At 47.5% G+C, this 143,827-nt stretch overlaps 1 protein-coding gene across 4 annotated transcripts; it reads left to right on the top strand.

Annotated features, from left to right (window-relative positions):
• The first annotated feature begins 46,638 nt into the window (after positions 1 to 46,638).
• On the top strand, positions 46,639 to 117,967 carry CSK (C-terminal Src kinase). 4 transcript variants are annotated; one of them, XM_033160008.1, is made up of 13 exons: positions 46,639 to 46,802; positions 92,521 to 92,598; positions 94,693 to 94,806; positions 97,468 to 97,580; positions 99,616 to 99,835; positions 105,124 to 105,217; positions 105,331 to 105,396; positions 107,081 to 107,180; positions 109,037 to 109,127; positions 112,262 to 112,335; positions 114,681 to 114,876; positions 115,439 to 115,528; positions 116,599 to 117,967. In XM_033160008.1, exons 2-13 carry the CDS (start codon positions 92,584 to 92,586, stop codon positions 116,779 to 116,781), a joined length of 1,356 nt encoding a protein of 451 aa, XP_033015899.1. In that variant the 5' UTR covers positions 46,639 to 46,802; positions 92,521 to 92,583; the 3' UTR covers positions 116,782 to 117,967. The 4 variants fall into 4 exon arrangements, with proteins under 4 accessions (XP_033015899.1, XP_033015900.1, XP_033015898.1 ...); XM_033160009.1 differs by lacking the exon at positions 46,639 to 46,802 and adding an exon at positions 48,437 to 48,526; XM_033160007.1 differs by lacking the exon at positions 46,639 to 46,802 and adding an exon at positions 69,908 to 69,949 and having other exon boundaries at positions 115,442 to 115,528.
• The last annotated feature ends 25,860 nt before the right edge of the window (positions 117,968 to 143,827 follow it).

Here is a 143,827-nt window from a genome sequence, read left to right as displayed (position 1 = left end):
TAGTGAGAGGTTGGGGGCAGAGTGTGGTGGTTGGTTGTCTTTAGTTGGCTGCAGCGAGATTTTTTTGGCATCTGAGGCTTCCTAACCTCGGCCCTTCAGATGTTTTGAGACTACAATTCCCATCATCCCTGACCAACTGGTCCTGCTGAGTTGTAGTTCCAAAACATCTGGAGGGCCAAGGTTGAGGAGCCTGGCGTATGTGATACAGGGAAGCCTCTTTTTTTTAAGAGGGCCTCCTTTCTTAAGGTGTGCCTACTTTGGAAACTATGGGACGCGAGGGCTACTGCTACTAATCTCGGCCAACAAATCGCACTACACATTTGAAGGTGCCTCAGTCATTCCAGACAGGAGTCTTTCCTTCCCAGCCCTACCTAGAGGTGCCATAGGGGCATGTGCTACACCAAAGAGTTATGACCCTTCCCCTCCAGAGCTATGGGGGTGGGGGCTAGCCAGGTCCCCCCCCCATGAAGCCTCCAGAGGGGGCCATTGAGACTCCCAACCTATGTGTGTATGTGCGAGCGCAAATGTGCACGGTGGGGTGCCAAACTGGGTCTTTGACCCGGGAGAAATGAAGCCTAGTTTCTCCCCTGCCTAAACATAAAATAAGATTCTAGTCCTCACAGTCCCAAAGGGTGGATTTAAAGGAGGAACACAGGAAGCTGTCTGCCACTGACTCAAACCACATTAGCTCATCCAGCTCCATATGGTCTACACTGACTGGCAGAAGCAGCTCTCTAGAGCAGGGGTCGGCAAAGTTTTTGTGGTTGGGCCGGTTCACAGTCCGCAGATGTCGCAGTGGGCCGGAGTGTGTGTGTGTGTGTGCAAACGCTATTTCGGCTTGGAGGAGGCTGTGCGCAGCTTTCCATTGGCTGCAGTGACGCCTCGCTGGCCCGCCCCTCGCCTCCGCGCCGTGGCTCTACAGCCGAGCGCGAAAAAAGCCCTTTAAAAAGGGGGGGCAAAGCAGGCGCTGGCTGGCCGATTGCGGGGGTGGGGCCCCGAGTGTCACCCCCCCAGGGTGGTGCCCGGGGAGGCCCGCCCCAACGCCCCACCCCATGCTACACCACTGGGCGAAGGACCCCACTTCCCAGCAAAGAACTGACTGGGTGCTCCCCCATCCTTCTGAAGGTATGAGCCGCAGAAAGTGTCATCACGACCAACCGTGTCTTTCCACTACCGCAAACTCAGGTCTGCGAGATAGAAGAGGTTGTCCTGCAGCAAGGAGGGTTCTGCCTTGGACCACAGGTCCAGGGGCTTGTTTCTTATGGAGAGGAGGAGACAAGCAGAGGTGTCCTAAAAGAGTCTGTGCTAAACATCTCCAGACTCAAAATTGATTATGTGCCTCTCTTGGGGTTCAGCTTTTTAGCAGGGGAAGGAAGGAGACATGAATTTCCCTCATTACATATTGCCGGTTTATGAACACTTTTGAGGATTTTGTATATTTTACTGTCTGCTTTATGACATTTTGGTCTTTAAAATCTTTGCAAGTTGTGTTGAAACTCCCTAGTAAAAATCATTCCATAAACTAATTAATATTAATAATGATAAATCAATGGGGCTCAAGGGAGTGCATTTATACATGAGGCTTTAAATTTGTCTTTCAGTCCCTCTGAGGTGCTTCCATGAGCTCAGCCAGCAGTGGACATTGTGGATGTGAAAAGGGGGGGGGGACAGATGCAGGTGAGGTCCTTCTCCTCCTTGCAGATTGTGCGTATCAGCCACACATTTCGAGGGGATTTTGGCACCTCTGTGTCGGAGAGCCTCTCTTACCTATGTGTCAAGTCACCACAATTTTTTAAACAGACAAAGGTCACAGCCGGTTACTTCTCTTTGCACACAGTGACACTTTTCTTTTTTTTGGGTGCAGAACTGATCCCAGGGTCTGCTCTCCTAAAAAGGGTCCTTTGCTCCACTTCCATACCAGACATTCATACTCAGTGTCAGGACAAACTCCTGACTAGTTACCCAGTGCTATGATGCTAAATCACCCTGTTTTGTGTGTCTAACCTTCCAAACCCTCCAGATGTTGCTGCTAGATTCCAACAGCCCTCATCCCTCTACTCCATTACATCTGACATCTGGATCTGCTGCCTAGGGCTGATAGGAATTGGGAGTGGAGAAACTAATTCTAGATGAAGAATTAGCTCCTAGAATTTCCTATTTGTGGGTGGTGAAATTGGGGGTGGGGGGAGCATTTTACTGATATTATTATTATTATTATTATTATTATTATTATTATTATTATTATTATTATTATTATTATTTTGAGGTGAAATAATAATAATAATATAATAATAAATAATAATAATATAATTTGACTGCCCCAAATCCAGAGATTTGTACATAAGAGAATAAATACAGTATGATCTAAGAAACTCACTCTACTCAAGAATCCTAAATAATGAGAGGGGTGTGAGGGCTCTATCTAGTGGACAAAGAAAGAACAACATTCAATAAGAACTTTTAATTCAAATATCTTTGGGCAACTTTACAGCAAAAATAAGAGTCCTCCATTTCCATTTCAGGTGGCCAGAAATATTGACTTTTCACAATATTGGACAGGAATCCAGCTTTCTGAAAATGCTCAAAGAACATACATGCGGGCGGAGGTCTTGGAGCATGTTTGCTGCACACTATTGGCAATGCAAAGGTGTGTTAGAAAATTTGTGATTGGCTGTAGAGGATATCTTTGACGTAACATGGCGAGTGGCTCTTGGGCTCAAATTCAGTTTGTCAGGCGATATTTGAATTCAGTCTTGAATACATGAAGAACCATTTGGCTATACCGTATCATAGACTACTCTCACGCACAACCAAGCCAAGGGATTTTTAAGCTGTGGCAAGGCAAAGGAAGGCTTGGCAGACCAAGCCAGCTAGTCATACGTCTGAATTTGGAGCTCAATGACCGTCATGGTACAACTTCTGTCCTCCCCTCTGCTATTCCGGAGGGAAGATAAGTTTTTAAAAGCCCTATCATGAACACAAGTGCCCCTGCAATTCTGGAGAAGTCAGTGACCCATATCTTCCTGCACTGCTCTTTATATCAAGATTTGCCTGATTTTTTTTTTTTTAAATCAAGCAGCTCTGATTAAATCTGCCAGGATGATCAGTGGCATTCTATGGCCTTCTACTCCTTTCCAAACAAGATGCATCTATCACATCAGTGTGGCCAACTTCTGTGCTACAGCAAGCCAAATTCTCCAGGAACTGACCTCAGACCTTCTGCAATTTTCCTCTTTGAAGTTCATGGCATGATTACATCTTTTAAAATGTTGGTGCCCTATTTATTGAACTCTATGCTACTTCTATTTACTTTATCCTTTTTTATTGTTCTTCACACTCGGATGGGTTTTATGTGCCTCTTATCTTGCTTCTTTAATGCTGGTCATTGACTTCAACATAAAGATTTGATTTGATGGTACAGCTCCATTTCTTCCTCAACCCACTGCATCAACGGCACCAAAGTCTGCTGTAGTTCCTAAAAAGCTTAGAAACACAGATTTCTCAAATAAAGTGTGACCTTGCTTTAGCAAAACATGTAATCTGAACACATCTTGGGCCAAACATGCTTATCTTACCCCTCTGGTGTACTGCTGTGTATCAGACTCGGGGCCTGAACACCAGCAGTTGTTACATGTATTCTTATTCAAAGTTTTGCGCTCATGGCTAAAGAAATGTTTTTTCCCCCTGGAAATTTACTTGTGGAAGGTTACAAAAGCATATCACTGCATCCTCGTTGCATAGCATAGAAGCACTCTTCCGTGGATGACTCACTCGCATAACAAAAACCTGTTGTTGTTGCTGCAGTTGAATGTACATGCTGAGAATGGGCCAAATACACCTTCAAATATCTATAGCACCAGTTAGAAGCATTATGAACAAGAGAACCTTTTCCATCAGCTTTTGCGTCCAACACCTCTGAATTTTCTTCTGTTAGGATTAAAGGGGGTGACAAATGTATTTAGAATGACATTTGCTTTCACTTTCATTCAAAGTATTACTTGCTTTTTCATAAAACCTTTATAAAGAGTTGGTATTAGCTGGCAATGTGTATATTTTATCTGTGGTGGTTTTCTAGAGATCCCGTATCGAAGTCATTGACTGGCACTGATAATCAGCTGCAGAAAGCTTCACATCCATAAGCAGAGATGTATGTATAAATGGAAAGCATAGTCTTTCCCAGCAGTGTCCATTCAACAGCAGTGCAATGGTTGAAAGACAGTTAACTGGGCAATGTACATTTGGAAGAAAGATGGCGCTAGAAGCTGTTCCACCTGGCGTGTCCAGACAAGTTATGTCCCAGTACTACCTTTGTGTTTTTATTACTGGATTTTAATTTTACTTGGAAGGATTTACATCCTTAATGGCAGGAATCTGGAGGTGTCCTAGTTTATTAACAGCATCTGCTTTCCATGATATAGAAAAAATAGGGGTGGTTGACTTTTGCTGTCCAGCTCCCCAAGGGACTAACCCCCCTAAGTCCATGATCGGTCAGAGATGAATGGATGGAGGCAGAATGCAGTGAAAGCAAGGCAGATCTTTATTTTTCTGTTGCAACAGTTCCCTCCCCTCCTAGCAAGGAGGCAAGAGAGACCCAGAACAAAGAAGAAACATCTCTTTTAAGGGTTTGCATTGTGGCTTGGAGAAGGACACCCCCTCTAGTTAGAAATTACATCACACTTAAGGTGGGGTCGCTGTGGCTCAGGCAGGCCAAGGTGTGATATTCCTGAGGATTTAGCAAGTTTTACATTTCCAGACACAGTTTACACAGAACATTAGCGTTTCATAAGACAATCAGGATGCCCAGCCAGACATCCCTCAATGCAGAGCATCTGGGCAAACAATGACAATACAATGGAAGTTCATAGATACAGGAGGAATCCCTTCAGGAAGTTCTTCTGATTCCTACCTGTTCTCAGGCAAGGGGATTAAGGAGACAGAGGAAATATTTAGTCTTTAGGAGAGCCAAGAAGGCTTTTGGATTGCTCTCCTGTACTATTTTAGACATGTGGTTTAAATACTATGTATGTGTGTTTACCTTGTGCAATTATCAACATTTATTCTATATTTAAGACCTCAGAATTCCTATAACACATGCATAGGTGTAAGGTTCAATTGCCAACATCTCCAGGTAGGGGAGAAAAGTCTGTATAAACCAGCCTCTTTTTATTATCTAGGAATGGCCAGCTAGTAAAATATACCTAGCCTCCAAAGCAATTTGTCCATAGTAGCCCTACTATATATTTAGTAAAGGTTTGGGAAATATTTTCAAGCAGTAACAAATATAGCTCCCACACTTTAATACTACCAGGGTGTATTGGGGGGGGGTGTAGGGAGGGGTAGCACCTCTGGGTGGGGGACAAATCATGCTCCTTCTAGGGTAGTTTGTCAACCTTTGGTCCCCACCCTGCACTCAGCTCTCACCTGTGGCTCCTAGAAGCTGTCAGCATGAAACAGTGGCCACGCCCTAGGAAATGGCTTTGACTGGGTGGCTAAACCAGGTGAGAGTAGCCGATAGGTCTCAAACCCTCAGTGTGTTAGGGGACTCCCTCTGCATGCGAAGACAGGCTCTGGCAGATTGAGCGGACAAGACCAATAGTGGGTCCAACGGTCAATAACGTGGTTTCTACACGTGCTGTAGAGGGAAGTAAGGGGCAGATGGAGCTGGTCAACCCAGGAAAGTTGCTCATCTAGAAGGAAAATTCTGATCCTAAACCTTTGCTGCTTGTGGGATATCTTCAAGAGAAGAAAAGGCTCAGGAGTAAACCCTACACAGATCCGGAGTGGAGTCCCTAAGGTGGTTGGATGGCACCTTGGACACCTCCTGCAGCCAAGCTGTGCCAAGCGGATTTCTCTGCTTTCCTTTGGACCACACCAGTGAGGCAGTGTCTTGTTTTCCAGGCAGCCCAGGACCTCCATGCACACGATCAGGCTTACGACCCAGGGAGGTTTGACAGCAGTTTGACTTCACTCTTGGAGGTGCACTCCATTCTCTCTAGACTCAGTTGCCAACAATACTGCATCTCATTTGAATTTTGTATGTAACTGGTTACCCATTTGTCTGTTATATGGTTTATAGGGACAAAGCCCATATTATTACAAGGTGCCAAGTGACCCATTTGGATGTCAGCTTGTGCAGCAACATATATTTATGACATATGGACCAGAGTGACCTTTGAGGAGACAGTAGTTGGCAATTTCTGCAGTTTCAAATGAAACCCGGTTAGTAGATTTTTTTTTAAAAAAACATTGCCAGGTTTTCTATGAAAAGAACCACTTACAGAAGTTCCAGGAAAAGACAAAAGCTATGTAAAGTCATTCAAAAGATTTATATACTAGAAATAAAGTCAATGCACTCAAATCTTTACTTTTGAACAGCATGTTTACACATTAATAAGTTATCTGAATCCATGAAAACTGAACTGCAGTACCACAGTTTAGTTCAACACAAAATGTTACAATCAATGTACATAATTTAAAACTCTCTCAAACCTCATTAGTTCCATAATCTACTCTGGTAATGTCTACACTACATTCACCAAAGCAATTCTCCTTCATTCCTCCAATGAAGAAAAAGGCAATTATTCCATTTGCTTAATAGAAAACATTCAGTGCAGCGTTTCCTACTACATCACTGGGGGGGGGGGGGAAGTGGGCTTTATCTCTTGAGAGCCAGCAGCTGCTACTGCTCTTTATGTAAAGTAATATTATAAAACAATTCCATGTGTGGAGTCCTTTTTCTGCATGATCTTGGTTGACTCAAAGAACTAGGAGCATCACTGATGGAATAAGGGAAAATACATTCATTGGTGAGATCCCACCCAAATTAGTCCTTACTTTCTTCCAAATGGATCAGACCATATTTTTAATCCTTTGGATAAAACAGGAGAGATAAAAAGCATTTTAGAAGGCTGTTGTAATGTCAATAAATTTATGTATTCTCTACAACCTAGCTTCTCTGCATGAAGTTATACATGCGAGTACATTACATATTTTGAACAACTGGACAAGGACCATGTCTGAAGAGATTCTGAAACATGGAATGTGATCTTCTTGGTCCCACATTCATAGGACAGCATACAGATGTTATCAAGTCACTGAGAGCTCAAGGAGAATCAACAGGGTTAAACACCCCATGTTTCTCCTAATGCAAGTCATCCATCAGGGCAAAGAAGACTTTTTCTGTGCCAAAACTAGGCATGAATGCAGACTGAAATGAGTCACAATAATCTGCCTTATCTGAACATCTTGAGCATCTTGCTCAAGAAAGGGATATTTTTGACTGAGTTGTTGCAACTGAGAACACCAGTTGGAGTATTACTCATTCAAACAGATAAAGTGACTTTATTACCAGAATTATATGGAAGAAAGAGAGAACAGTATTTTCAACAGTTCTTCTGAGATCAAAGGTAATTTCTTACAGAATTTCTTGCACAGGCATATGACTACAGAATACAATGTTCTGGACCTTGTATGACGGGAATCTGTGTGTATCCATAACTGCTTCTCACCAAAATACTTAAAAGCTATGGTCCAATCTTTGTACAATAACCTCTGCTTGTAGCTGAAAGGTGGAACAGAGTGAAAAACACATACAGATGCCCTTCTATTTGAATCACAACATGCATACTTTGTACTGAAGCATTCATATCCAGTTGCTTCTTCTTTTTTGTATGAAACAGGCTCACCTTGTACTTGTCTAAGTAATTGTTTTAGAAATGTACTAAAGGTCATTTGGATGAATTCCTAAATTAAATCCTTTCCATGTCAACTTCCTTGGAATTGGAATACTGTACAGTATTAAGATATACATAATTTACATAAACACAGCTCTACTAAGCATTTAGAACTATACCTGTAGGCTGAACATCTTCTTGTATAACACCAGCTCGATTTATTGCTTGCTCCTTTTCTGGTAAACACAAAACATTACAGTAGGTAATAAAGTACATTTATCCCTTAGTGTGGGAAGAAAATGACGGACACCAGCCTGCTCAAAACACCCATCTACCCTAATCACTATCTCTAAAATAAAATATGAGGCACTTTTCTGACTCAAAACTGCCCCATACCCAGGCCTTCCATCCCCTTCCTCCTCATCCTGCACAAGATGAAGGGCAACCATCTGCAGTGGGGAGCCAGGTATACAGATGAAACTTGAAAAATTAGAATATCGTGGAATGGTTCATTTCTTTCAGTAATTCAACTTAAAAGGTGAAACTAATATATGAGATAAACTCATGACATGCAAAGCGAGATATGTCAAGCCTTTATTTGTTATAATTGTGATGATTATGGCGTACAGCTGATAAGAACCCCAAATTAACAATCTCAACTTTGGGGTTTTCATCAGCTGCACGCCATAATCATCACAATTATAACAAGCAAAGACTTGACATATCTCACTTTGCATGTCATGAGTCTATCTCATATATTAAACTCCAGTAGCTAATGAAAACAATTGCTTACATAAATGGACTTTTCCATGATATTCTAATTTTTCAAGTTTCACCTGTATTGTATAGACTCCCCACAAGTTTTAGATGTGCCTCCTCCGAAGGCATGTAATTTCGCTCCATGTTCAGGGTAACGGAATGATCCTATCGCACAGGCAGACACAGTAGAATAACTTTAAACCAATGAAGCTGGTGAGAAAGAGATAAGGGCAGAGCAGTAAGTCATTCAAGGATGCAGCCTCCTTTATAAGTAGGTATTTTGGTCCCACAAGTATCTTTCATTTCTTAAGCTATTTATTGCAGCACACAGCTTGAGAATTACTGGTTTAAGCACCAACAAATACTGGATTTTTTATCAAGGTGGGCAGGAAACATTAGTACCATAGTAAATGAAAATGCTGGGAAAATATTTTTAAATCAGATAACAAAGTAAAAGGAAAAAATGGGCCAAAGAGCCTGAACTGTGTACTATTACTGCTTTGCTTATCTTCAACAATTAATCATCTGACTATGTTTGTAACAGAAAGGAATATCCACTTCAGGAAGTGTAACATTCTTGAGTCAGATACAATGAGGTTCTGAACAACTGCCGGAAATACATCCTTGTATTACTTATTATTCCTTCTCACCATCTTTCCAATGTATGCCTTCTTTCTTTAGGATTCTCTTTCCCCCAAATTAGGGAGCAAGGAAAGAAAGGATGGTATTATATGTACCATTCATTTCTACAATACTGCACAGGTATTAGCATACTGAGGATCTGGAAACAGACTGCCTTAGTCAATGCTCCCTCTGCTGGTTTTATAATAGAAAGCACTGACTGTGCAATTTGCCCATTTTATTTTTAATAAAATTACTTCCAGAGCTGGACTACACATTTTAATCATCATGGATTAGAATTAGAGAACAGAAACACACAAAGCATAGTTTGTTATGTTGAAGGATTGAAATACCTTCTCCCCACTAACATACAGTCGAACCTCTACTTACCACCGCCTCTCCTTACGGTCGTTCCAGGTCGTGACCGCGGCAAACCCAGAAGTAACCAGTGGGTTTGCCACCGTTCACGCATGCACAGGAGCAGCGATCGCTGTTCGCACATGCACAGAAGCGGGTGATCGCTGTTCGAACATGCGCAGAAGCAGGCAATTGTTGCCTGCGCACAACGGCGCCTCTCCCAGTGACCCGTTTCGACCTCTGGACCCACCTCCAGAACGGATTATGGTTGCAAATAGAGGTTCCACTGTATGATGAGTATGGGTACCAGTCATAAATGCTGCTGCTCCTGTTTGTGTATTTAATATATGAGAATCAGTTCCTGAACACAACAGTCCCAGCTGCACAAACCAAAATGGTCCTAGTAGAACATCACTCCAAGGAAATATTGTATACAATGTGCCTGCATGCCAGACAGGGAGACGAGTGCCCCCCTCTTTCAAAAGGAATAATAAAATTTATTTGGATTGCTCCCACATCCCCATCAGTTATTGGGAGGAACACACCCACTTTCATGCATGGGGAATGTGCAAGCATTGCACTGCATTCGCACGTGTTGGCAAGGGGGTGACCACGATTTGCCCTAGAGATGCATGCACATTCATTTGTTAATGACTGCACAGTTAAAGTGATGAGTTTCATATGTGAATGAGCCTTAGGGTATTAGCACCTCGGAGAGAGCTTTCCTATTTCCTCAAAGACAAAGCTTCTTTGGTCCACTAAGTTGAGATTTGAAGTTGTATCTTAGGTGATGGCGAACATGACACTTGAACCATCAACATCCAATGCAGGTTGATGCTCTTTTCATTACAGAATTTACTCAGAAGTAATTTATGACATAATTCATCTAGGATACTAGTTTTTTGTTTGGGTTTGTTTTTTTTAAACAATCAAGCAATTATAGTACATACTAGAGATGCCCATTCACTGTGTTCAGAAGGGCAGGAAGAAAAAAGCCCTATAGGCTGTTTTGGGGACCATCTCACTTCCCTCCCACAAAGACGCCAATTTCCACTGTAACTCAGGGCAGCCAAATACCTCACCCCAAAAAACACAAATCCACACCAGGGGTGTGTGTGTTTCCATTGAAATAATGCTTTCCATTGACTGAAACAAAAAGGTAACAAAGTCAGAGAGCTGTGTTTGACTCAATCGTAGGCGGAGTAGATTCACTGAAATAATAATAGCAATTATTATTATTATTACAACCCTACATTATTATTATTATTGTATATTGAGGGGGAAATCTACAACCCTACTTTATTATTATTATTATTATTATTATTATTATTATTATTATTATTATTATTTATTGAGGGAGGAAATCTACAACCCTACTTAAAAAACCCACAAAAGCAGAAATACTTTTTTTTAAAGGATCAAACATCCCCTCAGCTTTCTGAGCACCTGGATAGGATTTCTATAGTAAGAATTCTTGTCAGCAGGCGCCTTAAAAAAAAAAGACAGCGAAGGCTCCCGCCTGATTTCTCAAGAGGCAGCGAGTTCCGAATTTCCCTTCATATCGCCCAAAGCGGCTCGCCATCCAACTATTCCTTGCAACCGGGTCCGTGACAAGACACTCGATCTCAGGTTCACACGTGCAGCTCTGCTCCCTCGTCAGGTAAAGCGGAGAGCGGGAGGGAGGAAAAGGCCGCTCTGATGAAAAGCTGCGCGCGCAGCCAACGGCCACTTCCCATTCCTTCCTTCGATATTCGAACAGGGGCGGGGCTCCGGCCAAGCGGCACAATGCCGCGCGTGCGCAGAACGCGCTTCCCGCTCGACTTACTGTACTCCTCGAGGTGCATCAGGGGCCGAAAGTAGATGGGGTAGAAGGTCGCCCCCACCACGGCCACGAAGCCGCCGAAGATCAGCAGCGTGCGCGGCACGCGAGCCAAGAGGAGACGCCGCGGAGCCGAGCACGATCTCTCTCCCCTTCCGCCCTCGGAGGAAACTCCTTCCGCCTCCGGAGGCGAAGAGCGGACTCACTCGGAACAGAGGAGCAACGCGTTCCCTTAACTGCCCCCTAGCGGCGGCGGACGGAAACAACCCAAGTCCGCGAAACGACGTGCAGACTTGCCACCTAAAGTTGCCTTAGCTTGCAGGTTTCTCGTGCAGGGGACCTTGGAAATTCTCCTCTTTTGGGGGATGCAACTCTTGTGAGATTTCCTGGGGAGGAAATGAAAAAAAAAATTGTGGCATCTTCACTAATGCATATTAGTAAATTTGCCCTGGGCGCACATTTCTGAAGGGCGCATCCAGCCAGGCTCCCCACAATCGATGCATAAGTGTCCCTTGTGTCGACTCTCCTCGCTCTTTCTGCCCTTGGTAGAAAGCGATGCCAACAGGTTGGAGCAGCTCTCCGCCCAGAGCAAATAAATGGGTCCAGGGTAAAAGGCGGATCTAGACGGATCCTCATGAATTCATATGATTTTTTCATTCAAATGAAAAAAAACCACCATGATACTGTAGACCACATCTCAGTCTATATGCAGCATCAAAAAAATCATGCATCCACTGTTTTGTGGGGCCACAATGGTGCAAAAACTTGATTAAAAAACACGGATCTTAATGGATCCTCATGATTTCTGCATTGGGGCACCCGAAACTCACCGTCAAATCACATATCATGTCCAGGGGCACAGCCTGCACCACAAAAATCTGGGATCCATGGCTTCCTCGCGACAACATGGCGCAAAAACTTGGTTTTGAAGCACGGATCCTCACGGATCCGCACCCTTTTTGCATTGGGCCACCCCTAACTCACCGTCAAATCACACATAATGTCCAGGAGCACAGCCTGAGAGGGGAAGCTGCTGTCCTGCGTTGAATGGCCTGTGGCCTGATCCTGCAGGCTCTTCTGTCCAAACAAAACAGAATGAACGCTCAGTTTTCCCAGCACCTTGATAAACAAATCCACGCAGGAGAAGCTCTTCCCTAACTTGCTAAAACTAACGGCACTGTCTTCAACTGAAAACCATTTCTGAAACATCAAGCACTTGTTTGCTTTGGGGGGGGGGGAGCACTCCCTGAGCCTAGAAAAGGGGGAAGGAAGGACCAGGAGGTTTCCTCTGGGAGACCAGCAAATTGCAGAAGGTCCAGGGTAAAAGGCGGATCTAGACGGATCCTCATGAATTCATATGATTTTTTCATTCAAATGAAAAAAAACCACCATGATACTGTAGACCACATCTCAGTCTATATGTAGCATCAAAAAAATCATGCATCCACTGTTTTGTGGGGCCACAATGGTGCAAAAACTTGTTTAAAAAACACGGATCCTCATGGATCCTCATGATTTCTGCATTGGGACACCCCAAACTCACCGTCAAATCACATATCATGTCCAGGGGCACAGGCTGCACCACAAAAAACACGGATCCACGGCATCCTGGCAACACCGTGGATCAAAAACGTGGTTCTGAAGCGTGGATCCTCACGGATCCTCACCCTTTTTGCACTGGGCCACACCAAATTCACCGGCAAATGGAAAAGGGTAAAAGGCGGATCTAGACGGATCCTCATGGATCCTCCATATTTTTACAAATAACTGCAAAAAATTTAGTGTCAAATCACATCTAGAAGCCACGCCTACAGTCTGGAGCATAAAAAACGGGAATCCAACACTTTGCTGCGCTGTAGCACCACAAAAACATAGATCCGAGGCATGGATCCACATGAATTCATATGATTTTTATATTGAAACAAAATAAAACCACCATGATACTCTAGACCAAATATTAATCTATAGGCAGCACCAAAAAAATCACGTTTCCACTATTCCGTGAGGCCGCAATGGCGCAAAAACATGGTTCTGAAGTGCGGATCCTCACGGATCCTCACCCTTTTTGCACTGGGCCACATCAAACTCAATGGCAAATGACACAACATAGCCAGGGGCACAGCCTGCACCACAAAAAACACGGATCCACCGCTTCCTGGCGACACCACGGCCCAAAAACGTGGTTCTGAAGCACGGATCCTCACGGATCCGCACCCTTTTTGCATTGGGCCACATCAAACTCACCGGCAAATCACACATCATAGCCAGGGGCACAGCTTGCACCACAAAAAACACGGGTCCACCGCTTCCTGGCGGCACCACGGCCCAAAAACGGGGTTCTGAAGCGCGGATCCTCACGAATCCGCACCCTTTTTGCACTGTGCCACATCAAACTCACCGGCAAATCACACATCATAGCCAGGGGCACAGCCTGCACCACAAAAACACGGGTCCACCGCTTCCTGGCGACACCACGGCCCAAAAACGGGGTTCTGAACCGCGGATCCTCACGAATCCGCACCCTTTTTGCACTGCGCCACATCAAACTCACCGGCAAATCACACATCATAGCCAGGGGCACAGCCTGCACCACAAAAAACACGGGTCCACCGCTTCCTGGCGACACCACGGCCCAAAAACGGGGTTCTGAAGCGCGGATCCTCACGAATCCGCACCCTTTTTGCACTGCGCCACATCAAACTCACCGGCAAATCACACATCATAGCCAGGAGCACAGCCTGCACCACAAAAAACACGGATCACCGCTTCCTGGCGACACCACGGCCCAAAAACGGGGTTCTGAAGCACGGATCCTCATGGATCCGCACCCTTTTTGCACTGCGCCACATCAAACTCACCAGCAAATCACACATCATAGCCAGGGGCACAGCCTGCACCACAAACATCATGGATTCACCGCTTCCTGGCAACACTAGGGCCCAAAAACGTGGTTCTGAAGCACGGATCCTCATGGATCCGCACCCTTTTTGCACTGCGCCACATCAAACTCACCGGCAAATCACACATCATAGCCAGGGGCACAGCCTGCACCACAAACATCATGGATTCACCGCTTCCTGGCGACACCACGGCCCAAAAACGGGCTTCTGAAGCACGGATCCTCATGGATCCGCACCCTTTTTGCACTGCGCCACATCAAACTCACCGGCAAATCACACATCATAGCCAGGGGCACAGCCTGCACCACAAAAAACACGGGTCCACCGCTTCCTGGCGACACCACGGCCCAAAAACGGGGTTCTGAACCGCGGATCCTCACGAATCCGCACCCTTTTTGCACTGCGCCACATCAAACTCACCGGCAAATCACACATCATAGCCAGGGGCACAGCCTGCACCACAAAAAACACGGGTCCACCGCTTCCTGGCGACACCACGGCCCAAAAACGGGGTTCTGAAGCGCGGATCCTCACGAATCCGCACCCTTTTTGCACTGTGCCACATCAAACTCACCGGCAAATCACACATCATAGCCAGGAGCACAGCCTGCACCACAAAAAACACGGATCCACCGCTTCCTGGCGACACCACGGCCCAAAAACGGGGTTCTGAAGCACGGATCCTCATGGATCCGCACCCTTTTTGCACTGCGCCACATCAAACTCACCTGTGATGAATCCAAATAAGAACTCTGGCCAAAGTTTTAACAAAAGAACATGCGTTTACTCATAAGTAATTCCAAACGTATTATCAATTCTGTAAAGAGTTACAGTCTTAAACAACAAATAGTTTCATATGAAAGTTTTCTTTAAAGTCTTTTAGAGATGGCTGTCAGGGCTTCTCCAATGCGTGTCAGGTGTAAATCAGGGAGACCAGGACAGGGCCCCGTTTCGGCATGGATGCCTTCTTCAGCTGGCAATATCAAATAGTATTAAATAGCACAGAGTACATCAAGTTTCAAAATTGAACATTTTAAACAACATCAAACGAGTTATGTAAGGTTTTAAACAGAATTATAAAGTATCATTCACTAAAGGTCATAATTCAACAACATCAGATAAATTATTATTACAGGAAGTTTTAAAGTCTCGTGCTTATATATGTGCCCAAGTGGCTTTTCAAAGTATTTGGTTCCTTACCTTGTTTTTTATGGTAGACGTATGTGAAAAATAAAAATGGTGTGTTTCTTTGATTCCTAAGAGGATATAGCGTCTGTAAACCATAGAAAAAACGACTGTTACAATTCTTCCATTAAATTGTGTATATGTGAAGTACAAGATTATGTGTGGTCTCACCTTAGAAGTTTTGCTGTATTTTTCTCTGTTTTTTTCGGGCGTTTCCTACTCATAGGTGAGTTTGTGGCCTTATATCTGAAAGGGGAGGAGATAACCCCCTGTTCTTCTTAAAGGTGTAATGCAATCTAAACTCCTCAAAAACAAAAGGCACTGTGGTGATATTTTAAAGAAAGGAAATGTATTCCTGATGTTCATTCAGACCCTTGGGAGACATGGTTTCAAACAGATGAATGTATCTGGCTTCCTGTTGTAATAGAAGTTTTTCAATATTCCTTCGGTTATATAAGTCTATTTTGGGTTTCCAGATAATAAAGAAGACAAAATCATCCTCCGTGTGTTTTTGTCGTATATAATGTTCCACTAAAGGGGCTTCTAGTACCTTGTTTCGGATCCGTGATCGATGTTCATTTATGCGTAATTTTATCGGTCTAGTGCTCTTGCCTATGTATATCTTTTTGCAGGGGCACATCCATGCATACACACTGTTTTTTGTGTTGCAATTGCTGAAGTGTTCTATTTGAAATTTAAAGCCAGACTGTACATCAACAAACTCTTTCACTTGTAGTGCATATTTGCATACGCCACAGCTGCCACATTTGTAATGGCCCTTCGTGGTTTCCTCCGGGTATGTAAGCAAGTCCGATTTAACCAGATAATTTCTAAGTGATTTGGTTTTATTTAACCCAAACATAGGTGGATTCTGACATCCCGGTATGTTCGATAACAGGTGCCAATGTTTATATACCAGTTTCTTAATATTGGATGTGTAAGGTGTAAATTGTAACGCTGTGTAAATCCGATCTTCTTTGGATTTTCCAGAAGTCTTAACAGAAAGAAGATCTTTCCTGTCTTTTAATTCCGCTCTTCTTTTGGCGGCTTGAAGAGTTCGTAGTGTATATCCTCGCCTTAGTAAAGACTGTGTAAGTTTATTGGCTGCTGTTTCGTAGTCTTGTTGAAGGGTCGCATTTCTTTTGAGTCTCAAATATTGTCCATATGGTAGATTATTCAATAAATGTGGAGCATGGAAAGATGAGGCGTGCAGTAAGGAATTACGATCAGTCAGTTTACTATATGGACGGACCTTCAGTAATTGGAAGTGATCTATGAAAACTGTAACGTCCAAAAAATTGACCGATGTGTCGTGGATCGTCCCGGATAATCGTATATTAGGATCTTGAATGTTTATCCATTGCAGAAACTGTGTGGCCGCGTCTTGGTTCTGTATAACAAAAAATAGATCGTCTATAAAACGATAGTATTTTATGATTTGGGTTCTGAAAGGATTGTGATTATTCAAAATGAATGTTTTTTCAAAGTTTATCATATAAATATTGGCAATAGAGGGGGCACAAGAGGATCCCATGGCTACACCTTTGATTTGCAGGTAAAACTGTTCCAAATGACGAAAAAAGTTGTGGTCCAAGATGATATCCAGAATGTCGAGCAAAAAATGAGTTGGTGGTTCTTTGTTGGGCCTAGAGTTTAGGAGGAATTCTATAATTGTTCTTACCTCCGGAAGGGGGACGTTGGTGTAGAGAGACTCAACATCCAAAGTTACAAGCGAGGCTCCTTGAGGTACTTGAATATTCTCTATATTTCCAATGTTTTCGTGTCCAATATGTACGACGAGGTATCAATGGCGAATGGGTGCAAGAAATGTTCCATATATTGGCACAAAGGTTCCAGAAGGGAATCATTGCCAGAAACAATGGGTCTGCCAGGAGGAGCACTGAGTGATTTATGAATTTTAGGGAGTATATAAAAAACCGGAGTTCGTGGATATTTTTTTGTTAAGAATTCCGTTGTTTTTTTGTCAATATATCCAAAAGTTATACCTTCTGATAAAGTGGTCCTAATCACTCTGGATATATCTTCCGTAGGGTCCTTGGGTAATGGTTTATAATAAGAACTATTTTGCAATTGTCTATTTACCTCTGCTGTGTAGTCGTGTGTATTCATGACGACTATAGCTCCCCCCTTGTCTGCCTGTTTTATCACAATATTTTTATCCTTCTGGAGATTGGTGATGATTTCTCTATCTCTAGAAGTGAAATTTTTCTTATGTGGAGGTGGTCTTCTTTTTTCCATTTTATTAATGTCCTCTAGTAATACCTGATAGAAAGCGTTTAGCCGGGCATTATCTACATATGGATTGAATGACGATTGTGGACGGAATTGAGAAGAAAAACGGGGTTCTGAAGCACGGATCCTCATGGATCCGCACCCTTTTTGCACTGCGCCACATCAAACTCACCAGCAAATCACACATCATAGCCAGGGGCACAGCCTGCACCACAAACATCATGGATTCACCGCTTCCTGGCAACACTAGGGCCCAAAAACGTGGTTCTGAAGCACGGATCCTCATGGATCCGCACCCTTTTTGCACTGCGCCACATCAAACTCACCGGCAAATCACACATCATAGCCAGGGGCACAGCCTGCACCACAAACATCATGGATTCACCGCTTCCTGGCAACACTAGGGCCCAAAAACGTGGTTCTGAAGCACGGATCCTCATGGATCCGCACCCTTTTTGCACTGCGCCACATCAAACTCACCGGCAAATCACACATCAAAGCCAGGGGCACAGCCTGCACCACAAAAAACACGGGTCCACCGCTTCCTGGCGACACCACGGCCCAAAAACGGGGTTCTGAAGCGCGGATCCTCACGAATCCGCACCCTTTTTGCACTGCGCCACATCAAACTCACCGGCAAATCACACATCATAGCCAGGGGCACAGCCTGCACCACAAAAAACACGGGTCCACCGCTTCCTGGCGACACCACGGCCCAAAAACGGGGTTCTGAAGCGCGGATCCTCACGAATCCGCACCCTTTTTGCACTGCGCCACATCAAACTCACCGGCAAATCACACATCATAGCCAGGAGCACAGCCTGCACCACAAAAAACACGGATCCACCGCTTCCTGGCGACACCACGGCCCAAAAACGGGGTTCTGAAGCGCGGATCCTCACGAATCCGCACCCTTTTTGCACTGCGCCACATCAAACTCACCGGCAAATCACACATCATAGCCAGGAGCACAGCCTGCACCACAAAAAACACGGATCCACAACATCCTGGCAACACCGTGGACCAAAAATGTTTTTTTCAAGCGCGAATCCTCATGGTTTTTGCATTCTGGGACCCCAAATTCACCCTTAATTCAAATATCTTGTACATAACCACAGATCTGACCACAAAAAGCATGGATCTACTGCTTCGTGGTCCTGGCCAGATGCTGCCCTGGATATAATGGCCAATATTTAGGTCTGTGTGCTGGGATGCAGGAAATGGAGTCGGCTGAATCTCAATCCATTAAAGATGGGGGTCCAATGGCTTGGCCGGAATGATTTTGGTTCGGTTTGCCAGCTCCCAGCTCTTGATGATGCACAATAGTCACCTGTACCCGCCATCAGGAGTCTGGGTGTGATCCTGGATGCTTTTGTCTCTATGGAGGCACTGGTCACAAATGTAGCCAAACTGGCATTTTAAAATCTTTACAGGTTAGGCAATTGGTACTGTACCTGTCTCTTTCCAACCTAGCCATGGTGATCCATGAAGCAGTCACCTGCAGTCTAGACTACTTTAACTTGCTCTACGCCTGAGCTGGGGTGGGCGGAGTATAAATGTGATAGATAGATAGATAGATAGATAGATAGATAGATAGATAGATAGATAGATAGACAGATGATAGACAGACAGACAGATAGATAGATAGATACGCAGGGCTACTCTTGAGACTACTCTAGAAACTCCAAATGGTCTAAAATGCAGGTGCATGAGTTCTTACTCGGACTTTGTGGAGAGCCCACATTCAGTTGGTGGTTCATCAGCTGGATTGGCTCCAGGTGGAGTATCAAATCAGGTTCAAGGTTTTGGTGCTAACCTTTAAAGCCTAAACAGTCTGTCACCTTTCTTATCTGTGGGAATTACCTTCCAATACATCCCCCAAAGAGCGTGATGCTTATCTAACAGCAACCTACTGGTGGTCCCTGGCCCAAAACATATCCAGCTGTCCCAACCAGAGCCAGAGCCTTTTTGGTGGAACGCTTTGTCTAATGAGACCAGGGCTCAGCGCAATGTATCTCAGTTATCTCACTCGCTGGGTCATCACCTTACAGTGGTGAGTGGGCTTGCACATTCCTATGGCCCTTGTGAGCGAAGCAGGGCCTCCCAAGGCGGTAAGGTCAAAGGGAAGGAGCTAGACAAAGAATGATCCAAGAAGTCCTCAACGGCAGAATAGGCGGATGTAAACAAGCGGTATGTTACAATGGCTGTGAAGGCAGATGAAGGCTGCAGCAGATAAGATCTACCAGTTTGTCATGACTACTCATGCCATTGGAACAGAGCCCTACTGCAAAGACACTGCGTTGGTCATTGTGCACTGATCTACACACCTAAAACAAATTCACGCACAGGCATCTTCCAAAAACCCAACCCAAACCCCCAAAGTCCCATGGTGATTGGCAAATGGTAACGGGGGCAGGATCATGAAATCTGGAAGCCCCTAGTCATGAACTGGCACATGGGTGGTAGATACAGATTCAGTTGTTCTGACTCAAGGAACGAGGCAGTTGAGCAGCTGTATCCATGACTGAGCAGCCCTTTTAGGATCCACTCTGCTCACCCCGAAAAGGGGGAGGGGCTAGGAAAGGTGGCCTAAACATAGTCTGCTTCCCCTTTTCCCTGTCTGGATTACTGCACCCAGTGAGGTCACCACCCAGTGGTCGTAAAAGACAATCCAACTTTGGAACATGGAACATACGGACTTTGTCAGATAATACAGATAACGAGCGTCCTGAATACAGAACTGCCATCATTGCAAGAGAGCTGCAGCGTTTTAACATCAATATTGCAGCGCTTCAAGAGATTCGAAGAGCAGGCGAGAAACAGCTGAAGGAAGAAAAAGGAGGCTACACATTCTTCTGGAAAGGTCTATCTGAACAAGAACATTGAATACATGGGATAGGCTTCGCTATCAAAAACGACCTTGTGAAGCTCCTGTCAGAAGTCCCTACCGGTATTAATGAGCGACTCTCAACCCTTCAAATAAAGCTCACCAAAAACCAACAGGCTACTATTATAAGCGCTCATGCACCAACACTGGATGCTGATGAAGACATGAAATAAATTTTTTACTCTCAGCTGGATACCATCCTATCAGATACACCTAAGGAAGATAAAATTATCCTCCTGGGTGATTTTAATGCAAGAGTTGGGCGAGATTTCGATCTGTGGCCTGGGACTATTGGGAAAGAAGGAGTTGGCAACAGCAACCAGAACGGAATTTTACTTTTGATGATATGTGCAGCGCACAACCTTGTTATTACCAACACACTCTTTCGACAGAAAAATAAATTTAAAACTTCATGGAGGCATGAAAGTCTTCTTCACCGTCGCTATCGCCACTTGGTAGGCTTGACGTTGAGCTCTAACCAGTGTCCGGTCCAATTCAGAATGAGTTTTCTGCCACCGGCGCTCTAGCTGTCTCAGCGACCGTTTCCTCACCCTCAGCTCTGGAGAACACCATGGGGCTGTCTGGGCTCCATGCAATCGGAGAGGGCGCCTCAGAACCAGACAGTCGATAGCCCTGGTTAACTCCGCATTCCAGCGAGCCACCAGGAAATCAGATGAAAAGCCCTCAACATGGGATAAAGCATCCCCTACCACTCTCTGGAAACCATTTGGACCCATTAAGTGACAGGGGCGGACCATCCAAATCGGTCCCACCTCCCTGCAGAGGGGAAGGGTTGCGGAGAAGTCCAGTTGCACCAGGAAGTGATCCGACCATGGCACTTCTTTTGTTTTGCTTTTACTTAATGTCAGATCACCAGCATCCATAGAGGTGAGCACCAGATCTAAGGCATGTCCGTGACTATGAGTTAGGCCAAACTTATTCAGGGACAGCTCCATGGAGGCCATGCTTTCCACGAAGTCCCGAGCAGCCCCTTGTAAGGTCGTGTCGGCATGGATGTTAAAATCCCCTAGGACCACCAAACTAGGTGTCTCCAGGAGAACATCCGCCACGACCTGACCTGAAGCAGCTCGGGCAGGGAATCCTTGGTGCAGCGGGGAGGTCGGTACACCAAAAGGAATCCTGTACTGCCCCTATTGCCCAACTTCCAGAACATGCACTCAGAGAACTGGGTATTTCAGGTAGGACACCTGATGCAAGCTAGTGACTTCCTAAAAATCACTGCAACCCCCCCTCCCCACCCACATGACCTGGGTTGCTGTGCATAACAGAAACCTGGTGGACAACCAGATGCTAAGACAGGCCCATCTGCTTCATCCAACCAAATCTCTGTTACACATGCCAGGTGAAGTCCTCCATCCACAATCAAGTCAGGGATGGCAGTGGTCTTATGAATCATTGTCCTAGCATTGCACAGCAGCACCTTCAGGTCGTGTGGGTTTCCCTTGTTGAGCACAAATATAACATTGAATCACAATGGTACAAAATAACTCAGCAAGCTGACATTCATAGAATCATAGAATCAGAGTTGGAAGCAGAGGCGTAGCATCCAGGGGCGGCATTGCCGTGGAGGCACCCCCTGGGGGCGGGACATCATGACGCCATGACGTCATGACATCATGATGCATGCGTCAGGACCCGCCGAGCGAACGCTGGCTCCTGGGGCTTCCCTGTCTATGCTGCTTTAAAAATCCGGGCATGCGCAGTCCATCTCAGCCGGCGCTGCTGCTCCAGGGGCGACCGGCTAAGCGAGTGCTGGCTCCTGGAGCTCCCCCGTCCGTGCTGTAGCAGCACGGGTGGGGGAGCTCCACAAGCCGCCGATCTCGCAGGGCAGCCCCATAGCGGCAGTGACGGGTGGACCCCGGATGGGCCGCAGGGCAGAGTGGCTTCACTCTGCGGCTTTCTCTGGGTCACCGGCGGGGCGGGGCTGGCCCAAGTGTCACCCCTGCCCTCCCCTGGAATCTGGGGCAGACCGCCCCCCCCGCCCGTCTCTACGCCCCTGGTTGGAAGAGACGACAAGGGCCATCCAGTCCAACCCCCTGCCAAGCAGGATACACCATCAAAGCATTCCTGACAGATGGCTATCAAGCCTCTGCTTAAAGACCTCCAAAGAAGGAGACTCCACCACACTCCTTGGCAGCGAATTCCACTGTCGAACAGCTCTTACTGTCAGGAAGTTCTTCCTAATGTTTAGGTGGAATCTTCTTTCTTGCACTTTGAATCCATTGCCCCGTGTCCGCTTCTCTGGAGCAGCAGAAAACAGCCTTTCTCCCTCCTCTATGTGACATCCTTTTATATATTTGAACATGGCTATCACATCACCCCTTAACCTTCTCTTCTCTAGGCCAGCTCCCTAAGCCGTTCCTCATAAGGCATCGTTTCCAAGCCTTTGACCATTTTGGTTGCCCTCCTCTGAACACGTTCCAGCTTGTCAGTATCCTTCTCAAAGATTACTGCCAGTGGTTCTGAAATCACCTCTGCCAGTTCTATTAATACTCTTGGATGTAGTTCATCTGGCCCTGGAGACTTGAATACATCTAAACTAGCCAAGTATTCCTGTACTACCTCCTTACTTATTCTGGGCTGTTTCCCCTGCTGAATCATCTGCTCCGTATTTTTCAGGTTGGGCATTGTTTTCTTTTTTTGCAAGCAAGCCGCGGAGCGGGGCCGCTCCACCCCGCGGCCTGCCTGGGACCCGCCCACCAGCGCCACTATGGCGCGGCACGCATGCGCTGTGCGTCGCACTCAGCAATGGGCCAGCGCCAAGAAAATCCTGAAGAAGAAGAAAAAGGAAAGGAAAGCAGCACAAGCGGCTGCTTCCCTTTCTTTTTTCGTTTTTTAGGAAGGGAGAAGAAAAGCGTGTGGCGGCCAAAGAGCAGACTGTGCTCCATAGCGCATGCGCCGTGACGTCACCACAAACAACAACAAAATAGATACAAAAAAATACACAAACAAACTAAAACTACAATACAAAACATCTATCAAAAAATAAAAACAAAAAATAAACTTTCGTATTAAAAAAGCTGCACTTTCCTCACATCTTTACATGGACTTCCTCCTGTTTCCCCTTATTTGCATCCCTTAAAAAATATTTCACGTAACTTCCCAATTTTAATTTATCACATATTCTATACATACTAGTAAATGCAAAACAATTTCCAGATCTATTTCTATACTCTATACTCTCCTAAAATTCGTATTGTTAATTCACATTATATATTTGACAGCCTATCCTTTTCCTTCAAACAAAAATCTAATTTTGAATCTTACAATACTTTTTTAGATACATTTTAAATTTTCCCCATTCCTTCTCCACCACGTCGTCTCTCTGGTTACGGATTCTCCCGGTCATTTCTACAGGCTCCATGTACTCCAACATCTTCATCTGCCATTGTTCAATAGTAGGCAATTCCTCCAACTTCCAGTTCTTGGCTATTAATACTCTCGCTGCTGTTGTGGCATACAAAACTAAATTTCTATCGCATTTCAAAATGTCTTTACCTAAAATGCCTAATAAAAAGGCCTCTGGTTTTTTCTTAAAGGTATATTTAAGAATTTTTTTCAGTTCATTATATACCTTTTCCCAAAAGTCTTTCACCTTAGGGCACAACCACCACATATGAAAAAAGTTCCTTCTGATTGCTTACATCTCCAACACTTGTTACTTAAACCACGGTAAATTTTTGCCAATTTAACAGGTGTCAGGTACCACCTGTAAATCATCTTCATAAAGTTCTCTCTTAATAAACTGCACACTGTGAATTTGATATTTTGACTCCACAACCTCTCCCAATCTTCCATCATGATGTTGTGCCCCAGGTCTTTTGCCCATTCAATCATTGCCGATTTTACCAACTCATCTTGTGTATGCCACCCCAATAACAGATTATACATTCTGGAAAGATTTTTCCTTTTCGGCTCTATTAATTCCGTCTCCAACTTGGATTTTTCTATCTGAAAACCAACTTTCTTATCTGCTTTAAATGTTTCATTGATCTGATGATATTGTAACCAATTTGTGACTTGTTCTTTCAGTTGTTCATAAGTTTTTAATTTAAAATTCTGACCTTCTTGTATCAAAATGTCTTTATATTTCGGCCATTGTCGGTCCAAATTTGCTCTTTTATGTGCTTTAGCTTCTAAGGGTGATAACCATCTGGGTGTTTTGCTTTCTAAGAAAACCTTATATTTCATCCAAATTTTAAACAGAGAATTTCTAATTATATGTTTCTTAAATCCACTATGTACTTTGCATTTATCATACCATAAATATGCATGCCAACCAAAAACATTGTCGTGACCTTCCAAATCTAATACATCAGCATTATCTAATGTAAACCATTCTTTCAACCAACAAAAAGCAGCTGCTTCATAATAAGTTCTTAAGTCTGGCAGGGAAAATCCCCCTCTGTTCTTTGCATCTATTAAAATCTTATATTTAACCCTGGGTTTCTTTCCCTGCCAGATAAATTTCGTTAAATCTTTTTGCCATCTTTTAAAACATTCCATCTTATCAATAATTGGCAACGACTGAAACAAAAATAGCATTTTTGGCAGAATATTCATTTTTATCACAGAAATCCTTCCTAATAATGACAATTTCAATCTAGTCCATATTTCTAAATCTCTCTTTATCTCTTTCCAGACTTTCTCATAATTGTCTTTATAAAGGTTTATGTTATTAGCAGTCATATTAACACCCAGATATTTTACTTTCTTCACAAAGCTAAGCCCTGTTTGTGATTCCAATCTCATAATCTCTTGTTTACTCATATTTTTGGTTAAAACTTTAGTCTTGGTTTTGTTTAACTTGAAGCCTGCGACCTGCCCGAACTGTTGAATTGTTTCCAGTGCACACACTGCACTATTTTCAGGATCCTGTAGGGTTAGGACCAGATCATCGGCAAACGCTCTCACTTTGTATTCTCTTTCTCCCACTCTTATTCCTTTAATATTCTCATTCTGCCTGATCATATTTAAAAGGACTTCCAGGACCGTAAAGAAAAGTAATGGGGATAGGGGGCACCCTTGTCTTGTTCCCTTCTCAATCCTTATTTCCTCTGAAACCACACTGTTAACAATGATTTTTGCTTTCTGCTCTTGATATATTGCATTTATTCCGTTCATAAAATTACCTCCCATCTCCATTTTATAAAAGTTTTGTTTCATAAAGTTCCAAGATATGTTGTCAAAGGCCTTTTCCGCGTCTACAAACATCAAAATAGCTCTTGTATTGCTTCTCTTTTCTAACCTTTCCAGCACATCCACTATATTCTTTATATTTCCATTGAGGTGCCTTTCTGGCAAAAAGCCTGCTTGATCATTGTGGATGTACTCCTTCAACACTCCTCTCAGTCCCTTGGCCAAAATACTTGCAAATATTTTGTAGTCCACATTCAATAAGGAGATTGGTCGGTAATTTTTAACTTGTGTTTTTTCTGTGTCCGGCTTTGGTATCAGAGTAATATAAGCTTCCTTCCAAGACTCAGGTGCCTTCTTCCCCTGTATTATTTCATTGCAAACCTCCATCATTGGTTGTATCATCCAATCTTTTAAAACTTTATAGTATTTTGCTGTAAGTCCATCCGGTCCTGGAGCCTTATCCAACTGCATATCCTTTATTGCTTCTTCTATCTCTTGCTTTGTGATGGGGAGATTGAGCATAGTTTTCTTTTCATCTGGTATCTTACGCATTCCATTTTTCTCCAAAAACTGTTGGATCAAATCACTATCCTATTTTTCTTTCTTATATAATTGCTTATAGAATTTTTGAAAACATTTCCTAATATCCTTAGGATCCTCGATGCTTTTTCCTTCATAATTTAGACTTGTAATAGTGTTCTGTTTCTGACGCTTCTTCAATTGCCAAGCCAATAACTTTCCGCATTTATTCGCCAACTCAAAGGTTCTCTGTCTCAGCCATTTAATTTTCCACTCTATTTCCAAATTTATCAAATTTGAAAATTGAACTTTTAGCGCTTTGATTTCTTTTTGTATCTGCTGGTCTTTTGGTTTACTCCTCAATTTTTCTTCCTTCTCTTTAATTTTTGCCAAGATTCTTTCTTTCTTTTCATTTTGTTCTTTCCTTCTGATCGCATTTTGCTGAATCAGAAAACCTCTCATTACGGCTTTGCTCACGTCCCAAATCACCCTCTTTTCCAAATTCATATTTAAATTGATTTCAAAATAGTCTTTTAGGGTTCTTTGGGCCTTCTCAATAATTTTATCATTTCTTAGAAGTGAATCATTCATCCTCCATCTGAATGAACCTTGCAAAGTCAATTTTAATTCCAATTGAACCGAATTTTGGGTCTATCTGTACCTTAGTGATTCTTGGTGCCAAATCCTTTGTAATCCATATATAATCAAGTCTGCTCCAAGCCAACACCGCCTCTGAAAAGAAAGTTGCCTCTCTTTCCAGAGGATTGTGCAGTCTCCATGAGTCGATTAAGTCCAAGTTATCTGTCATCTCAAAAAATGATTTTGGTAGTCTTCCTTCATTCGAAAACTTGGTTCTTTGTGACCGATCCATTAATGTGGAGACCACACCATTCAAATCTCCCATGCAGATAATTTTGTAATCCAAATAGTCCAATAGAGTATCATGGATTCTTTTATAAAAGTCCACTTTAGCATCATTCGGTGCGTAGATTCCCAGAATTAAGAATTTTTCTCCTTGCATGTTTATTTCTATTGCCACGTATCTTCCCTCATTGTCCTTGAAAAGTAATTTTGGATTGTACTTTTCCTTTGCGTATATCACCACTCTTTTTTTAACTTTGTCTGATGAAATAAAGTCCTGTCCCAGCTTTTTGTTCTGTAATACTCTTCTGTGGATTCTCACAACATGAGTCTCTTGCAAACAGATTACATCCAAATTTTGTTTAATCAATATATGATTTACCTGGTTCCTCTTGGCCTTTGAGTTAAGACCTCTTACATTCCACGTCAAAAACCTTAGCGCCATTTTTACTCTTTGTCAGGTATCGGTGCTGTTGCTCCCAATAGCTCTTTGTCGTCGTCCTGTTCAGGTCTAGCTGGTGGTCTTGATGACGGTAGTCCCAACCTTCCCAGAAGTGCTTCTTGTTCTTTTCCTGCGTCAAATTCCTCTGAATATTTATCCAGAAACTTTTGTTTCTCCTCCACTGATCTTATTCTTATCTTTCAATCTTTATACTTGAAGGAAAGGCCTTATGGAAACTCCCACTGGAAAAAGATTCCTTTTTTCTTCAAAACTGTGGTCACGTCAGTATATCTCTTCCTCAGGTCAAGGAGGAGTTGAGGGATGTCTTTAAAAAGTATAAATTGCTGGTTGCCAATCACCAAATTCGTTGCGTAATGGAGTTCCAATATTTTATCTCTATCTTCCTTGGTTCTAAATTCGATCATACAGTCATTTACAGTTTTCCTTTTCTTACTTTTCCCACCAAATCTGAATGCTCTCACCACCGTTTTATTCAGCTCCTTCTCATCCAGATCCCAAAATTCTGCCAGCTCTTCAATTTAAAAAGTTTTAAAGTCCTCTTTTTCCAGTTCTGGTAGCGATCTGATCCTCAAATTAGTCTGTCTCTCCTTCAACTCCAGCATAGCCATCCGAATCTGCAATTCCTCCTGCTGTTGATCCACTGCCTTTAATTTGACATTTTTGATAGTATTGACTTGTACTTGCACTTCTGTAAGTTGTTCCTTAGTTTGCTTTATTTCTGTTTTCATAGAACCCACCTCCTTACCCAATCTGTCAAGTGTCTGTGTATTCTGACGCACCTCCTGAGAATTTTGCTTCAATTGTTCTGTGTTAGCATTCACACTTGCTGTCAATACTGCCAGCTGTGCTAAAATTTGCTCCTCAAAAGATTTCACAGAGCCTTTTCTTTGATCCCTTCTTTTCACTGTCTGTGCTGGTGTTGTTTTATCATCATCCATTCTCAAGGTCACCCAGCTGCAGATGGTTTCCTAGGCTCTGAGAACTCCAAAAATCACTTTAAACTGTCGAAAGCATTATTTTTTATGGCCACTAGAGGGACCCTTGCTGTTCAGTCTGTAATCCCAATAGATAACCACAGAAGTCGTACTGTTTCACTTTCAGTTACAGGTGGGTAGCCGTGCTGGTCTGCCATAGTCGAAACAAAATAGAAAATTCTTTCCAGTAGCACCTTAGAGACCGACTGAGTTTGTTCTTGGTATGAGCTTGGTATCTGAAGAAGTGTGCATGCACACGAAAGCTCATACCAAGAACAAACTCAGTTGGTCTCTAAGGTGCTACTGGAAAGAATTTTCTATTTTGTTTCACTTTCAGGCAAAGTCAAAAAAGTTACCAAAAGTTTTTGTACAAATCCAAAGTGTTTCAAAGTGGCTTTCTGCTCCTTCTAACCCTTCAAAGTCCTCCCAGGGCTTCCACAGGTTTCAAAGTAGCAGTAAATTCAAGTCAGAAACAATGTATCCAACAGTATACACAGTTCTTTGCATCACAATGGCTGCCCGCAGACTGACCCGGCTTCCGTATTCCAGAGGGCGCGTGGGGCTTCCTCTTTCAATTTAGCCTTCAAAAACACTCAAGTCCCACTTTCTTGCCCCCCCCCACTGGGTTTTACCCCTCAGGGGGCTTGCTTTTCCCAAACTTTAAACTTTTTATAAACTTCAAAAAGTTCTCGGCTGTACATTAAGTCCCGTTACAACAGTCCTATCGCAAGCAGGGGGAGACGGACTTCCTTTTTACGTCTCCCTCCGATCCAAATCTTCTAAAATTTTCAAATAATGAATGCTCCTTACTTACAAAGTCCAAAACTTTCAAATCCAATTTAAGGAAGGATGAGGCGCTCTTAATCCGCCGGTAACGCTGCTTCACGATGTCAGGCAAGCGGTCGATTCAAGCGCCCGCGCCTACCACCTCACCCGCTCTCGGCAGCTCTTATTAGAGCTTACCGGGGGGCAAAGGAGGCGCAAAGGGCATCAGCCGAATCTCCAAGTCTGCAGAACTCTCAATCTGCAGTTTAAACGGGGCCGTATCGCAGTAACGGTACCCCAGAAGCCTGGCAACGTCGGCACCCCCCAGACTGGGAAGGAACCCTGCCGATCGGTAATGGCGCTCACCGGAAGTCCAATAGTTTATAAATTTTACCCAAAAGGTAGACCTCTATTATGATGGACTCAAATTTTGTCTTTTCAATGATTGAACTGTCTTTCTTGAATCTGGATATAAGTTGAGAGTAAGCAAGCAGATTCATTGTAGAATTTTAAAATTTTAAAATTCTACAAGGCAGGCTTAAATTTTAAAATTCTACAAGGCAGGCTTAAGCAGTACGTGGACCGAGAACTCCCAGAAGTGCAAGCTGGATTTTGAAGGGGCAGAGGAACCAGAGACCAAATTGCAAACATGCGCTGGATTATGGAGAAAGCTAGAGAGTTCCAGAAAAACATTTACTTCTGCTTCATTGACTACGCAAAAGCATTTGACTGTGTCGACCACAGCAAACTATGGCAAGTGCTTAAAGAAATGGGAGTGCCTGATCACCTCATCTGTCTCCTGAGAAATCTCTATGTGGGACAAGAAGCTACAGTTAGAACTGGATATGGAATAACTGATTGGTTCAAAATTGGGAAAGGAGTACGACAAGGCTGTATATTGTCTCCCTGCTTATTTAACTTATATGCAGAATTCATCATGCGAAAGGCTGGGCTGGATGAATCCCAAACCGGAATTAAGATTGCCGGAAAAAATATCAACAACCTCAGATATGCTGATGATACTACCTTGATGGCAGAAAGTGAGGAGGAATTAAAAAACCTTTTAATGAGGGTGAAAGAAGAGAGCGCAAAATATGGTCTGAAGCTCAACATCAAAAAAACTAAGATCATGGCCACTGGTCCCATCACCTCCTGGCAAATAGAAGGGGAAGAAATGGAGGCAGTGAGAGATTTCACTTTCTTGGGTTCCATGATCACCGCAGATGGTGACAGCAGTCACGAAATTAGAAGATGCCTGCTTCTTGGGAGAAAAGCAATGACAAACCTAGACAGCATCTTAAAAAGCAGAGACATCACCTTGCCGACAAAGGTCCGTATAGTTAAAGCTATGGTTTTCCCAGTAGTAATGTACGGAAGTGAGAGCTGGACCATCAAGAAGGCTGATCGCCGAAGAATTGATGCTCTTGAATTATGGTGCTGGAGGAGACTCTTGAGAGTCCCATGGACTGCAAGAAGATCAAACCTATCCATTCTTAAAGAAATCAGCCCTGAGTGCTCACTAGAAGGACAGATCCTGAAGTTGAGGCTCCAGTACTTGGGCCATCTCATGAGAAGAGAAGACTCCCTATAAAAGACCCTGATGTTGGGAAAGATGGAGGGCACAAGGAGAAGGGGACGACAGAGGATGAGATGGTTGGACAGTGTTCTCAAAGCGATTGGCATGAGTTTGGCCAAACTGCGAGAGGCAGTGAAGGATAGGCGTGCCTGGCGTGGTCTGGTCCATGGGGTCACGAAGAGTCGGACACGACTGAACGACTGAACAACAACAACAACAACAACAAGCAGATTCATATTTCTCTTCTTCTTTAATACTTCAGCATGAATTTGATCTGTTCTTGAAGACGAACCATATCTTGGTACAATATATAGTCGTACATTCTCCTCTTGGCTCTAATAAAAACGTTCCAGTGGTCACATTAACAGTGCAGGAGAGGGTATTTTTGTGTTTAATGTGGTGCAACATGATTTTTGTGGTGCAGGTTGTGCCCCGGGCTATGATGTGTGATTTTCCGGTGACTTCTGGGTGGCCCAAAACAAAAAGGGTGAGGATCCATGAGGATCCGTGCTTCAGAACCAGGTTTTGGGGCCGTGGTATCACCACGAAGCGGTGGATCCGTGTTTTTGTGGTGCAGGCTGTGCCCCTGGATATGATGAGTGATTTGATGGTGAATTTGGTGTGGCCCAATGCAAAAAGGGTGCGGATCCGTGAGGATCCGTGCTTCAGAACCACGTTTTTGGGCCGTGGTGTCGCCAGGAAGCGGTGGACCCGTGTTTTTTGTGGTGCAGGCTGTGCCCCTGGCTTTGATGTGTGATTTGCCGGTGAGTTTGATGTGGCGCAGTGCAAAAAGGGTGCGGATTCGTGAGGATCCGCGCTTCAGAACCCCGTTTTTGGGCCGTGGTGTCGCCAGGAAGCGGTGGACCCGTGTTTTTTGTGGTGCAGGCTGTGCCCCTGGCTTTGATGTGTGATTTGCCGGTGAGTTTGATGTGGTGCAGTGCAAAAAGGGTGTGGATTCGTGAGGATCCGCGCTTCAGAACCCCGTTTTTGGGCCGTGGTGTCGCCAGGAAGCGGTGGACCCGTGTTTTGTGTGGTGCAGGCTGTGCCCCTGGCTTTGATGTGTGATTTGCCGGTGAGTTTGATGTGGCGCAGTGTAAAAAGGGTGCGGATTCGTGAGGATCCGCGCTTCAGAACCCCGTTTTTGGGCCGTGGTGTCGCCAGGAAGCGGTGGACCCGTGTTTTTTGTGGTGCAGGCTTTGCCCCTGGCTTTGATGTGTGATTTGCCGGTGAGTTTGATGTGGCACAGTGCAAAAAGGGTGCGGATTCGTGAGGATCCGCGCTTCAGAACCCCGTTTTTGGGCCGTGGTGTCGCCAGGAAGCGGTGGACCCGTGTTTTTTGTGGTGCAGGCTTTGCCCCTGGCTTTGATGTGTGATTTGCCGGTGAGTTTGATGTGGCGCAGTGCAAAAAGGGTGCGGATTCGTGAGGATCCGCGCTTCAGAACCCCGTTTTTGGGCCGTGGTGTCGCCAGGAAGCGGTGAATCCATGATGTTTGTGGTGCAGGCTGTGCTCCTGGCTTTGATGTGTGATTTGCTGGTGAGTTTGATGTGGCACAGTGCAAAAAGGGTGCGGATTCGTGAGGATCCGCGCTTCAGAACCCCGTTTTTGGGCCGTGGTGCCGCCAGGAAGCGGTGGACCCGTGTTTTTTGTGGTGCAAGCTGTGCCCCTGGCTATGATGTGTGATTTGCCGGTGAGTTTGATGTGGCCCAATGCAAAAAGGGTGCGGATCCGTGAGGATCCGTGCTTCAGAACCACGTTTTTGGGCCGTGGTGTCGCCAGGAAGCGGTGGATCCGTGTTTTTTGTGGTGCAGGCTGTGCCCCTGGCTATGTTGTGTCATTTGCCATTGAGTTTGATGTGGCCCAGTGCAAAAAGGGTGAGGATCCGTGAGGATCCGCACTTCAGAACCATGTTTTTGCGCCATTGCGGCCTCACGGAATAGTGGAAACGTGATTTTTTTGGTGCTGCCTATAGATTAATATTTGGTCTAGAGTATCATGGTGGTTTTATTTTGTTTCAATATAAAAATCATATGAATTCATGTGGATCCATGCCTCGGATCTATGTTTTTGTGGTGCTACAGCGCAGCAAAGTGTTGGATTCCCGTTTTTTATGCTCCAGACTGTAGGCGTGGCTTCTAGATGTGATTTGACACTAAATTTTTTGCAGTTATTTGTAAAAATATGGAGGATCCATGAGGATCCGTCTAGATCCGCCTTTTACCCTTTTCCACTTGATATACATATACCATTACTGTACTGTGTATTTTAGGTCTGTGGACCACAATAAAGCTATGTGTGTGTGTAATTCAGTTTTACTCAGTGTTCGCATGACACACCTACACCCTGCAGCCGGTACACTAATGTGTTGCGACACACAATTTGGAAAGCTGTTTTAAGACTTTAGAAATTGCCCAACCTTCTCTAACCCAAAGACCACTTAAAAGCATCATAACCAGGTCACAGAAAGAGGCGGTCTACAGCATAAATTTGAGAGTGTGGCTTGTCTGGTGTCTGTCAAGGTACCTGATAGCTTGCTGATTGCCTTATACTGGACAGCCATCTTATGAAATGGTAAAATACTTCAGTTTTTGAATCCATTGTCCCAGACCTCCCGTATTCATGTAAAAACTTTATCTATTTACATGTCATTGTTGGCATTCATCTGTCTCTGGACACAGTGGAAGAGTGTGCCTTTGCGGGTTAGGTCAGGCTGTTGGAAATTTGCAGTACCTGCTATGGTTGTAAAGACCAATTTGAGAGAGACATGTTTTGTTGCAGATGAGACAGATGAAAGTGCCCAATTCTGTTGCTGCAGATGCACCATGGTGTTTCGTCTCTCTGCACTCCTTCCAGTTGTCATTTCTCCTCTGGTCACTGCTAGGGATACATTACTGCCTATCTCTAGGCACTGTGGTCATCAGCAAGGGATTCCCTTTTTTTTTTTTTAATAAGAATTTATTAATTTTCCATAACAGACAAACAATCCAACACCCTCACCAACATTAACCCAACACTTACCCATCCCAACTAAAAATAAACAAATACAAACATATCAATAATTCTTCTTCTTCTGAAAAAAAAAAGTTCTTGGTCGAATCTTGATTTTGACTTCCCCTGCCTATTCTCCTTCGGTTCCAATTCCAAATATTACTTTGATAACTTCTTGTTCTAAAAATAAAACTTAAACACATTTTTTTAAAGAGATTTAACACTAAACATTCTTCTTAAAAATCTTATTTTCTAAATTACAATATTTATTCTAGTTCTTAACTTAGCTAAAATCAGATCATATTGTAACTTCACATTAATTCATCACAAAATTCTATACCTTAACATATTATTCTTAACCAGATCCTAACAAACATCTTCCCTTAAACTGCTGCTAATAAAAGAAATCCAAATATCCCTATTCTAGTTCAAAAGCTTTAAGTCTTAACACACCGGCTTCAGAGTACCATAATAAACCATTTTTGCTTTGCCCTTAATACAATTCACCCTATCCCCCTTCTGTCCATTTTTTCCCGTCTTATTCCGGAGCCGCTCCTCGAAATGTCCTCTTTCCTTATAAATCCACAGATCCAGACAAAATCCATAGCAATCCTTGCATAGAGCTTCAGGGTACGCACTTCCTCTTCTTCCAGCTTCTCCGGTTCAAAATACCATTCTTCTTTTGTTTGTAGACGTATTAATTTTTTCACCAACACTCCCGAGCTCTCACCTCGAAAGTTAGATATAGAAATCTTCCCCGTCCTGGGTCTGCCACCCCCAAAGGACGTTTCTTTTTTCCGGAGTTGCCAAGCCATTTTACTCTGTTCTTCAATCATCCCTTTCAGCTCTTTGCCAAGGCTCTCTTCCAAAACCGCCATTTCCAGGAAGGTCTCCTCTGTGGGTAATATCTTTTCTGACATGTCCCGGTTCAGTATCACCAATTTTTGGTTAAGCAGCTCCAGTCTCAAAAGAGTAATCCTTTGATCCTCAGTCAATCCATAGTTCGTAATCAACTCAAAAACGAATCCCAGCATGGCATAAGCGGGCATAGGTATCAAATTACAGTTTCAATTTCGGAGCTTTCCCATCTTAGTGCCAGTAAATTTCCACTCAGTCACAGTCTTTCACCGCCATTTTCCCTGTGCCAGGGCGCCAAGAACACAGTTTTTTAAAGAGAGATATTCTCCACTAACTTACTCCCCAGAGGGAGATCGAAACAGTCTCACTTGTCAAACTTAAAATACTTTATAGCCATCATTGTAGCAGCAGCCTCTTAAACCAGTTATTTTCTATCCACCGAAGGGAGGGAGGCAGACTTCCTTTTCATTTAAACCTCCCGGATCGTTAAAAACGGAAAACGAATCAAATCCAGTACTCACAACCACCGGGCTTCTTTAATTTCCATCCTTGCAGGGAGAACATTGACGCTCGTCGCGAGCGGCGGCTGCCGCTTCACTGACCTGGTTGGGACATGTCCCCTAATGGCCCAGCTCCGTTGTCCCTTCACCCCCACTCCCCCTTTACAGGGGGAACGAGGGAAGGGTTCAGAGCTTTAACGGGCCCGCCAGGGAGCCCAGGGCGCGGGACGCTCTTCCCGCGCCCCACCGGAGCCCCGCTTAGCGGTAGCGGGGCTCCAACCGCCAGGCCAGCCTGGGTCGCCTCGCTGCCGAGGCAACCCACAACCGCCCGCGATGGCGTCGCCGCCGGAAGTCATCAGCAAGGGATTCCCACATTGCAGGGTTGATGTTGCCAGCCTTCATGTCGTGGTTGCAGACATCTTTGTAGCGCTGAGTTGGCCTGCCAATTTGCCCTGTGGAGAACTTTCTTGGGAATCCTGCCATCTTCCATTCTGTGGGCGAGACCAAGCCAGCGTAGAAGTCGTTGAGACAGGAGTACAAACATCCTGGAAATGTGGGTTTAGAAGAGCATATTTTTGTTTTGAATTCTGTCCTGCCATGTGATACCCAAAATCCTCCTGTCACAGAAGTGAAGAATGGCCAAACACACATAAATGTGCAAAATCCGACATATATTGAAGAATGGTCAAAATAACCATAGAATCCCATAAAAAGTTAAATACGAAAAATATCAGGAAAAGGGCAGAATGTTCAAAAGCACACACCTACAGTAGATCAATTCCCCAAAAACCTTGGGGCAGTTAGTGATGAACAGGGAGAGTGCTTCCATCAAGACCTGAAGACAATGGAAGAGTGTTATCAAGGGCGATGGGACAAAACTATGATGTCAGACTACTGTTGGACCATCAAACGAGAATCCCCCATGCAAGTCCACAAACAAGAGCTACAAGCACAAATTCTTACCTGAATAACAGCTTGCAGATACAGGTGATACTCAAAAAATTAGAATATCGTGGAAAAGTACATTTATTTCAGGAATTCAACTTAAAAGGTGAAACTAACATATGAGATAGACTCATGACATGCAAAGCGAGAGATGTCAAGCCTTTATTCGTTACAATTGTGATGATTATGGTGTACAGCTGATGAAAACCCCAAGTTCACAATCTCAGAAAATTAGAATATTAAACAAAATCAACAAAACAAGGATTGCAAATAGAACAATATAGGACCTCTGAAAAGTAGAAGCATGCATATGTACTCAGTACTTGGTTTGGGCCCCTTTTGCATCAATTACTGCCTCAATGTGGCGTGGCATGGATGCTATCGGCCTGTGGCACTGCTGAGGTGTTATGGAAGACCAGGATGCTCCAATAGCGGCCTTCAGCTCTTCTGCATTGCTCGGTCTCATGTCTCTCATCTTTCTCTTGGCAATGCCCCATAGATTCTCTATGGGGTTCAGGTCAGGCAAGTTTGCTAGCCAATCAGTCACAGTAATCCCATGGGCATTGAATCAGGTTTTGGTACTTTTGGCAGTGTGGGCAGGTGTCAAGTCCTGCGGGAAAATGAAGTCAGCATCCCCATAAAGCTCATCTGTGGAAGGAAGCATGAAGTGCTCCAAAATCTCCTGGCAGACATCTGCATTGACCCTGGACTTAATGAAGCACAGTGGACCAACACCAGCAGATGACATGGCTCCCCAAATCAACACAGACTGTGGAAACTTCACACTGGCCTTCAAGCATCTGGCATTGTGTGCCTCCCCATTCTTCCTCCAGACTCTGGGTCCTTGGTTTCCAAATGAGATGCAAAAGTTGCTCTAATAAGAAAAGAGGACTTGGGACCACTGAGCAACAGACCAGTTCTTTTTTTCTTTAGCCCAGGTAAGACGCTTCTGACATTGTTTCTTGTTCAGGAGTGGCTTGACAAGAGGAATACGACATTTGAAGCCCATCTCCAGGATCCGTCTCTGTGTGGTGGCTCTTGATGCACTAACTCCAGCCTCAGTCCACTCCTTGTGAAAGTCCCCAACACATTTGAATGGTCTATTCCTGACAATCCTCTCCAGGCTGCAGTCATCCCTGCTGCTTTTGCACCTTTTTCTTCCACACTTTCCCCTTCCGCATAACTTTTCAGTAATGTGCTTTGATACAGCACTTTGGGAACATCCCAACTTCTTCTGCAATTACCTTTTGAGGCTTTCCCTCCTTATGGAGGGTCTCAATGATGGTTTTCTGCACAACTGTCAGGTCAGCAGCCTTTCCTATAATTATGATTCCTGCTGAACCAGACTGAGAGACCATTTAAAGGCTCAGGAACCCTTTGCAGCTGTTATGGATTGAGTACTGAACCTTTTCACAATATTCTAATTTTCTGAGATTGTGAATTTGGTGTTTTCATCAGCTGTATGCTATAATCACAATTATAACAAATAAAGGCTTGACATCTCTCGCTTTGCATGTCATGAGTCTATCTCATATGTTAGTTTCACCTTTTAAGTTGAATTCCTGAAATAAATGTACTTTTCCACGATGTTCTAATTTTTTGAGTATCACCTGATGTAGGGAAACTTGTCGTTTGGGCGTATATGACACAGACCACTAACTGCCCTTATCAGAAAGACCATGCATGTATACCACACCTACTGAGCACAGGGAATATCACATGCACACAGGCCCATTAACCTACGTAGACATGGCATTTCCATACCCCTGGCTGATGCAAGAATGTAGTCCCACCCTACCCATATCCTATGGCTGATGAAATGTAGTCCAAATATGATGAAATGTTCCTGTATGCTTTTGTATAAATAAGGCTCTTGCAGCCCCAAAAATCATCAGACTCTTTCAACCCACACTGCTGTGAGACTGATCATTTTCGCACAGGACGGGCTGGCTCCCGTCAGATGGTGCCCCATGTGAGTGACTTCGGACAGTCACGACGCCTTCGCTTAGGCTCCAGCGCTCACCTCGCCCGGCAAAAGGGTTTCAAGGCGCCTTATCATCCTTCGTGGATCCCTATCATCCTTCGTGGATCTCCGGTGAGTTGCTCCCCCCCCATACCTTTAAAAATGGGGCTATCTCTCTCTGCACCACAGAAGAAATTTTTTGATGCATTGAAATTTCTCCTGGCTACTGACAGCCTTGTGGTGTTGGACGAAGACTTAAAACTTCTTATTAAAGCTTTGGATGCCCATTGCCCCTGGTATCTTCAAGATGGTTCATGGAACTTAAAAGATTGGGATAAAGTTGGACATTTCTTCCACACCCATTCCCAAATAGACATTCGCATCCTCAACGCATGGTGCAAAGTTTACAAGGCTATTTCTACCCTGAGCCCTGTTAATATACTTTTGGCTGCTGCCCCCCCGACGATTTCTCCTTTACCAACTGCTCAAGTGTCCATATCTCCAGCCCTGCCCTCACCTCCTCTGCAGGCTGATGTGCTTCCCAAGGCCCCGGAGGTGTCCAATTCATCTGCTGCAGCACCCCTCCTGCCTTTTGATGTCTCTATGCCCGCAGCAATCCTCAATAATGCAGCCCAGGCCGCCCATCAGGCTGCTGTTGGCGCGCTTGCTGCAGGTGCTGCACCCCCCCCCTGCTCCCGTCCTTTTGACACAACAGGACGTAGTCAATGGACTTACTGGGGAGGGCAATTTTCTAACCATTCAGCAACAACTGGGGCTTGATCCTTCCTATTGGGACGCCACCACTGCTGCAGCCCAGGAAGCGCTGGTTCCTGTCCCTGATGCAACAACTGAAAAAGGTGGGCGTTGGGGTAGTGTCCGTCAAGGACCCTCAAAACCTTATGGGACATTTGTGGATCGTTTGTATACCACCCCTAAACGCCAAGTGCAGGATGAGGCAGCACAAGAAGTCATTGTCCGCCAGTTAGCGTTTGACAATGCCAATGAGGACTGCAAGCAAGTGTTGCGCCCTCTGTTGACTACCCCCAACATTGCAAAAGAAAAAATTCAGGAGGACTTAAATGTTACCATGATGCAAGAAGAGCTGACTGTTGCAAAGGAAAAAATTCAGCGCACCTTGCCACTCACCTATTTGGGAATGGACTTAGTGGCAAAAGGTAGACGCCGTGCTTTGGCTCTTACTGGCATGGACTTACAAACAGTGTATTTGCCATTTTCCCAGGAAGAGGTTAACCATCTGATGATGACTGCTACCCATGCCCAAATTGCCTTGGCCAATCTTGTGGGCCACATCTCCAATAATCCACCTAAAGACCTTAGACTGTCCTTTCTGACTGGCCTTCGCTATGTATTGGATTCTCCCTTTTCCCCTCTCCCCCTACCATCCACTTATCGTTTTCAAGGATGGCACCAAGATTCGGGGGGTGGTGGTGTGGGAGGAGGGGGGTGTGTGGCATAGCTTGTACACCACAGATCAGACCTCAGCACAATGCTCTGAGCTCACGGCGGTCATTCTGGCTTTCCAAACCTTTGTTTCTAAACCTTTCAACCTTGTGGTAGATTTTCAATATGTGTACAATTTGTTGACAATTTTGCCCTATATCACGCCTTCTATAAGATGATAATTTGTTTGCATTGTTTTCTGTTCTACAGAATTTGATTCAGCAGCGCAGTCATAAGTTTTATGTAGCTCACCTTCGGTCGCATACACCATCCAGGGTATTTGGCTGAAGGTAATGCTCATGCTGATAAGGCCTTGAGGCCTGATGTTTTCTCTCTGTTCACTGACCCTTTGTCTAGCCATTGGGTTTTTCACCAGAATGCAAAGGTTTTAGCGAAATCTTTTGCTATACCCATTTCTCAAGCTTGAGACATTGTGTCACAATGCACTGTGTGTTCTAAATCACCCACAGTAATAACTTTTGATGCAGTCAACCCTAGGGGCTCACACCCCCTAGCGGTTTGGCAAATGGATGTTACCCACACCCCTGATTTGGCTCCCTTTTCAAAGGTGCATCTCACTGTTGACACTGCCTATGGCTTTATTTGGGCGACCCCTCTGAAAAGGGAAAAACATTCGCCACACTATACAGCATCTTCTGCATTGCTTTTCTGTTATGGGCAAACCCCAGTCCCTGAAAACAGATAATGGTTCTGTTTATATCTCTCGTTCTTTTTCTGATTTTTGCTCTCTTAAGACCTTCCTTCACAAACAGTTGGGGGGCCACTCGGCTGTAATCTCAGAAATGCCTAATATTGTTCACTAAGTGCTGTTTACCTTAAATCATCTGTTGTACCCTCATAATAGGAATCATACACCTGCGGAAGTTCATTTTCAGAAGGAAGAGGTGTTGCAATGCCCTTTTAGTGTCTTACAGGTTGCTTTCTGATCCTCAAGTGGAAAGGCCCAAACTCCCTGGTGTCCTGGGGACGCGATTTGCTAGCAGCAGCAGATACCACCATTTCTACAAAATTATGCTGATGGTCGCCCTTGCCTTGCCCTGGACTGCGCTTTCTCTCTGCAGGACCACAGGCACCCCTGTGTGGGTGGATCAGTGGCCCTTGCCTAAGGAGAAGCTTGCAGTGGCGGACCAACTCATTGCAGAACAACTTGCCCTGGGGCACATTGAACCTACTATCATTCTCACCCTTATTGCCCCCCGCGAACATTGTGAAACATCGCCCTCGCCATACTGCCCTCCTGAAGAAAAACCGACGGCCGAAACCCTATCATAATATTTGGAGTAATAATATATTTGTTAAAGACGTCACTCATTTTGCTGATATGTTAAATTTTTCTGATTGTTGGCTATGTATGCATATTTCTCCTCAGTCGAGATGATCTGGCATTTTATTGCATGATATTCCCATTAATGAGTCTAATTTTGAGTCCTATTGTTTTTGGTTTAATCACAATGCCAGTAGATTCTTGGGACACTATCCTTATTGTAATCCTTATTGTTAATGGCTCCTTTTGCTTTCTTAATGTCACCACCATGAGCGGTAGGCCTAAGGTAGCAATGAATTTACAGGGATCTCCACCGCCTCGCCAACTGGACAGAGGCTTTGTTTAATTCCCCCATTTTAGCTTTGAAATTGATTAATAATGAAATGTCAGAAATTAGAGAGGTCGCTTTATATATTCGTTATGTTTTAAACATTATATTAGCTTCTAAGGAAGGAGTTTGCGTTTTAATACATTCTCATTGTATGTATGTATATTTCCAATCAAGCACCTAATATTTCAGCCACCATTAATTACATGGAAGAAATGATTGCCCTTAATCCACTGAATCCTCCCGATGGTTTTGACCCTTGGGAGTGGCTAACATCTTGGCTCCCCAATGGTGTCAGGTTGCGGAAATTGCTTATGATTATTGTATTGATTATTGTTTTATTGATTGTAATTTGCTGTTGTATTCAATGCCTTCCCTCCCTGCTTAACCAATGCATGATTTGGTGGAACAGACCTCGTCCCTCCTCCAAGCTCACTAGAGGGGTCTACGTAGCATGGTATAAACGCCTAGGAAGTACTGTGTATAACTCTGATTAAAGGTATTCTCATATAAAACAAAGTAAGAGGGAATGTAGGGAAACTTGTCGTTTGGGCGTATATGACACAGACCACTAACTGCCCTTATCAGAAAGACCATGCATGTATACCACACCTACTGAGCACAGGGAATATCACATGCACACAGGCCCATTAACCTACGTAGACATGGCATTTCCATACCCCTGGCTGATGCAAGAATGTAGTCCCACCCTACCCATATCCTATGGCTGATGAAATGTAGTCCAAATATGATGAAATGTTCCTGTATGCTTTTGTATAAATAAGGCTCTTGCAGCCCCAAAAATCATCAGACTCTTTCAACCCACACTGCTGTGAGACTGATCATTTTCGCACAGGACGGGCTGGCTCCCGTCAACCTGTACTGTGTATCCCAAGGGAATTTTTTTTTATACCTCCAATTGTACATAGATATACATGTCATTTTCAATAAATGTCATTTTCAATGCTATACATGTCATGTTCAATGCAATATAAGTCACTTACATTTATACTCATACTACTTTGGCTATGTGTTTAATAAAATACTGAATTCTTGTATTGTGAAAAACAAAGATTATGGTGAAAAGTGAAAAACATGAATTGCAAAAAGACCTAGAGCTTACAGAACAAAACCAAATTCAGATTTGAAATCAGCATGTTGAAATTAAGTTAGAACAACAGCAGGTGTCAATGCAACAAAAAATTTGTTCCCCAGTGTAATGAAGAGTCTTAGAAGAAAGGAAGGTGATCAGAAAGACTCAAAATGCCATATATATATATATATATATATATATATATATATATATATATATATATATATATATATATGGCTTCTTCAATATTTTTGTGGTTTCGCATTCTTCTCGGTGCTATTATTTTTTCATGCACCCAATTCTTCTGAGCACTCTTCAGTACTGGTGGGATTTTCCCAATTTCTAACTGTGTAAGACCTTTGGGTTTTTCTGACTATCCTTGCTTTTTCTGGCATTTTGGGTTTTACAGAGCGGTTCTACCTTTTCTAGGACTTTATGGTTTTCCCAAGCTTTCTTGATTTTCGTGGGATTCACAATGTTTCTCAGTATGTTCTGCTTTCCCTTGTACCTTATATATCTTCTGAGCATTCTTCAGTACTGATAAGATTGTGCTTGTTTCTGAAGATGTGCCCCCCACCCTGGCATCATTTTGGTTTATCTGACCATTCTTTCCCTTTTTGTGGCATTTGGGGCTTTTCTAACCACATTCCACCATCAAATGTGGCCTGCTGAGCAATATTGGACCTTGTCAACTAGCTTGCAGGTTGGGGCATGTCACAGCCATCAGATGCAGCCTGCCATGAAGTGAGGGACCACATTGCCTAGTTTGCAGGGCGATGCACACCATGCCCAGCAAACACGGCCTGCCATGCAATAGGGACACTGTCACCCAGCATGCAGGGCACGGTGAGCTACACACAGCAAACGGCAAACACAGCCCGCAGCGCAATATTGGACCCGTCTCTGAGCAACACAGGGCGGTGTGCACCATGCCTGCTCAACATGGCCTGCTAATGACGCTGTCATCTGGCATGCAGGGCAGAGTGCACCGCAATCTGCAAACGTGACCTGCCACACGATATTGGACCCTGTCACCCAGCATGCAGGCCAGGGCATGTCGCACCACTGTTGGGAGTTGTAGTTCAGCATCAACTGCAGCACTGAATTTAGGGTGGTGCAGATGGTACAAAATTGAGAAGATCCATTTGGGGGCACCTCTCCCTGTCCCAAGCGGGATGTGGGTGGGGCTGTGGTCTAAAGCACAGGGCCTAGGGCTTGCCGATCAGAAGGTCGGCGGTTCAAATCCCCGCAATGGGGTGAGCTCCCGTTGCTCGGTCCCTGCTCCTGCCAACCTAGCAGTTCGAAAGCACGTCAAAGTGCAAGTACAGTGGTACCTCTGGTTACGTACTTAATTCGTTCCAGAGGTCCGTTCTTAACCTGAAACTGTTCTTAACCTGAAGCACCACTTTAGCTAATGGGGCCTCCCGCTGCGCCACCAGAGCACGATTTCTGTTCTTATCCTGAAGCAAAGTTCTTAACCTGAAGCATTATTTCTGGGTTAGCGGAGTATGTAACGTGAAGCGTATGTAACGTGAAGCGTATGTAATCCAAGGTACCACTATAAATAGGTACCGCTCCAGTGGGAAGGTAAACGGTGTTTCCGTGCGCTGCTCTGGTTCGCCAGAAGCGGCTTAGTCATGCTGGCTACATGACCCGGAAGCTGGCTCCCCCGGCCAGTAACGCGAGATGAGCGCCGCAACCCCAGAGTCGGACACAACTGGACCTAATGGTCAGGGGTCCCTTTACCTTTACCTTTACCTCCCTGTCCCAGGAAGAGTGAACAATGTGGCCCTGCTCAGCAGCATTCAGCTCTGAAACCACCTACTTTTGCAAAAAGTTTAGAGCAACTCATACAAATCCTAACCCCATCTACATTTTAATTCCTCCACGGATCCTCAGTGGCGCTTAGTGCCAACAGAGCTGCTGTTTCTAGATCCTTTTTTGCATGTTGGTTTATGCACTATAATCAACCTACAGAAATAAAAGGCATTCATCTATCAAGCAGTCCATACTTACTGGTACCTGCTTAGCCAAAATTCCCTGCAAACCAGGCAAGCAGGGAGATTATATATCCTATTCCCGATCTGCATAAGAGCACATGCTGAACTACAGCTCCCATCATCCCTGACTAGTGGGCTATGCTAGCTGGGGGTGATGGGATTTGGAGTACAACAGTCTCTGGAAGGGCCATAGGGTCTCCTTCAATTGGGTTGGAGGCATGTGCACCATCTGCAGATAGTTCATTACATTAACTGGCTTAGAATAGCAGAGTTGTAGAGCTGCAACTGAATTATGGTGCTGGAGGAGACTCTTGAGAGTCCCATGGACTGCAAAAAGATCAAACTTATCCATCCTTAAAGAAATCAGCCCTGAGTGCTCAGTGGAAGGGCAGATCCTGAAGTTGAGGCTCCAGTACTTTGGCCACCTCATGAGAAGAGAAGACTCCCTGGAAAAGACCCTGATGTTGGGAAAGATGGAGGGCACAAGGAGAAGGGGATGACAGAGGATGAGATGGTTGGACAGTGTTCTCGAAGCGACTGGCATGAGTTTGGCCAAACTGCGGGAGGCAGTGGAGGATAGGGGTGCCTGGCGTGCTCTGGTCCATGGGGTCACGAAGAGTCGGACACGACTGAATGCCTGAACAACAACAAAAAGAGCTGCACAGGACCCAGAATGCAATCCAGTCCAATCCAGTCCTGCAATGCAGCAATCGTAGCACTCGCCTTGACATATACTTAGGCCTGACACCAAATTAAATATATCCAAGGCTGCAATCCTATACTGTATAACACTTACCTAAGTCACTTAAAGGAGCTTACTTATCAGGACACAGCAGTAGATGGCATGGTGGAATGTCACTGCTCATGAAAAGCTTATGCCATAATACTGGTAAATGTTAGGTTTTAATGTGCCACATGACTCTCTTGTTGTATGTATGTAGATATATATAGATAGACAGACAGACAGACAGATAGTGTAACTGGATTGATTAATCAGGGCACACTATTTTAGTCAATTGAAAGTTCATTGTTCTTTTTTTTAAATAGCAATGAATTTTAACTGAATCATTGATCTAATGTTATTGCTTGACTTCTGCTCTGAATCTCTATTACACCTGAGTGATGGCAATGGTAAATCAAAGATGGGAAGGACTCTAACCCAGGTGGGACTGTAACTCTCCTCAGCCCCAGCCAGCATAACCAATGGTCAGGGGTCATGGGAGCTCATCCAGCAACACCTGAAGGGCCAAAGGTTCCCCATCCATGTACCACCAATTGAGAGCCAGTGTGGCGCAGTAATTAGGATGTTGGACTAGGACCTGGGAGAGACCAGGGTTCCATTCTTCACTAGCCAGGATGCTTGCTTCTCTCAGCTTAACCTACTTTGCAGAGTTGCTGGGAGGGTAAAATGGCAGAGCTCCTAGGAGGAAAGATGGGATATAAGAACATGTTTGTTTAGACAACCCTATGAAGACACATTGAATGTGTGTATATGTATGTGTGTGTTTATTGCCGATTTTATCTTCTGAATGTTTTAAACAGGTTTTTTCACTGATAATTTTATTGATTTGTTCTCTTTGTAAACTGTTTTGAGTTGTTTTTTTTACAATCAAGCGGTGTATAAATTTTATGAAATAAATAAAAATAATAAGCAAAACATAATTAAATAAATAGAAGCTCCTTGGCTTGTTGATCACCCATTTCTTCCAAGTCACTTACAAAGAGGTGTCTCGTGAGTCAGCCACACTCAGAGCGCACCCAATGAAATGAAATTCCAGCGGGTCTACTCTGAGCGCAACGGAGTCGGATGCAACATAAAATACTGTATTCTACTATTCCCAGTAACAACCCCGGACTTTGGCACAGCCGGCCGCAAAGCTTGTTCCCCGAGCCTGGATACACCACCTTAGCGGCTCAATGAGAGAGAGCCCAAGCGCCGGCCCGGCAGCTCCGCTTCTCCTAGCGGCCAGGAGGTGTCGCGCTCCCTCCGCCGCCGGCTGGGAGGGACCTGCTGCCGAGAGGGTTGGGCGGGCAATGGTGGGAAGGAAGGAGCTGGGGCGGCGCAGGCGCCGTAGGACCGCTCGGGGCTTCCTCCCTCTCTCTCTCGGCAGCCAGGCCCTGCGAGGCTCCCGGCGGCGGCGGCGGCGTAGCTAGGGCGCGGGCGCGGAACGAGAACAAGCGGTCGTGGGACGCGGAGGACGAACGCCTTCCTCGCCGGGGGCCTCCGGAGCCGCTCCTTCCCTCGCAGCCACCGCTCCGCTTCCGAGGCTGCAGAAACGCGCCTGGAACTCCGGCGGCGCCAACGTTCCAAAAGGAGCCGGCGGCGTTCGAAATCGGAACGTTCGCGGCGGCGGCGGCGGCGGCGGCTACATTGTTTCCCCGCCCCCGCCCCGGGTCCCGCCGCTGCTGCCCTCCCGCCCTCTTGCCTCCCTCCTGCTGCATCTCTGGATCTCCGCCCCCCGCTCCTGGGACCCCTCCGGCCCTCGGAGCTGCCTTCTCCGCCGGCCCTGTGGCCCCGAGTCCCCGGGGGCTCTCCCGCTGCATGGAATAACCCTACAGCGGCTCGCCGAGACCAGCCGGGCCGCCGAGGCAACACGGAGCCTGGAGAGAGGTGAGCAGCGCAGATTCCTTCCCGCCCCGCGGTGCGTTGGAAGGATCTAAAGGTTCGTGCCCCCCCGCTTCCTCGCAGGCCGCCTGGAGAGGGGAGACTTGCCCATCCTTCCTCACGCCTTTTTTCCCCTGGCGATTTGTAGGTGGGTGGGAACTCGGGGGGATATTCCACTCAAGTGACTAGTCCCTGGGGAAGAGCCGTGGCGGGGAGCGGTGCGGGGGGGAGAGGAGGAGTGCATCACACCCACCAAAGCGCTCTTTCCCACGTAAGGCTTCCGAAAAGAAGCCGAAGGGAAGTGGCAGGCCGTCCGTCCGTCCCATCAGCCTTCCCCAGCCGCCCCAGGGTGCGAGGAGGCGGCGGGGCGTGCTCCTGTCTCGCGCCGCTGCCTCCGGGGGAGTCGCTCTCCCTTCGACTTGGACGAGGCCTGCCACTTCCCTTCGGCCCCGTTGCTGCTTCCCTCTCTCTTGTGTGTAAGACCCGTCGGGGTCTCGTGGGTGGGCGAGATCCGTCGGGCCGCGCTTCTGAGGTGCAGAGGTGTCTTTTGATCCGCATCCTCTCTCTGTGTGTGCCTTGAATGTTGATGTCCGGCTTCGTGATGACCTGGTGCAGGACCAGCGGCGGAGGGATATTTTCAAATCACACCTTAGAAAGTGGCCTGGTCTTCCTGGAGGGGGACCTCAGCTTTGTAGAAGGCGAGAATCGATGCCATGGGGGAAAGGCCGTCTTTTGGATGTGGGATGGTTTCGCCCTCCCCTCTTTCCTAGAATAAACGAAATTTCCCTTCAGTTGTTCCTGGAAACTGACATGGTTTAAGGGAACATTTCCTGGAGCCCAAGGCAGATACATGAAACAATGGGGGCCCATAAACAGCAGCAGTAGCAGTAGCAAAACATAATTAAATACTGTAGATGTTCCCTGGAATGCTGATCACCCATTTCTTCCCTGCCTCTTATAGAGGTCTGACCCCTTGGTTACCCCTCCCTTTTATGCCCACATCTGGCAGACCCTTCCCACCGTGCCCCATGGTGTTGCTAGTGCACAGCTCCTTCTTAACTTCACTGGGGTTCTCAATGAAGTTTTATTTTGAGGTGTGTGTGGAAGCAGAAATGCCGCCTGTGGGGTTCTTTTGGCGCCTAAACGGGTGTGAAGAATGGCTGGCTGCTTGGAGATCCACGTTGCCTTTGTATGGCCGCCCGTCCATCCCCACGGACAGTGGCGCTACAGTCCTCCCCAGCTGGGCCTTTGCAGACTCACATTGTCACCATCAGTGAGTCATATTGTGTGTGGAGTGGCTTGTCCGGCCAGCGGGGAGGGATCTGTGCTGCCGCCCTCACAACAGCCATTGTCACACCAGCAGGCCTGGGGGCACAATGCAGCAAAGCTAACTCCCTCCCTCCCCCCCCCCCCCGCAATAGGCATTTGATGGGATAAGGGGTTTAAAAGGCTCAGGGACAGGTGGGTAGGAGCTTATTGTTAACCGCAGCTAATTTAAAGGTCTGGCAACAGCTGATTAAAGCTGCCCCTGTGAGGGCTCAGTGGTGCTGGGCGCTCAGGATTAGTGGCGTGCTGCTGAGGGCAGAGAGCGGCTTCTTCATATACATGCATGTTTGCATACATACATGTTTTCCAGGCAGGAGTTGCTTTTGACTAGAGATCGAGGAGGGTGCATAGAAATTAAAGGAAGGGCAAAGATCTGGTCCCCGCTAAGCTCTGCATTGCTGGAGGTAGGAGGCCAAGGTTAGATTCTTCCTGTTTTTCAGATGCCCCGAGCATCAGGAAGGAGACTTACTCCATTGCACTTTAAATAATGCACTATTATTTAAAGTGCAATGGAGTAAGTCTCTTTATGACTATCGCCTGCAAGTTGTTCTCTGCTATTCCTGTTCAAAATGGGGATATAGAATTTCCATAAATCCTGATGCCCCCCCCCCCTGGGAAAAGCCTGTTTCTTGCCACCCTGGAGGGGGAAGGGAGCAATAGAAATTTTAGGAAGAATTGAAATATGTGTAAGACTTTCCAATCAAGCCTCAGCTTATTTTACCTCTTTAAGTACATGCAATTCATCATTTGTGGTTTTAGTTTATGAAAGTTTACTCTGTGGTGTGTATATGACATTTTCAGAGCACAAAAGTAAGTTTACTCAGAAAATTATTTTCTGTTCTGTTCAGTGGCGCTTTCTTCCAGGTAAAATGCATGTCAGATTGTGGGCTAAAAAGTTTGCTTCTTTGCTGTTTTTCTATATTCCCTTCTTCCTCCTTGGGCGGCGTCCAAGAAACCATAACACACATATAATCAAGTGGGACTAAAAACAATTCGACCATTAAACAATACAGCAGTGGATTAAAATCTAAAGTCTTCCCTTAGTCGACGCTTTAAATACCTGCATGGAGAGATACATGTGTGTGTTCTGTTTCCAGAATAATCATAGATGTGTAGAGTTGGGAGGGACCCCGAGGATAACAGAGTCCGACCCCTTGCAATGCAGGAACAAAGGTTTTTTTGCACAAAGTTGAATCCTACTGTTAGGTTGTGTTGTTTTGTTTTTTTACTTAATTCCTCTAACAAACCCTGCATTGTTCTCCCACCCTCTCAGTTTAGCCTCGCAGCTCCCCTGTGAGGTTGGCTGGGCATGATTGACTCAGGGTCATCCATACTCAGGTTTATGGCTTGAGTAGGGAGTTGAACCTGGACCTCCCAAGTCGTAGCTCAGTGCTCTAACCATTAGCCCTTGCTGGTTGAAATCTCCGTGTGCTTGGGGAGCTCCTGGAACAATTGTGGGCCAATTACATTTTCTCAGCCTAGCCTACCTTACAGGGTTGTTGTGAGTGCATATGTGAGGAGGAAGAATTATGGGGCTCTTGGAGGGTGAATGCATAATGGCAAGAAAAGTGAAAGTGCAGCTGATTTTCCTGTCTTTGTTGGCACGTGGCCTCATAGCTCTTAGGCTGCGGCAGAAGGCAGCTAACTTTTGAGAGAGCAAAGTCAAGAACACTCCGTGGCTCAGATCTGTTGGGTTTGGCCTTGCGAGTCTCCGCCATGTACAGTATTTTCGTTTTCAAGTCTGTTTGCCAAAGGCTTGCCTTGCCTCGTTCAAATGGAGATAGATTAGAGAGGGAGTGACTGAGGTATTGGACATCTGTTTCAGATTAATCCAGCCTGTGCCAACCTGGTGCCCTCCGTGGCTGTGCTGGCTGATGGGAATTGTAGTCCACAACATCCGGAGGGCACCAGGTTGGCAAAAGCCGAATTAAGTGATTTAAAGAGAAAAGTTTCTCCATCCCTCCCAACACTCGAGCTCTTGAACATCTGTGAAGTTGAATGTTGAAAGATTCAGGACAGAGAGAAGAAAGTACTTCTTCATGCCGTACATAATTAAACTGTGGAACTCAGTGCTGCAGGAGGAGGCAGTGATAGCTACCAACCTAGATGGCTTTAAAAGAGGATTAAACAAAACAAGAAGGGCTCTTTAAGTGTGAGAGGCTTGGAGCCCAGGGACCGGACAGATTAGAGAGCTCTTGGAGTGAGAGACCAAGAGTTCAAGGACAGCGACAAAGGAAAATGCAACATGTAATAGAGAATGAAGAAGAGATACTTTATGGTTACTTTGGAGTAGTTGCCTACCAAGAAGAAAGATACAACCTGGAAAAGAAGAAGAAACAATTAAGAATATCAAGCCCAAAATTGGGCATGATGGAAATTATAAAAGAAGATGAAGGAGCTGGAAAGAGAGGACTTTGGGGGGGGGGCGGGATCTGTGGGGGTGGGAAGGAAAGAGGGAAGGGTTAGAATGGTTAGGAAAGGTATGGGGTGAAGGTAGATTTTTAAAGGGGAAATATAAATAGCTGACCACGAAACTCCGAAACCAGAGGGGAAAAACGGTGTAAGAGAATTGGAAGAAATGTATAATTATTTGAAAGGATGTGATTAATAAATATTTGAAATTGGAATCAGAAGAGATTTAAGTTAAGTTAAGAGAGGATATAAGAAGTTGGAGTTGTGTAATGCTCATTTTATTAGGAACAAGATTTTAGGTATATGATGATTATGATTTGTAAGATTAAGATTAGTTGTGAGAAAGAAGATTTTACAATGTTACAAAGTTACTAAAGAAGATTAGAAATGAACGCAGAAGAGAGGATGTGAGGAAGTCCCAAAATAATGTTTATAAAGAGGATAAGGATAGATAAGTGTGTGTAAGTTTTCTTTTTTTGTATTTTTGTATTGTTTTGTAGTTTTTTGTAGTGTTTGTATTTTGTGTGTTTTTATTGTTAAAATTCAATAAATTCTTATTAAAAACAAAAACAAAACAACAACAACAGAGAATTAAACAAATTCATGGAGTAGGAGAAGGCTGTCAATGGCTACTAGCCTCAACGTCTTATTGGCTTATTTTCTGCCTCCATGGTCAAGAGGCAGCAATGCTTTCGAATAACAGTGGCTGGAAGCCAAGGAGGAGAGAGGTGCGCTCTTGTGGTTGAATCCTGCTTTTGAGTTTCTCATTAGGGCATCTGGTTGGCCCCTGTGAGAAGAGGATGCTGGACTAGATGGGCCATTGGCCTGATCCAGCAGACTCTTCCTTATGTTCTTAATAGCTTCTGGGCTGGAACCACCTGCACCTGTAACCATAATCTGATGTGGATTCTTTCACACGAGGCCACATAAGGATCAGGAGTGTTTTTCAAGACACCTGTGTGCACTTCTGAGTTACGGAAGTACTAGCTGTACTTTTCAGTGGCAGGATCGTGGCCGCAAAATTATGTAGTCATTATCGTTTTGACATTTTTGCAAGACAGTAGTCACCACACGGTGTTTGAGGAGCCTTCTTTTGCAGGTCCCTGAATCTGAATAAAATTGTGGTGCTCAACCGATTAAGAGAAAGTAGCTTGAGAATTATTCGGGGAAAAACATGTTGAGTGATCTAGTATTTTTTGGTTTGTAACTTTCAAAGTTTTTAGTTACAGGGAACAAATTGTTAATTTATTGAATTTGCTAGTCGCTTGTTACACAAAACATCTCAAAATAATTTGGAACCTTTTAAAATATTTTATATTATATGTAAGATATTTTATATTATAACACATATCTGCAAAACATGTGCCGTTCGTTAAAAATACATAAAGCAACTCCCAATAGCAGCAGCAGCAGCAAGCACTGGATGCTGCCCCTTGTTGGATGCTGCCCCTTGTAATTTGGAATTAAAATGGGGGTGGGAATGTGGCCCTCCAGACATTATTGGACTCCAGCCGCCATCATCCCTGATCATTGACCAGGCTGACTGGGACTGACGGGAGTTGGGAGACAGATTCCCTGGCTCTGATTTAAAAGAAACGAGGTTCGTTGTGCAGTTTGTGCCCAACTTTGAATGCAATAAACAGTATTGGACACCTAGATTTGACAGTCCCCTCCTAGGAGAAGACCTGGCTGGCTCAATTGTTGCTTGCACCTTGCAGGATGGCCAAGACTGTTCATTTTAGCAGGCATTTGAGTTTGGTTGACAGCTCTATAGGATCATATACAGTATGCCAAGTCACACCATCTAGCTCAGTACTGTCCACACTGAATAGCAGTGGCTCTCCAGTGTTTCAGATGGGGGGGGGTCTCTGCTGGCCCCACTGGAGAATCATTGGGTTGAACTCAGATCTTTGGCATTCAAAGCAGATGTACCACTGAGCCCCATCCCTTTCCATATCTGTCTATTGATCTATAGATCAACAATCTGCTGATATGTGTTTTTTTTTGTAAGAAAAACCCTGCTTCCTGTTTCTCATGTGGTCTAATATGAAGACTATTTTCATAATTTTAAACAGTTTGCATTTAGTTGGGCTGTGTTAGCAGCTCTTAATATAGAAAAATAAAATACTTTTGAGATATAGTAAGTAAATATATGCATAACAACAAAAATAAACAACAAAATCCTAAAATATCTAAAGAAAAATATGAATGCTATATCAACCAAATGATTTCTAAAAAATTTCCCCAACATTATCCTAAAACAATTCTTTCAGCAAACAGCTAGACATCTGTCCACTGTTGAAGGCAGAGTGCTGGTCCAGATGGGTTGCTGTTCTGATAGTGTGCGGAAATTTGTTAGGTTTGTTCCGCCAGGTGGTATCGTCACACTATTTTGGGTGCCTGCCGAAAAGCTTTCACCCTCCCCCACTGCCAGCATGCATACCCATGAAATTACCATGTAATTTTATTGTGCGTAATTTTATTAAAATTCCTGGTTTTATTTTTATTTTGGCTAATATTTTTGCATCAACTTTTTTTTTTTTAAAAAAAACACTTGCTCATATTGGTATATTTTAATTGACATTTTAGATTGTCAAGCTGCTTAGAGGTGTTCTGTTGAGTCAGTAGTATATGCGCTGTCTGTTGAGATGTTAAACTTGAATGAGGATAGGGATTATCTATATCTGTCTGTCATCTATCTATCTATCTATCTATCTATCTATCTATCATTAGCCTGTATCAGTCCTTGCATTGCACACCCCAACTGAACCAGGCTGTGTGCAGTCGGTATTTCCTCAATTAGCCATCTTTACTTTGACTGTGTGCAGTACTTCCTTGTCCAGCAATGAGATCATAGGGCACTTTGCTGTGGCCTGAGATGTTCTCTCTCTCTCTGGAAACCAGGGTAACCTGCAACCCTCCAGGTGTTGCTGGATTCCTGACTCCCATCAGCTCCTGCTCGTGTGCACAACCGTCAAGGATGATGGGAGTTGTAGTCAAGCAACACCTGGAGGTTCCCCATTCCTGATGGAAGCTGAGGCCTGGTAGTGCTCCTTAAACGATGTTCATGTGACTGTTTTGTGATGTTGAGACCCTAAGAGTCCATTGGTGCTTCCCCACCTCCCGTTAGGGATAGCTGCCCCCCATGCTATTCCTGAGATGAAGCCCATGTCCATATGATTTGCTTGTGCTGTGAGTGAGTTCTGCAATTACTCTGCATGTAACCAAGGCTCGATAAAGCACGTTGCTGGTAGCAAATGCAAGCCAGGCGGTCCGCAGCTAGGCAACCACAGAGCAATTTCTGTTAAAACAGCACTTTGTGTGCTTCACACTTGTGGTGTTTGTTTTGTGCTGTTGGTGGGAAGCTTTTTTGTTTGTGCCCTGCTGAGTTAGTGGAAGAGACGGGCTTTGTTCTTCTGTTTGGATTGCTAGCCGCCAAATTAATAGAGGCCATTGCACCCTGTTCTCTACTGGGAGCTGGCTAATTGTTCTGGCTGGGGGGGGGGGCGAATCCAGGCTTAGAAGCCTACGTGACAAGGCTTAAATGCGCCAACGGCCATAATTTCCATGGCAATTATTTCCCATTTTATTCCTTCTTCCATCTCATTTTGACAGTGGCATGCAGACGGTCCCAGATTCAGTCCCCAATAGCATCTCCAGGTAGGACTGGGAGAGAACCTGCTCTGAGTTCCTGAGGAGCAACTGGCAGTCTGTGTAGACAAGACTGAGCTAGGTGGACCAATGGCCTATCCATAACTGGTTGCGTCTGCAATAGTGGTGCCCTCCATGATCTTCACTGCTCATGCCTCCCTTGTCAAGATGATGGAGATGCGATGAGTCCCAAGGTAAGATGTTTAGCCTAGAGAAAAGAAGACTGAGCGGAGATCTGTTAGCCACTTTCAAATACCTGAAGGACTGTCACATGGAAGAGGAAGCAAACTTGTTTTCTGCTGCTCTAGGGCAGGCATAGGCAACCTTCGGCTCTCCAGATGTTTCGGACTACAATTCCCATCATCCCTGACCACTGGTCCTGTTAGCTAGGGATCATGGGAGTTGTAGGCCAAAACATCTGGATTCAAATTACAGGGAAGGAGATTCTGACTCAACCTTGGGAAGAACTTCCTGATGGTAAGAGCTATTTAACAGTGGAATGAACTTCCTTGGAGGGTGATGGACTCGCCTTTGTTGGAGGTTTCTAAGCAGGGGTCAGGTGGCCATCTGGCAGGGGTGCTGTGATCCCTACATTGCAGGGGGTTGGGCTAGATGACCCTTGAGTTTTTTTCAACTCCACAACTCTTAAGATTCTATGAGATTTCTCCCCACCCCCTGCAGATCTCTCGGGAGACTTCTGGTGCCTGTGAAGATTGTTAGGCTTGCCTTTTGAGCTTCTCAAGGGCTGAATGAATGAAAAGATCCCATGGGCTAAAAGTGGCCAGAAGGCTGTAGTTTCCCTAATAGTCAGGGGTCTCTTTACCTTTACCTTTAAGAGAAGTTACCTCCAGGCCTGGGGGAACTTCAAGGTTTGCAAAAGTACCAATGAGAGAGAAAAAGAGAGACTCCTAATGTTGGGGGTAAAATGACCCAATGAGACTTGAGCATGCTCAGCTGCAGAATCCTGACCAATTGGTGATGGGAGAAATAACAGAAAACTGGGGAGGAATAGAATGAAATGGAGCATGCTGAAAGACAGCATGGCTGGCTGGACTTCTGAACTAGAGAACTCCACAGTGCAACATTGTGTTTCCGTTTCCACTTGTGTTTTATTAGTTTTTAGATAGATGATGCAGACATATGTTGCGGTGCGACACCATCATGGAAGAGGCATTGCCAAACCAATAACAATTATTTCAAAGAAGGAAGAAGAAAGAAAGAAAGAAAGAAAGAAAGAAAGAGCATTGCCATGCATAAGTGTGTGTGTGTGTGTGTGTGTGTGTGTGTGTGTGAGAGAGAGAGAGAGAGAGAGAGAGAGAGAGAGAATATTCTGGTATGGTGCCCATCACCCACAGTTACTGTAAATTCATGCAATTTTTATTTTAATCTGCAGTTTAATCAGGACACTTTTTCAAAGTTGTTTGCAGCCTTTTAGTTGATCGGTGTTGCTGATTAGCCAGTGAATCATTGTAGCCCTAAATGAAGCTGGGTTTATCACTGAGAGAAAAGCAGCAGGGAGTTGGAGAATTTACAGCAGCAGCAGCAGGGCATTTAACAAGGGTGTACCCAAAAGTAAACCGTTTAGTAAAAGTGGTGGCATTGTAGCACCTTCACAGATTTGAGCATCGAATGCTGCATTTGTAGGAAAGAGTGCGAAGGCACGCAGGGTGGTTCTGTAGAATCTGTTCAGGAGCGTTGTGTTCACGCCTGGATTTGCTGTAAAATATCTCCCCTGCAAGCCTCCACAAGTGCTTTCAGGTTTCAAAAGGAAGAGTTGATGGGAGACAGAGCCCTGTCTGAGACACGGGAGAGTTTTTGCCACTCGGAAATGGCCAAGGTGGGCTAGGCAGGCAAGCTGCTTCGTTTAACTATGATTCCTGCATTGCAAGCGTTGGACGATCACCCTTTCAGTTCCTCCCAACTGTACAATTCTATGATTCTGTGTTCCTAGCAAGATAAACAGCAGGAAAAGCATGGCCAATAAAGTTAAAATCAAAGCAAAAAGGGAGCACAAATGCACTTTCGGCGTGACCTAAAGCAACTTCCTGACATTTTGGACTCCCAGCTTCCATCACGCTTGGCCACTGGTCATGCTGTCTGGAGCTGATGGGAGTTAGGGGTCCAACATTTGTTTTTGTTTTATAATATTTTTACTAATTTTTCAACAACAACAACATAGAAAATTATACACAACAACAATATCAAAACCATAAAATGCAATTCTTTGAATCCCGTTACTCCCCCCCCCCCGTTCTTTACATTCCCTTTTCAACTGCATGTCATTTCTACTCCAAATTATTTTTTCTACCTCCAATTTCCTATATTAATTATAAAATGACAAGTCTCCTTAAAATCCTGCCAATGTAGTGACCTGTTTACAATACTTTTGCAAATACATAATAAACATTTCCCATTCTTTTTAAAATTTCTTACCATCTTGATTTCTGAGCTTTCCAGTTAGTTTCGCCATTTCAGCATTGTCCATTAACTTGGTTTGCCAATCTTCTTTTGTCGAGACTGCTTCCTCCTTCCATCTTTGGGCTAACGGTATCCGGGTGGCCGTCGTAGTATACATAAACAATTTTTTCTGCTCTTTTGGAATCTCCACTCCTACAAATACCTAATAAAAAGGCTTCTGGGTTTTTAATGTTTTTAAACAAAGGTTACTCTAAGCATTTTTTTTTTCCGTTTCATTATGGGGGTTCCAACATTTGAAGGGCCCCTGGCTGCAGAAGCCTGGCCCAAAGGGTATGGAAAAGCATGAGTGAATGAGCAGCTCTTTGTCTGGCATCAGAAAGAGGACCATGTGGGAACAAGGAGAGTCTTCTGGAGGACAGTTAATAAATATAAAGGCCCTGACCTCAGAAGATGGGGGCGCCTGATGGGGGCGCCTTGCATGGCTGTTGCATTTATCAGGATGTGCTGTGATGGGGAAAATGTTGCTCCTTCCTGTGTGTGTGTGTTCTGTTAGTTTATTTATTTATGAGAGCATTTCTAAACCACCAGCTAATTAAGAAAAAGTCTCATGGTGGTGTGTATAGCACAATAATTAAATTACAAAACCCTAAAACACAGAACAGATGACCAGTGCCGATCAAATTAATTCCCTTGGCAATTTTCAGCAGGTCAGAATTGCAGCTTGCCCCCACGAACATAGAACATGGATGGGATACAGCCGTCTAGGAATACAGTTTTCCACATGCAGTGTCCAGAAATATCTCTCCTCCCTCTCCCTCTCTGCGGGAGGAGGATCATGGGGTTAAGTCCTGGGAGTATATATCAAAGTTCTTAGTCTGCTTTCTAGACTGGAAGTAATTTTTTCTGAGAAGAAAAGGGCTGTGGCTCAATGGCAGAGCAGCTGCTTTGGATGCTGAAGGTCCCAGGTTCAATCCCCAGTGGCATCTCGTAGCCGACCTATTGCAGTGAATGAAGATGACCAACCTAGGTCCATTAATTTGTACGTGTCCACTCTTGAGTAAAACCTGTTGGGATAAAACCTCATCTTCCTTTGATTCCTGGAACTGCCTCTGATAAACACTCTTGGGAACCAACATCTCAAGGGTATGTGACACGCAGTCTCTTGCTAGAGGAAGTGCACACTTTTGCAATTGCCTAGCTCGCGAGAACAGGATGAACATAAAAATCCTGCTGAGCGATTCATTTTAATTTTAATAGTTTGATTTATGGAAAGGGTTTTATCCCACATTTTTATATAAAATATCCAAATTGTCGCCTCACCTAATTGGAACACTCGAGCATCACCCGGTCAGTTAATTGTTTTATTTATTTATTTTTATATGAATATTTATTGAATTTTATAGCAAATAATGATACAAATCTCATTCATCATGTTATATACAATTATTCTCCCTCTCCTCCTCTGGTCTTCCCTCATCTCCCCCTTCTGCTTTTTTTAAAAAATGTATTTTTCTTAAAGATTTTCTTGATTTACAAAAGTACGTGCAATGTCTCTATCTCATATTTTTTTCCCCAGAAAAGGGGGAAAGAGGCGAACAGGGGTGGGAGGGTGGGTGGGGTCGGGTGATGATGTTTCTATTTTACTTAATATATGTAGGGTTTGGTGTAATGTTGCTTGTGCAGGTTCTCTGCTGTTCGCTTGTGTTGCTTTGGTGGTGAGAGAGGTTGGGGTTGGCCTAGGGTGTGGTTGTTCATTTGTGGTTGGCTGTGGTAGTCTTTGTTTTCATGTGTGAGTGGGGTGTGTGTGTGTGTGTGTGTTTTGGATCAGGTCAGCCATATTGATTTGTATGCTGTTGGTGGATTTTCGTCATTATCTTGTTGGGCTGTGTATGCGATAAAGGGGAGCCATACTGGGGTGAAGGCGTCTTCTATTTTTCCCCTTGTCAGTTTCAGCTTATTGGTTAGTTTTTCTAGTAGGGCTGTTTCCCATACTACTTGGTACCATCGGTCCATGTTTACTCCTGACCGGTCTCTCCAGTGTCTGGTTATGATGTTTCTGGCTGCTGAGAGTAGGTGGGTTATGAGTTCTTTGTGGTGTAAGTGGGCATTATTGCCTTGGAAGATGTTTAGTAAGGCCAATTCTGGGGTGGTTGCTAATACTTGCTTGGTTATTTTACATATTTCTTGTATGGTCGTTGTCCAGAATAGTTGGATTTTGAATGATGTATAGATGGTATTTAACACCTGCCCCTCTGGAGGCGCTGGGGATTGACGCAGAGTCCCCCCCTGGGTGGAAAGTGCAGGCTCAGATACTCAGCCTCGGTCCCTTGAGAGCCTGAGCGGAGTCACTGGAAAGTTCCTCTTAGGCATGACCCATTGGAAGGTAGCTTCACCTTCGGGATCTTGTGAAAGCACAGCAAAGAGCTGCTGTGCTGGTGTCTGTTCCCTTTTTTCTTTCTTTCTTTTTTCTTTCCGAAATAATTTTTATTGAAGATTTTCATGAACTACAAAGTCTTTTTGTTACGTTCAATGCAAAATGTAAAACAATGATTTTAAAGGTAGAGGGCAGAGGGTGGGTGGTGGACTTAATATCTTGTTGTTTTGTCAGCTTGGTATTTCATGTCAGCGTCAATTGAGTAGGTTTTCTTTCTGTATATTTGTTGGTTTATATTGGCGATGAGAGAAGATTAGGGAGGCAGGGCATGTTTATTTTCCTTTGATGAACCGTAGTGGGATGTGTTTGTGCAAGGGGGGTATTGGGTCAAGTTAGCCATTTGTGGAAGGGGGCTATTGGGTCAAGTTAGCCATATTGATCTGTATGCTGGTGGTAGATATCCTTGTTGTCAGTTTGAGCTCTGTGTGTAATAAAAGGGAGCTATACTGAGGTGAAGGTGTCCACGTGTCAGTTTTAGTTTCTTGGTTAACTTTTCTAATAAGGCAATTTCCCATACAGTTTGGTACCAGTGGTCCATATTTACTCCGGACAAGTCTCTCCAGTGTCTAACTATTACGTTTCTGGCCGCTGAGAGTAGGTGGGTCATAAGCTCTTTATGGTGCAAGTGAGCATTATTGTCTTGGAAAATATTTAATAGGGCCAATTATGGGATGGGTTCCAATACCTGTTTAGATACGTTATATTTTTTTGTAGACTGCTATCCGAAAGGGCTTTAGATTCGGGGACATTTCCACCACATGTGGAGGTATCTGCCTGTAGAAGTACAACCTTTCCAGCATTTTGGTATTAACCAAAATGGATGTATTAACGCCAAGTTCCTCAATGTCAGATGTCATCAATAGATACCTAAGTTTCAGAGTGAGATCCCTTCTTTTGGCTGAGATGGATTTAAAGGGAGGTTTGGGTCACATTGTAGTCCATTGGGTAGAATTTATTTTGTAGCCTATGTCGTGTTCCCATTGTTTTTTAATTGTGTCGAGTAAGATTGCAGGGTTGTGAAGCAGTATTTTGTATATTGCAGATACCATCCCCTGTACCGTGTCCATCTGCCAACAAAAGAAGCTTTTCAAAGGTGGTGAAGGGCCTAGTGGCCGCTGCTTTTACTGTTGGGATATTTAGGAAAGCATGTAGTTGATGGTGTGTTAGTCAGGGTACTTGAATGTCCCCTAATTTATCTTGTATTTCCTGTGTTGATATTGGTTTATTGTTTATGTAAAAATGTGCTAAACTGTGTAGGCCTTTGATCTGCCATGTTTCTATGTGAAAGGTTTGAGCTGCATGACAGAATAACAGGTGAAAGAGGATTAGTGGGGATGGGTCTTCAGCATGGATAGTGTGAATCTATGCAGTGTTGAGGGGAGTTTTCTCAGCTCATGTTGGAGGAATGGGAATGCAGTAGTGGGAGTGTTTTGCAATATGTGCATCTCCAGGTGTACCCATTGTTTGGTCTCGTCTTCCAAAATGTATTGGATTATGGGGCACACTTGATTAGCCATGTAGGCTAATGTTGGGAATTCCCCAACCCCCTTCTTTGGGGGGGGGTACAAATATTTGAGGCTTATTCTTGACTTTTTGTTTGAGAAAATGAATGACTGTCTTTCCCCCCTGCCATTTACAGAATTGGATTGACGGAATGCAGATTGGAAAGGTTTGGAATAAGTAGGTTAATTTTGGGAGAATGATCATTTTGATCATGGCTGTTTTATCTGAGGTGAGGAGGTGGCAGCAGTAGCGGCTGCGGTTTGTGAGGCCTCACGGCAGCGATGGAAAGCAGTAGCAGTAGCAGTGGCAGCCTGCAAGGACTCACAGCAGTGACAGGAGGTGGCAGAGGTAGCGGCTGTGGTTTGCAAGGCCTCACAGCAGTGACAGGGAGAGATGGCAGTGGACTGCGAGGCCTTGTGGCAGTGACAAAAAATGGCAGCAGCAACGGCATTGGCCTGTGAGACCTTGCAGTGGCGACAGGATTTGGAAGAAGTGGCAGTGGACTGCGAGTCCTCATAGCAGAGGCCTGCGGGGACTCACGGCAGTGACAGGAGGTGACTGCAGTAGCGGCATCCTGTGACGCCTTCTGGTGGTGACGGGAGACGGTGGCAATAGTAGTGGCAGGCTGCGAGGCCTTGTGGTGACACAAGCAGTGGGACTTGCAAGGCCTCACCATGGTGGGAAGAAGTGGTGGCAGCCTGCAAGTCCTCCTGGTGGTAGTGGGAGATGGTGGCAGAAGCTGTGGCAGCCTGCCTCACCGAGGCCTTGCAGGCCACCTCTGCTTCTGCCACCCTCTCCTGCTGCCACTGCAAGGCCTCGCAGGCCGCTGCTACTGACACTGCTGTAATAAGGGCTTTCAGGCTGTCGCCGCCTTTGTCACTGCCGCAAGGCCTTGCAGGCCACCAGTACTGCTGCCACCATGACAAGGCCTTGCAGGATGCTGCCACTTCTGCCACCTAGCAGGCCTGCTGGCAGTCTGGCAGTCTGAGATTATTTTATTCACTATGACTCAACACCGTACTTTGGATTGCCCTGAATACCACCATTTGGTAGCCAAGCCCAAAACCAAAAGTCTCATTTGGATTCATCTTGGCTTGCCTGCTGCTGAAAGTGACCATGAGGTGATTGATAATATCATTTATCAGTTTTAGACCCTTAAGTAGCAGTTGCCAGGACATTGTCCCGTTCGCCTCTGCGTAATTCCTTCCTTATTTTAGATATTGTGAAATATCAATATATTGCAATGTTTACCTGGCGATGTATCGCGATAATGAAAACCGGTTATCATCCAGCCCTAGCAGCTGCACTGTGGTTTGCCAGATGGGAAGGCAGCACACAGTTTTGCAGGGCCTCTGTGATTGCTTTGTCTTGCTTTCCCCTGCTCACATTAACATGAAGAATGGAGATTGGTAGTTAGTAGCCATAGCACTGCCGCCTTTTCCCAGCGGTTGTATGTGCTGTCATTTTTAGTTTATGGCATTTATGTCCCACCTTTCCTCCGGCCCTCTTCCCCCTCCTCTCGGTTTTAATACTGGGAGAGAAAGAGATTATTCTGCTGGCATTAACACCCGGAGAGAGGGAGCAAAGACTGATAATGGCTCTAGGTCTGATGCATTTTCCCAGAAGTTGGGTGTGCTGCCATTCCCCCAGCCCCTGCTTTAATGCTGGAAGAGAATGAAATTGTGTTGGCAGGTATGTTAAAGGCAAGCGATGATCCACCAGATCGGCATTTTGAAGGTTTGTGTAGTGGAAAGAGTGAGGAGGAGGAGTTACTTAAGACTGCCATTGATTTCCATGTTTGCAGTCATGAGTTTCTGTATTGCCTTAGCATGTGCAGTTCCTTCATCTATATAAGCTAAGCCGCTGAAGACAATTGGAGCTGCTGGCGGGTGGCGCTGTGGGTTAAACCACTGAGCCTAGGGCTTGCTGATCAGAAGGTCGGCGGTTCGAATCCCTGCGACGGGGTGAGCTCCCGTTGCTTGGTCCCAGCTCCTGCCCACTTAGCAGTTCGAAAGCATGTCAAAGTGCAAGTAGATAAATAGGTACCACTCCGGCGGGAAGGTAAACGGCGTTTCCGTGCGCTGCTCTGGTTTGCCAGAAGCGGCTTTGTCATGCTGGCCACATGACCCAGAAGCTGTACGCTGGCTCCCTCGGCCAGTAATGCGAGATGAGTGCCGGACACGACTGGACCTAATGGTCAGGGGTCCCTTTACCTTTACCTTTACTGAAGACAATTGGAGCTGCTTGCTGTCTGAAGTTGCGGTTCCATCCCTTCAGATCACCACACATTGTGCTGTCACTTGTGACGTTATTTTTTGCTGGGGCAGTAGAGTGTGTTAGGCCATCACAAGGTGGCTTAAAAGATTGATTTTACACTTGGTCCCTGATGCATTGCTTGGAGGGATCGTCTATAAACACAAGCGCAGCCGTCGGTTGTATTTGTAGTGTGCAAATTAATCTTCAAACTCTTTGGGTCCTTTCCAGTTCTGCAAATCTATGGACCAGCTGGTGCAAGAGAGCTGAGTTAATTAGGAAGCTGCCTTATATTGACCCCAGGCTACTGGTTCATGTAGCTCAGTATTGTCTATCTACACTGGCGGGCAGCTACTGACCAGACATTCAGGCAGGGAAATCCCCATTGCTTCCTACAGAGACTGGATACTGAGTGTCAGGCCTTCTCTGCGGAAAGCGCTTGCTCTCTCACTGAGTTGGTGACAGGTGTGTGTGTGCGCAAATGGCATTTTAGGCTGTAAGGCAGCTTCCTACATTGCAGGAGGCGAAGGAAAAAACCCCAAAGGTCACATCCCCATAGCCAAGGAGAATCCTGAGAACTAGTTTGTGGAAGGTGCTGGTAATTGTAGTTGTGCAAGGCCAGCGCCCTTCACAGACTATGGTTCCCGGGATTCTTCATGGCTCTTGAAGTGGAATAAGAGTAATTTTAAACACCCAGTGCGACTGCGACCCAAGAGGGAAGCTGCATTTCAAGATAGGCTTTGTCCCTCCTACCTCCTCTCTTTCCCAGTATTTTGTCAGCAGCAAAAAATAAAAAACAATAAAAAACCCACATGGCTGTCAGAAGTCCAGCCCAGCTCTTTAAAGTGGGAAGTATCTAAAATAGCTGAAAAGGGGAAGCAGCCCTCTTAGCAGGCTGGGCAAAGGCAAGGCAGCTGATGGGCATGCAGCTCTGCTCTTGGCTCACAGCTCTAGGGCAGTGTTTTTCAACCACTGTTCCGCGGCACACTAGTGTGCCGCGAGATGTTGCCTGGTGTGCCGTGGGAAAAATTGTGTTTATTTGATTCCTATTCAAGAGAATTACTTTATATATAGTCAATATAGGCACAGAGTTAAATTTTTTAACATTTTCTAATGGTGGTGTGCCTCGTGATTTTTTTCATAAAACAAGTGTGCCCTTGCCCAAAAAAGGTTGAAAAACACTGCTCTAGGGTGCTGTGTGACCGAGCGGCTCTTGCAGGCAGACTCATTCAGCCCTCAAGTCTGCCTCTGCGAAGGAAGGAAGTCGTAGGTGCTAAAAATGGAAACATTTTTTAGGCCAGCCATTCAGAGAATCTCCCAGCAGTGACGCTTTTAATTGCTTGCAACTAGGCATAACCCACACCCACCCAAAAAAACCAACCCTGCCTGTCTTGTTGAATATTGATTGGGCAGTAGTTAATTTCTGAAGCTTCTAAATAAGCCAGCAACAACAGCCTTTTTGCACTTTAATTTGCTGGTTATGTTTGACCCGTGTTTCCCCCGGGGCCTGCTGTGGTTAAATCTGTAAATTGGAAAGTGGAGAGATCCGAGTTTCTAAGCACTTTGGGGTATCTCGCGGGCATGGTGGTCCCGGGAGCCAGAGGTGGTGCAGATTGCATCAAGCACAACTGCTCCATGATGTGTGTGAAGGTGCCTCCTCGGGGTGCGAATCGCAGTGCAGTTCACACAGTAGGTTCCACATGATTCAGCGGACAGGATCTGACCCTGTCACTGCTTGCCTGTAACGCTAGGGAGCTGCTGCCATTCAGTGTAGACAGTATGGGCCTAGGTGGACCTAGTGTTCCGACAAAACATGAGAAGAGAAGACTCCCTAGAAAAGACCCTGATGTTGGGAAAGATGGAGGGCACAAGGAGAAGGGGAAGACAGAGGACGAGATGGTTGGACAGTGTTCTCGAAGCTACTAGCATGAGTTTGGCCAAACTGCGAGAGGCAGTGAAGAACAGGCGTGTCTGGCGTGCTCTGGTCCATGGGGTCACGAAGAGTCGGACACAACTGAACGACTGAACAACAACAAAGAACTCGCATCAATTTTCTAAACAAGGAGGCACAGAACAGGACAGCTGAGGCTGTTCTTGCAGAAGGTCAAATGGACATTTCCGGCACCAAATGATGATACATGCTCCAGTTTATTGAAGAATGCTTGGACAGGTTTGCGATGCCGGCTGCTTTTTTAAACAAAACAAAACAAGTTGCAGTCCAAATTCTTACGCCTTGATCCATGCAAACTGAATGCAGAAATTCTTGTTGGCTTCTTGGGATAGTTGCAAAACTTTCTGTGAAAATACTGGTCTTGACCTGTTTCCTTATTTTTTTTGTTTTGTTTTCTGCACTTGTATCCAGTGATAACTTCCCCCTCTCCTATGGGCAAAGTTGAAGCATGAAGTCAAGACATCTGAAAGGCATTCAGGAAATGCAGAATGAGGCAATTCCTGCTTTTAAGGGCGAGCATGTCAAACTTTCACTGATGTCTAGGAAGGAGCTTGGGGTCTTAGGTGACCACATGCTTAACGTGAGTCAGCAGTGTGATACATCAGCAAAAAAAGCTAATGCAATTCTTTTTTTTAAAAAAAAATATTTTTATTAAAGATTTTCTTGATTTACAAAGGTATGTGTGATGTCTCTCTCGTATTTTTTCCATGTAACATTTTTACAAATCAGTTTCGTTTGTTGAGACATTAGGAAGAAAAGGGGGAAAGAGGTGGGCGGGATGGGGAGATGGGTGGGGTGGGGTGACGATGTTTCTATTTTACTTACCGTAGTATATTCTAAGCTGCATCAATAAAAGTATAGTGTCCAGATTAAGAGAAACCACAGTACCTCCCTATTCTGCCTTGTTCATACCCCACTTGGAGTCCTGTGTCCAGTTCTGGGCACCACAATTTACAGAGGATATTGACAAGCTGGATGATCAAGGGTCTGGAAACCAAGCCTTATGAGGAACAGTGAAATGAGTTGGGTATGTTTAGCCTGGAGAAGAGGAGATAAGATAGCCATCTTCAAGTATCTTAAGGGCTGTCACATGGATGAGGGAGCAAGTTTGCTTTCTCCTGCTCCGGAGGGTTCACATTCCAAGAAAGGAAGTTGTTCTGACTAAACTCTAGGAAGAACATTCTGAGGGTAAGAACCATTCAGCAGTGCAGGTTAGATGGCCACCTGTCAGGGATTCTTTAGTTGTGATTTCAGGGGATTGGACTAGATGGAGTCTCTTCAAACTCTACAATTCTATGTTCTCTTGGAACATTTGACTAAGTAGTAAGGAGGACAGAACGAGATTAATGCCCGTTTGAGTCCTGCTAGGAAGCCTGCAGCGTCATGAGATTGGGAGTTGGCAGATTTTTAGATTATGGTCTAGAGACTTGTGGCGTAGTAAAACCTGGGCATGCGAGATAAGCATCCAAGCACTAATTTTATGTGAAAGAATACGCTGTCTCCTACTCGGCGTCAGAGCACTCTATTCCTTGACTAGAGGGTGAGTTTTCTGTGTTTTTGTTTATAGGCAATTAAATTACTTGCCAATTAGACTGAGTCAAAATTTAATTTTGAAATGGCTCAGAGATACGAGGACCAAATTCACTCTGCTCCCTTTGCAAGCTGCTGGGCTGCGTAAAAGCAGCCACAGTCCACAGAAACAAAAGCATAAACCTTGTCGTTGACTGCAGGCTACCAGGTGCACAGAGCCGGCATTGTAGTGTTCTGGACTGGCAAATCTGCCCTTGAGAAAAACAACATCCTGCTAGCTTAGTGAACTCGCCCTTTAAATAGGGGACGCGGGTGGCGCTGTGGTCTAAACCACAAATCCTAGGGTTTGCAGATCAGAAGGTTGGCGGTTCAAATCCCCGCGATGGGGTGAGCTTCCGTTGCTTGGTCCCAGCTCCTGCCAATCTAGCAGTTCGAAAGCACGTCAAAGTGCAAGTAGATAAATAGGTACCGCTCCGGTAGGAAGGTAAACAGCGTTTCCGTGCGCTGCTCGGGTTTGCCAGAAGTGGCTTAGTCGTGCTGGCCACATGACCCGGAAGCTGTATGCCGGCTCCCTCGGCCAGTAAAGCGAGATGAGTGCCGCAACCTCAGATTTATCTGCAACTGGACTTACCAGTCAGGGGTCCCTTTACCTTTGCTTCACCCTTTAAATACATGTGCTTATATGGAAATAGCTGGGCCATCCATGCTCAAGAGGAAGGTGTCAACAGACTTTGGTGAGGGGACAGGAACACTCCACACTGCAACATTCTGTTGCAGGCGCCATCTTTTTTGAAAAACAAAATATTAGTCTAGTTGTGCCATAAGGAATGTTGATTCTCATGCTCTTTTTTACAGTCTTAAATTGTTTACTTAAAAACAAGGGCATTGCTAAATTAAAACAAAACAAAAGTTCCAGTTTATTATATTTTTCCTGACATTTTCTTGTTCCCTGTTTGTTACTTTGATTGGCATTATCTGTTTGGGTTTTGAGTGTGTGTGTATTTGTTTATAAATATTTCTGTTCTGCCATACCATAAAATATAAGGGCAGTGTGCAAATTTAAAATGTGAAACACCATTTAAAAAATAAAAATGCAGATAATCATTATGGTGACTGCCTAATCAAAACTAAAATCATAAACAGCTGCAAAGGCTTGTCAGTTCCCAAGCCAACAGGGAGGATGTCTGCCGAATAATCTCTGCTGGAATAGTGTTCCAGAGCATGGGATTAATGACGCCCAAAATGTTGAAAAGTGCTTTTTTTTCCTTTTTTTTTTAATGTATTGGATTTTGTTGCAAGAAACCTTGAGTGACTCACACCGAGGAAGAAAGGCACGATAAATATCTGTTAAATAATTTTATTAAATAAATGTTATTTATTATTCAGACTTTAACTTCGCCCTTCCGTCAAGTTATATTACTGAGACTTTGCCCTTCAGTGAATTTTATCTCAGTAGCTTATGATAAACAGGAATTGTCCACCTTTGAGTGGGTGCCATGCCCTCTGGGTGCTGGAGTAGAGTTAATGGAAGCCTTGGAAAGTGCATAGAGCTGGAAGAGGGAAGTGGGAGAGGAGAGTGTCACCGCTCCGACTTCCTCCTTCAGTTCCATGGTTGTTTCTCAAAGGAAGAAAGGGTAACCACTCATACCGAGGAGGCACTGAGAAAGAGAAGGTTCAGAGACTTTGTGGGCACCAGGGGAAAGACATGAACGTCACCCCACCTGGAGATGCTGCCATGGATTGAACCCGGGTTCTTCTGCATGCCAAGCAGCAGAGACTCTGCCTCTGGGCTAACAGTTTCTCCCCACTTGACCCTCCCAAGGCGTTTATGCACTTTATTATCACGGCCAGAGTTCATTTTTCAAACCACTGCCTGCTTGGGGTCTTCAGTCACTTCTCCAGAACAATAAAATCCCTCCTTTTAGCTTATCACATGGACCCTTTTGCTGCGGCACTGAGGAAATACAATAAGAACAATAATTCCTGCCAAGCCATTCATATTTTTTCTTTGGAATCAAGGAAAGCACACTGGGCTGGTTTTTTTTTATGCAAAAGCCGCCGTTTCTCTTTCCTTTTAGTGCTCTGTATTTTTCCTTCCGTTGCCAACTCCCCTATCCTAGCTCCCCCACCGCAACAATTTTTTTTTTTTTAAAAAATTGCAGATTTGATTCACTCTTAATCCTTAGCAATTTGGCAAGTTTCAACAGATGTTGGATCCTGCTGGAGCTTTGGAAAAAAGAACCAAAGGCTTGCAGGTGAAATTGCCCTCGTTCTATTCTCCCCCCCCCCCCACCATATTGAGGAAGAGCATCTCTTTGCACTGGGCCTGGGGGTGGGATGCCCAGCCTGAGTGAGCTGGCCTCTTGCAACATGGAATAGTTTGTGTTGTAATAAAAATTAGGTTTGGCCCCAGAAGGGAGTCCACGAACCCGAGGGAGAGCCTCAGCAAGGCCATAGCCCTTTATTAGAACTGCTGCAGCAGGGTGTTTTTGCAAGCAAAAGACCACGAACAAAGGTGCGCAAGCTCCTATATAGACTTTTGAAATTGCCCCCCTCCAGCTCAAGACCACCCCTCCATACATCAGAATTACATCAAAAATTGGGAGGGTCTGGTAGCAGTGATCTGAGCATCCTGGACCCTGCCCCCCCTGTCTCCTCTTGCCCTCCACCAAAAACCCATCAAGTGAAACAAAAGATTTTTACATTTCCCTATATCCCAGCCAAGTTAATCACACCTTTTTGTCTGGCACTCAGGTATCAGGATGCCAGAGATTATCACTCAGGCAGAGGGCTGCTGAGTAGCTGGAGGGGCAACCCCCCCCCCCCTTTGTTCCTGAGACAAAGAAATACTTGGTCAGTTGGGAGTCAAAATGGAGTGAGGCCTGTCTTCCTGTGCTGTTTTTCAGACATGTGGCCTTATTTGTTTTGGTACATTAATAACAGTTATTATATATAAATAAAATACCTTAAAATTCTTACAACAGTGTGAGAGAGATATGGCAACCGCTTCCCAATGTCTGAAGGGCTGAAGATTGAGCCAGCTTGCCTTCTGCTGCTCCGGAGGGGAGGAACTGAACCAACCAATTCAAATGACAAGAAAGGAGATTCCGGCTAAACATTAGGAAGAACTTTCCGACAGTAAAAGAGCTGCTGGACAGTGGAGCGGACTCCCTCAGAAGGTGGACCCTCCTTCCTTTGGAGAGAGGTTGAATGGTCCCCTGCCAGGGATTCTTTAGCTCCGATTCCTGCATTGCAGCAGGGGGTTGGACTGGATGGCCCTTGGAGGTCCCTTCCCACTCTCCCATTCTGGTGTGTGCATGCTTGTGGTGGCGGTGAACGGCTCTTTGAAACCACCCCTGGTGGGCGTGGGCAGTTGCTGGGGAGCTGATCCCTGTGGGGTGTCTGGAGAACTGGCGGGCGTGAGAATCCCGGGTTACTGCAGTTTCAGCTTTTCTGCTGAGGCTGCTGCAGGCTCTCTGGTGCTTCCCGCCTGCTCTTCCTCCCCCACCTTCCCTCCTCCCCAGAGTCGCAAGAGAGGAGTGTGTGTGTGTGTCTGTCTGTCTGTCTGAAGTGGAGCCGTCTTCCAAGTGCACCCCGACAGTTGTCATGTATCCTTGGTTCCTTGCTCCACTTGTTATATAACACAAGATGCTTCTCAGCTTCTGTTCTGGTCTTGTAAGTGCATCTTCCTTTTTCTCCCCCCCCTCCTTTTGCAAGATCTATCCCCCCCCCCTCCCGGGCTGCTCCTGCTCCTGCTCCTCTTCCCAGCCCACCTCCTTTCCCCTCTTCCTTCCTTTAAAAATTCATCTGTAATTCAAGTTGGCCGAGAGGCTGCTGGCTGGGCCCCACGACGCAGCGCTCCTCCTCCTCCTCCACCATCGCAGCATGGACCCATTGAATCCCGGGCGTTAGGCTTACACCGTTGCAGAGCGATCTGTCAGGGCCGCTGTGGCTCTTTGCTTTGATGGCTGCAGGCTCTCAATCGCAGGAGGGCAGGTGCAGCCTGGAGGGCAATGGGGAGTGGTGGGTGGCAGGTGAGACGTTTCCTTCCCAGCTGGTCCTCCAGCTGGTCATGTCCGCCTTGGCAGGTAATTGGAAGAGAGCAGCCGCAGCAGCAGCGGAGGGAGTGGGTTTGGGCAGGGCCAGGGCTGTGTCTGGGTAGAGAACACCTGCTTGGCATGCAGAGCGTTCCCACTTTGATCCCTGCTGGCACCCCCCATTCAGAAAGGGGTGGGGTGCCTCCTCCCCACATTCGTCGATGGGCAGCCACCCAGGGCCCATATGCTGGTAGCGGTGGGCACAACCGGGGGCAGAGGTGAGTGTCGTGACAGACATTGGTTGGATGTCAGAGTTTGGATGCTTTAGTTGTGATTCCTGCATTTCAGGGGGTTGGACTAGATGGCCCTTTGGAGTCCCTTCCGACTTTACAATTCTATGTAACCTTTACATTTTTGGACAATAGGCTTGCTTTGGACACACATGCTGCTCCTCCATCCAGGCAAGTCATAGGCATTCTCAGAGTTCGGGGGCAAATTCCTGCTGGAATTTGTGAAGGAGGGCCGGTAAAGCTTAGGAAGAGTTCTGAGGGCCAGGTGAAGAGGTCCAGAGGGCCACACACAGGCCAGTGACCTCTGACTTAAGGTAGCAGGTGATCAGAAAGGTCTGTGCATGAAACCCTGGAGAGGTGCTGCCATTCAGAGCAGACTATACTGGGCTAGATGGACCAAACAGCCTGACCTGGAATAAGAAACTTGGCTGTGTGCCAGCTTCTCACCCAGCTGGATACTGTACTCTTCATTATTTATACATTTGTATGTAAGAGGTGCTTGTGGGGGGGGCAGCCCTTATTTACCTGGAAGGTATTCTAATCTCCAATATTAGGGAGTTCAGTGATGAAAGAGAGGCACTCTGCACATGCTCTCGTCTCAGTTGCTTCTTGTCTTGCTGTTCCAGGAGCAGAGTCTGCTCTTTAGTGCTGTATTTCACAGGCAGCATTAATTATTTTTCCCTTTTACATTTTACCTTCCTCCAAAGAGCCCAATTTCGCTCGTTTTCCCTCCTCTCAGCAACCCTGCAAGGTAGGCTTGTGGTTTGGACTGTCGCAAGGTTGCCCAATGAGCTTTGTGGCCGAGTCTGGATTTGGGCCGAGGTCTCCAGGTAAACTGTCTGCCGTGCCACACGGGAAGAAGCTCTCCAAATGCTCCTTCCAAAACAACGTGCCCAGACTTACTCCTTAAAGTGAAGAGGATGCAATGGAGAATTCAGCAAATTGAGTGACTGCGTTGTTAGGAAGATTCTGGACACTTTATTGCACATTCTTTCCAAATTTCCAAATTACAATCAAAACAAGGGTTATCCCACACTTCCCAGTGTGTCTCCCTGTAAATTTCCTTTATTGCAAAAGGTTTGGCGGGGCGGGGGAAGCAAGTTGGTTGTACAAGGGCCTCAGCACCAAGTTGAACTGCACAACAAATGTGACAGCATAGGATGGAATCCCTCTCCCCAATAGTGTCTGCCTCCATTCTTGCTCCCAAGACCATGAGTCATTCTTGCATTTATCTCCCCCCACCCGGGCACCCCTCTCTCTCTCACTTGGCATAATAGAGGAAAATCAGAAAGGAGTTGAAGGATCAAGTCTGAACCAGATGCCCTTCCTCAAAAGGCAGAGAGGGTTTGCCGGCACAGATTATGCCCATTTCTCTCTCCCTCTGTCTTTAACTTTACGAATCTTTGTTCATTTAAGACAGGGGTCAGCAACCTTCTTCAGCCGTGGGCCGGTCCACTGTCCCTCAGACCATGTGATGGGCCGGACTATATTTTGAAAAAACAAACAAACAGTGAACGAATTCCTATGCCCCACAAATAACCCAGAGGTGCATTTTAAATAAAAGCACACATTCTACTCATGTAAAAACACGCAGACTCCCGGACCGTCCGTGGGCCGGATTGAGAAGTCATTTGGGCCGCATCCGGCCTCCGGGCCTTAGGTTGCCTACCCCTGATTTAAGATGCTTTCAAAAGTTGGCCGGCCTCCCTGAGTCTCACAAGTCCTGCTCCTGTTTCGATAAGATGCTCTGTTGGGCTATGGCTCAGTGGTGGAGCAGCTGCCGTGCATGTAGAAGGCCCCAGGCCTGATCCCCAGTGGCAACTCCAGGGAGAGGTGGGGGAGCCCCTCGCCTGAAATCCTGGAGAGCCATTGCAGCCGGTCAGTGGGGAGAACTGTGGCATGATGTGGGCCAGCAGTTTGACTGGCGAGAAGCCTGCTTTTCTTGGCCACCAATCTGGTGCCCGCTGGGTGCTTGGCACTGCAACTTCCACCCGCCCCCATCATTTGGGGCTGGAGCTGAGAGTTGTCGCCGCTCGGAACAGCTGGAGGATAGCAGGATTGCAAAGGCTGGAGTGGTGTATTGGGACCCAGGGTTGAAGCCCTCCCTCACCAGCTGCAGGTCTTGTCTGTCCTGAGTCTCCCAACGCCCAGCTTCATGAGATTGTCCAGAGTTAGAGTACTGTATTTTTCACTCCATAAGACGCACTTCCTCCCTCCTAAAAAGTAAGGGGAAATATCTGTGCGTCTTATGGAGCGAATGGTGGTCCCTGGAGCTGAATTGCCCAGGGGCCAAAAGAGGATCATGCTTTTTATTTTACAAAGAGAAAAGGGGGTGTTGAAAGGACCCCGCTCAGCAGCTGATCAGCAAGTGATCGGGAGAGAGATAAGAATCCCGGCTCCCTTTCAGCCCTGCCCTCCTTTGTTGAATGTGCTGCAGAGGGAGGTTCTTTGTTTCCCCAGCGACATGTGACTGGCTGATTAGATTATCTGTCTGGAAACTGTAGAAAAGGCTCCCTTTCCTTTAGAAGCTGCATAAATGTGAGTTGAACCCCATAAAAACGGGGCTTTTCCTCTTTGCTTTTCCCCCTTTGCAAAAGGAGCCTTGCTTTTCCTCCTTTGAAAAAAAGCTGCAAAACTTTTAGCTGATCCTCAAAAAAAGAGGGCTTTTCCCTTTGCAAAAAAAAGCTGCAAAACTTTTAGCTGATCCTAAAAAAACAGGGCTTTTAGAGGAGGAAAACCAGGAATTTTTTTTATTGTTTCCTCCTCTAAAAACGAGGTGTGCCCTATGGTCTGGTGCGCCCTATGGAGCGAAAAATACGGTACTTGGAGAGAGGGAGGAAACGTGTTCATTTTGTGGCCAAGGGACCTGGTTTTTGTCTTGTGGGGAGGGAGGCTGTGTTCCGGAACAAGAGTGCTATACAGTACTGGGATGTAAGGAACGGGGTGGCGCAGTTCAGACATGTCCCTCGTTCCGGCCACCCTTGCTGTGCTGATCTTGGGCTTTGGGGCTCCCATCTGCTGGCCTCTCCGCTCAGAGAATCTTTGACTGTCTTGCAGGGCCTAAAAATAGATCTGGCAAAGGAAGGAAGAGCAGTTATGAAAAGTGGAAGAGAAAATTGGAAAAAATGAACCCCTAGGGGCTAGGGCAGGGTTTGGGGGCCTTTTCCACCACAAGGGCCCGGAAGTTGGGGGCAGTGGGACACAGGTCAAAGGGAGGGCAAAGCAAATGTGAAAGGAACAAGGGAAGTAAATTGGAGCCCGCCTGTTTTCTATTATTGCGTTTCTTGCGTTTCTTGTAAGGGTTTTTTTAAAAAACAGTTTTTCATGTTGCATTTTGAATTTGTGTAACCTCTTCCCGGACCTTAGGGCCAGGGCTGTAAAAAATAAAAATAGCATAATAAGAATTCCCCCTTCACTTTTCTACAGTAGGCCTAGCCCTAGGCTATAATAGGGGGCTTTTTAAAGCATTGCACTACATTTCTGATTTAGTTGTATTTATCCTTTATGTATCTTTATGTATTTTTAAAAGACTGTTGACCTACATGTCTTTAAATGACTTGTTACTGTTTTCCATGCTTTTTTACATGTTAAAAATTGGTTTAAAATATATTTTTATTTTATTTTTAATTGCATTGTTTTGTCACGTTTGTGTTTGCTGCCCTGGGCTCCCTGGGAGGAAGAATGGAATATACATTTATAAACAAGCACTCTGTGGCCTAGATTTTTTTTTTTTAAGGGCCAGGCCACCTCCATGAAGAAAAGGCCACAGCTCAGCAGTGGAGTATTTGCTTTGCATACAGAAGGTCACAGGTTCAGTCCCTGGCTCCTCCTGGAAGGGCTGAGAGAGACCCTCATCTGAAATCAGGAGAGCTGCTGCCAGTCAGTGTAGGCAATATTGAGCTTGATTCACCCAGTGTTCTGTTCAATATAAGGCAGCTTACTGTTTAACCCATCTCTCTCTCTTTTAGAACCATAAGGACTAGAAACTTATTTTTAGGGGAATGGCTGCAGCTCGGTGGCAGAACATCTGTTCTACATGCAGAAGGTCCCAGATTCAACCCCTGGCAGCATATTTTGGCAGTGCTGGGAAAGATTCCTGCCTGAAACCCTGGAGAGCTGCTGCCAGTCAGTGTAGACAACACTAAGATGGATGGCCCATTGGTCCAGCGTGTTATCCGACATTCTCCTGCCTTCATTCACGGGCTCTTCCCAGCACCGCTGGTCAGGTGCCCCCCTTGCACAGCTCCCATCCTCTCAGCCTCCCTCTCCAGGCTCTGCCAGATGCCCAGGCAGAAAATGTAAGGCTTCCCTGGGAGCCAGATGTGAAATAATCACATTCGCTTGGAAGAGTTTATCCTAATCCCTAGCAGACGGAGAGTTTTCGTTCGCTATGGCAGGAGGATTATTCTCACACACCCCCTCTCTGTGCTGCCCCCAAACTTGCAGTGCGCTTCGGGGGGGGGGGGGTTGAACCAAACTCCAACAATTTCATGAGTCTGCATGGTTCTCTGTTTTTGAGAGCAGTTCTCAGAGGTGGGGCCCTCAGGCCTGGACTGCAGGATCTATCTCTGCCCGGTGTTAACCTCATCTCTGGAATTATTATTATTATTATTATTATTATTATTATTATTATTATTAGTGCCAATCTGTCAGCAGGGTATACAAAAATACAACAATAGCACACCAGAACATCACACATCACAACCGTCCCTAAACAGGGCTGCCTTCAGATGTCTTCTAAAAGTTGTATAGTTAATTATCTCCTTGACATGTTCCACAGGGAGGGTGCCACTGCTGAGAAGGCCCTCTGCCTGGTTCCCTTGTATCTTCGCTTCTCACAGTGGGGAAACTGCCAGAAGGCCCTCGGAGCTGGACCTCAGTGTCCGGGCTGAACAATGGGGGTGGAGATGCTCCTTCAGGTATACTGGGCCGAGGCCTTTTAGGACTTTAAAGGTCAGCACCAACACGTTGAATTGTGCTAGGAAACATACTGGGAGCCAATGTAGATCCTTTAGGACCGGTGTTATATTGTCCTGGCGGCTGTTCCAGGTTACCAGTCTAGCTGCCGCATTCTGGATTAGTTGTAGTTTCTAGGTCACCTTGAAAGGTAGCCCCACGTATAGTGCATTGTAGCAGTCCAAGCGGGAGATAATCAGAGCATGTCCCACTCTGGTGAGACAGTCTGTGGGCAGGTAGGGTCTCAGCCTGCGTACCAGATGGAGCTGGTAGACAGCTGCCCTGGACACAGAATTGACCTGCGCCTCCATGGACAGCTGTGAATCCAAAATGACTCCCAGGCTGCGCACCTGGTCCTTCAAGGGTACAGTTACCCCATTCAGATCTAGAGAGTCCCCCCACCCTGCCTGCCCAAATAGTACTTTTGCCTTGTCTGGATTCAACTTCAATCTGTTGGCTGCCATCCACCCCTCAACAGCCTCCAGACACCCACACAGGACCATCACTGCCTTCACTGGTTCCAATTTAAATGAGAGGTGGAGCTGCATATTGATGAACACCCAGCCCAAACCCCCTGATGATCTCTCCCAGTGGCTTCATATGGATGTTGAAAAGCATGGGGGAGAAGACAGAGTCCGGACGCACCCCACAAGTCAGCACCCAGGGGTCCAAACACCCCACACTACTTTCTGGACTTGACCCAGAGAAAAGGAGGGGAACCACTTCATAACAATGTCCCCAACTCCCAGCCCTCCTAGAGGGCCCAGAAGGATGGTGTCAAAAGCCGCTGAGAGTGATCCAGCAGAACTACGAAACAGCTGCCCACTGCAGAATCAAGCTATTTCCCCACCTCATTCAGTGTTGTCTTCTCTATATCAAGTGGCTGCAGTTTCCCAGCATTTTAAATACTGGCCTCATCAGCACCATGCATTCAAAGTGCTAGGATACCACTCTAAACAGTTACCACTTTCCCCCAAAGAACTAATTGGAGCTGTAGTTTTTTTTAAAAATAAACCTTTATTTATTATTTACTTCAAAATTACAAAAAGTTACTGTATTAACGAAATACACAGCACAAATAATAACAAACATAAATTAAAAATCCCTCAAATGAAATTAATACGCAATAATCTCTTCATATTCTAAATCAAAATTTAAAATTTGACTTCAAATTGCTTGTACAACGGTTCTCTTAACATAATACTCATTTCTGGGAGCTGTAGTTTGTTATTGTCACTGAGAGTTTGTTAGGAGGCTCCTATCCATCTCCCAGACCTGCAATTCCCAGAATTCCCTGGGAGGAGGAACAGATAGTTAAGCCACTCTGGGAATTGTAGCTATTTGTGGGTAATAGGGGCCATAATGAATTACAGTGGTACCTCGGGTTACAGACGCTTCAGGTTACAGACTCCGCTAACCCAGAAATAGTACCTTGGGTTGAGAACTTTGCTTTAGGATGAGAACAGAAATCACGCCGCCACGGCAGCGGGAGCCTACATTAGCTAAAGTGGTGTTTCAGGTTAAGAACGGACCTCCAGAACGAATTAAGTTCTTAACCTGAGGTACCACTGTATAGCTCCCAGAATTCTTTGGGGGAAGCCAGGATTGCTTAAAGTGCCGTACAGTGGTACCCCGCAAGACGAATGCCTCGCACAACGAAAAACTCGCAAGACGAAAGGGTTTTGCGATTTTTTGGTTGACCCGCAAGACGAATTTCTCTATGGTCGTGCTTCGCAAGACGAGGCATTCGTCTTGCGCGGTACCACTGTAAGAAGAACCCTCCCGCTTGCGCTGGCCCTCCCTGCTTGCCGCTCACTAACGATCGCCCTCCCCGCGCTCCCCGATCGAACTCCCTACACGCGGCTTCCTCCTGCTCGCCCTCCGCGCGCTGCCCCATCGCAGTCCCGACACCTGGCTTCCTCCTGCTCGCCCTCCGCGCGCTGCCCCATCGCAGTCCCGACACCTGGCTTCCTCCTGCTCGCCCTCCGCGCGCTGCCCCATCGCAGTCCCGACACCTGGCTTCCTCCTGCTTGCCTTCCCCGCGCTCCCCATCGCCTTCCCCACGCCTGGATCCTCCTGCTCGCCCTCCGCGCGCTGCCCCATCGCAGTCCCGACACCTGGCTTCCTCCTGCTTGCCTTCCCCGCGCTCCCCATCGCCTTCCCCACGCCTGGATCCTCCTGCTCGCCCTCCGCGCGCTGCCCCATCGCAGTCCCGACACCTGGCTTCCTCCTGCTTGCCTTCCCCGCGCTCCCCATCGCCTTCCCCACGCCTGGATCCTCCTGCTCGCCCTCCGCGCGCTGCCCCATCACAGTCCCGACACCTGGCTTCCTCCTGCTTGCCTTCCCCGCGCTCCCCATCGCCTTCCCCACGCCTGGATCCTCCCGCTCGCCCTCCGCGCGCTGCCCCATCGCAGTCCCGACAGCTGGCTTCCTCCTGCTTGCCTTCCCCGCGCTCCCCATCGCCTTCCCCACGCCTGGATCCTCCCGCTCGCCCTCCGCGCGCTGCCCCATCGCAGTCCCGACACCTGGCTTCCTCCTGCTTGCCTTCCCCGCGCTCCCCATCGCCTTCCCCACGCCTGGATCCTCCCGTTCGGCCTCCGCGCACTGCCCCATCGCAGTCCCGACACCTGGCTTCCTCCTGCTTGCCTTCCCCGCGCTCCCCATCGCCTTCCCCACGCCTGGATCCTCCCGTTCGCCCTCCGCGCGCTGCCCCATCGCAGTCCCGACACCTGGCTTCCTCCTGCTTGCCTTCCCCGCGCTCCCCATCGCCTTCCCCACGCCTGGATCCTCCTGCTCGCCCTCCGCGCGCTGCCCCATCACAGTCCCGACACCTGGCTTCCTCCTGCTTGCCTTCCCCGCGCTCCCCATCGCCTTCCCCACGCCTGGATCCTCCCGCTCGCCCTCCACGCGCTGCCCCATCGCAGTCCCGACACCTGGCTTCCTCCTGCTTGCCTTCCCCGCGCTCCCCATCGCCTTCCCCACGCCTGGATCCTCCTGCTCGCCCTCCGCGCGCTGCCCCATCAAAGTCCCGACACCTGGCTTCCTCCTGCTTGCCTTCCCCGCGCTCCCCATCGCCTTCCCCACGCCTGGATCCTCCTGCTCGCCCTCCGCGCGCTGCCCCATCACAGTCCCGACACCTGGCTTCCTCCTGCTTGCCTTCCCCGCGCTCCCCATCGCCTTCCCCACGCCTGGATCCTCCCGCTCGCCCTCCGCGCGCTGCCCCATCGCAGTCCCGACACCTGGCTTCCTCCTGCTCGCCCTCCGCGCGCTGCCCCATCGCAGTCCCGACACCTGGCTTCCTCCTGCTCGCCCTCCGCACGCTGCCCCATCGCAGTCCCGACACCTGGCTTCCTCCTGCTTGCCTTCCCCGCGCTCCCCATCGCCTTCCCCACGCCTGGATCCTCCCGTTCGCCCTCCGCGCGCTGCCCCATCGCAGTCCCGACACCTGGCTTCCTCCTGCTTGCCTTCCCCGCGCTCCCCATCGCCTTCCCCACGCCTGGATCCTCCTGCTCGCCCTCCGCGCGCTGCCCCATCGCAGTCCCGACACCTGGCTTCCTCCTGCTTGCCTTCCCCGCGCTCCCCATCGCCTTCCCCACGCCTGGATCCTCCCGTTCGCCCTCCGCGCACTGCCCCATCGCAGTCCCGACACCTGGCTTCCTCCTGCTCGCCCTCCGCGCGCTGCCCCATCGCAGTCCCGACACCCGGCTTCCTCCTGCTCGCCTTCCCCGCGCTCCCCATCGCCCTCCCCACACCCGGCTTCCTCCCGCCACCGCCGCTCACTACAGTACTGTAAGTAACCGCTCTCCCCGCTCGCTTTCCCGACACCCGGCCCCGACTGGTTTTTTCCCATAGGAACGCATTAATTAAGTTTCAATGCATTCCTATGGGAAACCGTGCTTCGCAAGACGAAATTTCCGCAAGACGAAAAGACTTGTGGAACGAATTAATTTCGTCTTGCGAGGCACCACTGTATCTAGAGTTGCTGAGGATCAAACTTGGGACCTTCTGCATGCCAAACATGTGTTCTAACCGCTGTGCTATGCCAAAGCCCTTCTGAATAAGGAATGTCTTCTCTGTGGGCCAGCAAAGAAGCGATGCTTTCAGGTCTGCAGCCATGGTGCAGCCAGTGTTCAAAACCAGCGGCGTTTCTAGCCCCTTGGCTGCCAGGGGCGGCAAGCCAAGAGGCACCCCTGGGGGGCGGGGCATTGCGGCATGTGCATGCGTCATGACGTCATGATGCACGTGCACAGCGCGATGCCACGCCCCTGGGGATGCCCCCGCAGGGGGGAAAAAGGAAAGCAAAGCGGGCGCTTGAACGCGCCTGCTTTGCTTCCTTTTCTCTCCCTTTTGGCGCCGAAAGGGGCAGCCGAAAGGGGAGAAAAGCGCCCGTTTGCTTCCCCCCCCCTTTCATTTTCGGACGCTTCTTTCGGTGCTGGCTGGGCTGCGCCTCTGCAGCCCAGCCAACATTGAAAGAAGCGTCCGAAAGGGGAGAAAAGCGCCAGTTTGCTTCCCCCCCCCCTTTCCCTTTCGTCCGAAAGTGAAAAGGGGGGGGAAGCAAACGGGCGCTTTTCTCCCCTTTCGGACGCTTCTTTCGGTGCTGGCTGGGCTGCAGAGGCGCACCCCAGCCAGCGCCGAAAGAAGCGTCCAAAAGGGAAAGGGGGGGAGCAAACGGGCGCTTTTCTCCCCTTTCGGCCGCTTAAACGCGCCCGTTTGCTCCCCCCTTTCCCTTTTGCCGCCGTTCGTTCCGTCGCCCCAGGAGCAGCAGCACCGCACACACTGTGCGCTGCTGCTCCCACGGCGACGGAGCTAGCGGCGGTGCGTGGGGGTGACAAGCGGCGGCCCCTCCCACCACTCCCCACACACCACCGGTCACCCCGGGAGGAGCAGCGCTGCATGGACGGGGTGCTCGCTCGGCCGAGCGAGCACCCCGTCCGTGCAGCGCTGCTGCTCCCGGGGTGACGGAGGGAGCGGCGGCGTGTGGGAGTGGCGGGAGGTGCCGCCGCTTGTCACCCCAACCCGCGGCTTGTCGCCCTGACACTGGGGGCGTACCGCCCCTACCGCCCCTCCCCAGCGACGCCCCTGTTCAAAACTCAGATATTTAAGCTAGGCGTCAGATGGCTCTAAATCAAGATTGCAGTCGCCAAAACGGAATGTCTAGTTGCCGTTTTTGGGTAAGACGGCTCTAAAGTCTTATTTTTCAAATGATGGACTGGCTGTGATTGATTCTCAGTTAAACATCTGGCCAGTTCAGATGACAATCTTGAGTTAGGTCTGAGAACTTAAAAGAAAAGTCACTTGATCCAAAGACAGACCACATATATATTGGGCTATTCTGAACTCTTTCTTAATGGCAACTGCGGCTGCGCAGGGAAAGCAGTTTGGTTCCAGAAATTCGTTCCGATTGTGCAGATGAAAAATAACTGATAGAATTCTACAATATGGGTAATTAGTGTGTGAAAACAGTCCAGATATACTATGATCCCCAGATGGTGTGAAGATGTCAGGCTCCATCCTGGCACCCAGGCATCTTCAGTTGGTCGCAAATGATCGAAAGCCAGGTGCAAAATCTGCTCGGTGCCTGGCTAATTTCGAACACTGGGTGCAGCCTGTCTCCCATTCCCCTCTAACCATGGTTTGGTGCATGTAGCGCTAGCTACCTGGTTAAGAGCGTCCTTAAATCTGGGTTCGGAAACCAGCTTTAGTCCCACAGCCTGGGCGCCACATTGCACAAGGGATAGGGAACCGGGACTTCCAGAGGGCGAGCAGGAATTTGGGCCGGGGTGAGGGGTAAAAATAATAATAATACTCTTTTTTTAAAAAAAAATAGAAGGTGGTGTTGAATTGTGAAACTGAGCTGCATTTCTTAAACAAATCAACCACTGGGCAAAGAAGAAGACAATTAATTCCGAACAAACGGTGCTTTCTGAGCTGCCGTCACTCCCGGGCGGCTACCATGGGGACGTCTTTGCATTTCCTGGTATAGGAGTTGAGGCTGGCAACCACATTCAAAAATTGTGTTGTGGAAGCACCTTCCGCAGCAGGGGAACTTCCCTCTTGCTGGGGTCACAGCAGGACCGTGTGTTTAAAGCGCACTGAAAACGCACAGCCTCCGCCCAAGGATCCTGGGAGGGTTCGTTTGCCTCAACGGAGCTGCAGTTCCCAGCAAACTGTAGCTCTCAGAATTCTTTGGGGGAAGCTGTGTTCTGTGTGCCTTATATGTACAGTTGAGGATGCTGGGTATTGTAGTTCCCAGGAATATTTTTGAATGTGTGTGGATGCGCTTTGAATGAATGGGGTGTGCAAGCCTTCAAGGCTCTCCCTTGGTTGCCAGCAAGCCTTTGGGAGCTTGTAATGACATCCTGCAGTGATTGCTTTCTCTACATCTTCTGCTCCAGCATGGATCCATCTCTTTCCCCAGAGCCAAAGGCAGAGAGCCTGGACTTTGGCCGTTGACAAGGGGACCTACCGTATTTTTTGCTCCATAAGACGCACTTTTTTCCTCCTAAAAAGTAAGGGGAAATGCCTGTGCGTCTTATGGAGCGAATGGTGGTCCCTGGAGCTGAATTGCCCAGGGGCCAAAAGAGGATCATGCTTTTTATTTTACAAAGAGAAAAGGGAGTGTTGAAAGGACCCCGCTCAGCAGCTGATCAGCAAGAGATCGGGAGAGAGATAAGAGTCCCTGGCTGCCTTTCAGCCCTGCCCTCCTTTGTTGAATGTGCTGCAGAGGGAGGTTGTTTGTTTCCCCAGGACATGTGACTGGCTGATTAGATTATCTGTCTGGAAACTGTAGAAATGGCTCCCTTTCCTTAAGATTTTTCAGAAATGTGAGTTAAACCTCATAAAAATGGGGCTTTTCCTCTTTGCTTTTCCCCCTTTGCAAAAGGAGCTTTGCTTTTCCCCCTTTGCAAAAAAAAGCTGCAAAACCTAGCTGATCCTCGGGGGAAAAAAACCCAGGGCTTTTCCCTTTGCAAAAAAAGCTGCAAAACTTTTAGCTGATCCTAAAAAAAGCCTTTTGCCTTTGCAAAAACAGCTGCAAAACGTTTAGCTGATCCTCAAAAAAGCCAGGGCTTTTCCCTTTGCAAAAAAGCTGCAAAACTTTTAGCTGATCCTCAAAAAAAAAAAAAAAACCACACAAAAAAGGGCTTTTAGAGGAGGAAAACCAGAAAAATATTTTTTCCCCTTGTTTCCTCCTCTAAAAATGAGGTGCGCCCTATGGTCCGGTGCGTTCTATGGAGCGAAAAATACGGTAGTCTAGGAACCTGCTTGGCTGCGATCGTGTTGCCAAAGGCCACTGACAACTTCACTCTTGTTTTTAATTTTTAAAATCAAAACACAGATCCTTGGGGGCCTGAGCTCTGCTGCCCCCCATCCTTTTTCCTGCCCAGCTCACCTGCTCTTCATTGCAGAGTGCAGAACCAGGCGACTTACTAATGTGAATATTCATTCATGAGAATGTAAAATGAAGCCCGGCTGGGTCAGGCCACCAAGATCCACTTTCTCTTTCTCAGAGGAGCCAATGATATGCCTATGAGGAGCAGGCCATGAAGGTGGCATTCTTCCATTGCTGCTTGGCAGTTGCTGCTGTTGTAGACAAAATCTGCCCTTATGGGGTACACAAGAGCCTGTACAGAGTCCTTAAGTGGGTTCCCTATCGGTAGGAGAAAATAATAGGCCAACCAGAGAATATTGAGAAGCAAAGCAGCTAGTAAGCCTGATCTTTATTAAAGCTGTTGCAATAGGGTGCTCCCCTCACAGGCAGGAGAGAGGTGGAGGACCCAGGACAAAGGTGTGTAAGCCCTTATATAGACATTTTAAATTGCCCACCCTGGAGTCCAAGACCACCCCCAGAAACATCATTCATACATCACAGAAAAGGCACTCTACAACAGAAATCTTGAGTGCGGTTGTTTATCTCCTGTCTGGCAAGTTACCTGATTGTCTTATCTGATTGCCTTTCCTTGGTAGTCTGGCCATTCCTTTGAGATGGTAATCACTTAATTCCTGAGACAATGAGAAGGTTCCCTCGCCCCCTCCCTCCTTTGCAGAGAAACATTTGGTCAGTTTGGGAGTCAAAATGGTTTCAGGACTGTCTTCCTGTGCTGCTTCAAACATGTGGTTTATATGTACGTGTTTGCTTGGTACATGTATGAACATTTATTATATATATAAGACCTTACATTTTTTTATTACACCGTTCAGAGGTAAACTTCATCTGAACATGGAGGTTTCATTTAGCGGTGTCGTTGATAGACGTTACCTTTTAAAAACCTATTGAGCATTATTATATTTTTTAGCAGCAGCAAGCAGACTCTCTCAGGTGGTGTAGTGGTTAGAGTGTCAGATTAGGACCTGAGAGAGACCAGAGTTCAAATCCCTTCTCAGCCACGAAGCTGGGTGACCTTGGGCCAGTCACTGGCACCTTTATTTTATACCTTTAGGTGCCAGGCAAAAAAGTTCCTCTTTAACCAGGCCTTTGGTTGACTGACATTCAATGCCCTTTTAAATTGTGTTGGGGTGGGTTATTGAGTTGTTCTTGTTTTTATTTTGATTATGTATTCTGTGTTTTTATATTGTGATTTTATCCTGTGAACCACCCTGAGACCTGTAGGTATAGGGCAGTATACAAATTTAGTAAATAGTTGTTGTTGTTGTTGTTGTTGTTGTTGTTTTATTTATTTATTAACAGTACCAGTTTTAAAAGCCTATGCTTGTATTAAATTGTGCGTGCTTTTATATTATTCATTTGTGGTGCAAGAGTATGCACAATTTAAACAGGTATGGTTAACAAATGGTGAAGAGGGATTTAGGGTTCAATCCCTCTGGGAATTGTTGTTCTGTGCAGGGGAAGAAGGGGGTCTCTCAACAGCACTCAGAATCAGGATTCTTGGGGGGGGGGGAGAAGCCATGCCTGTTTGATGTTGTACCACTTTAAACATATGGTTTCTCTCACTTTTTGTTCTGCTGGCCCCATGATTCTACCTTATCTCTGTTCCTCTTTCCCTGCTATTTTTAGCCCCTTGAACCAAAAAGAAGCCAACAGGAGCTGTTTGCTCTGTGCTGCTGTAAGTGAATAAACACTTCTCATTTCTACCTGGACAACTCTCTCATCTTGTTTCTTTGAGTCCCCAGAAGACACAGACAGTTTTGGGGCTTGCATGGTGGGCAGAAGGTGAATGAGGAGGGCAGAGGACACCCTCCCCTTCTTCCTAAAAAGCATCTCGCGTGGGGCAAGGGGAAATGTCCCAAAGGGTTATGAGATAAGACTTTCTTACCATCAAGTAAGTGCGTCTAGGATTGCTGCCATGTGAGCCAGCTGACTCGCGCAACAGCACAGAAGCGCAAGCTGTGCAGCATTTGTTGCAGCGCTGCACGGTTGCCAAGCTGGCATCCAGAGATCTCTACGTGGTCGCAATTGGGCCCACGCCTGGCAAAACGCCTGCGGAGTTTCAAGCACTGCTTCCAACTCTGATTCTATGATTCTGCGGTAAAAGTCATGGGGTTTCTACATGCAACTGCATTTGTCTCCCTGCCCTCCATCTGGGCAAGAAAGAGGCATTATCGAGGACCTTCTAAAGAGGGCGCAGAACATGTGTGGTCTGGAGACTGAGGGGGTGACCTGGGAAGAACCCCAAGTGCTGTGCAGAGAGGCTCAGAGAGCTGCATTCTGCCCTTGGGCCTGAGGTTGCCCAAGCCTGCTCTCATGGCCAGAGGCGTAGGAAGGTCAGGTGGTACCCGGTGTGGGAAATTTATTGTCACCCCCCCCATTGATTCCCGACTCTTCGTGACCCTATGGACCAGAGCACGCCAGGCACGACTATCTTTCACTGCCTCCCGCAGTTTGGCCAAACTCATGCCAGTCGCTTCGAGAACACTGTCCAACCATCTCGTCCTCTGTCGTCCCCTTCTCCTTGTGCCCTCCATCTTTCCCAACATCAGGGTCTTTTCCAGGGAGTCTTCTCTTCTCATGAGGTGGCCAAAGTACTGGAGCCTCAGCTTCAGGATCTGTCCTTCCAGTGAGCACTCAGGGCTGATTTCTTTAAGGATGGAGAAGTTTGATCTTTTTGCAGTCCATGGGACTCTCAAGAGTCTCCTCCAGCACCATAATTCAAAAGCATCAATTCTTCGGCGATCAGCCTTCTTTATGGTCCAGCTCTCACTTCCATATATCACTACTGGGAAAACCATAGCTTTAACTATACGGACCTTTGTTGGCAAGGTGATGTCTCTGCTTTTTAAGATGCTGCCTAGGTTTGTCATTGCTTTTCTCCCAAGAAGCAGGCGTCTTTTAATTTCGTGACTGCTGTCACCATCTGCAGTGATCATGGAGCCCAAGAAAGTCTTCTCTTCTCATGAGGTGGCCAAAGTACTGGAGCCTCAGCTTCAGGATCTGTCCTTCCAGTGAGCACTCAGGGCTGATTTCTTTAAGGATGGAGAAGTTTGATCTTTTTGCAGTCCATGGGACTCTCAAGAGTCTCCTCCAGCACCATACAGTAGCCTTCTTCAAATGTCTCAAGGACTGTCACAGGGAAGGTGGAGCAAGTTTGTTTTCTGCTGCTCGTGACTAAACATCCGGAAGAACTTTCTGATAGTAAGAGCTGATTGGCAGTGGAACAGTTGAGGTTGTAGTCTCTACTTCCTTGAAGGTTTTTAAGCAGAGGTTGGATGGCCTTCTGTCATGGATGCTTTAGTTGAGATTCCTGCAATGCAGGGGGTTGAATTGGGTGACCCTTGGGAATCCCTTCCAACTCTCCGATTCTGTGACTGCCCCCTGGAGCAAGTGCTTCCTTCTCTCCTGCACAAATCCTGGTCACCGGCCAGCGCCCAGCCCATCTTCTTCCCTCATCACCTACCTACGCCTTTCTCCATCTCAGAAGGAGATGGAGGGGAGTGAGAAGGTCCCTTGTCTGATGGACGCCTCTTGCCAGTGATCTCATCCTTCCGCACGGCTCAAGGCAGTTCAGACAAAGTGGGGTTTGTTCGGAGGAGCCTGTAACCCAGCTGGTGGGTCTGTCAAGCCTGGCTGGCCTGCCTCTGCTGCTCACACTCCCTTGCGAAGGCTGAGTTTTAAGGGCCTCCCAGTTAATCATGTCCGGGTGTTACCTTTGTGGACCGAATCCTAGTACTATTAGCACGTTCAGTCTCAAAACCTAGGTCCTTGCATTGCGTGCAAAGTGTGTGCGTGGGGGGGGGGGGAGAGAATTAGCAGGTTTGGGTTTTTTTCAGAAATAAAGAATATTTAAGAGGGAATATTCCCCCCCCCAAAAAAAATAAAGCAGCCCAATGAGTTTTCTCAGTTAGCATGGAATGGTGCCAGATGGTTTTTTGGGGGTAGTGAAGAGCAGGAAAGAGTAGGGGAGGGGGGATATTCAGGGAAAGGGCATGGTCTGCTTGAATCCCAAATAGGGGCACCCCACGATACAACATTTTGTTGCAGGTGCCACTTGTTGTATGTATAGATCTTAAGAGAGCCAGTGTTGTGTAGTGGTTAAGAGCGGTGGACTCGTAATCTGGTGAACCGGGTTCGCGTCTCCACTCCTCCACATGCAGCTGCTGGGTGACCTTGGGCTAGTCACACTTCTCTGAAGTCTCTCAGCCCCACTCACCTCACAGAGTGTTTGTTGTGGGGGAGGAAGGGAAAGGAAAATGTTAGCCGCTTTGAGACTCCTTCGGGTAGTGAAAAGCGGGATATCAAATCCAAACTCTTCTTCTCTTCTTAAGTGAGGATTTCCCACTGAGCACATGCAACCTGAACATCAGCAATAGATGGAGCGGTTGAGTGGAGTTTGTGGCTTTCGGTGACCGCTAACCGTGATGGTTATGTTCCACCTCCACTGTCAGAGGCAGTAAGTGCTTCTGGATACGAGCTGCTAGGTATCACAAAGGGACAGAGTGCTGTTACTCTGACGGCCCTGCATGCAGGCTTCCCATAGAAGCATCTGGTTGGCCACTGTGAAAACAGGATGCTGGACTGGACTGGGTGGGCCACTGGCCGGATCCAGCAGTTGCTTTACATTGGCATGCCACTGGCCAGGTCTATAGAAACCAGCATAAAACTAAGGTTAATAGCTTAGGCTTCTTCCTGCTGGCAGGCAGTGTGACTCGATGGATGGTCCATGAGGTCCCTCTTGCCAGCCTGCATTGGTGCATACTTGCGAAGCCCAGTCTGGCAGGTGGCGAACAGTCAGAAAGGCATCCTGGGTCCTAGTTGCTGATGTAGTTGAGCAGCTGAGAAGCTCCCTCTGGACATCTTGCAGCTTGCCTTGTCCTACCGAGGGCTGCTGCTCCTTCCTTGCAGGCATCCTTGCCAGCCAGCCTCTGGGCACCGTCTTCAGCCCTGGTGGGCAAATGTGCCGCCACACACCTGTCAAAGCAGATGCATTGGAGCGCTGGCTGCTATGAATAACAGCTGCTGGTCTTGAGGGGGGGCTTCCCTTGGAGAGTGGAACAGCACGGTCCTAAATATAGCAGGCGCTGCGACAAACAGGTGTGTGGCCCGGGGTGGAGCGGGAGAGATTTCTCACATGCAGCTGTGGAGCAAGAGGGGAAAGGCAAGCTGACTTCTAGATTCAGCAGGATAAAAGAGGCCAAGGTTGAGCATTGCAGAGGGAGCACCATAATTTATCAGACCACCAAGGGCCTGCAAGGCAGGGAGCAGGTCTTCCAGGACTCACAGCCAAGATGAGATGACCCTTGGGGTCCCTTCCAACTCTACAGTTCTATGATTCGGTGACTTGTCACCTTTTGGGGGGTGGCAGATGAAAGGGGCTACCGTTTTAGTTGATTAAAAATCTAACTGATTAACTGAGTAAGCACCTCAGGCTTAGGCAAAACGCAGCAAAGATACAGGGGAAAATGAGTAACTGCTTTTGAGCGTCTCTTGAGCATCTTATTCGGACTGTTTTGAATTCCAGGCCCCATCAGCTGCAGCCAGCATGGCCAGTGGTCAGAGCTGAGGGAAGTTGTAATCGTTATTTGCAATTGCATCTTAAAGCAAAAGGGTTTGCCCCTGAAAACGCTCACCTGTGAGGAATGTGCGAAGGACTTGTAGGAGCTCCTGCCGCAGGTGCGCTGTAAGGGTGCTCAGCAACTGGGGGAATACTTTGCAATGGAAGCCCACCAGGGTCTGAATTTTACTAATAAATATGATGAGCACATTTTTTTATTTTGATAGATGTGATGGACTTCATATTTGAGCTGTGTCCATCAAGGATCTAGGAGTCTTGGTACACCACAAACTTGACATGAGTCAACAGTGTGATGCAGCAGCTAAAAAAGCCAATGCAATTCTGGGCTGCATCAATAGGAGTATAGCGTCTAGATCAAGGGAAGTAATAGTACCACTATATTCTGCTCTGGTCAGACCTCACCTGGAGTACTGTGTCCAGTTCTGGGCACCACAGTTCAAGAAGGATACTGACAAGCTGGAACGTGTCCAGAAGAGGGCAACCAAAATGGTCAAATGCCTGGAAACAATGCCTTATGAGGAACGGCTTAGGGAGCTGGGTATGTTTAGCCTGGAGAAGAGAAGGTTAAGGGGTGATATGATAGCCATGTTCAAATATATAAAAGGATGTCATCTAGAGGAGGGAGAAAGGTTGTTTTCTGCTGCTCCAGAGAAGCGGACACGGAGTAATGGATTCAAACTACAAGAAAGAAGATTCCACCTAAACATTAGGAAGAACTTCCTGACAGTGAGAGCTGTTCAGCAGTGGAATTTGCTACCAAGGAGTGTGGTGGAGTCTCCTTCTTTGGAGGTCTTTAAGCGGAGGCTTGACAGCCATCTGTCAGGAATGCTTTGATGGTGCTTCCTGCTTGGCAGGGGGTTGGACTGGATGGCCCTTGTGGTCTCTTCCAACTCTATGATTCTATGATTCCAAGTTTTCAATGCTTGGTGTACAGTTGTGCTTTTATACTATGTTGGAAGCAGCTTAGAATGACTGGGGCATAAATAGCCTTTTTTTTGCTGTCAGACAGTGTATGTTTTTCTGTGTTTTTAATAGCATGCTGCAGTCGTGGTGCTTTACAATCATGGAAGCACATCCTTGCAAAGGAAAGAGGACGACACACATTTTAGAAAAGAATAGAGCTATTGCAAAGCTTTCACTTGAAACTGATTTCAGCTGGAAGGTGGAAATTGCTTCAATTTTGTGTGGGAGGCAAAAAAATCAAAACTTTGAAGAAAGGAAGGGTTTATGTTTTTGTATTTTTTTTTTAAGAAAAGCACCTTATTTTTACCCAAATGTGGCTGACTCCCAACTCCTGCTGGCCCCAGCCAGCAAGGCTAGTGGATGGGGGGAAGCTCTCCTGCAGCAACTCTGTGGAGGTTTCTCCCCCCCCCCCCACTTTAGACAACTGAAAGGGGGAAATGCTCAGAGTGTGAAAGTGATGATGGAGCAATGCATAAATTTTTTAAAAGCCCATCAGCTTGTATCATTTCAAGTGCTGTGAGCAACTTGGATAACAAAATTGCATCAAGCTGGGCAGCTGCAGCTTCCAGAATATTTAGGGATTCTGTGACTTTGGGTTAGGATACAGAATGGGAGAGCAACTCAATTTTTTTCACACTTAAAGGTGACATTTCTACTAGAAGACTGTGCCGGGCACTTGTGGGTTTTCTGCACTTTCACTTGAATGCATCACTTAAAAAATAAGGAGGAGGCTCCTTTAGCTGAGGAGGAGAGTACAGGTCCAGACCCTTAAACTGGATTTCAAGTTCAGGGACATTTCTGAAGGTCCTTTTCCCTCCCTCTGGAGGAGGGGGTGGGGGGGCGAGAAGAAAAGGAAAGGTGGCTCTCAAGGTATGTGGGGCCATTTGTGCAAACCCAGCCTCGCACTTCAAAGCAGAGGTGGGCACCCTGTAGCCCTCCAGGGGCGGGTGAATTCCAGTTTCCCCATCCTCCCTGGCCACTGGCTGTGCTGGCTGAGGTTGAGAGGAGCTCAGCCACCTTTGAAGGTCCGGAGCTTCTTGGTTCCCTTGCTTTTGGAGCAAAAGATGGTGTCAGGGGTTTACTCCTTCCCTTGGATGTTGCTCATGAGTAACGAGAAGCCTTTAGGTAAGCTAAAACTATTTATTGCCCATAATGGAATTACAGAGTCTCTGCAGCCATGACTGCTCAGTCAGTTTCAGTTTCTCGGAGTGGCGGGCTTTCGCGCCCCCGCCAACACAACCAACGGCTCGGCACCCTAAAATGACGTCTGCGTCTCCTCCTACCCCCCCCCCCTCGGCTCATCTTCCTGTCTGTGACTGACGGTGCTGGGTCTCTGTTCTGTCATCCCCAAGCCTGGCATCTCCCTCTCTTCCGGAGACATTTCCTGACGGGGCTGGAGGAGGAGGATGAATCTGTAGAGATTATGGGTGGCTGTTCTCTATAACCCAGCGACCCCCCCTTCCCTGGAGGAACCGCTATCTTCTCTCCCAGCTCTAGCTTGCTCCTCTCTCTCTCTCCCCCTGCTCCTCCCGAGTAGTCCCTCTTTCCCTGACAGATGGGTTTGCGGGTCCTCGCCCCTTTTTGCAGACTGATAATTCACACCTCCTTAGAGATGCCCCCCCCAACAGTACTCTCCCCTTGCTCAATATTCTTGACAAGCTACCCCCCCTCACAATCAGTGGTGTTCTAATGGATCCTCGGCATTTTCTGAAGATGGTCATCTGCCAAACCTCTCTGGCTGCTGTGGAACTAACTGTATAGAGACAGGGAGGAAGAAACCATGAAAGATTTGGGGGTTTTGTCTTTCTCTCTTAAGTAAATGGCAGGTCTCGGGTCTACCCTGTGGGAGTTTGCTCCGTGGGGTGTGAGGAATGGCTGAAGGAAAGAGCCAAAATGGGGCAGCTGCTTGCACTGAAGAGGGCCTGTAGCTTCATCCTGCTTGGGTTGGGGGGCTGGCTGTTCAGCTGGGAAAAGAGTGTTATATTTTTATGTGTCCTGCAGCAGCGACAGCTATTTAGTTTTAAAGTTTTTAAAATTGTCTTTAATGGTGCAACCTTCCTCATACCATAAATGATATGATGTGATGTGATATTGCTGGTTTCAGTGTTACAGAGCTTCATTGCTCATGTAGCATCAATTGTTTTCAGTGATTGATAAATATTCAAGGGGAGAGTGAGGTCCGTGACACGATGGCGATGCTGTACCTTCACTGCAATTCTCCTGAATTCCAGTTGCTGGAAAGGGCAAGATGGGAGAGTTGCTCTTGTGCTCGGATCCAGACCTCTTCTCTTTGGGGCACCTGGCCGGCCGCTGTGAGAAGAGGATGTTGGACTCGATGGGCCACTGGCCGGATCCAGGCAGCTCTTCTTAGTTCTGGTGAGGGGTGTGGCTTGATTTTGCTTGAGAAGGGATTTAAAGTCCGGATGTCTCTGTCTCTCTCTCTCTCTCTCACACACACACAGTCAGGAGATTTCTATTTCACAACCACAAATGATAAGATGCTACACCCTATTTCAGGTGCTGATAATGACTTTTTAAAGCACTAGACTTTTTGGAACCAGGTTATTTGAATGACTTTAAACGCACCTGAACCTGCCCTGGGCTTTAAGAATGGCTGTCGAGATCCATCACACTGGCAGGCACAGGAGACAGGGCCTTTTTGATGGTGGCTCCATACCTGTGGAATTTGCTTTCCTAGGGGGGTACATAGGAATTTTACTTCCCTGGCTTTAAAACCAACCCTGAAAACTTGTTTCGTGTTGAGCGCTGCTTTTTTATGTGTGATGTTCTGCATTGTTTCAAACCACTGCTGTTTGGATGTCACAAATGTTTTTAGTATGTGGAGAGAGAAAGATGATAACGAATGAGAGAATGAGACTGTAGGGGGGGAAGAGCTGTCCTGGTTTCCAAGCTCATGGGTCTCTCTCCTCTCATTCTCCTTTGTGGGAGAAGGTGGTGGTGTTTGTCTGTGCGCATGAATGCCCTCTGGTCACAGGACATGGAGCGTGACTTCAGGTTTCTTCTTTCTTGCCCAGGTCTCATGGTACCAAGTGACGTGTCCTTCTTGTGAGATCCAGTCCCCAGAACCCCCCGAGAAAATGTCAGGAATGCAGGTAAGGCGGGGAAAGGGCTCTCCATATAGAATCATTGACTCGTCGATTTGAGGAGTTGTTGTTCTGTTATTAATAATAATAATAATATTTATTATTTGTACCCCGCCCATCTGGCTGGATTTCCCCAGCCACTCTGGGCGGCTTCCAACAGAAATCAAATACAAAAATATCAAACATTAAAAACTTCCCTAAAAATGGCTGCCTTCAGGTTTTTTCTGAATGTCAGGTAGTTGTTTATTTCCCTGACCTGTGATGGGAGGGCGTTCCACAGGGCGGGCGCCACTACCGAGAAGGCCCTCGGTACAATTATTGCTGTTAGAAGTCTCCCAGAACAGGTTACAATGAGTTATAGCGAATGCTAGTCCTACTCAGAGCAGGCCCATTGACATGAATGAACTGGAGGTAGCCACATTCATTAATTTCAATGAGTAGCAGTAGCTTTGGCTGTGTGTTTAAAAATCACACTGAGCACGAGGTCTGGGGCCCCACCCTAAAGCAGCATCTCTGGTTAAGGGGTCAGGTCATAAGGGATGGGGAGATGTTCTCTGCTTGAGACTCTGGGCAGCTGCTGCCGGTCAAAGTCTGCAGCACTGGACCAGTTTCACCAATGCTCTGACGAAACAAGGCAGCTTCCTGGTGGTTAAGAGTCCCCCACATCTTTTACGTGGGGGCTGTATTGGGGCAAGTGAATAGTGGGGGGGGCAGAGGCAAGAGACAGGCAAGATTTCAAAGTACAAAAGCAGGTGGGCTGGTGATCCATCCCTGCAACAATTACTGGGGTGTCACAATACACCAGCGAGGGATCTCTCCTCCCCACCCAGAAAGCTCATTAAAAAAAAAAGTCTCCAAGCCCTGTGGATGTGTGTGGTTTTCTTGATCTCAAATAACAGTTTCTTAGTAGAGCTTCCCAGGCACTCAGCAGAGCAAATGGTATGAGATTTGCTAGCACCCCTATAAGTAAGGAATCAAACCGTTGGGTGGATTTGTAATAAGCAGAATTTTGGGAAGCACCCAGACGCTGGTTTGCTCTGCTAGAGAACTTGGGGAGGGTGTGTGCACCTCTTGGTTTCAGTGCTGTGCAAAGGTGGGAGCACATGCACTCTTCCCCCCGCCTTCTCTGGTTGAGAGGTTCTGAATTTTGCACAACATCCTGAATCTACAGAAGTCTGCAGCTTTTGCAGATGCATCGTTTTTGAGAGCTGGGTATGTGACTTATTGAACGTGGCATGTGGAAGAGCCCAAAGGTGCAACTCCCCTGCCCTCTCTGCCACCCCTAACGTGAATCTGGGCTGCAACATTTAATTAGATGGATTGGTGGGGAGGGGTGTGCGACATTTCTCCTTTGTGGGCAGCCTTCCAGAGGCTGGTATGATGCTGCTTTGGGTGGATGAGATGGGGTCGTTGTCAAAGTTCAAGGACACATTTCAGTTGGTCCAAAGCCCAGCAGTCAGAGGTGCAGGGAGTTGTAGTTTGGCAGTATCTAGGAGGCCCCTGGATCTCCATCCTGGTATTTTTTCCCCTTTTAAAAAAAAGCAAGTTTTTCATTCAAAACTATCCTTTCAATCCTTTTGCAGCTATATTTCAGAAAAAAAGACAATCAAAACTCATTTGATTTTAATAGACTCGGATTTCTTTTACCAGGTTATAGCTGTGCTCTGAAGTCCTCCTCTTCTCCTAATTCCCAGGTCTCTTAGTTTCCCCCCCTCGGCCCTCCAAAAGAGAATTAGACGACCAGTGTCTGTCAATCAAATTTGTTTCTTGGAAACAATTGTACATAATCACAAAGGCCAAATTCACACCATGCATTTAAACCACCATGATACCACTTTAAATAGTCAAAGGCATTCAGATAATTATGGGACCAGTAGTTTGTCAGGGGTGCCAAGACCCCTCTTCCCTTTCTCGGAACTACAATTCCCAGAAATCCCTGTGAGGAGGGATCGCTAAGTTAGGACTTCTCTGGGGTGCTTTCGTTGATATTCCTGCATTGCAGGGGTTGGACTAGATGACCCTCGGGGTCCCTCCTTCCAGCTCTATGATTCTGTGGTTCTGTGAGGTGCCAAGACCCTGTTGAGTCCCTCTTCTCTCCCACAGGCCGTCTGGCCATCTGGTACGGAATGTATTGCTAAGTACAACTTCCACGGCACGGCGGATCAAGACCTCCCGTTCAGCAAAGGGGATGTCCTCACCATTATCTCTGTCACCAAGGTAACCCACCCATCTTGGGTACCAGGGAGAAATCAGAAGTTGGGGGAGTGGGGGGTGCTCATTTTTCTCGCCCATCAGCAAAGCTGACTAGTTCCTTTACTGGAGGCAGTATACCTCTGAAAATGGGTTGCTGGGAATCACGGGGGGGGGGAGTTGCTGTTGCTCTAGGGCAGGGGTCCCCAAACTAAGGCCTGGGGGCAAGATGCAGCCCAATCACCTTCTAAATCCGGCCCACGGACAGTCCGGGAATCAACGTGTTTTTACATGAGTAGAATGTGTCCTTTTATTTAAAATGCATCTCTGGGTTATTTGTGGGGCATAGGAATTCGTTCATATATTTTTTCCCCAAAATATAGTCCGACCCCCCCACAAGGTCTGAGGGGCGGTGGACCAGCCCCCTGCTGAAAAGGTTTGCTGACCTCTGCTCTAGGGTCCTGCTTGTGGGCTCCCCCTTGGGGCATCTGCTTGGCCACCGTGGCAACAGAATTCTGGACTGGATGGGCCCCTTCTAAGGATGGGGCAGAGGAGAGCCCAAATGGAAAGTCTGACCGAGTGCAGTGTTTGGCTCCCCACTAGCAATAAAACATCAACAACCTCAGATATGCTGATGACACAACCTTGATGGCAGAAACTGAGGAGGAATTAAAGAACCTTTTAATGAGGGTGAAAGAGGAGAGCACAAAATATGGTCTGAAGCTCAACATCAAAAAAACTAAGATCATGGCCACTGATCCCATCACCTCCTGGCACATAGAAGGGGAAGAAATGGAGGCAGTGAGAGATTTTACTTTCTTGGGCTCCATGATCACTGCAGATGGTGACAGCAGTCACGAAATTAGAAGACGCCTGCTTCTTGGGAGGAAAGCAATGACAAACCTAGACAGCATCTTAAAAAGCAGAGACATCACCTTGCCGACAAAGGTCCGTATAGTTAAAGCTATGGTTTTCCCAGTAGTAATGTATGGAAGTGAGAGCTGGACTATAAAGAAGACTGATCGCCAAAGAATTGATGCTTTTGAATTATGGTGCTGGAGGGACTCTTGACAGTCCCATGGACTGCAAGAAGATCAAACCTATCCATTCTGAAGGAAATCAGCCCTGAGAGCTCACTGGAAGGGCGGATCCTGAAGTTGAGGCTCCAGTACTTTGGCCACCTCATGAGAAGAGAAGACTCCCTAGAAAAGACCCTGATGTTGGGAAAGATGGCGGGCACAAGGAGAAGGAGACGACAGAGGACGAGATGGTTGGACAGTGTTCTCGAAGCGACTGGCATGAGTTTGGCCGAACTTCGAGAGGCAGTGAAGGATAGGCGTGCCTGGCGTGCTCTGGTCCATGGGGTCACGAAGAGTCGGACACGACTGAACGACTGAACAACAACAAAGCAATAAAACATAGGTTTGGGCGTTGCATCAATGCATCCACCCAGGACTGGTTTGAGGTCCAGAGCACGATGGAGCCTTTACCTGGCAGTATATCGCAGGTGAAACTGCTGCTCCTCCCGATTCATTGTGCTCTGGTCCTCAAACCGAGGGAGGAAGGAGTCGCAGGGCGCTGTGGCCAATTCTGTGGCCAATGTGGCGCTGTTCTTCCCTCAGCACGCTAGCGCCTGGTGTGCCCCAGGCCCAATGCAGCTTATTCCTCCCTCCACTTTTCAACCTTGCAATGTATCACTATATCACGGTGTTTGGCCGGTGACACATCACGTTGTTGAAAAACTGATATCGCCCCTCCCTACTCATGGGCAGTGTAATTGCTTCCAGTGTCGGAGGCAATGTGTTTCTGAGTGCCAGTGCCTGGGGATCACAGGTGGAGAGCATTGCTGCCCTCATATCTTGCTTGTTGGGCTTCTCATACGTGTCTGGTTGGACCCTGTCACAGCCAGATCCTGGACGAGATGCAGGTATTTGTTCGGCTCCAGGAGAGCTCTTCGCATGATGCTAATGTGGCACTATCAGCAAGATCCAGGCATTTCCTTCTGTGGCTGTGATCTTTCCTTCCCTCCCTAGCGACCTGAAAAGGGACAGGGAAAAGCAATAATGTTTTAATTGATGTGAGCGTTATTTAAAGTTCTTCAAGAGTAAGCCACTTGGTCAAGTCCCAGGGAGAGGATTTGCAGACTGAGCCACCGTATTTGTGAAAAGAGGCTAAAAACATTGGCAGGGTGTCGAGCTGCCTGGTGGCTTTGAATTTCGAAAGGACACAGAGCGGGCATGAACCCCATCAGAGGCGGAAGCCGAGGCTGTAAATCATCCATTATAGCCCATGATGGAGGAAAGAGATTCTGTATGTTTATATACTGTGCGTTTTCCACAAGTGCAGCACAAAAGGGGGGTTCCACAAAAACAGCACTGATTTCTGGTCTTAGGTTTTTATATGGTTTTAATTGTGTTATGTATAAGTGAAGAACAGCACATAGATATATTCAGTGCTTTTTTCTGGAGGTACTCAAGGATACACAGTACCAGCACCTTTTTTTCCTAGAAGAAAAGCACTGGATGTATTCATTGTGTGCATCCTCCTGAGGAGACGATAGAGGAGTCCACCTTTGGGGGTGTTGGAAGGTTGCTGCGACTGCTGCTTTGCAGGGGGTTGGTCTAGATGGCCCTTGGGGGTCCCTTCCAACCCCACGATTCTACGCTCACAATTGCTTTCCCTTGCCAGGATCCCAACTGGTACAAAGCGAAGAACAAAGTGGGCCGCGAGGGGATCATCCCGGCCAACTACGTGCAGAAGCGGGAAGGGGTGAAAGCCGGAACCAAGCTCAGCCTGATGCCGTGAGTCTGGGCAGACGGGAGACCCCTGCATAGCTGAGCTTTGCGCACAGCTCTGGGAGGAGGGCATGGGCAGGCGTTCTGAATCACCCTTTCCCAACCCTGTGCCCTCCAGGTGTTGTGGAATCGCAGCTCCCATCAGTCCCATCAGCGTCATGGGAGTTGTAATCTGGCATCATCTTGAGAGCACCAGACTATTTTTTTGGGGGGGAGGGTTTCTAGATTGGGGCATCTGGCCTTCCAGATGTTGTTGGACTCCAGTTCCCATCCGCTCCAGCCAGCGTGGCCAGTAGACAGGCATCACGGGAGCGGTAGTCCAGCAGTGCCTGGAGGGCACACGGTTGGAGTTGGCCTGGCCTAGATTAACACAAGGGCCTTGGGGGAAGGGTGTGCCAGCCAGCACCCATTCAGTGCATGCAAATGCCTCCCCCCTCCCTATTTTCCTCACAGCTGCTTTGCAAGTTAGGCTGTGCCGAGAAAAGCCTAGAGCCCACCCAGAGGGCAGCATGACTTGAGTGGGCATCTGAATGCAGATATACCTAGTATAGTCTCTGTCTCAGCCTGTGACGCCGCCACGGCCCTTAGCTCTCCCCAGTAAGCACCCCCACACTTTCTACCTCTTTTGCCCATGCTCCCCATAGCTCATGGAGGAAGGGATGCCGGGTTCAGTCCTCAGCAACCTCTCCAGGTGGGGCTGGGGGAGAATCCTGCCTGAAACTCTGCAGAGTCGCTGCCAGTCAGTGCAGGAGATACTGCGCTAGATGGACTAGTGGTCTGTGCTTGCAGGAGAAGTGCCATGGCGTGGGGGAAGCAGCCCTTGAGGTTGAGTTGTGCAAGCCATGGGTACCCTTGAGGTGGTCCACAGATCAGTATATTCTGCAATAAGGGAAAGGCTGCCGTTTTCCAGGATTTAAATTAGCAGAACAGCGTATTCTTCAGAGAGGCCTGAGACCGGGTCCTTGGGGCATCTGTGTGGCCGCTGTGAGAACGAGATGCTGGACTAGGTGGGCCTTTGGCCTGATCCAGCAGGGCTCTTCTTGTGAAGGCCTATTGTGATAGCAGAGCCTCCATGTCCAGGGACAGTCTATCCCTGAATACCAGACAATGGGGAACAACATTTGGAGAATGATTTCGCACTCGGGTCCTGCTTGCAGGATTCCCCTGATGGGCTTCTGGGTGGCTTCTGTGAGAACAGGATGCAGGGCTAGGTGAGCTAATGGCCTGATCCAGCAGGTGCTTCACATGTTCTTATGACGCGCAAGACCTGATCCGTGGCAGAGAACAGGAAGACTCCCAGGGGTGCTGGCACACAACAGACCTGCTTCTTTCTCTGTGAAGGCTCTCTGCACGTGTGTAGAATCAACAGGCCAATAAATAGAACTATACAGATGCAGATGTAGTTACAGATATAACAATGTATTAGCTTGGGGGTCAATTCCTAGTTGTTGGAGGCTGTCTGATACAACCTACCTTCCTTCAGTGTGGGCATTACAGACAAGAAGGCATTGCACCTTCCCAATTGTGCTAGCACAGTGGTGGGAGCTTTGAGCCCCGAGAGCCAGTGGCTAGAGTGTAGGACTAGGACAGGAGAGAGACCAGGGTTCGAATCCCCCCCGCTCAGCCACGAAGCTCACCTGGGCAAGCTTGGGCCAGTTGCTGCCTCGCAGGGTTGTTGTGGGGATTCCACGAGGAGCAGGGAGAAGAGCCAGGCACACCACCTTGAGCTCCTTGGAGAAGCAGGGATATTAATATAAACAAACAAATAAACCTGGCCTGCGTGTACAGGTAAATCAACTGGCTTTAAATGTCTGGGCTGTTCCATGGAAGTATTGGAAAAATGGCTAGCCATGATTCCTGTGTTGTTGGGGGGGGGGGAGTTAGACTGGGTGGCCCTTGGGGTCCCTTCCAGACCTACAGTGCTAGGGTCCTGTGGTTACGTGGGCTTCGTGGAGACTGCCGTGGTCACTCTTCCTTCCTTCCTTCCCTCTCTCTCCGTCTCTCTTTCCCTCCCGACTCTGTCCTCCTTTCCTGCCCCCAGCTGGTTCCATGGGAAGATCACGCGGGAGCAGGCCGAGAGGCTCCTCTACCCTCCGGAGACGGGCCTCTTCCTGGTGCGCGAGAGCACCAACTACCCCGGGGACTACACACTCTGCGTCAGCTGCGAGGGGAAGGTGGAGCACTACCGCATCATCTACTCCTCCAGCAAGCTCAGCATCGACGAGGAGGTCTACTTTGAGAATCTGATGCAGCTGGTGGAGGTGAGGCTTCGGCAAGGGGGGCGGCAGTAGCGGGGGCAAGTCGGGCAAGGAATAGGAATAGGAATAGGAATAATTTATTATTGGCCAAGTACATTTTCCAACATACTTGGAATTTGTTTCGGCTACATTGCAATGTAAACATACAGACACTGTTTCTCTCACAATACAAAGAAGCAAAGAAACCCCACCCATATTTTACCTCCCCTTAAGCGATACAACTATGAATTTAACAATTTAACGGCACAAGGGAAAAAACTATTCTTGTGCCTGGCCGATTTTGTATATGAAGTCCTGTAGCGACGTCCAGATGGAAGTAAATCGAGCAGATGATGACCGGGATGTAAAGGATCTGCTACAATTCTCTCTGCTCTCTTCCTAACACGGGTAGCATAAATTATGATCATTTATTGTGTTTCTGCCCCACCTTTCCCCCCCCGAGGAGCTCGAGGTGGCGCCCATGGGTCTCCTCTTCCTCATTCATTCCCCACAACCACCCTGTGAGGTAGGTTAGGCTGAGAGGCGGTGGCTGACCCCCACGTTCCCACCCAGTGAGCTTCATGGCCAAGTGGGGATTTGAACCCTGGTCTCACAGGTAGGCGGGTGGCGCTGTGGGTTAAACCACTGAGCCTAGGGCTTGTCGATCAGAAGGTCGGCGGTTCGAATCCCCGCGACGGGGTGAGCTCCCGTTGTTCGGTCCCAGCTCCTGCCCACCTAGCAGTTCAAAAGCACGTCAAAAGTGAAAGTAAATAATAATAATAATAATAATAATAATAATAATAATAATAATAATAATAATTTATTTGTACCCCGCCCATCTGGCTGGGTCTCCCCAGCCACTCTGGGCGGCTTCCAACAAATATTAAAATACATTAAAATATCACAGATTAAAAACTTCCCTAACCAGGGCTGCCTTCAGGTATTTTCTGAATGTCAGGTAGTTGTTTATCTCCTTGACCTCTGCTGGGAGGGCATTCCACAGGGCGGGCGCCACTACCGAGAAGGCGCCCTGCCTGGTTCCCTGTAGCTTTGCTTCTCGCAGTGAGGGAACCGACAGAAGGCCCTCGGCGCTGGATCTCAGTGTCCGGGCAGAACGATGGGGATGGAGATGCTCCTTCAGGTATACAGGACCGAGGCCGTTTAGGGCTTTAAAGGTCAGCACCAAGACTTTGAATTGTGCTCGGAAATGTATAGGTACCGCTCCAGCGGGAACGGCGTTTCCGTGCGCTGCTCTGGTTCGCCAGAAGCGGCTTAGTCAGGCTGGCCACATGACCCAGAAGCTGTACGCCGGCTCCCTCGGCCAGTAAAGCGAGATGAGCGCCGCAACCCCAGAGTCGTCCGCGAGTGGACCTAATTGTCAGGGGTCCCTTTACATTTACCTCCCTGGTCTTATTCTGGCACTCTAACCACTGCTCAGCGCTGCTTCCCCACACTTGTCTTAAGGAGAGTGAGCGTGTGGGGCAGCAGCCCACTTCAGATGCTTTTTTTTCCAGACTCCATGGGGTGGCACAAGGACTCCCTGTGATGCTTAGTGGCTTCCTGGGTTTGCGCTCCTTCCCTGGCAACTGAGCCTAAATTTGGATAGGAAATCTCCCTTTCAAATCTCCTCAGCTGCTCATTTGCGTGTGCCGGCGGCATTTCCTTTCCTGTTAACTCGTGGTGTGTTTTATGTTGGCCTGAGGGGTGTGGGGGGGCACTCCTAGACTTGGGACCCCCGGGAATCGGAAGCCCACAGAGGGCAGACTCTCCCTCACACCCAGGGTTTGTGTGTGTGTCAGTGGGGACAAAACATTCTTCTTCCTGGTTGCACCAAGGAATATGGCTTATCTCTGGTTTTGCCTTAAGAGGAGGAAATTTTTTACAGGCTGGTGGGATGGCAGGCCTTCCTGGAAACAGAGAGTTGAAGGGTTCGGAAGGACCCCCCAGGGTCATTGTCCGGCCCTCTGCAATACAAGGAGGCCAGCTAAGGAATCCTTGGCAGGTGGCCATAGGGATGTAAGGAGCTGCCCTTACGTTGAGCCAGACCCTTGGTCCCTCTAGCTCAGTATTGTCTACACTGACTGGCAGCAATGACTCTGCAGGGTTTGGGCAGGGGGACATTCCCAGCCCCAGCTGGTTGCGCCAAGGGTAAACCGGGAACCTTCTGCATGAGCTGCAGCCGTTCAGAAGCACCGAAGCTGCCTTGGGCCTAGTCAGACCGTGGAGCCATCTAGCTTGCTGCTGTCCACACTGGCTGGCAGCAGCAGCAGCAGCAGCAGCTCTTCAGGGTCCCCTGCTGTGGCCTCTACCTAGAGATGCAGCCGGGAGTCAGATGCAGGACCACCTGCGTTCAAAGCAAAACACTTGACTCGGAAGTGGCACGCACATTTTGTTAAGCAGAAGAAAATCAAGAGTGATGTGCCCCTGAGCTGCCACCCTTGCATTGCCAGATCAGCAAACCCCCCCCCCCCCCGCTCCACCTAGGGCTGTTCAGCGGTCACGGCCTGCGAAGCTCAGGCTTGTGGAGGGTTTCCTGTTTCTTGCAGAGGCAGGAAGATGCTCTGAGCAATTCTGAAAGTGCCCTACTTGCAGTGCAGGTGTGGGGCCCAGCCAGGGGTGTGTGTGTGTGTGTGTGTGTGTGTGTGTGTGTGTGTGTGGAGAGAAGACCATGTGATTACAGGGATGGGGGGGGAAGAAGCAGAGGAGTCAAGGACCCTCCTTCCAAACAGGAGGTGAGCCCATGCGAAACGCAGAGGGAGACACCCCCCACAAGCTGCTCTCCTGGGGTAATAATACTGCAGAACCCACAGAATGTAGGGCGGTGGACCACAGTCAAGCTCTCTGGAGCCACAGTCGACCTCCTACTCCCCCCTTGTGGGGTGATGCCGCCACTGCAACCAGGCTACATGTGCAACAGACCGTCAAATATTATTATTATTATTATTATTATTATTATTATTATTATTATTATTATTATTACTATGCCACCCATCTGGCTGGGGTATAAAGTGGTATCTCTGTTTAAGAACAGTCCGGTTTAAGAACGATTTGATTTACAAACTCTGCAAAACCGGAATTACTGTCTTGGTCTAAGAACGGAATCCGAACGGTGGAAGGGCACCGGCGACGGGAGGGCTCATTAGGGAAAGCGTGCCTCTGTTTATTTGGTTTAAGAACGGACTTCCAGAACGGATTAAGTTCATAAACCAAGGTACCGCTGTATATCTATATTCCGTTCAGACTCAAATAGAATAGACTTAATTATTTTTATTATCAGGGCCCACAGTTAGGGTAATTGTAAAGTACGAGTAACATCAACTTCCAGTAATAAAACTACAGTATTGTAAGTCGTAATAAAGCAGAATATCAGTAGAATCAGCACTCTAAACACAAAAGAAGCTCAAGGCCGTGTGATGCCTGCTCTGCCTTTGCACAAAGTCAGTTGTTTCGTGTAGCCGTACGCAGACTCTGGAACTCCCTGCCTCTTGAGATCAAGAAGGTGCCTTCCCCGGAATTTTTTCGGCTCCTGCTGAAAACATTCTTGTTTAGATGAGCCCACCCAGATGCTTAGAAATGCTGGTGTGAATTTTAATCTGTTTTCGTATTTTAACCTTTTGTATATTTAAAAATATTGTTGCAATTTTTTCTCGATTTTCTTTTTTTTATCCTTTGGCAAAACTCTGAGGGTTTTGTTTTGTTTTGTTTTACAATCAAGTGGTGTATAAATGTTAATAAATAAAAAGACCTAGAAGGCATCTTTCTCGAGCCCTCCGTGGAAATGCTGGAGGAGAGTAACTCCTGTCTCCCCCTCTGCACATAAAGCATTGCTCCTCTGCTGAGCTTCAGCCCCGTCTCAAAGGGATTCTGCCAGGCCTCAGAACTCCCAGCCCTCGAGGACCTGGAGGAGAGCCGGCACCTCCATCTTTTCCCTAATATTATTATTATTATTATTATTTATTTATCCCACCAATTCCCCAGACATGTACTCAAGGCAGTTTACAGATAAAATAGAATCAGCTAAAAACAGGGGCACCAATCATGAAAAAACAGTAGAATTAAAACACTCTTATCATATGATGTATTGAAACACTCAGATAACTATAACAAAAACATCACCACACCAGCCTTTTCCAGGAAAAAGCAGTCAGTTCCCAAAAGCCTGTTGGAACAAGGAATTATTCAGCTGCTGTCAGAAGCACAGCAAGGAGGGAGCCAGTTTGGCTTCTCTAGGGCGGGAGTTCCAAAGACAGAGATTGTACCCCAAACTCCTTCCCACCTTGCCCAGCTTCCATGTTTTTGTCCTCTTCCTTATCTTTCTGAATCCTCCCCCCCCCCCCCCCGCTTTTCCTATCCCCAAAATCCTTGTGACGCCTCTCTGGAAGACTAAGCCGTCCAGGGCAACGTTTGCTTCAGAGACTTACAGCCCAAGAAATCTGGCCACAATACAGTGGTACCTTGGGTTACATACGCTTCAGGTTACATACTCAGCTAACCCAGAAATAACGCTTCAGGTTAAGAACTTTGCTTCAGGATAAGAACAGAAATCGTGCTCTGGCGGCACAGCGGGAGGCCCCATTAGCTAAAGTGGTGCTTCAGGTTAAGAACAGTTTCAGGTTCAGAAGGGATCTCTGGAACGAATTAAGTACGTAACCAGACGTACCACTTTATTGCTTGCTGATTTTCCTGCACGCAACTTGCAGAGCTGTCCCTTTGGGACTGTGGTGGCTGCTGGAAAGCTGTGGGGGGGGGGGGGGCGACAATGGCAAGCTAGTTTTGCCGCCCTCCTCCGCCTCCTGGGTGAGTTCTGCAAAAGCAGCCCTGCGGCAAAGCGGGGAGGGCAGCCAACAGGCAGGGACCGCCGACTGCAGGTGAGAAGGCACGTGCGGGCAGCAGAGGTTGGTGCTGCTGCTGTTGCCCGCTTGCCGTCCCAGGGCCAGCATATGCTGCTCTGGCAGTCATTTTCTGGGCCAGGAGTAGTGAGAGGAGGTTGCATGAATGGGCTGCAGCAAGCTGGTGGAGCATGTGCTTTTCAGAGAGTCAGAGCGTCACTTTCCTGGGTTTCAGCAGTTCCATTCGCCACGGTGTGTCCAACCCCACCTCCTGGCGAGCATGTCAAGGGGGCCATTCCTCCTTTGCAGGGCTGGTGCTCAGTAAGGGCCTGGTGGACGCCCCGTGAGAAGGCGTTCAGGGTGCCTTCGAGCCGCAGCACCCAATCCAGCCTGCTCCTCTGGGTGGGGAAGGGTCACTCAGGTGCTGGACTCTGGTTTGATCTGACATTCTCTTCCCCCTGCCCCCCCAAATCTGTTTGGCAGCACTACACCTCGGATCCTGACGGGCTCTGCACTCGCCTCATCAAGCCAAAGGTCATGGAGGGCACGGTGGCTGCTCAGGACGAGTTCTCACGCGGTGAGCATTGCCCCAGGACTGGGCAGGCCCTTTGGTTGGGCTGGGCTCCCGTGGGTGTTGGCGCATGGCTTGTTTGACTTCCTCTCCCTTTCTGTATCTCTGCCCTCTTCCAGGCGGGTGGTCCCTCAACATGAAGGACTTGAAACTGCTGCAGATCATCGGGAAAGGGGAGTTCGGAGGTGAGTCGGGCAGTGATGGCAAGTGATGGCGCAGGGAGATCTTCCTTCTCCTGGCAGCTGGGGAAGTCAGCCCCCCCCCCCGGGGGGGGGGCTCTGTTAAGGGTCATGGTCAAAGTTTATGGGTGTCCTATGAAGCTGAATGCTCAAGGATTCGGGACAGATAAAGGACTTCTTTGTGCAGCGCATAGTTAAACTTCCAAACTCCCTTCTGCAGGAGGCAGTGATGGCCAACAACCTACAGGTGAAACTTGAAAAATTAGAATATTGTGGAAAAGTCCATTTATGTAAGCAATTGTTTTCATTAGCTACTGGAGTTTAATGTATGAGATAGACTCATGACATGCAAAGCGAGATATGTCAAGCCTTTGCTTGTTACAGTTGTGATGATTATGGCGTTCAGCTCATGAAAACCCCAAAGTTGAAATTGTTAATTTGGGGTTCTCATCAGATGTATGCCATAATCACCACAATTATAACAAGCAAAGGCTTGACCTATCTCGCTTTGCATGTCATGATCTATCTCATATATTAGTTTCACCTTTTAAGTTGAATTACTGAAAGAAATGAACCTTTCCACAGTATTCTAATTTTTCGAGTTTCACCTGTAGGTGGATTTAAAAGAGGATTCTGGGGGAGAGGGCTATTGATGGCTGCTAGCCATGATGGGTTCGCTCTGCCTCTACGGTCAGAGGCAGCAATGCTCCTGGATACCAGTTGCTGGAAGCCACAGGAGAGAAGAGGGCTTGTGTTCGAATCCCGCTTGCTGGTCTCCCGCAGGCATCTGGTTGGCCACTGTGAGAAGATGATGCTGGACTAGATGGGCCATGAGTCTGATCCAGCCGGCTGTTGGGTTTTTAAAATTCTCCTGAGCCAGGCTCAGCTAAGAACCTCGGAAGCTCAGGAGGTCCCACTTCAGATGCAAATGTTCCCCTGTTCAATCCACACTAGCATCTCCAGGTGGGCAGGTCCCCTTCCTGAAACCTCAGAGAGCTCCTTCTAGCCAGGGTAAAACCACCTTGAGCCACCCTTCCTATGTTCTTCCCTTAAGGGACAGCCTTCTACTCCACCACAAATTTGTCCTATTCCCTTTTAATGTCCCAGGTGGCGCTGTGGGTTAAACCACAGAGCTTAGGGCTTGCTGACCAGAAGGTCGGCAGTTCGAATCCCTGCCATGGGGTGAGCTCCCGTTGCTCGGTCCCAGCTCCTGCCAACCTAGCAGTTCGAAAGCACGTCAAAGTGCAAGTAGATAAATAGGGACCGCTCGAGCGGGAAGGTAAACGGCGTTTCCGTGCGCTGCTCTGGTTCGCCAGAAGTGGCTTTGTCATGCTGGCCACATGACCCGGAAGCTGTCTGCGGACAAACGCCGGCTCCCTTGGCCTATAGAGCGAGATGAGCGCCGCAACCCCAGAGTCGGACACGACTGGACCTGATGGTCAGGGGTCCCTTTACCTTTAGGTTGGTGGCCATCCCTGCATCCTGTGGGTGGGAGTTCCACTGTTTGTGCTGAGCGAAGAAGCCCTTTTATCTGCCCAAACCCCGGCTTCAGGTCGAAGAGAGGGTGGCTTAATGGCCTCCCCAAGGTGCTGTTCCCTGGAAGCAGGGTGCTGGGTTCGAGGGACCCTTGACCTGCGCTCGCGTCTCCCAGCCCTGCACCCCCCCTTCAGATTGCCCTTCTCCTTCCCAGATGTGATGTTGGGCGACTACCATGGGAACAAGGTGGCCGTGAAGTGCATCAAGAACGACGCCACCGCACAGGCTTTCCTGGCCGAGGCCTCGGTGATGACGTGAGTGCCGGGGGCGGGGTGTGTGTGTGGGGGGGGGGGGGGAGCCCAGCATGAGAGCTAAGGCACGTTGATGATGGCAGAAGCTTAAGGGAGAATTTTCATTGATTCGTTTTATTTCGCCTTAAGCTCCCAGGGCTGGTGGCAGCCCTTAAAAAAAAAAAAAAACCCCAGCGTGAAAAACAAATTGCAGTTGTGGGAATAGGGTGGGTCCTGAAAAATATGTAACTTTGGGGGGGTCAGAGGCCTCCCGAAAGAAGCAGAGGCGCTGTGGGGCTGCAGGGAGCCCTTTGAGGGCAGCAATCGCAGACTATCCCCTGGTGTAGCCTTGCCCAGGTGAGCCTGAGACGTCGGGTGAGAATCTATTTATATCACATTCACATCCTCCAAGGAGATCGGGGTGGTAGCACATAGCTCTAGTCCTCCACAGTCTCTCCAACCACTGCACCACACTGTCTCTCTCCCTTGAGGCAGCTGGCTTCAGAGATGAGGGTTGCCTCTGGTCCAGCCTCTCTCTGTCTCTGTCCGTCTCTTTAAAAAACAGGCAGGGCAAAATCATCAGGTGAAGGACAGAAATGTCCAAGAGAAGCTGGCATGGTGCTGGGAACAACTACCCTCCCTGCCCATTGGTCATGCTGGCTGAGTTTAAGCAGAGCTTGGCTGGCCACCTGTCGAGGATTCTCTAGCTCTGGTTCCTGCCTTTCAGGGGGTTGGGCCGGATGACCCTTGGGGGTCCCTTCCAACTCTGCGTTTCTAGGATTCTATGGAGTCCAACAACATCTGCAGGATGCCAGTTTTTCACAAGAGGTTTGCCCAAGGAAGTGAGATTGATAGCACTGAGGATGGAGGCAAGAGTTGGGAGAAGAGTGCTGGGCGCCATGACGGGTGGGGCTCCAGGGCTCCAGTCTGACTTCTGCATGACTTAGACCAGGCTTCCTCAACCTCGGCCCTCCAGATGTTTTGAGACTACAACTCCCATCATCCCTGACCACTGGTCCTGCTAGCTAGGGACCATGGGAGTTGTTGGCCGAAAACATCTGGAGAGCCGAGGTTCAGGAAGCCTGACTTAGACCCTGAACTGGAGCCACAGCTCAGCACCTGCTTGCCTGCAGAAGATCCCAGGTTCAGCCCACGACGGCTTCTCCAAGAAGAGATGGAAAAGACCCCCACCTGAAGCCCCCAAGGAACTTTTGGCAGGCCTTTTTGGCAGCTCTGAGCTAGGTGGACCAGGGGTCACAACTCTGGTCTAGGGCAGCATCCTGTGTCCTTCCTGACATTCTTCTGAGAGATGAGTGTAGGGAGGGCTCCTTGGGGTATCCAAGGCCTCCCAACACTTGGGAGCAGGATCCGCAAAGGAGTGGGGGCCACAGCCTCCCTTGGGCCATTGGATGTCAGCAGTGTCCCTGCTGTGTCACCACTCATTTATTTAGTTGTTAAATTTATATGTCGCCCTTCACCTGAGGATCTCGGGGCGTTTCACAAAATAAAAATACAGGATAAAAGCACAAAATAAATAGAACAAACAAAACTGTAAAACCCTTCCCACAAACACATTTCAAAGGCTGTTAGAGTAACACTCAGCCAAAGGCCTGGTTGAAGAGGAACATTTTCAGCTGGCGTCTTAAGGTGTGTAATGGAGGTGCCAGCCAAACCTCCCTGGGAGAGAGCGTTCCTCAAACCATGGCGACTGGCCCAAGGCCACCTAGTAAGCTTCATGGCTGAGCGGGGTGGGGTGGGGATTTGAACCCTGGTCTCTCCAGGTCCTAGACTGACACTCTTGACAACTACACTGCGCTGCCTCTGATACCACTCAGTGGCCTGTGGATGACACCTTCTCTTCCCTCCCAATCGCATTGCAGGCAGCTCCGGCACAGCAACCTGGTTCAGATGCTGGGGGTGATTGTGGAGGAGAAGGGCGGCCTCTACCTCGTCACAGAATACATGGCAAAGGTAAGGGGCTGATGCTGCCCTGGGGGGCTTCCTGGTGCTGCTGGCCAGGGGTGCTCAGAAGCATTTTACACTGTCGGGGGACAGGGACGATAGTGTATAAAAACATGGTGAACTGAATTTTTAAAAAAGGGTCCCCTAGGGCACGTTTGGGTGAAAAGCAGGTCCCGGATCTCAAAGCACTTGAGTTGATGAAGTAGGGTTAGTCCTTCAAGATTGTGTCCTGGGTTTGTTCCATCTCCGCCAGGGAGGCTTGTTCTCCTCCAGCACCCAGTTCCTCCTCTTCTTCCTCAGCCTTGTCTCCCAAAGCTGCAACCAAGCTGTTTCCTTCTCAACCCCAGGCAGCTCAGGGAGGGCGAACGTGCTCCATAGCTAGGGGCTGCCAGTTGACCTTTGAGGAGGGTGGGATGGGAAGGGGGAGGGGAAACGGAACGGAATAGTCAGAGGGTGGGCATGGCTGGCTGGCGCAGCAAACGGGAGTGCCCCAAGCAACAGCTCCTTGTTGCAAGCTCACCTTACAGCTGCTGTTTTCCACCTGTCCTCTTGAACTGCAGTGGTTCTTACGCTCGTGGTGAACTCCAGCAAGGGAAGTCCTGTTTCCCGCTGGCGTGTTTCAGAGAAGCACATGTGCAAAACTGTGCTCCCTGGTCCAAAGAGGACAGCACCACCTACTGCTGAGGGCCCCTCGCAGTGCTCTTTTGGAAGCGGCTGCCTGGGGAAACTGAGGGAGGCTGGGGTGCTCCTCTGCCTGGAGGCTGAGAGGAGATAGGAGAGGCGCCTCCAAGATCTGAGGGAGCAAGCTAAGCTTGTTTTCTCCTGCTCCGGGGGACGGGACCCAAACCAATGGCTTCAAGTTACAAGAAAGCAGATTCCCATTCAACACCAGGAAGACCTTTCTGGGGGTAAAAGAGCTGCTTGACTGTGGAAGGGACTCCCTGGGGGGGGGGACTCTCCTTCCTGGGAGGTTTATAAGCAGAGATCAGGTGGTCCTGGGTGCTTTAGTACGTTTCCGAACACGATTCAAAGTGTTGGTGCTGACCTTTAAAGCCCTAAATGGCCTCGGTCCAGTATACCTGAAGGAGCATCTCCACCCCCACCGTTCTGCCCGGACACGGAGGTCCGGCGCCGAGGGCCTTCTGGCGGTTCCCTCACTGCGAGAAGCCAAGTTACACGGGACCAGGCAGAGGGCCTTCTCGGTAGTGGTGCCCGCCCTGTGGAATGCCCTCCTACCAGATGTCAAAGAGAAAAACAACTACCAGACTTTTAGAAGACATTTGAAGGCAGCCCTGTTAATATTTAATAGACTATTGTATTTTAATATTCTGTTGGAAGCTGCTCAGAGTGGCTGGGGAAACCCAGCCAGATGGGTGGAGTATAAATAAATAAATAAATTATTATTATTATTTTTATTTATTTATTTATTTATTTATTTATTTATTTATTTATTTATTTATTTATTTATTTTATTTATGTGGTGATTCTATCATTGCAGGGGGCTGGACTAGAGGGACCCTTGGGGTCCCTTCCAACTCTGCTGTTCTGTATCTCTATAATTTTGATTTCTGGAGCATTCTCAGAGAATCGCCAGGGGTGGGTGGGGTGGGAAGAGGCTTGGCTGAGGAGGCTCAGGGAAACCAAAGATGGAGGAGGTTGCCACTAGCCGCTTTGATCGCACCCCCCATCCCAAGGAAACTGACCCTTGCAGAGTGATATGGGGGGGGGGGGAATGTGGTTGGCTTTTGCAGCCCAGTAGTCAGAGAAGAATGAATAATGGCAGGAACCTGTCAAAGCAAGCCAGATCTGTATTTTTCTGTTGCAACAGAGCCCCCGCCCTGCACCCCAGAACAAAAGGTGTGTAACAATTTAGAAATCGCCCAACTCCCTAGCCAAACACCACCCAAAAGTATCATACCAGGTCACAGAAAGAGCCTGTCTACAACAGAAACTTGAGAATGTGGCTTGTTTCCTGGCTGTCAATATACCTGATTGTGTTTGCCAGTCTGGGCCATTCTTTTGAAACGTTACATACCATAGTTATTGAATTCAGTTCAAAGGCCTACCCCATTCATACTCAGAAGGTGATCTTTGTTAACAGATAGTTGCCATAACAGTTTTGCAGAGGGGCAGCCCATTCATTCCAAGAGGTTTATCTGTTTGCAGGATTGGAAAGGATTTGCAAGTGAAAAGAACTATTGGGAAGGGTTTTCCAAGATGCTTCCTTCTTCTGCAAAGAAAATACCCAGGGCTATTAAGAAGGCCAAGATGGTTTTGGGATGGTTCTGTGTTCTCAGATAAAGTGTATTTTTTCAGGGAATATTTCCTAATTTTGAAGGGTGAAGGATTGGGGTTGGGGGGGGTGTCTCCTATGTATGGACCTTAAAATTTGTGTAACAAAAGAGGCCTCGATGACTAAGGAGAGAGAATAAGTATCTGAAGAAGTGTGCATGCACACGAAAGCTCATACCAAGAACAAACTTAGTTGGTCTCTTAAGGTGCTACTAGGGATGCGGGTGGCGCTGTGGGTTAAACCACAGAGCCTAGGGCTTGCTGATTAGAAGGTTGGCGGTTCGAATCCCCGCAACGGGGTGAGCTCCTGTTGCTCAGTCCCAGCTCCTGCCCACCTAGCAGTTCAAAAGCACATCAAAGTGCAAGTAGATAAATAGGTACCGCTCTGGTGGGAAGGTAAACGGCGTTTCCGTGCTCTGCTCTGGTTCGCCAGAAGCGGCTTTGTCATGCTGGCCACATGACCTGGAAGCTGTACGCCAGCTCCCATGGCCAGTAAAGCAAAATGAGTGCCGCAACCCCAGAGTCAGACACGACTGGACCTAATGGTCACGGGTCCCTTTACCTAAGGTGCTACTGGAAGGAATTTTTTTTATTTTGTTTTTTCTATGGCAGACCAACACGGCTACCTACCTGTAAGGAGAGAGAGAGAGAGAGAGAGGGAGAGAGAGAGGGAGAGAGAGAGGGAGAGAGAGAGGGAGCTGGTGTGGCCAGGAGGTGCCTTGCAGGCCTTTGCTTAGCTGGAAAAAAACCACCCCTGTTTCCAAACCAGAGGAGGTTGTGCTCCATACTTGACCCCCCCACACACTGTTTGTGAAATTAACCCTTCTCTTCCCACTTCTCTTTGTCTGCAGGGAAGCTTAGTTGATTACCTTCGCTCCCGAGGGAGGTCTGTGCTAGGGGGAGAATGTCTGCTGAAGTTCTCCTTGTAAGTATGGCGCGGGCGAGACAAGGCCACACACCCAACTGGCAGGATCTGTGCCTGCACAAAACAACAATCACAATTTGTTTGTGTGTAGACAAATGGATCAATAGACAGAGATAGATGTTTGCAACAGCCACCAGCCATTGCAATTTGGGTGCCAAGTACAAACGTATGCAAACATCACTAAGCAGATAAAAATGCCAAAAGCTAAATGTAAAGCCACACAGTTTAAAAATCAAGAGAGTATTGTTGTGGGTCAACCGTTTTATGTTAATGGCAGTTGTTAGAACTGCTGCTGTCTTTTCAGTCACCAGTTTGTCTTCATCCGCAAGGAGAAAAGTCACATTCTGGGTGAGATGTTGGCGGTGGATTGATTATGTAAATGTCTGTACAGAGGGCAGATCGGCAGCGCATCAGCGTTAGCATCTTCGCATGGACATGCATGATTTTGGGATGAGACCCCCTTAAAAACTCGACTGGAGGAGGCATGTTCAACCACACCCTCAAGGAAACTGTTCTGTCACCTAGCCAGCCGGGTCATTACCAGCCCCACCCCAACGGGACAACTTTGATGGGTGGATGGGGCAGCCCACCTGTCAATCACATGGAGCCCTCTTAACGTCACATGGTTGGCAGGTGGGTTGACATGTCCCCCCACCAGTGCCCCTTGCGCAATACTTCCCTAAGCGCCCGACAGCTGAGTGTTTGTTTGGCACCATGTGCAACGACAGGTATGAGCATGGTTTGGGGGAAACAGCCTTGCCAGCCAAATAAGGACCCTGGCCAGGCCAGTTTTAGCTTGTGGGCTGGAGGTTCCTCAGCCCTGTTGTACATTTTTAGCATCTTTGTTGTTGTTGTTTAGTCGTTCAGTCGTGTCCGACTCTTTGTGACCCCATGGACCAGAGCACACCAGGCACCCCTATCCTCCACTGCCTCCCACAGTTTGGCCAAACTCATGCTAGTCGCTTCGAGAACACTGTCCAACCATTTCGTCCTCTGTCGTCCCCTTCTCCTTGTGCCCTCCATCTTTCCCAACATCATGGTCTTTTCCAGGGAGTCTTCTCTTCTCATGAGGTGGCCAAAGTATTGGAGCCTCAGCTTCAGGATCTGTCCTTCTAGTGAGCACTCAGGGCTGATTTCTTTAAGGATGGATATGTTTGATCTTTTTGCAGTCCATGGGACTCTCAATTCAAAAGCATCAATTCTTTGGCGATCAGCTTTTTTATGGTCCAGCTCTCTCTTCCATACATTACTACTGGGAAAACCATAGCTTTAACTATACAGACCTTTGTCGGCAAGGTGATGTCTCTGCTTTTTAAGATGCTGTCTAGGTTTGTCATTGCTTTTCTCCCAAGAAGCTGGTGTCTTTTAATTTCGTGACTGCTGTCTCCACCTGCAGTGATCATGGAGCCCAAGAAAGTAAAATCTCTTTTAGCATCTGGCCAGCAACAACAAATTGTTACTATACTTTTCAGCTAATGTTTTGCCTTTTTTGCAGCTCTGCATTCTCTTATTTCATTCTGTGGCCCACAATTAATATCTGCCGAGGCTTAAATCACATGCATTTTAATAAATTGCCCTCAGCATTATACAGTGCCAGACACTCTGGTTTTAAAATTACAGGGAAGAGCCACAGCAAGTATTCCATGCAGAGGGTCACCAGGTTCAGTCCCAATGACAGTTGGGAGAGACTCCTGCCTGGAACTCTGCAAAGCTGCTGCCAATCAGTGTAGGCAGAACTAACCTAGATGAAGTAATGGACTGTTTTGGTATAGGGCAGCTTTCTATCTTCCCAGCTAACCACTTGGAGGATGCATCTAGAAGCACAGGAGAATCTGCTTGGGGGTGATAGTGTGTGTCTCCTTTCATGAGAGTTTAAAACAGAGGAAAATGGATAAGGAGATGCTAGGAAGGATTTGAATGTCGGGTGATTGAGGGTCCTTTCATCATAGTGTCAAAACTATGGCCTGTAATGATAACATTTCATTCATTCAGTCTTAAAATGTCTGCACTGCTTTTCATGTTAAAATTAAATAGGATTATGCAACGGTTTAACAGATGCAAGCACTAATTAACACAAATAATCAGTGCAGAATACAACAGCAGCAAAACCATACATACAAAGAAAGAGAATGTGGTCAGGGCATTCCAAATCCTGGGGGGCCACCACAGAAACAGGCCCTGCTTTGCAATCCAACCTGTGCTGCAAGTTGCAATTCAGAGCAGAGCCTCACTTGCGGGTCTTGTCTGCCAAGAGGCTCGTGCAGGGAGACAGCTTTGCGCTGCCATCATCTCCTGGAGCAACAGCTCCCTTTCCTGAGTCTTACCCGCCTGTTCTCCCCACACAGAGACGTCTGTGAAGCCATGGCGTACCTGGAGGCAAACAACTTCGTCCACCGGGACTTGGCAGCGCGGAATGTCCTGGTCTCGGAAGACAACATTGCCAAAGTCAGTGACTTCGGGCTAACGAAAGAAGCCTCGTCAACCCAGGACACGGGCAAGCTGCCAGTGAAATGGACGGCGCCAGAAGCACTTAGAGAAAAGGTGCGGCACAACACGGGGGTGACTTTGGGTGGGGTCCCTGAGCCATCACAGACACAGGCATGACCGCCTGTCCAGCGTGGGGAACTTCAACCTGGGGGACAAGCGTGGCCCTCCTGTCTCCTCTCTTCAGCCCTTGGGACTGACTCTCCGGGGGGGGGGGGGCGCCCCTTCCCAGGCCCCACCCCTTGCTGGCTGGCATGAGCTTGATTTGCAAAAAGGACTTGATCAGTCATGAGCTGCGATGGTTCATATTATGCAGAGGAGGCTGGGTGTAGTTTGGGGAAAGTGCTAGAATCGAGTTCCCTAAAAAGCGGGTGGCGAGCAGAGGTGGTTTTAGGACACAGCGTGACTGGTTCGGTTGCGCTGGCTGCTGTGCTGTTGGGGGGGGGCACCCAAACAGTGCTATGGAGCAGAGCGCAAGAGGCGGGGGGTGCTGCTGCTGAAATTTGAGAGCCCAGATCCGCCACTGTGCCGAGAGGCTGAGTGATGATCTCCAGGCTTGGTGAGCATCTCGCCACCCCCAGGGACCATTTCTCTCAACGATGGACTTCTTTTCTCTTAGCAGAAATTTTCCACCAAGTCCGACGTCTGGAGCTTTGGGATCCTCCTCTGGGAAATCTACTCCTTTGGGCGAGTGCCTTATCCAAGAATTGTAAGTGACGGAAGCTCAGTTTAGCCGGTTTTTGATGTTTCGGCAGGGACCCTGTCCCTCCCCCCCTTTTTTTGCAGCCAACTCTTGAAGCAACTGCGTTTTTGCTCTGCCTTCCCTTTTCATAGCAGTTGGGTTGCCTTAGGGCAGTGATGGTTCCTCACCTACATGGTCTTGTGGTGATCTTGGGGGGAGCCAGTGTGGTGTAGTGGTTAAGAGCAGTGGACTCGTAATCTGGGGAACCGGGTTCGTGTCTCCGCTCCTCCACATGCAGCTGCTGGGTGACCTTGGGCTAGTCACACTTCTCTGAAGTCTCTCAGCCCCACTCACCTCACAGAGTGTTTGTTGTGGGGGAGGAAGGGAAAGGAGAATGTTAGCCGCTTTGAGACTCCTTCGGGTAGTGATAAAGTGGGATATCAAATCCAAACTCTTCTCTTCTTCTTAGCAACAGTCCTGTGAGGTTGGCCAAATGTACCATTCCCACCTTGCTGAGGCTGAGGTGTGGTGACTTTCATTCAGAACACCTGCCCAGTTTTATTTGACAAAAATAAATCAATATTTAACACACACACACATTTTTCAAGAGATGATGAAACAGAACTTTTGATGTTTAAGGTTTAGTGTTAAGTTACAATAGGAACATTGAAAGGTTTATATAACGAGATGCATTGCGTTGTGTGCTATTCTCATAGCTTTTTGTCTAGAATTTGGAGGCCATGTGTCTATATTCATGAAATTAATACATTTAGCGAAGTGGATTTTTGGGAAAGGGCCCGTTCCTGTTTCACCGGCTCCTCCTTTCCACACTGCTGTGTCCCTCCCCCCAACCCCTCCCTTGCATTTTAAGCTTGCCAGTTTTATAGTCCCCGGAGATCCTTATCCATCTTACACTTTATTATAACATTTGTATCTTACCTTTCCTCCAAAGTGCACACGGCAGCACTCACGGTCCTCCGCTCCCCCCATTTACTCTCAACAACCCTGCGAGGTAGACTAACCCTGGTCCTGAACCCAGCGCAGTATTATTTCCAGTTGATATAGCCCCCTTTCTTTTTGTTTCCCATCCCTCGCAGCCTCTGAAGGATGTAGTGCCTCGCGTGGAGAAGGGGTACAAAATGGAGTCCCCCGACGGCTGCCCTCAGATCGTCTATGAGGTGATGAAAAAGTGCTGGACCTTGGACCCCACACACCGGCCCTCCTTCCACCAACTACGGGAACAGCTAGAGCATATCAAAGCCAGCGAGCTTTACCTGTGAGGTGGGCGGGAGGGTGGGGCTTCCTTTGGACACACCTCTTCCTCCGCCACTTCCTGCGACCCGCCTCCCACGCACATGCGCCTGGGGGCTGGGGATAACGGGCGAGGGGGCTGAGGGAGCGGTTCTTCCCCACCCCTCCAGGAATGCAGAATTCTTCCACTCAAGGGACTGTATTTAGAGAAACATATTGGACTGTCTGCATATTTACCCCACCCCCACCCCCGTGCCCCAGCTGGTGGGGGGGGTCCGGCTCCTCCTCCCTCCTCCTCCGTGGAAAAGGCTCCCCCATTTCTCTTTCAGTGGGGTCACTGGTAGATGTACGAGGGAGAGAGAAAATATGGGAGACCCCAACATCTTCTCCTGGTCCTGTAGGAATCCCGGTTCTCTTATAGCGGGGAGAGACCCTGACTGTTCGTTTGTAGCATGTACCCCACACTTCCCCCCCATTTTACCCCCCTCCTCACAGAAGAGCCTCTCTCTCCCCTCCCCCCCTGCGCCTCCTTCCTTCCCCCTTTGACTTTCTGCCCAGAACCAGACCTCTGTGCCTCCCTTTTCCATGGGGAGATGTTCACTTAGCACCAAAACAATGGGAAGATTGGGGGGGGGCAAGGAGGGAGGGAGCCCCCAGGAGGTGGGGGAGACGGAGGGATTTCCCTTCCCCTCCCAGTATTTCTGTGACCGCTGGAAATACCCAAATTACCAATCCAGTGTCTTCTGCCCCACCCCCCGCTGCCCACAACACACCTTTTTTTAATTAAAAAAAAAAAAAGATTTTTGTTCAGTTTTTGTTTTTATTTTTTTGTTCCTTTTAATGTTATTTCAAACTGCACCGGAAATCAGCCGTTTTGCTGGGTTTTACTAAAGTTGCAAATCTTATTTTTTAAAGTAATAATAAAAAAAAGGTTAAAAAAAAAAAGAAGAAAGAAAGAAAACAGAACACGCTCTGAAATTTAGCAAACTCACCCCCACCCCCACCCCCAACCAAATGAAGGCAGGGCAAGTTTAAAACCGCAAAGCCACCAAGGACGGCTGTTGGGTTTTTTGGGGTTTTCTTTGCTTAAAAACAGTGTTTGCATGCTGTCTCCAGAGGCCTTTTTCCAGTCCTGTCTAGTGCTTTATGCTCATATAATGCTGCCAACTGTGAGATTAAACTGTAATAAAGATCATTCCATATGAACACGAATGAGCTCCTGCCTTGCTTGTCATCTTTTCCCTGCATCTGTAAGCACCAGGGGGTGGTTTTGAGGAGGAGGCTGGGCTGCCTGACAGGGCTCCAAATCCACTGGACTTTGACTGGTAGATCAGGACCCCCGAGTGGGTTATCCAAGGCAGCACCACCATGGAAATGTAGGGTGAAATAATGAAGGGATGGGTTGAAGGTGAGCCCTGAGCCTGGAAAGATTGGAGACTTCTGCTCCAAATGGTCGGCCTGCGTTGAGGATCCTGTGAATCTCATGAGGCAGGGCATACAGAGAATGGGATGGCATTGGGGGACGGGACGGGACTCTATAGCACTACAGACGACACCCGCTCTTGTTTGTGGCTCTGCCTGCAATCAGTAATGCAACACGACAGCTTCACCTAGCTACACATAGGTGCCAACTCCCTGGGGGCCTGAGCGCCCACAGAATTCCCCATGAAGGAACCGGGCACACACAAATTTCGGTGCCAGGGCCATGCACACTGCATGGCAGCCACATCCTTGGGCTCCCATGGTCGCAGGGTCAAGTTATCAATAGGAGTATAGCGTCTAGATCAAGGGAGGTAATAGTACCACTATATTCTGCTCTGGTCAGACCTCACCTGGAATACTGTGTCCAGTTCTGGGCACCACAGTTCAAGAAGGATACTGACAAGCTGGAACGTGTCCAGAGGAGGGCAACCAAAATGGTCCAAGGCCTGGAAACGATGCCTTATGAGGAACGGCTTAGGGAGCTGGGTATGTTTAGCCTGGAGAAGAGAAGGTTAAGGGGTGATACGATAGCCATGTTCAAATATATAAAAGGATGTCATGTAGAGGAGGGAGAAAGGTTGTTTTCTGCTGCTCCAGAGAAGCGGACACAGGGCAATGGATTCAAACTACAAGAAAGAAGATTCCACCTAAACATTAGGAAGAACTTCCTGACAGTGAGAGCTGATCGGTAGTGGAATTTGCTGCCAAGGAGTGTGGTGGAGTCTCCTTCTTTGGAGGTCTTTAAGCAGAGGCTTGACAGCCATCTGTCAGGAATGCTTTGATGGTGTTTCCTGCTTGGCAGGGGGTTGGACTGGATGGCCCTTGTGGTCTCTTCCAACTCTAGGATTCTATGATTCTAAGTTGGTATTCCTACAGCTACATCGTGCTGCTGGCTCGTGTTCAGCATGTGATCGACTGCAGTGTACTAATGCAATTACAGATTTAGATTTGTGCTTCTATTTGATGCTTTAAAATAATAATAATAATAATAATGCCTGATTAATTTTGGGTACGTTTTCAATCATCAGGGGATTTTTAATTTGGCTAGTCAGCCGAGAAAACTTTGTGTGGATGTGTGATTATAATCCAACTAATGGGCTGGCTTTGAAATGGTGAGTTGATAGATCTTGGCACAAAATCCCTTGTCTCCTGCTTCAGGCTCCCTCCCATAATACCTGCAGCTTTGGGGGCTATGGATGTTCGCATTGTCAAATTTCTCAGGCTCCGTGTGTGGAGGCCTCACCTTGGAAGCACTTTCACAGACGCTCCTGGGCAAGAGAAAAACAGTGAGTGCACCAGGACAATGCATCTTTCACATTTCTACTCCAGCCTTCTTGTCCGGAGGCACCCAACCGAGAGGCCGCCTGTGAAACTGCTGGCCTTTGAACTGAATTAGGTAGCTAGTCCCTAAGATCGCCCTCCCATACCTGAAGATGGGAACATGGCCGATGCAACACTGTTTTTGAAATGGGGATCCAGGGAATCTAGGAAGTTGAGAGCCAGTGTGGTGCAGTGGTTAAGAGTGGTAGACTCGTAATCTGGGGAACCAGGTTCGTGTCTCCACTCTTCCACATGCAGCTGCTGGGTGACCTTGGGCTAGTCACACTTCTCTGAAGGGGGAGGAAGGGAAAGGAGATGGTTGGCCGCTTTGAGACTTAGTGAAAAGCGGGATATCAAATCCAAACTCTTCTTCTTCTTCTTCTTCTTGCTGGCTGAAGTCCCTTCTGGAAAAACTGGAAAGCATGATTAAAGACAGACTTACCAAGCAAGAGAGAAGAACAAGCATTGCTGGAGAGGAACCAGCATGGCTTCTGCAAGGATATGTCCTGTGTAACTTTGCTTTCAGGGTTATTTGAGAGTGTCAACAAGCATATGGATGGAGTGGCCCTCTAAATACTTTTGAAAGTCTTCTGCTTTGTGAAGAGCAGCTCTGCTGAATCGGGTCACTTGCACTTGCAAACAACCTGTGCCATAGCTGTCTACTTTTCCCTTTTTAAAAGGGAAATTCCCTTATTCCAAATAGGATTCCTCGCAAGAAAAGGGAAAAGATGACGGCTATGACCTGTGCTACATCCTTGGAGACAATGCTATAATGTTCTGCTCCCCAAATCATTTCACCTCATCCCAAAATGCAACATCCAACACTACACAGCTTCGTCTAGAAATAACAAGAATCCGAATTCAGTTTTAATTGTCACTTTGGTTCATTTACTGAAAATAATGCAATGCCACAGCATGTACTTTCCTTCAACTGTTTGGATGGGGAGAGAAAAATGGGTGTTCTCAAACATTTCTGGAAAAACTCTTCTGAGAAATTTCAGCTCACTTAACGTTAAACAAAACACTTTCGTTCATGTCTGTAGGTGGATGGTGGAACAAAGGAAAAGACTGGAAGGAGGACCAATTTTGCTGAAAGTTCTTCATGAAAAAGAGTGAAATTCCTCAGCAGTATACAAGGAAAATCAAACATTTATCAGGAAATGTGCTTTTGAGAATTTTTGGACTGTTTTAATGGTCCACACCCGCTTGGAGCTCCAGCAATTTTGTTAAGGTAAAGGTAAAGGGACCCCTGACTGTCCAGTTGCAGACGACTCTGGGGTTGCAGCGCTCATCTCGCTTTACTGGCCGAGGGAGCCGGCATACAGCTTCCGGGTCATGTGGCCAGCACGACTAAGCCGCTTCTGGCGAACCAGAGCAGCGCATGGAAACACCATTTACCTTCCCGCCGGAGTCGTCCGCGACTGGACCTAACGGTCAGGGGTACCTTTACCTTTACAGTACCTTTTCTAACGGACCCACATAACTGTCTGCAGTCTTTCGCCACTAGATGGCCCCCTGACCAAAGGTTTTCTTCCTTTGCCAGAGAAGCAAAGGTAGCCATGTTTGCCCGCAAAATAATTCCGAAATCCACAATGAAGAGCAATGTGTACCCCCCCCCTCTTCCTCTCCCACCTAACCTGCTGAAGAGTTCTGTAGAACCTAAAAACTTGCACACAATTATGCAGCCTTTTTGTTGGCCTAGTAAACGTGTGGCCCTAATGAGAAACTTGTTTTTTCTCTTATGGGTCAATAGAGTCTTAAGGTTCACACATTCCCATCTGGGCAGCCTACTGGTGATCTCATGCCATGTGGGGGGGGGGAGTGGCCAGAGGCAAAAGTGGGCAGAGCAACAAATGTAAAATTTAACCTTGTATAGTAGGCTAGTTTAACTTTCCACACACACACACACACACACACACACACACACACTCGGTGCCCCCCCAACCCTGGCAATTACCAAAGTACAAGGACCCTTTCCAGCCAGGCAAAAACACTCGAGGGGGCGGAGCAGCGCTGGGCGTGGCTCAGGGAGAGTTCTGAGGGTCAGATAGAGAGGACTGGGGGGCCGCATCTCGCCACCAGCTCTCAGGTTCCTACTCTGGGCTTGGGTGAAAAAGAGGGAGGTACTACATCATCTTGGAGCACCTTAAATATTATTTCATCTATTGTAGAAACAGCTTTCCTAAAGTAAAGCCCACCTTATGTTGCTAGCACACCAGCCAGTGTGGTGTAGTGGTTAAGAGTGGTAGACTTGTAATCTGGTGAACCGGGTTCGCGTCTCCGCTCCTCCACATGCAGCTACTGGGTGACCTTGGGCTAGTCACACTTCTTTGAAGTCTCTCAGCCCCACTCACCTCACAGAGTGTTTGTTATGGGGGAGGAAGGGAAAGGAGAATGTTAGCCGCCTTGAGACTCCTTCGGGTAGTGATAAAGCGGGATATCAAATCCAAACTCTTCTCCTTCTTCTGTTTTGTTGGCTTTCCTTGTTGATATTAGCCAGTTGTCCCCAACTGGGAGCCATTTTGCAAATTAAGCTATGAGAGCGGTACAGGAGAGTCGCAAAGCCATTAAGTCCTTCAGATGCAGGAAGTGTTGTTCTCAGTCACAGGACGTGTGTGTCTCTGGGTGTATACAAATACACAGAAAAATGCAATGAAGAGTGGCGCCAGTTTGTGCCTGGGGCATTTTGATGAAAAGCTAGAACGGGTCGTCATTGTCATTATTACTCGCCCTTTACCAGCAGGCCCCAGGGTGGGTTACAAGAAATTAAAACTCAGTATTAAAATCGGTTGACATCAGGAAATAGGGCGGGTCCTGAAGACACACATTCAAGTGTCAAAGGGCGCAGGGTCAAAAGGCTCATGGACTTTGACGTGTGTGTAGAAGTGGATGAAATTTGTTGTTTTTTCCCTTCCACATGTTCATTAGGACCAATTGTGCACAAGGTCTTATAAGGTCTCGTGTGCGCTTTGTGTTTCCAACAACAGGGATCAACTGTTGCTTCGACCTTCTAGGTGGAACCTGATGCCTGCAAGTACGAGAGGCGCGGACTCACTCTGTGGCCTCCATCTTTAGGCTGAGTCTAAATGCAGACCTTGGGGCTACAGGATCCAGCCAATATATAATTTATTTACCTCCTCACACCCTGCACTTGGTGTAAAATTTCAGGTGAATTCTGGAGCTCAAAAGCTTGCATTCCCCCTTTCAGTATTGGGGTTGCTCCTAACGCCTGTATTGCCTATTTGTGGATTTTGGTGGGTGTCGTCCCCCATCCCCGCTTTTAAGGACCCTTCCTCCCTCCCTCCCTCCCTCCCTCCCTCCCTCCCTTCCTTCCTTCCTTCCTTCCTTCCTGTCCCAGCTAATAATATTTTCTGTATCTGCCGGAGCTTGGGGGGAGAGACCAAACTCACCAGTAGAGCACTCATCCTGCACTCAAAAGGCCCCTAGTCCAGTCCTCGGCATCTCCAGATGGGACTCCAGGAAGCCTGCACACCACCAGACAGCAGGTGATGCTGAGCTACTTGGCTCCACGGCCTCACCAGGTGACAGGAAGCTTCCTTTGCAACATTTGCCACTGAGCTGTGGACCTTCTCCAAAGTGCCTGGTCCCAGATTCACTCCCTGCCGGCTTTGGTTAAGAAGGACCAGGTGGCAGTGAGGTGACAGCCGACTTTCTGATGCACCGGAGAGCAAGCTGTGCTGAGCTAGACAGACCCAGTGGGCTGCCCTCCTCTAAGACAGCTTCTTCGCTCCCGTCCTGTGTGTGGCTCCTGCCAGCCCAGGGTTCTGCTCCATGACTTCTACACTAGAGTCGCTAGTCCTGAAGGTGCCGTAAAATGACTTTCTTTTTCTTTTCTCTCTCCCCCCCCCCTTTTTCCTCTTTTTGGTTTTGTGGCAACGGACTATTGTGGCACCCTAGAACTCTCCCAAGCAAGGCCCAAAAAGGCAGGGGGTGCCTCCTGGGACTATGCTTCTGTGGAAAATGTGTTGCTTCCAGTCCCCTGGCAGGCAAATCAATGGCGTAACATGTTCCTAGTTCCCAGAATAGCTTTCATAGACTGAGGGTATTTGTGATCGTGCATGTGCTACTCAATAAACTGGCTGCACAGTCCCCATGACTGGCTGAAAAGGAGCTCAGTCTCATGAGATCACCAACAGAATCAGCTGCACGGCTGGGGTTCTCTCTTGTCCAGGTTCTCTCTTGTGCTGTGGGGAAGGGGGAGGGATCCCAGTCACACGGCCTTTATAGGTGAGTCTACCTGATTTGCCTTATCTGAGACAACACAGAAACCCAAATAGCCATCCTTCCAAATTAACACATCTCCAGATTTTGCAATGCAATTCTCCAGCCAAGTAATGTTTATAAATAATGATAGTATGGGGGACATGCACATGATAGTTTGTGATGTGCTATAGTGCAAGAATGTGCCTCCGGGTGGCAATCCTATGGTAATACCGGGGAAGCAGCACAGAACGACAAATAAACCAGGATGCTGTGTGGACGGCGCAGTATAACTGTTACATCAGTGGCATGTTGCAGTGGAATGTGCCTGCAGAGAAACTCCACCACTCTGGTGGGGCCAGAGGTAGAGGTAGGGCTAGACAGGGGAGCAGGTGTGACTTTATTCCACAAAGTCCTCGCTTTAAGGTGCATTTGCAGGAGCACAGGCAGAAATACGAAATGGCAAACAGGAGAGGGGGACACAGAGGCATTTACCGTATATACCCGAATATAAGCCGACCCGAATATAAACCGAGGCACCTAATTTTCCTACAAAAACCTGGGAAAGCGTATTGACTCGAGTATAAGCCGGTTCACCTTTGCTGCTGTGGAGGAGAAGAAGGAATGAGCAGCCCGAAAGCAACCCTTTGGGCTGCTCCTTCCTCTTCTTCCTTTGCCAAGTTTGCATTTATGCGAGCAGTTCAGGAATGGAACAAGCTGCCTGGGAAGAGTAAAGAACCGCCGTTCTTGTACACTTCTTAAGGAATGGTTGACTGGGGAGAGCGGGTGGCGGCACGAGCGGAGAGAAAGGGCTTCTTTCTCGCCACCCCCACCACCCGCCTCACTCGAGTATAAGCCGAGGGCAGCTTTTTCAGCACAAAAAATGTGCTGAAAAACTAGGCTTATACTCAAGTATATATGGTATTTCATAGAATCATAGAGATGGAAGGGTCCCCAAGGGTCTTCCGGTCCAACTCGCTGCAATGAAGGAATCTTTTGTCCAACGTGGGGCTTGAACCCACAACCCCGAGACGAAGAGTCTCGTGCCCTTCCCCCACAACAGGGTGCTAATCCACCTCTGCAAGGAAGCGTCTCTCACATGCAACGAGAGGTTTAAAATAGTTCTCTTTCCACCAGAAAGAATTATTCAGTGTTAAACAAATATTCAATGACCTAAAGCTCTTTGGTTTTGCATTTCCTACTTTGCCAATGGCTTCAGGATCTGAGCTGTCAGAGAGGAGGCAGATTAGCAGGGCGGGCGGGTGTTGTTGTACATAACTCATGCATGCAGGGGGTGGGCTTCCTCTGGGTACAGATGGGAAGCTTTCAGGGCATTTTAGCACATTTAAGTTTAAATCTGTTTGTGTGTGCATCCTTCTAGAGGAGAACTGTAAACACCAGTGGCTGAGCTGTATAGGTTGATCCTATATGTCCTTACTGGGTGGCTAGTCCCGATGAACCAGGGGGATCTCTTTATGAACAGTTGTGTAAAGGGTTGCTCCCTCTGGCTGGAAACTCAATGCACACTGTCCCAGAGGTGAGCCCCATTGGACACAGCAGGGTTATTCCAGGTGAACACATGAGAGTTAGTCCCAGACTGGTTGGCAATTTGTTCATGGGCTAAATGCAGATCAGAAGGTTGGCGGTTCGAATCCCCGCGACGGGGTGAGCTCCCATTGTTCGGTCCCAGCTCCTGCCCACCTAGCAGTTCAAAAGCACGTCAAAGCGCAAGTAGATAAATAGGGAAGGTAAATGGTGTTTCCGTGCGCTGCTCTGGTTTGAGAGCCAGTGTGGTGTAGTGGTTAAGAGTGGTAGACTCATAATCTGGTGAACCGGGTTCGCGTCTCCACTCCTCCACATGCAGCTGCTGGGTGACCTTGGGCTAGTCACACTTCTCTGAAGTCTCTCAGCCCCACTCACCTCACAGAGTGTTTGTTGTGGGGGAGGAAGGGAAGGAGAATGTTAGCCGCTTTGAGACTCCTTCGGGTCGTGATAAAGCGGGATATCAAATCCAAACTCTTCTTCTTCTTCTTCTTCTTCTTCAGAAGTGGCTGAGTCATACTGGCCACATGACCGGGAAGCTGTACACCGGCTCCCTCGGCCAATAAAGCGAGATGAGCACCGCAACCCCAGAGTCGTCTGCTACTGGACCTAATGGTCAGGGGTCCCTTTACCTTTAGTCTAACTGGCTCGAGTCCCAAGTATCTGCAACTCCACTTTCTTCCCTAGAGACCATCTTGGGCATTAAGATTGGCAGGCGAACATGATAACCACTACACTACGGAAGCCTTAGGCGTTAAGATTGACAGGGGAGGGCCCTGGGTGGTCCTACCACCCTCAAACGTTTGGTGGACTGGCAGCCCAGGAGGGATTATTCTCTGGGGTCTCCCTTGAATTGTGGATACCCCCCACAGAGGTGCATCTAGCATATTTGCTGTATAGTTTTCACCATATGCTGCAGAAGATGCCTCTCTTTATCCTGGTCTTTGACAATTAAGTGTGTTTTGTTTTGTGGGCAGGGGCGTTACACTGTTTGCTCTTCACCCTTCACACTCACCCAACCTCTGCTGCCAGAGCCAGGCAGGGCACGAAGGAGATCTCTGCAGGGGGTTTGCGTCCGTCCCCCCAGATTATGCATCCGGAGCTACAACCCCCCTGGCCCCACCCTTCACACTGCGCCACTGTTTTGGGGACACCCCTGGTTTTGGTTTGAGCAGTCTTTGGCACCTTACTTTAACAAAAAACAAACAAACACTATTTCTAATGGTTTTACTGGTTGTATACTGCGATGTTGAAACTCCGCCTCGGATCCTGTGGTGATGGGCAGGTGGGATGTTGTCGTGTAAGAGAATGGACAAGCAGGTTGCTGGTAACTTTGTTGGACAATACACTGTGTGCAATATGTTCCCACTGGCACAGCTGCTGTGTTGGATTTCTTGCTTGCAGAATATTGAAGTGCCCTTGTCCACCAGCAAAAGAGCCCTTGCGCTTGCGGACAGAGAACCAATGGCAACATGCATTTTCCAGTATGGGATCCAGTATGCCAATGAATGCCAGTTGCTGGGAAAGAGCAACAAGAGGGGGGCTGTAGCCTTCATGTCCAGCTTGTGGGCTTCACAGAGGTACCTGGCTGGCCACCATGCGGGCAAATAGCACACTAAACTCAGTAGACTCACATGGCAGGCTCATAGGAAGCTCAAATGGTCTTGTGTCCATGGGGAACCTATGGCCTTCCAGCTACTGTGGAACTATAACTCCCATCATCCCTGTTACAGGTAGGTAGCCGTGTTGGTCTGCCATAGTCAAAACAAAATTAAAAATTAAAAAAATTCCTTCCTGTAGCACCTTAGAGACCAACTAAGTTTGTTCTCAAGCCGGAATTAAGATTGCCGGAAAAAATATCAACAACCTCAGATATGCTGATGATACAACCTTGATGGCAGAAAGTGAGGAGGAATTAAAGAACCTTTTAATGAGGGTGAAAGAGGAGAGCGCAAAATATGGTCTGAAGCTCAACATAAAAAAACTAAGATCATGGCCACTGGTCCCATCACCTCCTGGCAAATAGAAGGGGAAGAAATGGAGGCAGTGAGAGATTTTACTTTCTTGGGTTCCATGATCACTGCAGATGGTGACAGCAGTCACGAAATTAGAAGACACCTGCTTCTTGGGAGAAAAGCAATGACAAACCTAGACAGCATCTTAAAAAGCAAAGACATCACCTTGCCGACAAAGGTCCGTATAGTTAAAGCTATGGTTTTCCCAGTAGTGATGTATGGAAGTGAGAGCTGGACCATAAAGAAGGCTGATCGCCGAAGAATTGATGCTTTTGAATTATGGTGCTGAAGGAGACTCTTAAGAGTCCCATGGACTGCAAGAAGATCAAACCTATCCATTCTTAAAGAAATAAGCCCTGAGTGCTCACTAGAAGGACAGATCCTGAAGTTGAGGCTCCAGTACTTTGGCCACCTCATGAGAAGAGAAGACTCCCTAGAAAAGACCCTGATGTTGGGAAAGATGGAGGGCACAAGGAGAAGGGGACGACAGAGGATGAGATGGTTGGACAGTGTTCTCGAAGCTACTAACATGAGTTTGGCCAAACTGCGAGAGGCAGTGAAGGATAGGCGTGCCTAGCGTGCTCTGGTCCATGGGGTCATGAAGAGTCGGACACGACTGTACGACTGAACAACAACAAGTTTGTTCTTGGTATGAGCTTTCGTGTGCATGCGCACTTCTTCAGACCATCCCTGTTCATTAGCCATGGTGCCTGGGGGTTGATGGGAGTTGTAGTCCAACAGCATTGGGGGGGCAACAAGGTTCCCCATCCGTGATGTGTTTAGATGCTTAATGATGTGACATTCTACACACACACACACACAGAGAGAGAGAGAGAGAGAGGAGAGAGAGAGAGAGAGAGCAGGTCACGTGTCTTGCATGCAGAAGGCCCCAAGTTCAGTCCCCAGTGGCATCTCCAGGTGGGGCTGGGAGAGACCTCTCTGACCCAAACCCTGAGGAGCCACTGTGTCTCCTTGCAGACAGTAATGAGCTGGGTGGACCAATGCTTTGACAGTGCAGGATAGCTTCCTATTTTCTCATTGGAAAAGCACAGAAGGTTAGTGGGAGGGCGGGGCTCCTTAACTCATTCCTCCCCAGTGCCTGTCCCCCTTTTGTTCTGCTGGCCTCCTTAGGCCTCACGGCTCCTCCTGCCTCCTGTGCCTGCCACAAGGCCCCTCCTCACCCCCCCCCCAATATTCTTTGCTCCAACAGCCACAGGCACATAAGCAGCTTTCCTTTTGAGGATTATGAAGATTAAAATAATTTACAGTCAAAGCCACATGAGCGACGCTTGAAATGTTTTAAGATACAGAATATGCAATGGCTGCTTTGCCCTTTTGGGATAAAAACAAGCCCATCTCTCTCTCCTCCCCTCCCTCACCCCACCCCCTTTCTCTACATCTCACCTGCTGCCCCCCTCCCCCCCTTCAAATTATTTTTTGCACCTGTCTTGCTCCATCCTGATCATCTCACTTATCGTAGGTAAGTGAAGAAGAAAAAAAAGGCAAGGGGATTTATATGCATGTCAGCTGCCCATTCACACATGGAGGTTGGAATGAAGGATGAGGGAGGAATCTTGATTCAGTTTGCATCCTAAAGCGAACTTACTTACTTGGTTTGCATTTTCCAAAAACGATGCGGGAACCAAAATGGCTGCATCCTGCAACATTGGCACAATAAGAAAGCACCAGTGGGAGATTTACACAGGACTGTCCACACATCACATTCCACTTGTTGCATCAGCGTCATCTGAAGAGGCAAATCTGTGCAACGAAAGTGGTGTGAAAAATAAAAGCCCCAGAACATTTGCAGTGTAAGAAGCTACAGGATTTCAGGTGGATAAAAGAACTTGCACCGACTGGAAATGAAGCTACGTGGTAGATCATTATGAGCCAACAACAGGTGGTCAGCTTGCCAATGCAGCCTTGGAACACAGGCCTTCGATTTGCTGTGCCTTCCATCTCCATCCACTGTGATGTGTCCCCCTGGATTCAGGTGCAACAAACCCTCATGAAGATCCCAGGCGTGCGGAGCGCTGTGGTGAGTTTCTAGCCTCGAATGCATTTCCAAGCAGGGCAGCACAGAAATGAAGGCATCTCAGGGGCCTCAACAGGGCTTGGACCATATAGCAAACCCTTGATACATCTTTCTTAGATCTGCTGTGGATTCATCCTGTGCTGTAGATCCTCCATGGTCCCTTCTAGCTCCAGGCTGCTAAGAGTTTCTCTGAGTTTCCCTATGTGTCCCCCGTCTTGAAAGCACTGCACGAGTTGCCAGGGAGCTGCTGGCCCCATTCAAGGTGTTACAGCTAGCATAGAGAGTCCTCGACGGCTTGGTACCCAAGGATCTGAAAGAGCTTTCCCCCAATGTCAGCACTCTCGGAACCCATGGGAAGCAGAGGGACCTTGCTGGTGGCAATGCCAGAGGGGGCTACCCAATGGGCCTGGCAGTTTGGGTGGCCATTTGCAAGTGCGTGTTTGGAAACACTGAGAAAGGACAGTTTAGCCAGGTAGCTACTGAGCTTCTTTCCAGAAAGGCCAACAATTCCTGCTCTTCCATCTTTGTTTTTTAATTCTTTTGCCAACAACGGAGGATGGCAACATCTTGCAGCAGCCGCAGTCCCTGGGTGGGCTTCACAATCACTTCTCACCGCGCCTGCAGGAATCTTCAGCAGCTATTGTCATCAGTCACTAAATCAGACACAATTGTTTCTGCTCCCTGATCAGGCCATTCCCAGGGCGCTCCAGTTAGACAGGTGACCTCACTCCATGGTCTCCCATGGAGAAGGCAGGCAAACTAGCACAAGGCTTGGTTCAACCCGCTCAAGGACAAACATATCCCAAGGGAGGTAGACTAGCAGGACTTCTCATTTACTCGTTACATTTATAGCCAACCTTTCTTCCCTTGAGCTCCTCCTCCACATTTCACCCTCAATACAACCTTGTCAGGTGTGTTCGCTTGTGGCCCAACATCACCCAGTGAGCTTCCTGTAGCTTCCAACACATATAAAAACATAATAAACCATTAAACATTAAAAAAAACCACTTCCCTATACAGGGTGTTGTAAGAATTTTAAGGTATTTTATTTATATATATTGTTATTAATGTACCAAAACAAATAAGGCCACATGTCTGAAAAACAGCACAGGAAGACAGGCCTCACTCCATTTTGACTCCCAACTGACCAAGTATTTCTTTGTCTCAGGAACAAAGGGGGGGTTGCCCCTCCAGCTACTCAGCAGCCCCCTGCCTGAATGATAATCTCTGGCATCCTGATACCTGAGTGTCAGACAAAAGGGTGTGATTAACTTGGCTGGGGTATAGGGAAATGTAAATATCTTTTGTTTCACTTGATGGGTTTTTGGTATAGGGCAAGAGGAGACATGGGGGCAGGGTCCAAGATGCTCAGATCACTGCTACCAGGCCCTCCCAATTTTTGATGTAATTCTGATGTATGGAGGGGTGGTCTTGAGCTGGAGGGGGGCAATTTCAAAAGTCTATATAGGAGCTTGCGCGCCTTTGTTCGTGGTCTTTGGCTTGCGAAACACCCTGCTGCAGCAGTAACAAATAAAGGGCTATCGCCTTGCTTTGGGAGATTCTGTATCGTCTCTATTTATTCATAAGTGCTCCTGAGAGGAGGGGAGCCCTACTAAGGCTCTCCCCTGGGTTCGTGGACTCCCTTCTGGGGTTGAACCTAATTTTTATAACAAGGGCTACCTTCAGATGGCTCAGGGATCGAATAACTCCATACCCTCCAACATTTCTCCGATGAAAATAGGGACCACCTACCATACCCTCCAATATTTCTCTGCTGAAAATAGGGACGTCCTAAGGAAAAGCGGGACATTCTGGGATCAAATCAGAAACCGGGATGGCTTCTGTGTCTGGGCCTGTCCCTGGAAAATAGGAACACTTAGAATCTGGCTCGTGGGCAAAGTGTTCACCAGTGGTCTTTGTGGGCCGTGGAAGTCTTACTTAGCTGTGGGGGCAGAACTCACAAGCAACACCAGGCAAGCCCCCCCCCCTTCAGTTGCCCTGAATTGCCCTGGGGGGGGGGTGGTAGGTGAGGGGCCCTGTGGGAAATCTAAAGGAAAGCACCAGTTAGCACAGCTCAGAGCACCAGGCCAGCATGGGGGCAGGGGGCAGGCACTGGATTCAAAGAGACCCATCAACAAGGGCCCTGCCAGGGTGGTGGGGTCCTGGCATCTGCCCACCCTGCATCTGCCAAGCTCCATGGCTCACATGCAGTGCTGGTGGGGGCAAGCAGAGGCTGCCACGTTTGGGGCCTGGGTGCTCTTTTGAGCATCGCCTGATGTAGTTCCCAATGGACACTCCTATAAGAAAATAATAATAATAATAATTAATAATAATAATAATCCCATTTCTCACACCAGGGAACTAAGGCTGAAAGAGTGATTTGCCCAAAGTCATCCCAAAAAACCGCATTCAGGGGGGTTTTGGAAGGTGAGGGGGTGAGTATACCAGGCTGCCGGCTGCATTGCAGAACTGGAAGAGGGTGCAGAGATTCTCAAGGGTGCCAGCTGTTTTTTTGCGGGGGGGGTGCAGGGGGCTGAGAAGAGTGCCCCCTGGTAACAAACCCAGCTGGGGGAGGCAGCAGGAGGAAGTTTGGGGTGCATTTCCTTCCTTTGTCTTCTCCCCCACCCGCATCAGACCTGTCAGATCCAACAGCGCAAAGGCGGCTCAAACCGTTCCATGAGATCATAGCATGCGGCACCTCAAATGTTCCTCTGACCTCTTGCCTCGGGGTCTGCAGAAGCCAAAGCCAAGGTCAGAAGTGAGTCTAATGCAGAAAAACATGCCGTAGCAACCTTTCGCTGTTTGGCCAACCTTTCTTTTCTCCTCCTGTCTCTCTGGTCACATTGCTCAGGTTTTTTCCCCAGAGCAGAGTGCGGTGAACTGAGTGTCAGGTCCATCACCTGAACAAGCCGTCCAAGAACTGCAGGTGTTTCTCTGCTGCTCCTTGTTAGCCCAAATGGCAGATCAGAGACCATCATGGTGAGATTATAGCAATGCACTTTGTGTGGGGATGCCCTTGAAGACAGTTTGGAAAGCACAATTGATCCAAAGCGAGGCTGCCAGGTTGCTGGAACACAACATACAGATTGATAACAGACAAGTGGCCAGTCCAGCTAGGATGAGGCAGCATGAAACAGCTGTCTCAGGCAGTGGAAGCTCCCAAGGCAGCACCCCACGGGTGCCCTGCCACCTCTGCGCCGATTTCCAGCAAGATATCATGAGATCTCGCTGAAATCTTACGAGATCTCACAGAGCATTTCGTTTCAGTGAAACCTCACAAGATCCCGCTGGCAGTAAGTGCTGGTATGAGAGCTGTTTCTCCACTGGTGGCAGAGGCAGCACAGAGGTGGTGTTGGCAGAGGTGGGTGGCATGACAGCCGTTCAGGTGCCAGGGTGGGAGCACTTCCTGTCTTGCCTCAAGGGGTGAAACAGGACATGCCGTGCTGCCCCTAGAACCAGCAGCACGTTTGCATTGTGGAGAGGATCAGGGTCGCAGCTACACCATTCAAAGATTTAGTCCTTCAAAGATGAAGTCCTTCCAAGGTGGCTTCCAAAATGAAAGACAATACAACCAACAGCATAAATTCATTAAGAAGAAGAAGAGGAGTTTGGATTTGGTATCCCGCTTTATCACTACCCTAAGGAGTCTCAAAGCGGCTAACATTCTCCTTTCCCTTCCTCCCCCATAACAAACACTCTGTGAGTTGAGTGGGGCTGAGAGACTTCAGAGAAGTGTGACTAGCCCAGCTGCATGTGGAGGAGCGGAGATGCGAACCCGGTTCACCAGATTACGAGTCTACCGCTCTTAACCACTACACCACACTGGTTCTCTTCAATTAATAAAAGGCAGTAATGATAATACAATGTTGCATGCCACCTCAGTCTCGTGAGTGGTGTGAGAGTCTAGGGATTACAAACATTTGTCTGGTTCCTTTGGAATTGAGGCACAGCAGAGACTGTGGTGTCTTTAGGACATATGGTTTATTTACACATATATACAACCTGAGTCTAGTTGGAGGGGTTCGCTTCCCCCATAGTCTCAGCCTTGGATTCAAACATCACAGTCTCTTTCTCTCCCCAACTCATAACAATAACAAACATCTGCACCCCACACCCCAAATACAGGATAGCAGTGAGAAATTATTGGTACTGTGGTTAAGCACAAGGAAAAGCAACTGAAAACAAGAGAGTGCTCTAGGATTTCTTGTCCTTGGCTCCATCGCCTGAGGAGGAAACTGATTCCTGGTCCCTGATGCTCTCCCAAGCGGCTGGAGTGACGGAGCCTGCCTGATGTTCATGCATCCCACAGCCACGGGGCAACTGCACCAAAGCCCCTCTTGCTTGCCCACACCAGCCTAGCTGCTGTCAGAGCAACCATGTGAGAAGGGCCTCCGCTGCAGGGCTGCAAGTGCAGGCAGGTTGAAGGTGGTCCCAAACTGTTGTTTGGGCTTGGCAAACAGTGAAACTGGTGAAACTGGTGTGAAGCAGCCTGCCTCCTACCAGTCCCTGGGCAGTGGACCAGCCAAAGCTTCTGAGCCAGGCAGCCCTGTGTAAACCACATTACAGTAGCCTAGCCAGGGTGTGACAAGTGCAGAGAAAACTGAGGCAAGAGTAGACCCCCTTCAGTCAGTTGGTGTACCTGTAGCATGGGTATACTTACTCATCTCCCAAATAAGAGAGCAGAAGAGATTGCACATTCACAAAGCATTTGCATGCACTGATTTTTATGCATGGATGCAAATTTAGAAATTGTAGTTCTAATTTAAATGGAAGCACATAAGGATTCAGTTTCCATTTCAAGGAGAATCTACCTAATTCACACTTTCTGAAAAAGGACCTGAACTGAAACACACCCATCCTTCAAATTTGGCACTTTTCCAAATTTTGCAATGCAATCCTCTGGCCAAGTAATGTGTAGAAAATGCATGTACTACGGCAAAGTGTCCATATACTAGCAAAAACAACAAGCAAAAATGCATTATATTAGCAGGAATTGCTTCGCAAAAATGTGCCTATGGGGGGGATTCGAACAGAAATGTGTATATGGGGAGAAATTTGCGCTAAAATGCTGATGACTTTTCTCGAGGACTTTAACAAAAAACACAAACTGATGTGGGCATATGGAGAATAGAACTTAAGGCTAGAAAAATTAAAAACTGAGAGAAACAAAAAGCGACAAATTTGACCATCCCTACCTTTAATAGCCCTCTATAGCCTCTTGGGGTGAAAGGCTACCCCCCCCAAACACCCACCCATGTCCTGCAACTTCCATCTTGCTGCATTAGAACATTCACCAGCAAACTACCAACGTAGCTCAACATGCAGCAGGGCTGTAGACATCACAGAAAAAAGCAATTTTTTTTTGAGAGAACAGCAAGGATGCTTCCTTGGCACGAACGCTGCCTGTTTGTGTGCTTGCTTCTGCACCCCCCTAGCACCTGCTCCACCTGTATTACTTATAAATAAACCAAATCATCGCAAATAACAACCAGGGCTTTTACCCTCCTCATGAAATTCAGCTTGCGAATGCAGCCCTGAAATTGCTACAGCTTGGGGATGGAGACTGTAGAGTGCAGCCGTCCCTGTTGCCAGCTTCAATATCCCCAGCTGAGAAATCCATGTGCCCGTTTCCACATCCGGCCTGGCTAAAATTGGGTTATATTTTTAGCTTCCAGCTTCTCCCTCCATGCCCCTTCATTATTCCATGCCTGTTCATCGCAGCTCTGTAATCTCTAGCTTGCCTTCTCATTCCCAACACCTCAGTGCAACATCATTGTTAAATATAGCAAAATTTAAGCTATTGTCCTATCTATTTATCTATCTGTTCATCCCTCTCAATTCAAAATGATTGAAACACGTGTCCTGTTCCACCCTGCTCCTCAACCAGGATACGCTTATTTCCTGTGTTTGGAATATGATTTTTCAGTTCAGGAATTGAAAATGGTCTGTGGAGGTGCTGTTTCAGTTCTCAACTAGGTTTAGGAAGCTGATAAAACAGGAGGGACTCCCTGCTCCATCCCCAGTGTCTGATGATACCCCTGAGTTTAGCTGCATAGAATCATAAAATCATAGAGTTGGAAGAGACCATAAGGGCCATCCAGTCCAACCCCCTGCCAAGCAGGAAACACCATCAAAGCATTCCTGACAGATGGCTGTCAAGCCTCCGCTTAAAGACCTCCAAAGAAGGAGACTCCACCACACTCCTTGGCAGCAAATTCCACTGCCGAACAGCTCTTACTGTCAGGAAGTTCTTCCTAATGTTTAGGTGGAATCTTCTTTCTTGTAGTTTGAATCCATTGCCCCATGTCCGCTTCTCTGGAGCAGCAGAAAACAACCTTTCTCCCTCCTCTGTATGACATCCTTTTATATATTTGAACATGGCTATCATATCACCCCTTAACTTTCTCATCTACAGGCTAAACATACCCAGCTCCCTAAGCCGTTCCTCATAAGGCATCGTTTCCAGGCCTTTGACCATTTTGGTTGCCCTCCTCTGGACACGTTCCAGCTTGTCAGTATCCTTCTTGAACTGGGGTGCCCAGAACTGGACACAGTATTCCAGGTGAGGTCTGACCAGAGCGGAATACAGTGGTACTATTACTTCCCTTGATCTAGATGCTATACTATTGATGCAGCCCAGAATTGCATTGGCTTTTTTAGCTGCTGCATCACACTGTTGACTCATGTCAAGTTTATGGTCTACCAAGCTGCAGAGTGCGTATAGTTGCCACCAAGCTTTTGAGGAGGCACACCAGTTATTTCCCTTCAGAGACAGTTCTTTGCCCAGGCTTCTTTATTCACGACCTTTTTATCCCACCCTTCCTCCAAGGAGCTCAAGGAAGCACACTTTCCTGCCTCATCACATCCACACATTATAAATTTAAAGCACATGACTTCCCCCCAATAATCCTGGGGGGGAATTGTTTGTTTTGGGTGCTGGGGATTGTATCTCTGTGTGAGGCAAACTACATTTCCCAGGATGCTTTTGGGGGGAGAGAGACATGTCCATAAATGGGCTTTGAGTGCAGGATGTGGATGTGGCCATGGTGACTGGCTTGAGGTCACTCGGTGACTTCCTGGCTGTGTAGGGATTCAATGTTCTAATTACTACACTGTAGTGGCTCTCTGCTAATTCCCATGGCCAAACTTCAGTGTCTGGAGTGAGAGGTATCAGAGCTTAGGTCTAGAGCAGGAGGAATTTCAGTTTGGGGTTCATTTGCTACTCTCCAAGCAGGATGTTTCCATGGAAAATCCACCAGCAAGTTCACGTTTGGGCTAATTCTGTTGGCCCTGCCATTATTACAGGTAAAAGGCAAAGGTAATGGACCCCTGGGCAGTTAAATCCAGTCAAAGGCAACTAAGAGGTTGTGGAGCTCATCTCGCTTTCAGGCTGAGGGAGCTGCTGTTTGTCCACAAACAGCTTTCCAGGTCATGTGGCCAGCATGACCAAACCGCTTCTGCCGCAACAGGACACAGTGACAGAAACCAGAGTGCACAGAAACGCCATTTACCTTCATGCCGCAGTGGTACCTATTTATCTACTTGCACTGGTGTGCTTTCAAACTGCTAGGTTGGCAGGAGCTGGGACAGAGTAATGGGATCTCACTCCGTTGTGGGGATTCGAACCGTCGACCTTCCGATCTGCAAGACTAAGAGGCTCAGTGGTTTAGACCACAGCACAACCTGCTTTATTACAATAAAGAGATTTTGCCTGGAAGACTTTTAGGGCCATTGGGAGGAAGCCGGTGCCTTTCCTTCTGAAAAGCCTAAGGATGGCATTTGTGCTTCTCTCTGCTGAGATAGCTGATGTAGTCAAGTGTGTTGTCAATTTGGAATTATAAGAAAAAGTTATGCCCAAATATTGGAAGATCTTAGTTTGTTCAATGTCATTTCCCTTCATACTCCAATTGTCTTTCTTAAAGGAGCGATAGAAATGTACAATTTTGGTTTTGGCAAAGTTAATTGTTAACAATTCAATGTTACATTGGTCGCTAAACTTCCCTACAATATACAATTATTACAATATACAATCGACACCCCAAATTTCAGTTGAAATCCGCAGGTGTTTTAGCGGATGCCTGTTTTGCTTACAGTTATACCACTTCATAGTTTCTGTAGTCTTAATAGTCCTCAAGTTTGCAAGTTTTGTTCATGCAACAGAAGAGGGCTTGGTGCCAAGGTGTTAAAATATTGTGAGAATTAAAGACAGTTTGGCTCTCACATGTCCTTGTTTCACTTGCAGGAAAAGTACAGAAATAAAGGTGCAGAAAAGATTAAAATATCATGGATTGGTTCATGATTTAAAGGTCACAAAAGGTCAATATTTTGCTCAAGGTTTCATTTATTTTTATTTATTTCATAAAATTTACACACCACTTGATTGTAAAAAGCAACAACAACCTCAACGCAATTTACAAAAATATTTTTTAGGTTTTTAAAACACAATTGTGACTTCCCATGCCCAATTGAGTGTCACAAACTCCATCTAGACAGGAGTCAGAACCTGGATTTCCCACATCCAGTGCACTGCTTCGCAACCCAGAAGGATATCGATAAGCTGGAATGTGGGGAGCGCAGGGCAACCGAGATGATCAAAGGTCTGGAAACCAAGCCTAAGGTGGAACGGTTGAGGGAGCTGGGTATGTTTAGCCCGAAAAAGAGGAGACTGAGAGGAGATAGCAGAGCCAACTTCAAGGGGTGTCAGAAGAAGGTGGAGCAAACTTGTGTTTTGTTGCTCCAGAGTGTAGGACCCGAACCAATAGATTCAAATGACAAGAAAGGAGATTCTGACTCAAGAGCAGGAATAATTTTCTGACGGCAAGAGCTGTTGGACCGTGGAAGGTGGTGGACTCTCCTTCTTTGGAGGTTTTTAAGCAGAGGTTGGATCTGTCAGGGATTCTTTAGTTGAGATTCCTGCTTTACAGGGGGTTGGACTAGATGACTCTCGGGGCCCCTTCCAACTAGAATTCTATGATTCTATGCTGCATTAAATGCAGAAAGAGCCAGGTTGATTTTGCCTCTTCCCAGGAACAATGTCACCCACTAGGATATATGAGCAGCACCAGGCACTCTCTGGGTAGGTGCGAATGCTGGGGTGTGTGGGTGGGTGTCTGGCGAAGCCAATTCTTGTGCGGAGCAACACACCCTCTCTGTTTTGGAGAGGGGTACTCCCCCCTTCTATTTGCAAAGCTGAGAGGAAGCTGAATCCGGACACAACTGCCTCCTCACTGAATGGAGAGGCTTGCTCTAGTTAGAAGCAGTGAAGAGGGGATGACTGGACGGTGTTTGTCAATTTCACTCGGCTTCCCTTTGCCATCTGGCTGCCTAATTATTTGCAGTTCCTAATTAGGGCCAGTTAGTGCAAGAGTGGGGAACCGTCTGCTGCATCCCCGGTGGCCCAGCTCTGGGGAGCCCTCCCAGGGCAAACGCACGGCTGCCGTTTCCTGCAACATTCCCCAGTGCTTCCTTGCCATGTGCATATGGTACAGCAGTGCAGAAAGGCACCCCATCCTCTGACATTGACCTCCCATCCTGCATCTCAAGGAAAACTACACAAGGATGGAGATGTCCCCTTCGGGGGAAGCCCTGGGAGTGTGTGTGTGTGCGCACGTAGAGATATATATATATATATATTAGTGCGCATGTTCATATTCAGGGTTCACTCCCAGCCATAGGGCATCTCGGCAGCACATGTCACCCCCATGTGCCTGTTTACATGGCTGGCTCTGCCACAGTATGTGTCTGTCCATGCATGTTTGCGTCATTCTGGGTGCATGCGCTCCCCTCCCCTCCATGAGTGCTCGGCAGCACATGCATATATATTCCCAAGGCTGGGTGACATGGGGCCATTTTGTGATTTCATGCCTGCCTGCTTGGAGGGTTTTTCTGCTCCTCCCTTTGACAGCCTGCCCAGTGCACACCAAGGGAGCCCCCGAGGCTCAGTGTTCGGGGGGGGGGGGACAAGGCCTGGCACATGAAGGGTGAGAGACAGGCCAGTGAGGAGAGGGAGCATGCTCAGGCAGCTGTTGTGATTAAACAGATGCTTTCTTGAGGAGGAAGGGGCAGATGCCTGGGCAACCAGGAGGGGCCTCTTGGCTACCAAAAGCAGTGCCAGGACGCTTTGGAAGTCAGGGACAGCATTAACTGCGATGCTCAGTAAATTGCAGGGAAGGCACATACTGGCACACAATGGCTCTCCTGTGAGCAAAGTTTCACAAGTTGGAATATGCTCCGTGCCCTTACTGCCTTGAAATTCCCTGGAGCTCAAGGCAGGGCAATGTGGCCACGGTCTCGCTTGGAAGAGAGGCACCTATCAAAACCTAAACAAGCACCATTGCACTCACTTTTGCCTGCTGCTGCATCCCAGGCCTCTCCCAAGAAGCTCCGTTTTAGCATCACAGCAACTCATGAGGTAGCCTAGGTTGAGAAACAGCAACTCCTCCAAACCCTCTTCATGGCTTCCTGGGGATTTGAACCCTGGAGCTGGTCTCACCCAGCTCAAGCACGGCACTCGCTAGCCACTATGCCACACTGCCTCTTGGCTCCAGTTGCCTGCAATTCACCTCCTTGGCACTGAAGACCACAGTCTGGTCACAAAGGGCAGCAGCTGTCCACAGGGCAGGTGCTTCAGAAACTTGGCCTAGGCTGAACTTCAGGGGCTGCAGGAGCACACAGGCCCACCTGACAGCAACATCCGGGTCTAGACTTTTTAACCCGTTCAGAGCAAAACAAGCACACAAGCCTTCTGTTTTGGTAACAAACAAACAACGCACAACCAGAACCAGGCAGGCATCAATCTGCAGAGCTTTCAGACTTTTCTCATTTTTGCAAAGGCCTCACATTCAATAAAGCTCAGGCAAGAAGTTGACTTCAGTTCATGTCAACACTCAATGCTTCCTCTTCATTTTTGTAATTGTTCCTTTTACAACATCCACACTGTCAAAATCCTCTTTCCATATCCCTTTCGACTCTTAAGTAGGTAAGCTTAAGGTAGAGGCACTTGCGTTCATCTCCCCACCCCCTTGTGCTGGGGAACTAAGCTGTTCTCCATCCATGACATATTCTTGAGCAAGTGTGAGTCATGCTTAAGCTCAGGGCCCTAACCCGCAAGGAAAGAAATGGGAATTATGTTAATAGGTAGCCTGTCAAAAAAAAACTAGAGAATATTCATTTTGTGCATTTTGCAGGCACTTAAGAAGCAGGTGGGTTAGAAACATACAAATGCTTCATTTTTCAGGTTCTGGAGATGTTTCAGGACATTAAAAAAAAGAAAGACCTTGTTGCTGCTGTTCTTGTTTAATGCAGCACCATCAATATACATGATGCTTCCCCTCCCATAAGCCCCAAAATCAAGGCCTTGCCCCCAAGGAGCCAGTGTGGTGTAGTGGTTAAGAGCGGTAGACTCGTAATCTGGTGAACCGGGTTTGCGTCTCCGCTCCTCCACATGCAGCTGCTGGGTGACCATGGGCTAGTCACACTTCTCTGAAGTCTCTCAGCCCCACTCACCTCACAGAGTGTTTGTTGTGGGGGAGGAAGGGAAAGGAGAATGTTAGCCGCTTTGAGACTCCTTCGGGTAGTGATAAAGCGGGATATCAAAGCCAAACTCTTCTTCTTCTTCTTCTTCTTCTTCTTCTTCTTCTTCTTCTTCTTCTACAGTTTTTGCCAATGGTTGAACAGGGCAGGTGAGAGAGCAGCAGAACAGAGCCGAGGTTGGGCAAAGAATGACCAAAACCAGGGAGGAAGGCAGGAGAAGCAAAGGAATGAATGGCTGGGAGATGAATTTGGGGGGGGGGGGGAATGTTCTAAACTGCACCATCACCCGAACTGTGAATTCCAGGGTAGTGTGTGTAAGAATCAAATTAGGGTAAGGGTGTAGTTCAGTGGCAGAATGCCTGTTTAGGAATAATGAGAAGAGCATAGCATTATGTTGAGACCAGTGGAATTTGCAAAGCTTAAACTGCAAGTCTTTTTTTGTTGTAGAAAATAAAGACCAGGGCTTGTTAGAAGCAGCACGTTCTGCTTTTAACTGAACCCTTGTGAAGGAATGACCATTGTATCCCAGACTGTTGCTCAAGCAAAGAAAGTAAAGGGAAGTCAATGACATTTTGCCTATGGCAGTCCTGCAGGTGTAGACGACCCTAGATTGGTGCTCTCTCTCTCTCTCTCTCTCTCTCTCTCTCTCTCTCTCTCTCTCTCTCTCTCTCCCCTCCCCCCCTTGAAAGATAGGTGATAGGTATTCTGCCTTAGCTCTGTAGATTTACATCTCTTTGGACATTTTAATCCTCAGACATAGTGCCTTCTTAATCTTGAAAAATCAAAGCAGATATAAATGGATTCCTCTTCACTGCCGCTACCTAAATCACTCAACGGCAGGAGAGAGTGAACTGCAAGGACGTTGCTGCCATCTGGAAAGTGCTGCATTTTGCTATTGCCATTTTCCATTGAGATGCCAGATTGTAATCTGCAATAATTGCTCTGAAAATTATAATATTATGTTTGTCTTTTCAAGTTAGGTCCCTGTACTACCATTTTGCAAATGGGGAGCTGAGCTGGAGAGAAGGAATTTCTCCAGCGCTACCAAGTGAGTCCTTGGCACAGGTGAGGCTTGAATCCAGATCTCCCTAGCCTTGTCTTGGGAAGACAATAACTCTGAAAAGCAGGATAAAAAAATGGAAAAAAAATGAAATAAATGTTTATTCCTGATGTAATGCACAGACTGGAATTTTGCAGCTTTCCAAATTTTTGCAATACAGTTCTCGGCTCAAGAAATGTACCAACATTTTTTTAAAAGTGCCTAGTTTAGGATAACATTATTTTGGAAATGCATGCATGGGGATAAAATGCACATTTCAATGTGTATTTTTTTTTAAAAAAATCATATATATTGAAGAATGGATTTAAGCAGGGATTTAAAACACAAATATATAGGTTTTTGTACAGATTTTTTTTGTTTGTTTTTAAAAAGAAATCACCTGTTAATGTTGGAAACAGGGCAGAATGAATTTACAAATAACTGTGTGCGAAATGCATGTGGTACAAAAATGTACTGAGCTACCCACCCCTGCCCTTGAGAAGGCCCCTGGGTCCTTCATTTTTGCATTCCTCTCTGCCCCTCAAAAAACACCACTGCAGATCCCAGTTAAATTTGGGGGGGGGGGACACCTCTCTTCCACATGCCCATATGCCTGCAGAGGCTCTTGTTGGAGGCAACTCAACTGCTCTGCTGCCTTCTGTGTGACTTAACGGCGCAAGTCTCATCGGAGAGAGTGCATTCTCCTAAGGAGCCCCGATTCAATCTGAAGGCTGCCCTGCCTCCATTGGAAGGGGGGTGCGGGGGAGAAGATCAGCCTGTCTCCTTGAGATGAATCTAGTTTTCAAACGGTAGTCTGGAGTTCTGGTTGGCGTCCTTCCCCCCACCCCATAGGTTTCAGCTTCTATCCACAGATGAAAATAGAAGGAGAGCGCCAAGGCTGTCCTCCGCTGAGCTTGTGCCCATCACATGGGATTTTCATGGGCCTCCATCTCCCTCTCGCTTTGAGCAAGGTTCCTGGTGGAGGCCTCAGTCAGAACAAGTGAAGAGGACGCCTTCCTTGCCCAGGCAGCAGCCATCCCAGCCAGTGGCAGGAAGCATCCTGGTGGTGCTGGAGACATAGAAATGTTTTTTTTTTTAAGTGTTGCATGGATTTTGCAAATAATAACAGCATCTATAAATAAAACAGCAAAAGCACAGCTCTGCTCTGGATGATGTCAACAACTCTCCAGGGTCAGAAGGAACTCTTTTGCAAATCAGTGGGTGGATTGCTTTTGTCGGTGGGCATCCTTTCAGCAGCGCCCACCCACCCCCTGTGAGTCCTTATGTGGCTCCCTTTGTCACCCTCCTTCATGGAGTGAAGAGCTGGGACCCTTGGCGATGTCATCAACTGCCAAGATCCCAAATAGGCTGCTTCCAGTATCAACTGTATTTGATTTCCATTGCTGGAAACCATGCTTGGGACCCAAACATGGAGGAAAAGCAGGATATCTATCTATCTATCATCTATCTATCTATCTATCTATCTATCTATCTATCTATCTATCTATCTATCATCTATCTATCTATCTATCATCTATCTATCTCTCTATCTATCTATCTTTATCTATCTATCTATCTATCTATCTATCTATCTATCTATCTATCTATCTATCTATCTCTATCTCTATCGATCTATCTATCTTCTATCTATATCTATCGATCTATCATCTATCTATATCTCCATCTATCTATCTAGCTAGCTATGAGCCTCTCTGGCTGTGAGCCTCCTTTCAGTTCTGTGACATGAGGGGCAGCTGCCTTATACCAGGTCAGGGTGTAGGCCCATCTAGTTTAGCATAGCCTGCTCTAACTGGCAGCAGCTCTCCAGAGTTTCAGATGGGGAGTGCTTTCCCAGTTCCACCTGGAGATGTCAGAAATGGAACTTGAGA

The sequence above is a fragment of the Lacerta agilis genome, chromosome 9, assembly GCF_009819535.1.
Source record: "Lacerta agilis isolate rLacAgi1 chromosome 9, rLacAgi1.pri, whole genome shotgun sequence".
Lineage (NCBI taxonomy): Eukaryota > Metazoa > Chordata > Lepidosauria > Squamata > Lacertidae > Lacerta > Lacerta agilis.
Note: the sequence above shows the minus strand (reverse complement) of the source record. Positions and strands in the feature narration are given on the sequence as shown.

What these genes read in the sequence shown, in the direction of transcription:
- CSK (XM_033160006.1), top strand. Translation starts at nt 69,923, where the DNA reads ATGCTTCTCAGCTTCTGTTCTGGTCTT. An exon ending in ATCTGATGCAGCTGGTGGAG is followed by an intron (nt 99,836 to 105,123) that starts GTGAGGCTTCGG and finishes TCTGTTTGGCAG; the next exon opens with CACTACACCTCGGATCCTGA. An exon ending in CAGAAGCACTTAGAGAAAAG is followed by an intron (nt 114,877 to 115,438) that starts GTGCGGCACAAC and finishes CTTTTCTCTTAG; the next exon opens with CAGAAATTTTCCACCAAGTC.